Source organism: Ictidomys tridecemlineatus, chromosome 5 (genome assembly GCF_052094955.1).
Source record: "Ictidomys tridecemlineatus isolate mIctTri1 chromosome 5, mIctTri1.hap1, whole genome shotgun sequence".
Classification (NCBI taxonomy): domain Eukaryota; kingdom Metazoa; phylum Chordata; class Mammalia; order Rodentia; family Sciuridae; genus Ictidomys; species Ictidomys tridecemlineatus.
The window spans coordinates 168,821,299-168,965,477 of record NC_135481.1 but is presented as its reverse complement, the minus strand read 5'-3'; positions in this window follow the sequence as shown (position 1 = coordinate 168,965,477).

Here is a 144,179-nt window from a genome sequence, read left to right as displayed (position 1 = left end):
CCAACCCCTGGAGGGCTAGTTATTTATATCAGTTATCTAAAATTCCTTTGCTCGAAAATAAGTCTGTTCTACCATTTATTGATATATTTAGATCATTATGGACTTTAGCATACTTATTTTATACCGTACTTATAAAATACCTATGTTATCAATATCATGTTATTGTCTTTGCTGAAATCATGCCAGATTTGGCTTTTCGGGTTCGTGACCTTGCCCCTTTGGTATTTCCCCATCTTTGTTTCATTGTTATTCTTGTTTTGTATATGTATGTATCTATTTTGGTGCTTCCTTACTTCTGGCACTACAAGGTGCTCCAGGGCCATCTTATGTATTCTCTCTTCATGCTACACAGTCATTCATTTCACCAAGGAGCCCTGTTTCTGTTTATTGGAAAATTTCATTAGACATTAATATCTGGGCATTGGGTGTGCTCATTAGTTTTTTGAATGTCGTTGTTTTTAGGTTCTCTTTGTTGACATAGCAAGGAAATGTGTGTGTGTGTGTGCAAACCCATATAATAAACATATCTATACTTATTTATATGTATATCCATCTGTATCTATATTAAGCTAAATATGAGCTAATGTCTCCAATTCTTATCTAGTATTACATGGATCATTTTAGACTTCTCTTGATCTGGCTTCAGTGTAACCTCCCATTCTTACAGTGAGAAATCCAATTCCTACCACCTCCCATACAGTTAATTGTTTAATTCCAGTATACACATAATGTTGTTTCAAAGATTTTCATCCATACACCCTGGGATACAGTTCTACCAACTAGTGTTTGACATTTTCATGTAGCACTTCTCTACTGACCACACTGGAATGACAATTCAAACCAAAGTTTAATCTTGAGCATTTCAGAATCAAAAAGAATAAATCCTCCAAGAGACTCTAACATATAATACCCAGGCTTGTTTATTAAATGAGAAAACAAAAAGATCCAATCAACAAAAGGGTAAAGGACAGAAACTTCATCAGACACTGCAAAAACTGATATTTCCTGAGTGCATTACCAGCAACTGTGGATACATATGCAAGTTCCAACTTGTTGAATAATCTGTAGATTTGAAATGGCCTATCAAACTTGAACATAAATAAATAAATAAGCTCTAATACATGGAAAGCGATGACTATAAACTGATGTGCTGTACTTCTTCCTAATTCCAAAGAGGAGCACCATGTAGAAAGAGGCTCATTTAAATTTCCTAATGGTTCACTATTTTTCATGTATCTTTCAAGGAAAATAAAGTTCATATAAAAGAAAAAACTTTTTTTAAAAGCACATCATATTTCATTCACAATTCTTATTATTTAATCTCACTTCATGATATTGGTCAAATTATATTGTTATATCACATGCATGTATAAATATGTAACAACTAAATCCCACTATTTTGTATAATTATAAAAATTATAAAAATAAAAATATGGAAGAAAATCTCACCTATGCTAAAAGGAAACTCAAAATTACCCTCCATCAGAATTCATCATTGTTTTTACCTCTCACAGTTCCATTATTGTGTTTCTCCATCTTGTTCAATTATGTATGGCCCATGTTTCACTTTCTTGTTGACAGAATTCTTTCCTTGTCCAATCTTCACCGTAGATGCTCTTTAAGGATGGGAACTTGTGTTCATTATCTGGAATACTTGACGTGCAGTAAGTGATCAATAAATATTGAATGGAAAACTGAAAAAAAATGGTGTAGAAAAGAACAGGCCAACACCATAATTTTTTATTTACAACTTTCTTTTATGAAAGTGAAAGATTTCCTAGACTTTATTTAGATAAATGGCTTTTTGGCATGAACATCATGCTTATAAAAATAAGTTCTCAAGAGATGGTCCCAGGGATGATACTGTACTTTGAGTTTCTAAAAGCCAAGTGACTCATGGTTCTTGCGATTTTTTTTTTTTGAACATAGTATTCTTAAATACATCACTGGAACTAGGAATTAGTGACATTGTTTGGAAGTTATCATTTGTCGGATAATGGCCCAGCTGCATCACAGTGGACGTGAGGAGATTAACACACACACATACACGTGTACCCTATGGGTTCCAGAGTCACATCCCCAGAGATTTGGATGCAGCAGGTTTGAGCTAAGGCTTGGAAATCTGTCATTTAAAAATAGTATCCTAAGTGTTTCTGTTCGGAAATTGGATCACATCCTGCCTCACATTCTGGAATAGGTGGTTTAAAAAAAAAATAATTCTGAAAGCTCTGTTCTTCCATTAGCAAGAAGTGTCAGCACCGAGTCAAAAGTCTTCTCCCACATGTGTGTTACAACAGAAGTCTGGTCCTCACAGTCCCTTGGTGAATTTAGTTTGGTTTGCCTTTCCTCTGGGAGTAGCTCCAGACTGCATGGAAGCACAGACTGGCTGTAAAGTAAAATTTATATTTGGGACAATATGCAAAATATAGGTTGAGATAGAAAACCTGTTTTTAACACAGACCTGTTTTCCGTAGCATAGATTTATCAGGACGATTCTTTGTTTTCTGTTAACAAAACGGCGTGGTGTGTTCTTCGTGGCAAATACATCTGGGTTTTCTGGTGTTTTGGAAACGATGTCTAGCCTCCTATGCTCTCTACCTTTACGCCCTCTGATGTGCAGTCCAGTATTGAAACACCCAACTAGTCTGAAAACTCGTAGCCTCAGAGAACAGCGCCATCTGCTGATTACCCAGGACATAGCTTACTGGAGATCATTGCATTGAGTCTGGGAATGCAGGAATCTTGAGTAAGGTTAATTAACTTTCTTTCCCCATAAAACCCTACCCCAACCAACAAAGGTTCCTTTAGCTCATTGGATGAGACGAGCCAGCATGAACTGGTGGGAGTCTTTGTTATTTAAAAATGAACTTCTTTGAGTGCAGTGGCTGAATCTTTGGGTAGACAACTTTACCTACAGAAGCTCATTCAAGATACATGAAAGCTTAGCACTTGGAGTACCAAGAACAGAGCTATTGAACAGATCACTGCACTTTTGCCCCTTAATGGTTTATGGAGAATATTGTAGAAGTCTGGTGACAGAGGGACTATGGGGAAATTCATTCATTAGTGATTTTCCTTTAGGCTCAATAACAGCAGCCCCCCCCCCCAGTTTGTGCCTGATATTCTTAAATTCTAGCATGAACCATTTCCTGCTGAAATGGGTCTCCCAGAACAAAGCAAACCCTAGGGAGGTCCAATTTTGGTTAGATCAAATCCTTAAAGACTTATACTATTTTCCCCCCATTGGTAATGCATTTATGTACATGTTTTTGTGAAGAAGTGCTGAGAGAGAGAGAGTGAGAGACATATCGTGCACGTGTGTGTGTGTGTGTGTGTGTGTGTGTGTGTGTGTGTGCTCTAAGCCAGGCCTTTGAAAGATAAACATTTGATGTAGGGAAATGTTGAAAGTAAGAAAGTTATAAGCAGGTTTCATTACATTTTCCTAAAAATATTTGGCTTTCAAAATCAAACCCACTTAAAGTTTTCCTACTTTTATTTTCTTTTCTTAGTCATTTCAACATATTGTGGGGGATTTCACTGTGTCATAATAATGTTATTTTTATATAGGTTTTAATAGTGAAAATAAAGTGAGTGGACCCCACTGCCCTCCTCAGAGCTGGAGGTTCATTTCTCTGCCCAGTTCTTCCCACACTCATGAAAAAGTACCAGATTTTAAATTAAAGTTCAGCACTTAAGCTCTTGTGAGGTCTTGAAATACTTGATTGCTGTGGAAAAAAAATCTATAGCATATATTACAAATAATTGTGGAAATAAGTGCAGATGGGACTATTTAGGATTTTCCAGTTTGATTTTACATTGTAAAAGTAAAGCATTTTATTTTTGAACCCAGTTTATTTTCTCTGTATGCAAAATGTGTGTAATTCAAGGACAGAAGTGTCATAAACACACTTACATGAAAAAAAAAATCTTTATTTCTAAACTTCCTAACTTTGGACCACATAATTCTGGGGGTGATTTAACTTAAAACTTTGCACATTTAAGTAAATCAAACATGATGTTATTGTAATAATAATTATTAAAAACAATAATGACTTTTTTAGAACTGTATTAGACAATGTTTTGGGTATGTGTCACTGTTCATTTAATGCTCATCATAATACTGTGAGCTAAGTACTATTGCCCTTGAGCATATAGAGTGGCTATGTGCCTTGCCTAGGAGTGAAAAAATGTACCTAGAAAATGGTGGATCTGATGGACACAGGTAGAAAAAAATTTATATATATATATATATATATATATATATATATATATATATATACAGAGAGAGAGAGAGAGAGAGAGAGAGAGAGAGAGAGAGAGAGAGAGATGAAGATAGGACTTAATCCCTTCATATACTCTGAGGATACTTCATAAACTCAGTTCCTTAGGGGACTCACTTCACCTCATCTTACTCCTGGCCTTGTGATGCTGTATTGGTCTATCTGTTCCTCTTATTACCTGTCTACTTATTTTTTTAGCAATATGCCTATTGATATAACCAGATATAGATAAAAATTGATATATACATCATGTATGTTGTTGAGAGGGGGAGAGAGAATGAACATACAAAAACAGAAGATAGCTAAAAATGTTATTTTTCTGGTTCCATAGTTGGGCTATGGTGAATTGTAATGTATAAACATGAGTATGACTGTATCACTGTAGCAAGATGACTAATTCTTCATGATAAATAGCAAGGATTGGTACAGCTGGGTCATACAGCAGTCTCATGCCTAGTCTTGTGAGGAATATCCATACTGATTTCCATAGTAAAACCGTCATTTTAGTGGATAGCTCTTGTTTTCACTAATTCTTGGGTCTACTCACCATTCATCCACTCACCCTTCAACAATCTGCAATATTTAGTGAATTTCTACTTGAAAGGAATGAAAAATGCAATAATTTTCCTCCTTTAATTTTCAAACCTTTACTAAGCTCCTTTCCCTGTACTTTCCTTCCATCTCTTCCCTTTCCTTTCCTCCTTCCCATTCTCTTTTGCTTCTCTTTCTATATATCTATATCTCTCTCTATTGCCATCTCTATCTCTTCGCTCATTAGTACCAAACAAAGGCATATTTTTTAATGGGTGAAATGGATTTATGATATCTTTCCATCATGCCTTCTGCTCTCCCTTTTATATTTTATAGGGTTGATATATAGTTTTTTTAAAAAGCTTTCCCAAGTTTTCTGAGGAATCTCCATAGTGCTTTCCAGAGTGGTTGCACCAATTTGTTATCCTACCAGCAATATATGTGTGAACCTTTTCCTTTACATCCTCACCAACATTTGCTGTTACTTGTATTCTTATAATTGCCATTATCACAGGAATAAGATGGAATCTCAGTGTAGTTTTAATTTTCATTTCTCTAATAGCTAGAGATGTTGAACATTTTTTCATATATTTGTTAACTATTCAAATTTTTTCTTCTGTGAAGTGCCCATTCAGTTTCTTTGCCCATTTATTTTTGTGTGTGTGTTATTTGTTTTTTTTTTTTTTTTTTTTTAGCCATGACATACTTTATTTCTTCTTCACAACCCTCATTCGGTGTTACATCCACATTTTATTTTATTTTTATTTTTTTTTTATTGATTGTTCAAAACATTACAGAGCTCAAGACATATCATCTTTCATACATTCGACTCAATTGGGTTTTGAACTCCCCAAATACATAATACAGACTCACTTCTGTTACATACTCACATTTTTACATAATGGCATATTAGTGACTGTTGTAACCATTTGACACAATTATCCCACTCTTTACTATATATCCAAAGGACTTAAAATCAGCATACTGTGATGCAGCTAAGCTATGGAACCAACCTACGTGCCCTTCAACAGATGAATGGATAAAGAAAGTGTGGTACATATGTACAATGGAATATTACTCATCCATAAAGAAGAATGACCTTATGACATTTGTCGGTAAATGGATGGAAGTGAAGACTATCATGCTAAGTGAAATAAGACAACCTCCCCAAACTGAGGGCTAAATGTTCTCTCTGATGTGAGGATGCTAACACACAATAATGGAAGAGGTGGGAAGACTAGAATTTTCTTGGATTAGATAAAGGGGAATGAAGGGAAGGAAGAGGGGATGAATATAGAAAGACAACAGAATGAATATTTCATAACTTTAATATGCTTATGTATGTATACAAGACAAGTGAAACTCAACATCATGTATAACCAGAAGAATGGGATCCTAATTAGAATAAGTTATACTCCATGCATATGTAATACGTCAAAATACATTCTACTTGCACGTATATCTAAAAAGAACAAATAAAAAAGGAAAAAGAATAATTGTATTCAAAAGAACACAATTTGAATACAGTATACAGGTCAGGGCAGAAAATTGCTTTTGTCTCAATAAACTGAAAATTAGTAACAATAAATCCAATGTGTGAAAACAAAAAAAAAAAACAAAAAAAAAAAAAAAAAAACAAAAAAACCTTTCCCTAATGTCCAAGTTATTTAAATATGTGGTTCATTTCCATCCACACTGTCACCACCACCTTGCCCATTACCACCTTCATCAAAAGCAATTCAATTCTCCTTGTCTGGTTCTAGTCTTCTCATCTTGAGCAGATATTATGAGACAAAATAGAGAGGAATTCAATGTAAGTTTGTTGCCATGGTCTAAATATGCGTTTACCCTCAAAATCAAAATGTTGAAAGCTATCACTGTAATTATAGAGGTAGGGACTTTAGGGAGGTGATTAGATTATCAAGTGGAGCCCTATGAGTGGAATTAATGGACAAGAGACCCCAGAAAGCCACCTTGCCTTTTCTACCACGTGAGGATACAGCCAGAAGTTGCTGTTGATGGACTAGGAAGTGGACTCTTCTTAGCAGGTAACAGCTCTCCTGGGGCCTTGATCATGGACTTGCCAGCTTTCAGAACTATAAGGAATACATTTTGTTACAGCAGCCTGAACTGTCTAGGACATCTGCTGATGAATTTGATGCCAATTATTTTCTAAAATGATCGACATTATAAGAAAGAAAGGGTCCTTAAAACAAATTTGTTAAAAAATCAAAGGTTTGGGCTGGGGATATGGCTCAAGTGGTAGCATGCTCACCTGGCATGCACAGGGCACTGGGTTCGGTCCTCAGCACCACATAAAAATTAAAAAAATGAAGATGTTGTGTCCACCAAAAACTAAAAAATAAATATTAAAAAATTCTCTCTCTCTCTCTCTCTCTCTCTCTCTCTCTCTCTCTCTCTCTCTCTCTCTCTCTCTCTCTCAGAAAAAAAAAATCAAAGGTTTGATTTTAGACTTTTCTCCCAACATTTTATTTAAGGAAATTTCAGACAGGTAGTCAAATTAAATGAATCTCATAGTAAACACCTGTGTATCCATCAGCTATATTCTTGCATTGCCATTTTGTTGTATTGCTTTCTCACAAATGTATCCACTTACCTATCCATTCTTCAGTTCATCCATATCAATGTTGTGCATTTCCAAAATAAACTGCAGATATCAGAGGGCTTTGTACTAAATACTTTAACAAGTATACCATTTCTACATTTTAATATTTCTTTTAAAGACAAAACCTGCATTAAATGAAATGGAACAAAACAATAATTATGTTTTGCTGAATTTGATAAATGTATATTTCCATGTAACCCAAATTTCAACAAAACAGAGAACTTGACCATCATCCATCCCAGGGAGTTCTCTAATAGTAATCACTTTTATGATTTTTTTCTGACCATATAACTGCAGGTAAATGAAGTTTCTTTCTCTCAACATAAGATTTTTGATATTCAGACAATATCATAGTCAAAGATGCTCCAAAGTTGTCATGGGATTTTACTCCTGCTCTGGATTCTGCTTATAAGTCCTCTCAGCTTTCCTTGTTGCTTTCTCTATTCTCTGCTTAATCTGTGTCTGCCTTTTTTTTTCCTAATAAATTTTGTTTTAAAGTTCTAAATGCCATGGTTGCTATTACTGGGAATTCCTACAGGACTTGCACAGTAGTATCAGAATGCACACATATCAGAAAGAACAAATTTCTTTTCTACACAATTTAATAAGTTTTACTAGGTTTTCCTTTTTGCGTGACTTTATTTCTCATAAATGGAGAAAAGAAAGAATATATGTGACAAAACCGAGACCAGCTGATATCTCACTGAGTTTGGAAGCATAAGGGCAGAGCAGCAGCTTCTCAAAACCTGGCAAGTTGTCACTTGACTCTGGACAGAATTGGTCAAGATTACAGAAGCTGCCAGGCCTCTGTGGTGGTGTTATAGAAATCAGAAAGGACCAACTTCTCTTTGCTAAGTGATGGCAGGTGTTGGGGAAATCTTGCCAGCTTTCAGAACTATAAAGAATACACATTTTGTTACAGTAGCCTGAACTGGACTTGCACAGTAGTATCAGAAAGGCTATGGGAGTAAATTACTATCCACCAAGCACTGTGTAATTCAAGAACTCTCTTCAACGACAAGGAACTACTTCTAAAATCATAGACCTACCAATGCTGTCATGATGTTAGGAACCCCAAAGTCACCTGAGAGGTTGTGTCTATCCATCATCTCAGGAAAAGTAAATCTTTCCAGATTGAATAAGAGAATGTTCGGGGTAGGCAGTAATCTGGAAATGCAAGAAGTGAAAAATCAAAGGAACCATCAGAATATTTCAAGGGACTTAAGCCATATCTTTCCTTGAGCATCTTGTTTGCCACTTAAAATAATTATCACAGATCTCATAATACATTTTGCAAAAAATTTAAGGGATATATTTTATATGTTGCAGATATTTATTGTTTTTCTTCTTATAATTTGTGTAAAATCAGTTTAAGACTCTATATTTTACTTGGGGTAAGATCAGGCATCTTTGCTTTCTTTTTGATCTTTGCTAAGATCAGAATGGTTTCTATGGAGCAAAATCATGGCTTTATTATGGAATGACTGTGCCTCTGTGAGCAATGATAACAAACAGAGATCATGCTTAAGGCATAAACCTCATATTTGTGGGTATATTTTTCTCTGTGTTTAAGAAAAAAATAACTCACTAGAGTTTTTTTTTTGAGAAAATCAATTTCTATAAGTACATTTTACTGCGCATTTATAAATTTATATTTCCCTTCTCTTGCTGTATAATTGCTTTCCCACAGATAGTAGACATCTTCATAAGACTTTTATCCCTGACATTGGTCTCATCAGGCTATTCTTACACTCACAAACCTTCAGCTCTTCCCCACCTAAAGGATAAATACCCCAATTCTTAGCATTGGCATTTAATGCTTTTCAGAAGCTGGCTCCAAACTATTTTTCTAATTTCACTCCCTACAGCATTCTTTTCTAGTTCCCTTCTAGTTCTTTCCTGGTTCTTACAGTTTTGCAATCTTTGCTGTTTCCCTGCTTGTAAAGGATTTTTACAATACAATTATTTTCTGCTCCAGTAAGGAGAGTGTGCCTATCCACCTCTGGCTTCTGTGTCAAAAGATCTTCTGTAACCTCCCTACTCATTCTTTTTCTGTACATTATCTACCCTTTCACTTTTTTTTTAAGGATTATTTTAATTGTGAGAAAATATTCATCACATAACATTTGCCATTTTAAGCATTCTTAAGTGTAGCCTTCACTGATATTAAGGACATTCACATTGTTATTAACCATTCCCACCATCATTTCCAAATCATTTTCATCATCTCCCATTTCCCCCCTCCCATAGGTCCTGATACCCTGTCTCTATGAATTTGAGTATGCCTGTATATAGAATCACATCACAGTTGATATTCCATTTAACACAATGTCCTCACATTTCATTCATGTTGTAGCATGTATCATAATTTCATTTCTTTTTAAGATTGAATCATTCTCCACTGTGAACACATAACACAATTTGTTCATATATACATCTGCTGATGTGTATATAGGTAGTTTGCATTTTGGGGCCATTATGCATAATGTCACCAATATGTATTATGATTTGGATCTTAAATATCCCCCAAAGGCCCATGCATTGAAGGGTTACTCAGCAATCTGTGGCACTAATGGGTGGTAGTGAACCCTTTAGGAGTTGGGGTCTCATAGAAGGAAGTTAGATCACTGGGGATGTGTCCTTGAAGGGGATATTAGGAACCTGTTCACTTTCTTGTTTTTTTTTTCTGCATCCTGGCCACTATGAGGTGAGCAACTTTGCTTTAAAACATGTTCCCTGCCATGATGTTCTGTCTCACCATAGGCCCAAAATGACAGGGCCATGAATTATCGACTGTAACCTCTGAACCCCTGAGAAATGTCTATCCAAACTACCCAAATTTTTTGATTGAGTTAGTTTTTATTGTCATTGAATATTAGAAGTTCTTTAGATATTCTAGATATTAATCTTTTAATCAAATATGTGCTTTGCAAATATTTTCTTTTATTCCACAAGATTTCGTTTAAATCTGTTTTTGGTGTCTTCTAGTGTAATACATTTTTAATTTTGATAAAGCCTGATTCATTCTTTTCTCCTATATTTCCTGTCCCTTGTTTGGTGTCATGTCAAGAAATCATCACCAAGTCCAATGTCGTGAAGGTTTTCCTTATGTTTTTATCTAAGTTCTTCAACATTTAAGCTGTTATGTTGTAGGTCTTTGATCATACTTAGTTAATTGTTTTGTGTGGTATAAGGAAAGGGTCCAACTTCATTTTTGGCATATGAACACCTGGTTTTCCTGGCACTGTTTTTGAAAAAAAAAATATGGCCTTACTTCATTAAATGGTCTTGGCACACTGTCAAAAACCATTTGACTATAACTGCAAGAATCTATTTCTGGACTCTCTATTCAATTCTGCGCATCTATATGCTGTCTTTATGCAAGTATCCACATTGTTTAGATTACTATGGCTTTGTAGTCAATTTTGAAAATAGAGGATATAAGTCTTTATCTTTGTTCTAAATTTTCAAGATTATTTTGGCTAATAATATGCCATGTGAATTTTAGGTTTGGTTTCCCTACTATGCTAAAATGCCTTGAGTATTTTTATGGGATTTCATTGAGTCGGCAGATCACCTTGAGTACTATTGACATCTTAACAATATTAAGTCTTTCAGCCCATAAAAACAGGATGTCTTTTCACTTACTATTTTCTTTCATTTTTTCAGAAATGTATTATACTTCCTGTGTAAAAGATTTTCACTTCATTGATTGAGCTAAACTCTTAGATATTATTATCATTTTTAATGCTATTGTAAATTGGATTGTGTTCTTAATTTTTCCTGATTATTTATTATTAATTTATAAAAATGCAACAGATTTTTGTTTTGTTGGTTTGCTTGCTACCCTTTTGAATTTACTACTTTTAACAGTTCATTTGTGGACTCTTTAGGATCTTCTACAAAGACTATCATGAAACTGTGGACAAAGATTATTTTCTTCTTTTTCATTTAAATGTCTTTCATTTCTTTTTCTTGACTAATTGCTCTGGCTAGAACTCCAAATGCTATGTTGACTACAAATGTAAAAGCAGGCATCTTTGTCTTGTTCTCAATACTAGAGGTAAAGCTTTCAGCCTTTTAACATTGAGAATGATACCATCTGTGGGGTTTTCAGAGGCAATATTTATTATGTTACAGTTGTTTTCTTTAGTTTCTAGTTTGTTGAGTGTTTTTGTCATCAGAGGATAGTGGAGTCTGTAAAATGATTTTTCGGTATACATTCAGATGATCATTTTTGTATTTCATTCTGTTAACATGACACATTACATTGATTCATTTTCCTATGAATGGTGAGCCATTATTGCATCCCAGGAATAAATCTCACTTGTGTTGTAAGACCACTTTGAAATGCTGCTGAATTCAGTTTTCTAGAATTGTGTTAAATATTTTTAAATGAATGTTTTAAGCTATTTTCATCTGTGGTTTTATTTTCTTTAGGCATCTTTGTTTGATGTTAATATTAGGACAATGTTAGCCTCAAGAATGAGTTAAGAAATGTTCTCTCTTATTTGATATTTAGGAAGAGCTTGAAAATAATTAGTGTTAGTTTTTCTATGCATATTTTGTAGAATTTACCAGAGAAACCCTCAGGTCCATGAATTTTCTTTCTTGAAAAGTTTTTTGCTTACTGATTCAATTTTCATAGTAGTTTTGATCTATTCTGATTTTCTGCTTTTATGTGATTTAGTCTTGGTATGTTTCTAGAATTTGTATACTTTATGGATGTTGCCTAATTTGTGGGGATACAGTTGTTCCTGCCACACTCCTGAAATTTCTTTTGTTTGGGTAGATTTCGTAGTAATATTGCCACATTCATGTCTGCTTTTACTTGAGAGGAAAATATAACACCTTTTTAAAGTATTTGGTCAGGTAGGATATTGGACCCAAAAAGAAAAAGGAAAGGAAGAACAGGAAACATTTGGCCCTGAATTTCTTACTGAGCTCAGGCAAAATTTGTGATGGACATCTAGATGTGTGTCCAATTCCACATTGCAAAACAGATTTCTAGATATATCAAAAGTCAGTATTCTTTGTTAATCTTTGTGTTATTGTGGTCAACTTCTGTCCCTGAAATACGGACATGATTTTTTTTTCCTTCAGTGCTATTTCCTGAAGTATTTTGGATCCAAGTTCTATGACTAAGATAACCCATGTGGACCCCTGACTGTGTATTACTTGTTGTTCTTCTTCTTCTTTGGTACCAGGGATTGAATTGAGGGGGGCACTTAATCACTGAACCACACCCCCAACCCTTTTTATTTTGAGACTGGGTCTCAAATAGTTGCCTAGGTATTCACTAGGTTGCTGAGGCTGGCTTTAAACTTACCATCCTCTTGTCTCAGACTTCAGAGCTGCTGGGATTACAGGTGTGTGCCACTGCACCTGGCTTCTTGCTTTTCTTCCTACATTCCTATTTCTGCCTTATGTATATACTTCATAAAATACTAAGAAGATATCAAAGAAATTAATAAATCCTAATAAATCCCAAGTATTTTTCAAAATCCAGAGTTTCCCAAGTCAACACTCAAAAAAAAGTCTGGTTTTGTTTGTTCATTCTTTTTGCCCCGTTTTACCTTAACTGAGGCTGTCTTTGCCAAATAAAAATGAAATTTACCCCTCATAGGATTTCAGAATTCAGAAGCCAAAAAGGACTTAGAAGCATGTTGTAAATGCTACCGAATTTATCTTTTTTTTTTTTTTTTTTAATGGTTGTTTTGCCATGTTGAAAGCCAGGTAGGTCAAAAAAGATTACAACATGTCCTCAGCAAATACTTAGAGATCTTATAAAAGGAACTTACTAGTTATGTGCTACATGTCTTAATAAAAAAAATAAGGGATATATCTGAACAGTTCAATTTATAGAAACTTTTTTGGGTAAACTTTCTACCAGATTTTCCCAGTAAATAACTTTTATTAACATTTTTTTTCCTTTTTTTTTAATGCATCAATGATCAGAGTTTACCCTTCCCCACCACTTCTTTTTATTTATTTTTTCTTCCTTCCCTTTATTTCTTTCATTTTTCCTTACCTACCAGATGGTGGGAGGCCTGAGGACCATTTACACTAATTATTTTTGTTTCTTCCTCACACAACACCTGAAGAGGACATGCCATTTATGGGAACAAAATTACTCAGAAACACTCCCAAGCTTTTTAAGCAAAGGTCAGTACACATATTAGCTGGGAGGGCAGGAGGAATCTTCAAGCCCAGGCATCTCTTTTGAGTTCACAGCTGGGATTTATGCAGCTCCATGCTGTTGGCCTGGTCCCCTTGGTTACCCTTCACCTTGCTCACAATATCTAGAGGGCAAGTCAGGGCCCATCTCATCTCCCTACTTCAGTGCATGTTTGTGGAGGATCAGCTGTTCCCATGGTACCTGGGCCCAGGGATTTATGCTGGAATGTATGGCGTTTCCCAGATCCCAGCTTCCCAGAAACAGCTCCAACACGGCCCAACTTCTGTTTCCACTGAGTCTTTCTAGGATTTCTGGATGCTACTCTGACATTTTCACACTCTGGGTCCAAACCTCATTACAGGTTGCAGATTCAGGAATTTCTCCCCGATATTTGACTGCATTTGCTTTAATAGGCTATTTGTTTTTCCCTGCTATTTTTCTCCCTTTAGAGTAATCTTAAAAGAACTACTAGTTGTCACTTTTACATTTTAAATCCCTGTAAGAAAGTTTTCTGATCTATGCTTCTTCCATTAGAGAACGTGCAGAACTTCATTATCTTGGTGGAAGCCACCCCTCTCCCACACCCCATGTCTTTATCTTTTATTTATTTATTTATTTTTGGCTAGGAGTTTATTACCATGTAAAGAACCCAAACTGGAAGACCATGGCTTTCATGTAACAATAAATATAATATGGAAATGTTTTTAATAAAAATGAAATGATGGAAATGACCTCCTGAAGTTAAGTATGTGCACAGATGCAAATCCCACAGTAAATTTCACCTTTATGTACAACTATAAAGCGCTGATTTTTAAAAAAATTATAAATAAGTTAAAGGAATATCTGTAGATTAGAGGAAAGGGAACAGAGGAGGGAGGAAAATAGGCAAAGGGAAAGTACTGAGGATTGAACTGAGACAAATTATACTCCATACTCATATGATTATGTCAAAATGAACACCAATATTATGTATAACTATAGTGCACTAATAAAAAAGAAATCTTTAATTTCTCTACTTAGAAAAATATGTTACACGATAGTTCTATGCTCTAAGTCTGAAATGTTGATTTGAAAAAAAACTTTAAAATAAGAAAACTTGGAGAGTAAAATAAAAACTAGTTTTAAGAGAATTAATTTGGGAACCACTAAAAATTCAGGTTCCTTTTTTTATATATGGTAGATGGTTCATATATATATATATATATATATATATATATATATATATATTCCTTCCATTGCAGAATATATATACATATATATATATATATTAGTACAAATATATGTATTTGTACTAATACTTTACTATTTATCTGAAATTCAAATTTAATTGAATGATATATTTTACCTGCCAGATTAATTATTGGAGATTTCATTTAGTCATGTGTGGGTAGGGGTCCAAAATGGTTATAATTTTTAAAGCTGTCCTTTGCATGAACCATCTGCCATATATATGAACCACCATACACACACACACACACACACACACACACACACACACACACACTGGGGATTGAGCCCATGGGCACTAAACCATTATGCCACATCCCCAGCCCTATTTTGTATTTTATTTAGAGACAGTGTCTCACTGAGTTGCTTAGCACCTCACTTCTGCTGAAGCTGGCTAGCCTCCAGAGCCATTGGGATTATAGGCATGCACCATCACACCTGACGGTTCTTAGATATATTAAAGAGGAAAAGGAAAATAAAATAACTAAAAACCCGAGATGCCCAGATAAATTTGGATTTCATAAAAACAATGAAAAAATGTTTAGTGTAAGAAGAATCACCAAATGTCAGGAGAAATACTTATACTAATATTTTATTTACTATTTATCTGAAATTCAAATTTAATGGATGATGTTTTACCTGCCAGCTCAATTATTAGAGATTTTATTTTAGTCATGTATGGGTAGGGGTCCAAAGTGGTTATAATTTTTAAAGCTATCCTTTGCATGAAAAATTCTGAGTTATTATTTTAAGACAGAACACACACACACACACACACACACACACACACACACACACACCCCTATAAGAAAACCATGATGGTTATTCCAAAGTTTGTGTTTCTGGTAGATTAATACTATAAATGGGGGAAATATCTGAAGTTAACAGAAACCAAAGTACATCTGATCTTGTCATTGGGGATCCTGAGACAGGTGGTAAAATACTCAGACGTTTTTCAAATGGCAGGCTGACCTCCAGACTGGTGGAATCACCAACATTGTCGTCATCATGATCATTATTGTCTGGAGAGATGGGACATTTCTTATCAAGATGCTCTTGTCTCCACAATGAAATGATGTATGAGGAGGATATACTTACCCTGATTTGAACATTATACAGTGTGTATATGTATTAAAGTATTACATTATAACCCATAAAACTATAATTTTTATGTAACAAATAATTTTAAATTGAAGATGTTCTTGTTACCTTTTATGATTTATACTTAGGTATCATGGGTTATAGGGAAAATCTAAAATATTATATGAGGTTTGAATAGCTTTTAAAAACAGATTATAATAGAACACACAAAATAAATCCAAACAGAACATAATTCATTTACTACACATTTATAAAGCTCTTGGTATGATGCCTGGCTGGAGTAATAATAAATGAGATAGAGAACCAGGTCTTGAAGCAGTTAAATTAATGGTTTAGAATCAAAATTTAAGTATCTCATAAGTTGATTAACACACAGCTTTATAGGCAATATACCAACCAGTGTAATAGAATACCTGGCTTACCAAAAATTATAACAGTTAAAAAAAATTAATGCAGAAGCCTTAATTTAAGGCTTCATAAAGAAGAAATCCCTCTTATTCTCTGTTGAAATGGCATGGTCTGGTGAGAGGAACATGGCATTAAAGCTCCATATACTTACTGGATTTATTTAATTAAGGACCATTTAAAGCATTTAATACTACATGACAAGGCCATTGTCACAGGAAGCCTTTTCTGAATTCTTTTTTCCTTTTAGAGTGCTCATTGTAACCAGTGCAACTTGGACTAGTTGTGCTATGTGATGTGACTCAGCTCCTTTGACAGGTGGGGAAAGTGTTGATTGTCCGTTTCCAAGTCTCTCATGAAGTCTTTTCGAGCAGTGGCCACCTGCTTTAAGCTCTCCTTTTCTAAACATCATAACACCTTCACACTGGATGAGGTACTTTATTATTACAGAAGTCTCTTCCGAATGTTTAAATCTGGTAGTTCAGTAGTAATAGTTGGGCAGCAAAGAATATTCCAGGGATACTTTAGAATTCCCCACAATGCCTCCCTCATCTAGATGTGGCCTTACGACTTTTATTCCCTAGTTGTTCAAGTTGAAAATAACTTTGAAGATCACTGCACAGAAGTAAGCCTTGTGGAAAGCAAGTAGCTTTCATGGCACCATGGGTGTACCCTGAGAAATAGCCAAATACAAAGTACAACCTTAATGGTTTAGTGGATTTAATGGTAATTATTCTTTCTGGTTCACTGCAAATTGTTTTTCTGAAAATTAAATCTACTATAATATGAAAGAGGCTTTCCTTAGTATTCTGGTTTGTACAAAGAGAATCAAGGCAGAGCACCTGCTCTCAAGGATCAGCAAATTCAGGTGTATAGTTAAGGCAAATGTGACTGAAGATTAAATTAACAGGAGAGTTGATTAGGCAGCATAAAAAGGTGAATGCTTGCCTCTTAAGGGCAGCTGTCAAAGGTTTGCTTACCATCTTCCATGGAAGCTTGTTTGCTCACTGTACTAAATATAAAATGGTGAATGTAGTTGGACCATTCTTTTGATATAGTTTCATATGATGTATTAGGTCAATAATATTAATAATAATAATATGACAATAGCCACTTATAAAGTACGTAATACTTTCCACACAGTATCATAAGAACTTTCTATAAGTTAACAATTTAATCCTTTTGACAGAGTCCATGAGCTAGCAGCTATTATCCACTCCTCATGGATCAAAAGAAGTTAAGGAACTTTCCGAAGTTCACTAAGCCATTAGGTAGCTGAGACTGGCTGGCTCTGAAGCCTGTGCCTTACAATGATTCTATTCTACCTTATTTCCTTCTGCATTATCAACTCTTATTGTGCCTTCTAAAAATATAAATTCCAGAAAAGGTTTCCTCTTCTTTTGTCTCTTTAGTTTATATTCAACTGAAAGGAAAAACATCTGGTTAGTAAACGGTTCCTACAAGAGATGCTCTGTTTCTCAGTAATCAAAATTTTATGTCTGGGAGGCTAAAGAAGTACCTGGCAAGGTCAAATTATAAGAGGTGGAAGCAAAAGCTAAACCAACATTAATGTTCCTGACAGTTCATAGGCAACAGAGAATGCATAGTGCCTTGGGGAAATACACCATCTTACTGGAAAAGAGGCATTTCTCTGTGAGCAACTAAGGTGATTTCTGCATGGACAAACTGTTCAGTTCAGGACAAACAGGGGAAGTAGTGAGCTGTCTTGGACTTTAGAACATCTGTTGTAACTGCACCTGCCTCAGAGATTTCCTGGTTCCTATTCTCAAGAGAAAGTCAGTCAGCAGGAAATGAGGCAAGTGCACAAAGACTTTATGGAAAGAAGTGGTCCTTGGACTTAATTCCTGAAAATATTACATATTCCCTTTTGTTTTTCACAGTACTTTATAAAGCAGCAGTTTATTAAGCAGAAGATGGGGAAGAAGAGAGGGACTTTTGCTTGGAAACAGATTTTATAGAACACAGCAATGGCATAGGGTCACCCATCAATTGGGAGACATTAAAGCACCTGGCGGGTTAGTCCTCTCTCTGACTCAGTGGGTGACACATGGAATCAAAACATTTCCCCACTGACCAAAACAATGAAAGAATGCACCACCTTGTGTCTCCTGTCTTCCTTTAATTCAGTGGTTCTCAGTGGTGAATCATTACCTGGAATCCTTGTCAAAATAGATCTATGAACCTGATGCTGAGTTTCTGCCTCTGTGTGTCTCCTGTGGTGTGTAAAAATCTATTTGTACAATTTCCCAGGGAATGTTGATGCTGGGTCTGGGGATTGTATTTGAGAACCATTGCTCTCATTAATTGAAACAATAATCACCCATGTTTATTTTTCTAGGACCACTCCACCATCAGGATTACCTTGTGCCAGAGATTTTCATCTTCACTTTGTATTAGAACCAGTGATTCTTCACTTCTCCACCCTAGCCCCAACCTCAGCTCCAACATTGCCTTCCAATTTTGAAAAAAAAAAAAAAAAAGAATCAGTTATATTCAAGAGGTTCTCAAGAAGAAGCTGAGTGGGTCGAACCTGCCCAAGCTAGTACAACAGAAGTAGGCATTTTCCCATGGGAAATGAACACTTAGGGTTCTAGGTCAGTGTTTCTGGGGACAGATGCTGCAGATCAAATGCTAAGAGTGTCCATTATTTTGTATGTGGATATCGGCAAGTACTTAACTTTTCTGTGCTTACTGTGATGAGCAATAGAGAGTACTGGCATCCACAAAACTGCTTAATAAAAATAGCTACTCCAGTCAGAAACACCTGGGGATACAATGTATGCAGCATCATTTACAGAAGTAAAAAGAAAGATAGTTATTATACTATATTATAGTGCCCAAATTTATTATATTAATTACATGATTAATAATTATGTAATTACATAATTTTTAAGTATGACTTTGCATTCTGTTTTCCATAATGGTGGTATTAATTTACATTCCCACCATCAATGTACAAGGTTTGCCTGTCTGGAACATCCTTGCCAGCAGGTATTATGGTTTGCTTTTTTTGGTAAAGTCATTCTAATGGGTGCAAAGTGATATCTCATTGGGGTTTTAAGTTAAAGATGTACAGATATTTTTTGTCAATTGAAATAAATTAAAGTAGAAGATTATTGATGATATTTTTAAGACTCCTCCTCAGGAGAGCAGTACTAGTCTGATGAAGTCATTCCCAGGTTCCTAGAAGGTCTTGCTGTTCTGTCTCCCCTGTCTTCCACCATGGAACTTGGAATCCTACCATTCCAGCATTGCAGATATAATCACTAGGATTGCCTTCTCCTAAAGAGGAAACTTTATTAAATTGCTTTCATTTTTTTTAAGAGGGCCACCTATTTGTGAGTGCCCTAATCAGGGTCATTTTATGATAATCTGTGAAGAACTTGTGCTATTTGTAATTTAGAAACACTTAAAATATGCTAATAGGAAGATGGGGGAGATTGTTCCTGGTTCAGGATTCTTATAGTTTCCACAAAGAAAAAAAAATCAGCACTGAGATCTGTACAAGTTTGACTTTCCTTTCATATTTTGCCAAATTAAAGTTTCTAGTAAGATTTGTGACTGATAGAAAGTACTCTAAATGCAAGTACTAATCAATATTGAACTAGTGGTTAATTACCATGTCCCCTGGAGAAACTCATATGCACAGAGAATGTCATTAATGGTGACCTGTTTAAACTTGGCCTACTTAAATCTGCAGGCATTTTAAGTGGGCAGCCACTTAAAATAAAATACACAGTGATGATTATAATAATCCCTTCTACTTGTTCAAACCCTGATGGTGCACAAAGGCCTTCCAGGGTATTTTCAAATTACGTTAAGGATATTCTCTCGTTTAAGACTCAACCAGACCAACCCGTTCATTGCTTTTGTAGCAAACAATTGATAATCAATTAGTTTACCCAGGAAGAAACTTTAGATTCAAAGAAGTTAATTAGATAATATAAGGGAGTGTAGCTAATAAGCTATAGATCCAGGGCTAAAATTTCCCCTTTGCACTCAGTGTGTTTTCTGTCACACTATACTCTCTTGGAAGATGTTTGAGGTATGGGATAAAAAAGTATGTGCTGCCTGAGATCTGCAGAGACACTTTGTGATTCTGACTTGGGAAAAAATTGTAACTGAGTGCAGACAGATAGATGATCTTCTCTCTAGATGATTCTGATTCCCCCTCTACCTGTGTTATGGACTGAATTGTGAACCACTCCCTCCAAATTCAGAGTTTAAATTCTCAACCTACACTATCTCAGAATGCAACGGTATTTAAAAATAAGATCCTAATAGGGATGAGTGAATTAACCGGGTGCATTAAAATGAAGTCCTAATCCAATATTACTGGTGTCATTATAATGAAAGGAAAAGACCAGGTGTCCATGCACAGAAGGAGGACCACGATGAACTGGCAGCAAAAAAGGTGGCCATTTGCATAAAAAGCCGAGAAGAAAGATGTGAACACAGACTCTCTCCTTATAGCCCTATAGGAAACCAACCCTGCCAATACCTGCATCTTGGATTTCCAACATTCAGAACTGTGGGAAAACAAATTTCTGTTATTTAAGTCTGTGGCATTTTATTACGGCAGACCAAGCAAGCAGCTATAACCTCACCCCCTACACTAGTCTCTGAACCATCCACCTGGAAGAAGTAATGAAAGGGAAGAATTGGGGAAAATCTCTGCAGAGCAAAGCCAGAATTAATATTTTAACTCCTGGAAGGTGAACCTTCTGGTTCCTATGAGGATGCCCTACTGCTTATCTAAAATGGAGAAAATCATGGTGACCTGTCATGTCTGAGTTGAAGCTTTTCTTTAACCATCTATAGATCTGTAGTGGAAGGTTTGGTCTCTTCCTTCCTCTCTTCCTTCCTTCCTTCCTTCCTTCCTTCCTTCCTTCCTTCCTTCCTTCCTTCCTTCCTGTACTGGAGATTGAACTTAGAAGTGAAGTTCCTGGTCCTTTTAATTTTAAAACAGGATCTTGCTAAATTGTCCTTGCTAGCCTCAAATTTGAAATCCTCCTGCCCCAACTTCCTGAATAGCTGGGATTACAGGTGTGCACCCCTGCACCTGGTGAACACATTTTTTTCTTTACCAACAGGTTCCCACCTGCCTTCCTCCTCCTTCTCTTTCTTCTGTCTCCCTCGTCATCTTTTGTTTATCTTCTCTACTCTTGAGTTTTCTGTCCTCTTCCTCTCTTCACCTGTGCTTCTCCCCTCTTCTGACTCCCTTGTCTCCCCACTTTTCCTTTCACTTCTCAAAACAATTTAAAATTTTTTTTTTTGCTCTTTTTTATCCCAGTGCAAACTTTCCTCAATATCCTGTGTGTTGCTTTCTCTGAACCCAGTGGGCATTTAAGTGAACTAAATGGCTTAGAAAACCCCTTCTGGAAAGGCAGACATCCGAGGAGAGACCGGGAGGTACTTGTGGGTTGGCACAACGCTTTCCATCCTCAAATTTGTACCACCAGGCAGACATCAACTCCATCTATTCAAAAGTCTTCCTGCAGCCAGTTAAATTGAAAATTCTTTGAAATTCTTGGAGTGTTTCAGATATGTTTAAAATAGTGTAAGTCAGCGGGTTAGGAAGGAAGAGGCCATAAGAATTGGCTGGCCAACACGACAGAAATGAGATTCTTGAACCTACTGGTACAAGATCAAGCCAGAATTTGATGTTTAAAACACAGCTTGTCAGCACACATACCTCAGGTACGTTTGTGTTCTCCAACGCATTTCTTGCCATCTTAATGTAAGCATTATAAAATGGAAATCTCTCAACACTGAAATCAACACTGGCTTTTTCTCTGTAGAAATTAAACAGGGAAGAACCTCCCACTTGTCACAAAATTTAGCATTCTCACTCTCCACTGCAAGTTTTTGGATTTTATCCTTTACACAGAATGACATACTTAAGATCCATAAAAAAGAATTCTTAAATTACAGGAGAAATACAGCTTAACACTTCTCCCCTGGCCCAAAGAAAATAATTGGTATCCCAATAAAGTCATTATTAAAAGTAATGGATGGGCAAAACCTGGAAAAATCATTTTTGAAAAATTCGAAACAGGACGAAACCGGAAAATGTCTGGGTTTCACAGTGTTATTTAACAAACACATACTGTCTGTCCAGGGGACCTGTACCTCCACAGTCATGAATTAAACATCGTCTCCTGGTGCCTCTTCTAATGATGGCAAAACCCATGATTTCCAGGCGTGGTTTTAGGAAGAAAAGTGAAAAAAGAAACAGAAAGAGAAAACCTGTAAAGTTTTCTACAGTTTTAAAGCCTGAAGGTAGGTATCAGTTGCCAGATTTATCTTGAATGACAGGTAAATAAGAAAAGGCAAAGCTGTGTGAGAGTCTCAGACCTACAGAATGTACCACTGCCAAAGGCAAATAAGAATTTTTCTGTCTGGATGGGCGATCTATCTCATACAGGTTACATGAAGCAGCAGGAAAATCTGTAGGTTAATGTTTGTTTGTTTGTTTGTTTGTTTTTCTGTTGCTAGAGATTGACCTCAGGGGTGCTTTATCACTGAATTACATCTCCAGCTCTTTAAAAAATTTATTTTAAAAGAGACATTGCTAAGTTGCCAAGGCTGGCCTTGAATTTGTAATCTTCCTGCCTCAGCCTCCTGAGTAGCTCAGATTACATTTGTGTATCACCTGGCCTGCATCTAGGTTACATTTCAAGGTCATGAAATAGACCACCATTTATTTCCTAACTGTCTCTCTCTGTGTCTATTACTGTACATATGGTCATGTGTCACTTAACAATGGGGATATGTTCTGAGACATGCCTCCTTAGGCACTTTCATCTCTGTGCAAACTTCATAGAGGATACCTACCCACAAGATAAGTGAGGCTGTTGGTGGCATAATCCACATAACATTTTTTGTTGTTTGTTTGTTTGTTTGTGTTTTTTGTGGAAGGTGGATACTAGTGATTGAACCCAGGGGCACTCTACCACTGAGCTACATCTCCAGTCCCTTTTCATTTTTTGAAATTTTGAGACAGAGTTTTGCTAAGTTGCCAAAGCTAGCCTCAAATTTCTATCCACCTGCCTCAGCCTCTGGAGTCACCGGGGTTAGAGGCATCTGCTACTATACTTGGCCCACATCACTATTTTATGGTAAACTATTATTTTGTTAATGTACTCCAAAAAAGAGATAAAAATATAATATACAGAATCCATAAACCATTAACATAGCCTTTTGTTATCATTATCAAGTATTATGTTGTATACATAATTATATGTGCTATACATTCCTAAAACACAGTGGGTTTGTTCACACGGGCATCCCAAAAACGTAAGTAACTTGTTGCACTGCAAGTCACTATGAATACCATGCCACTAGATGATAGGAGTATTTGCGTTCCATATTCCAATGGTCTTTTTCATCTTTCCTTTTTCCCTACTTAACTATGTAAATTTGTTCTCCTGGGAATTGGCATCTTCTATCTAAAATGACAGCAATGTCAGGAATGGTGTTATTGAATTTTTACAGCAATCAAATTGATATCGTCACTGTCTGGTATCATGGCCCTTGACCACAATCCTGCAGAGAGACCACATGTCACCATCTATAGCGTGTGAATAGCCATGCCTCCCTGTGGTGGTCTGCATTCCGAGCTACTGTCCTCAGTCTAAAGGACTGAGTGTGCTCCAGGGAACTCCCAGAAGCCTCTTCTTTTATTCTAGCAAGAGCCTGCCTCATTGCTTGTTGATTTAAAAAGAAATTAAGAAGGAAAAGAGTCCATAAACAAAATATCTCTTTCCTGGGTGTCTCAGCATTCTGTTACACAGTAATTTTTTAAAAAAATTAAAATTTAAGTTTATAAGCATGGCTGGAACACTAAAAGAAAAATGAAAACATACGAATAAAAGTTAAAATTTATGGCTAGCCATTTATTAACCTATCTGTGTTGAATTTCATGGTATATAAATTTCACCAATGATAGGTCTGGAAATATGAATAAAGATTTTTTTTCATAATAGTTGTCAATATAGGAGAAAATATGCACTGGATGAACTTGAGAGTCCTTGATTCAAACATCTGCTCAGAGTTGCTGTAAGTATACTTACAACTGTTCACTATTTGTCTTCCTTCAGTTCTAAAGGTTGTCATGTAAAAGGGTCGTGGAGCAATCTTGAGGGATGGAGACGAGTCACGCCTCACCACTCTTTCAGCTGGGCACATTTCTTTATTCACTGAAATGTCATTGCATTTTCATATTTTCAGTAATATCCATAGCACTAGGTCACATCTGGAAGGTCAAATGAGAAATGCCTCTTTCAAGCCTTGCTTTAATTTTCTTTCTTAATGTGATTTAGACCTTCTGGGCCTCAGTTTACTCTTCCATCAAATGGCCACATTGGGAGATATCTAAGTGTTTGTTTTGTGAAACTGGTCTGTTTCAATCATCTTCTACATTAGCCCTGTCACAGGGAGAAGGAAGGAAACCCACATGATGTAGCACAAAGGGCAAACCCAGAGCTACCCAGGCTCCTTTCTTGGTTGTGCTGTCACTGGGATCTGGTGTTGCCTCCTCAAGACCTTGTGATACAGACAACAGGTCAAAAAAAAGGGTGAGGCCAGAAAAGGTTTGAGAAATCTACAGAAAATTTCCGCTTTCCTGAGTGTTGATGAGGTGACATAGATAGAAATGTATCTAAGCTGATAACAATTGCACAGCTATCCATTATTCAGGCTTGATGAATTCTAGGTGAACATTGTCTAGGCCTTTCTGAAAGTTCATCTTTCTCTAGCAACTTTAACAATATCATGATGTAGTCATTTGGAAAATCAAGATCTCTAGTTGCAAAAGGCAGAAAAGAGAAGTGAGATCCATTATGTGGATATGATAGATGGGCAGACAAATAGAATGCATGAATATATTATATATATGCACAAGATGCTATGTGACACACACAGACACACACATACACACACACACACACACACACACACACACACTCTGTTTAGACAGTTATCCTCTAAAACTATTAAGAGGAAATGTTGGAGTCAACCCATAGATGAATTTTGAGGCTCATCCCGAGCCTCAATTCATACCAATTTACCAACATTTTTCATATTCATTTGTCTTTTGGGCAGTTGTAAAATATGAAGAATATTTGTCTTTAGCTAAGTATAAGATGAAGAGATAATTACTTTTGGGAAAGTAGATCAGTTTCAAAATTGTAAGTACTCTTTTTCTACTTCGTAAGAAGTTAGTTATGGTCCTATCTGATTGTTGAACCTGCTTGTTGCCTCCTGTAGAATCTTTGTTAATATAAAACTGGAAGGATCCCCTAGATGATCAGAAATTGTGCATCTTCTGAAATAAAGAATGGTTAGAAAGTCCAAGATGCAAGGTGACAGTTTAGAAACCAGAACGGGAAAAGTCAGGAAAGAAATATAGTCTTGATATAGTAGAAATTAAACTAGAAGTTAACCTTTCCATTGAAATAGAAGAAACCATGTTGCTTTGGGTCTGTGGCTGGAGTGTACAGTAGAGGAGACCTATTCACCTCATGGTAGCCAGAAAACAAAGAGAAACAATCTCCTTCAAGGGCACATCCCCTATGGTTTAACTTCCTTTCACTGGGCCCTACCACGTAAAGATTCCACAATCTAACCATTAGTATCATAGGCTGGTGACCAAGCCTTTCACACATAGGTCTTTGAGAGATGCTTATCCAAACTCTAGCACACATCCAGTGGTTTCCACAATCATGGGGAGAGTTTTACTCTTGCTACGCGCACACCTGTGTCTTGCCCTATCCTATCACTGAGAACTCTTGATCTAGGTCAATAGTTCATGTTATAGATAAAGAAACAGTGACTTGGAGAAGTTCAGTTTTCTGCAAATCAAAATGTTGCTTATGAACATATTGGGGCACAGCATAAAGACATTTGAATAGAACCATCTTGGGCACACCTAGGTACCATTCTTTGAGGAAGGAGGGTATTGTTCTTTTAAAATCATAAACTCCTGTGTCATTCATTCCTAAATGTCAGGGAATTGAGCACTATTATCTTTTCTCTTACAAAATATACCTGCATGCAAACCATATCAGCACATCTACATCTCCCAAAAGCTAAAGGTTGAGACTATGCTTCTATTGAGCAAAACACAATTCTTCCCACTGGCATTTATTCTAGTCTTTGGGAAAACTAGCCATCTTTTTTACTGAGATGAATTGGTTAGTATTTTTCCCATTTCAAGCTCTGTGAAGGATACATATTTGTTTTCATCTATTCTGTTAGAACACTGTTTTACACTTTCGTGATAATGAAGTCAATACTATCTTATTATTTAAATTTAGAAAAGCTCAAGAGTTTCTTCCAAACACAACCTGGAAGAGCTTTAGTCCCAAGGAAATTTCAGATGGCTGTGGCAACGTTGCATTTCATCAGTGTGATTTGAATTACAGAAAAACAGTCTATATGAAATCATAAAAGCCTTCATAGAATATTTTCTGGGAATCTAGCTTTGTCCTACTTATTCTGCAAAAGAATTCCTGTTTTTCTGATGTCCATCAAAATGGACTATTATTCATTAAGAAGTATAGGTGCTACTTCGAAGAGTTGCAAAGGAAGTAATCTATACCAACAATGAAAGTGTACTGCACATGTTTGTATTTTGTGGTCAAAAACACATCATTGGCAGTTTTGGTGGTGCATGCCTGTAATCCCAGCAGCTCAGGAGACTGAGGCAGGAGGATCACACGTTCAAAGCCAGCCTCAACTACTTAGTGAGGCCCTAAGCAACTTGACAAGGACTTGTCTCAAAATAAAAAAAAAACTAAAAGGATCAGGGATTTGGCTTATTAGTTAAGCACCCTGGTTACAATCACTGGTATCACAAAATAAATAGTTAATATAAAATAAAGTAAAAAAATTAAAAAAATCATAATCGGATAAGCTAAACTCTACCATTGTTTGACTTCCAAAGTGTTATTTCATACATCCATGAAACCACACAACAATCAACACATTGAACAACATATCCTTCACCTGTAAAAATGTGTCTACTTGATAATCCCTCCTTCCAGTTCTCTCCAAACTCTGCACACTCATGCAAAACAACCAGTGATCTTTTTATTTTCCTATATCTATACCTTACCTGGCATTTCCTAGAATTTTATTTTGATAGACTTTCATTATTTTAACCTCTTTTTTGTCTTTTGCCTATAACTCTTTTTTTGTTATTATAGTGGTTTCTATAGGGTTTACACTAATATTTCATATGATTTTATACTAATTCACATTTGTATAATAATATTATGATGATTTACTTCTATTTCCCCCCCACCATGTTTTGTGCTATTATCAGCACATATATTCCTTATACCACAATAAGTTATAAATGTTATAAATGCCACAATGCATATTATTTTTGTTTAGACAGACAATATCTTCAAAAGGATTTAAAGAATAAGAAAAATATCTTATATTAGGTGTTTTCCCATGTAGTTACTATTTATGGTGCTCTTCTTGGGTAGATTCATATTTTTATCTAGCCTTATGTTTTTCTGCCTACTACTTTAATATTCCCCATAGTGCTGACTTGCTGTTGATGAACTGATGTTACTTCTTCCCACCATCACAGGGAACTGACTGCGTTTCTTCTATTTCTTGGAAGGTGGTGGTGGTGAACCTTTCTTCTGCTGTGTGTTTCAGATTTGAGATGATCTTGGGTTATTTAGTCCTCACTTATGTGTTAGTACCTACCTTCACTCTTTTTATTTTTTTTTCAAAATTGATCTGCCTATTCACTTTCTGTGATTTTTTAATATGGATTTTTATTGTTATTTACATTTTTACTAGAACTTTGATTAAGATTATGTTGAATCTATAGTACAAATAATATCTCAAAATTGATTAGTAATATTTTACCTGAGATTAATTGAAATGAGTCTTCCAACCCATGAACATAATCATTTATTTAACTTTTCTTTAATCTCCTTCATCGGTGTTTTATAGATTTCTGAACGTGGATCTGTGTAAGTAGTCATTCATTGCTTAGCAGTGAAAATACTTTCTAAGAAATTTATCCTCAGAAGATTTGTGAATCAATTCTTGTCCTTAGACATTGTGTGAATACTTACACAAACTAACACAATACAATATCCTAGATGATGTGATCTTATGGGACCATTGTTGTGCATGGTGGGGCCCATTGTTGACCAAAGCATCATTATGTGATCCATCTCTGTGTGGAATTTATTAATAAGCATTTTAATTTGGGGTGCCTTTGTAGTAGTAGTATCATTTAAAACTCAGATTCCATTTAAAATGTGGACCAATAATTTGAACAGATGTTTATCAAGTAAAAAATAGAAACAACCAACAAATATCTGAACAAATAAATATTCAATATGATTAATCATCAGGGAAATGCAAATCAAAGCTACAGTGAGATATGATCCACCTCAGTTAGAATGGTTATCAAAAAGATAAAAAAGAAAAAATGATGGCAAGGATGTGACAAAAAGGGAACACTATATGTGGAAATTCACATTAGTACACACATTATGGAGAACAATATGGATATTTTTTAAAGTCCAAATCTAGATCTATCATATGATTCAGCTACCCCACTCATAGGTATGCATCTAAAGGAAATAAATCAATATACCAAAAAAACCCTGAATACCAATAATTATTGTGGCATTATTCACCATAGCTGATATGGAATCAGCCTAAGTATCCATCAACATGATGAATGGATAAAGAAATTCTTACATATGTACACAGTGGAGTATTATTCAGTGATAAAGAAGAATGAAACCCTGCCATTTGCAGCATAGTGATAGGAACTGGAGGACATTCTGTTAAATGAAATAGGCCAGACACAAAAAGGCAAATCTGTATGTTCTCCTTATCTATAGATGAATTTAAAAAGTTAACCTGAAAGTAGTAATTAAATATTTATTATGCTCTAGACTATTGTCGGCTTTATTATTATCTAATATTTCTGAGCAATTAACAGAATTACTAAAATGATATCTTCAAGATCTGTTAGGACTCTGAACTGAAATCTATTTCTGTTTTCAAAGAATTTAAATTTAAGTAATTTAAATTTAATAATTTAAAATTAAATTCTTCTTGTTAGTATGTTTAACCTAACTTGAGTTTATAATCTTCTCGTCACATTGCTAGATACACAATTTTTAACTTGAGATGAATTTATTTGATAAAGCATATTGAGGTAATAAAGCAAGCTTATTAACTTATGATACCTTTGTTAAAAAGAAGAATCATTTCCAGAGCAATTTTTGAAATTCTAAATCTACTTCAGATTTGCAAATGCAATTATTTCCCTCTTCCTCTAGCTTGTAATTTTTCTTTATGATAATAATTCACAAAATTAAGTGAATAAAGGAAATATTGTGCGGGTATTAATCCGCAGTTGTACAAATTAAATACTAATCAAAATTGATAGCCACTACATATGTTCTTGCAGCTTTGCTACTAAATTTATACAATCTAGTGGCCAGTTTCACAACAATATTCAGTCTAAATCACTATTTACAAAAAACGTTTTGTGTTTAAAATAGCATCCTTGGGGAGGAAAGCTAGTCAGTATTCACCAGTATGAGCAAAATGAAATCACACTTGTATCCTGTTTTCCTAAGAAATATAGAGAGTATAGTAATAATCATTCCATAAATATAGAGAACATGATACTTAGAATTATATGATGAATATATTCTTGCTTTTGAATAAATAATTCTTGTTTATCAATATGTAATTTGAATGTGTAATTTATTGAGTTTGTACAACAAACTCAATAAATTCAGAACTATGAGTGCTTAGGAAATTTTAATCTTATGCTTGGTTTATATCCATATAAATTTTGACCTTGAGGCATCACTGTAGTGTAACTTTGTTCACGGAAATTAATAACACATGTTAAACATGAAATAGATTTTTTCAAAAAAGTTATAGATTCTTATGAATGCATTATTTGAAGAAAGGAACAAAGAAAGACATTTTTAAATAAAAAGAATCAATACTATACTCATTCATAAAGCTAGATTTACACTTTGACTGTATTTTCCCTTTCTCTCTCCTTCCTCCTCTCTCTTCTTTCATTTCCATGTGATTAAGATCCAGAAGTTCCGATTTAAAACTCCTGAGCAGTCTGAATAGTACGTCTCTGTGTTAGGACTTTGCACCTGAGACCAACACAATCACAAGGTAGTACTAAATCCTCAGCTTCTTATATTCAAAACAATTAAAACTTCACCATATCTCTTCCAGTTTTCCTTCTTCCACTCATACTCCTTTGCCAATTTTTCTATTTCTGTTTCTTTGTCCTTCATGTAGCTTCAAGTATTGTGATATTAGATGCTCTCTTCCTGTCTTTATCTTAGTTTCAGCCTCCATCCATTCTCACTGGCTGAGTGCAAGAGATGACTTCAAACTCATTAGATTAATATTCTGGGTTTTAGATCCACATTTTCAAATGCCTTTTAGATACCTTGAGATAATTCCTTCTATATTCCCCAAGATATATGACTCAAACCCACTCATTCCCTTATTCATTTGAAAAAATGAATAAGTCACAACTTAGCTTGACATATTTCAATTAACAAATAGAGCTCCTTACTCTTATGAAGGTTGCATCTTGTGTGTGTGTGTGTGGTGGTGTGTGTGTGTGGGGGGGTGACAGACTTTAAATTACTTTAAATTACTTGCATAATAAGTAAGAAATTAAACATTTTACTATAAGTGTTATGTGTTTACTCTAAGTGTTATTTTACATCAGTGTTATGCCAAAAAAATTCACCTTAGGCTGAAGTAATCAGACGTTTTTGGAAAGATCCTGCAACTTGCACCTTGTAGAGTTCTAAGGGTTGGCTTTGACTTGAAGGTTTATTTCAGCAAAGATTTGGAGGACATATAGGAGTTCAGCCTTGCATATCTGGCTGGAGAGGGACATTAAAGGCAGAGGGAATGCAAAGCAGAGGTTGTGAGGCAGGTGTGATCCTGAACCTTGTGAGTGAGAAAATGAGTAGAAATCAGAGAGGCAGTACAGGTTATGTCCTGCAGGCCCACAGAAACTGTTGTGATGACTTTGTCCTTAACTCTGAATGCAGTGGAGGTCACTGAAGAGTTCTGAACGAAACAGGGTTCGGAAGTTAACTTGCTGCTGTGTTTCTTCACTCTCAAGCTCTACAAAATTTAAATCATTCTAGCTACTGCCCTAGAGTATTCAGATTGCTTTAGGAAAAATATCATAGAATGAGTAACTTATAAACAACAGAAATTTATTTCTCACAGTTCTGCAGGCTGGAAAGACCAAGATCAAGGCCCTGATTTGTGATAACCCTACTATGTTATCTTAGTTTGGTATAAAATATATCATGACTCCCAAACTTGGGTTAAAATACAAGGCTATTTTTTTTTTTTACTATTTAATGGTGTAAAAGCGTGGGTTTGATACTGGAATCATCAGTGCCTATATTTATACAACCGTTCAAGGACCAAGGTTCTTTGCATTTAATGGTTCATCCATATCATAGGGTTTCATTATCAATGGATTAGCCAGCAAAAGGAGAAAGAAGACAGAAAGGATGTCCTTTCCTTCAGAAATAACACACTCCCTGTTTGTCCTATTCCACTGGTGAGAATTCAGGCACATGGCCTCAGTGTAATACAAAAAGGCCGGGACATGTAACTTAGCAGGGATCTCAGAGATAAAAGAATAGCTAAACATTTTTTCTTTACAAATGATCATTAGATTAATTGAGTCTTACAACTAAATACCTCCCAAAATACATATATATGTACATTTATATATGTATATATATAAATATATATATGTATAACTTTTTCTTGTATTAGTGTATTATATTTATGTATGATATTGGAGTGTATTTTGACATCATCCTACCTGCATGGAATATAATTTGCTTCAATTCAGTTTCCAATACTTCCATTTTCCCTCTCTTACTCGCTCTGTCCCTTTACTCTAATAGTTTTCCTTTTATTTTTTATAGTTTTTAAAAATATACATAAATTTACAAAGATGCATAAATATACATGCATACTATTTTTACACATAAATATAAAAGTAAATACAAATATACATAAAGGTGATCCTCACTGTGGTATATTCATATATACATAGACATTGGAGTAGAGCAAGGGGATTGAGGTGGAGGGGGGAGGGAGGTAAACGAAGTAGAACTAGTGGAATGAAATTGATCAACTATCCTATAATATCACTTTTTCTTCATCAAAACTTCTGTACTTTATTCAAATCTCATCCTCTGTTCCAGAATTTATGGAACCATTAGCTATGATTCCAGACCTCCATCTTCCAGTTCATCTGTGGAGTGACATAAACATCAATGTCCCCTTTCTACAATACAAATTTGGTCATTTCAACATTTTTTCCAGGCATTCTCTACAACTTTTTACACTGACATTCAAGGCCTTTCCCAATCAGGCTTAAAGACTTGTCTGCAAGTTTCTGCCACATTTCCACAGTGCTGTATCATCTGTGGTTCTTCATATCCTGTATCTACCCCATGCTGCTAGTGCCTCACTATGCCACTGCCAAGTGGCAAATGCTTACTCTTTAAGCAGCTGATCCATCCTCAACAAGAGGATCTCCAAACTTCCCAGAAGATTCCAGCATATGAATGGCATTCATGATGCCCACACCCACTTAATTATGATTAAGGAACAATCCCTCACTTCTAATCTTAGCATCAGGTGTGTCAGAAAATTGATATTTTTTCCCCAAAGATTGATTCAATATAGCTATGTCTCATTCCTCCCTCTCTCTCACTCCCCCCACACACATCTAGTAATTCTTACTTCTACTTTTTATTTAGACAGTGTATTATAGTGTTTGTGACAGAGTGCCTCATATTTTCAAAATGTGCATTGAATAAAATCATATCTAAATTTCCTTCTAGTGGAACGAATGATGGATTCTAAGGTCATGGATGTGAGGCCTCATCTTCTACAGCACCTGCCTGGTGGTGCCTGAATTGTGATCCCTCTTTCCTGCAGATTCATGGACACTCTCCAGAAACCACTGTCAGTGCACATTACATGTGCTGAACACCAACCATCTGATCTATATGAGATTCCTTAGGGGGTTAAGAATTTAGATGTTATTTAAACAGCTTGACCCTGTAAGGTCAAAAAATAATGTCTCTTCCCATCTCACTCTCCAATCCTTCTGAAAAAAAAATATTTGGAAATTAGACAGGTGGGTAACATGTGAGTTCTCTTCATGATGGAATTTCCTACTCTTTTCTATTCAGACTACCAACAGGATTTTTGCAATTAATTTAATATTAGGTGGACATGAAGAAACATACTTCACATCTCTGCAGGAGACAAGATAATTGGGGATGGATTATTCTTTTATTCTACATTTCATGTCTTACATCAGAATTTTTCTTGAAATATGCTGGTGGACGGCTGGAAGCATGCACATGTGCACCCTTGTTATCTGACCCTGGTGCTTTGCCCAGAAGTGGTTCAAAATATTTTTGTCAGTGTCTTGAACTTAATTACTATCCATTCAAATTTCAAGTCTTCAGTTGTCTTTAAACCATTTTTAATGGTGCAAAAGGAAAATATTTATATTGTGAGAAGAAAGAGTTTTAATCATATTATTAACAAGAACTAGCATCTATTGGTCACTCAATAAAAATTGGCTTAGTTAAATATATTCCTTCCTTTTATTTTTTTATACAGCTTAAGAAAAATAAAGCCCATTAAAATAGAACAAAAACTAGCAAAACAAGCATCAAAACTCATTGTAACAGAAGTCTCTTTAGAAAAAAATTGAAACAAATTTTGTTTTCCTCTCATCATAACAGGAATTATCAACAGTTGTCCTGGAAGACAAATTGAATTTTATTATAAAATTATGTATGTTCTGCATGAATCTTCATGAGTGGGGTATGTTGAATTCACAAGTACTAAATGAACTACCTCAAATTCATGATTTAGGTTCCTTATGTTGAAGCCATGCAAAGACTTATTTACAAAGCACACTACTTACTGCCTTCTCTACATTAACTCCTTCAAGTTTACCTCTGGATAAATTTTTTTTATGATAAAAAAGTTTTGAGGTTTTAAGTATTATTAGCACATTCATAGATCCTCATATATTGAACTGAGTGGTCACTATTTCCATTTGAATGTGTAGTAAGTATTAAAGGTAAAGTTAAAATATGATTTTTTAGTTCTTTCCTTAGTTATGAACCTCTGTGTAAATGGCTTTATTAGTTAAGGAGTTTCCTTTAAGAAAAAAGTAAGAGAGAAAGAGAGATTGAGAGAGAGAGAGAGAGAGAGAGGAGAGCAGCAGAGTGTTCAGTTTCCTGGACCATCCCCTCTTACTTTGTTCTCACCTTCAGTCCACTTCCAAACAGTTTCATCTTCAGATTTGTCTTGGATGTGCACACTGATTTATGTCACCACTTCTATGACCCCAGAATAAGAAGCTTTTCCCAATTCTCTAGATTGCTGTAAAACAGAATTTTGTTTGTAGATTACCCTGTTGTCTTTTTCAACATATTATTTAAAGAGAACAATCAAAGTAAAAAATTTAAAGCCTAAAAAAAACATACCCAGCCCTACAGTCTAAGTCTGCAATGGCTTCTGTGTGCACTTACAATAAAATGCAAATGTCTTCACAGGGAAACACCAGCGTGTTCTGGCCTCAGCTTGGCCTACCTTCCTTCCTTCGCAGAGCGCTTTCCCCACTCTGCTCTGGCTGTTCTATCTGGACATCTTCCTCTGATTTTATCAATCACCTTCTCAAATTCCAGATCTTTGTTTTTACGCTAATGCTTCAGAAAGAGCTTCTCTAATTAACCTATTAATATTCATAAGCAACTGGTCTTTCCCCCCATCATTCTGGTTTTTTTTAACTTAAAAAAATACATATGTACTTTCCTTCACTGATGTTTTGCCTATGGTCAAGGACTTTTCTTTATATTGTTAAATGATCAGCATTATCCTAGATCATTCATATAAGAGGATAACTCATGCTGCTTTGGCTATGATTTCTAGTTTTGGGGATTTAGTGAAGTCCAAGAGTCTAAGATACTAACAGCACCTGGGAGGCTAAATCACAGTGTCAAGTCCTTCCAGATTCTGATGGTTTTATTTGCTTGCAGATGTGTCTCCCACACGTAATTGGACAATTTGGTGGATTGTTTATACTGAGTTTTTTCAAAGGCTTTCTTGTTGTTGTTGTTTCTGATGGAGAAATCACACAGGCAATCCTTCCATCTTGTGCCATGGTCTCCTTTGGTGTGGATGTTTGTGATCCAGACCTGGGAATAGCAAATAACGTAATCAACTAGAACTCAGGCAAATGACCATATTTAATTACTAAGGAGGCCATAGGAGGCCAGAGGATGGTATCTCACTGTGTCCTCAGGAAGAAAAGGGAATAAGCTTTATATATAGATATATATAATCTTTATTTTATTTATTATGTGGTGCCGAGGATTGAACCCAGTGCTTCACATATGCTGGACAAATGCTCTACCACTGAGCCACAACCCCAGCCCAGGAATAAGTATGATAAGCAGTTTGTTAGTCTTAGTAAAAGTCTTTCTCAAGTTCTCTTCACATAAAGATACAACCAGGTTCTATTTAAGATGACAAATTCAAAAAATACAAACGTTTTATAAGAATGATTTGTCCTTCATGAGAATAAGATATAACCTATGCTTGTAAAAATTTATCAAAATGGACTCTACTGTCATGTATAACAAAGAAGAACCAAAAAATAAAAAAATAATAATGATTTGTTCTAGAACATCCCCCCATACACACACATTTTTTGAAGGTTAATTAGAAACTCTTCTATCCTATATTTAGGAATCAAATTTAGTATAACAGTTCCCTAAATTAGGAAAAATTATCAGTATCTCATAGATTGGAAGGGTTCATGCTCTTTGGTAATGAAAGCACGCCACAGACTACAGAGAGAAACCCTCATCCATCTACATCAGGACACATGCAGTGGAAGCTGATGATGGAAAGAAAAATGTGGAAACATCTGTTTGCCATAGGGGAATGCATGAAAACGTTTTAATGTTTCTATTGAATAAAAAACATGTTATCAAATCAAATTTTTATACATTATGACAATGTCTGTATAAATCTTGCAAACATACAAAATAACAAAATATATTAGTCATGTCTAGATGTGTACTGAGAGGCAATTAAGACAAAATAGAAACATCAAAACATTTTAAATAAAACAAGTATGAAAAAATGTTTGGAAATTTCTATTAGGTTAAACACATATATCTCTTATGACCAAGCAATTTCACTTCATTTCTGTACAAGAGAAATGGATTTTTATATCCATAGAAAGACATGCCTATATCAGCCTTATGTACAATAGCTAGAAACTGAAAATAATCTAAATGTCCATCAAGAGAGAAATGGCCAAACTCACTGTGGTATACTTTAATCCAATTGGCTCCCTTGTCTACAGTTTTGTTTCTGTGTTTTTAATTATTGGTGGCCAACCAGCGTTTGAAAATACTAAATGAAAAATTCCAGGAATAAACAATTAATAAATCATAATTATACATCATTCTAAGTAGCATGGAGAAATTTCAGGCTATCCCATTTCAGATATGAATTATCCCTTTTTCCAAAGTATCCACATTGTACACACTTTCCTGTTAGTCACTTAGTAACTATCTTGGTTATCACATTAGTTGTTGTCGTATCACAGTGCTTGTGTTCAACTAACCTCCTCTTTTTATTAATATTTGTCTCAGTGTGTAAGAGTAGTGATGCTGGCCGGTCAGAATGCCAAAGATAAAGCTATAACGTGCTTCCTGAAAGTACAGTATCATTTTATATCATAACAAAAAGAAGGATAAGAACAGTACAATAAGATGTTTTGAGAGAGTGATAGCACACTCACCTAACTTTTATTATAGCGTATTGTAATTAATTTTAATTGTTAGTCATTGTTATTAACTTCTTACTGCACTAATTTTTATCAGTTATGTTTGAATAGTTAGAAACCATGGCATATATGGGGTTTTATACTATCCGCAGTTTCAGGTATACACTGCAGGTCTTGGCATGTCTTCTATAGATATATGGAACTACTATAATGAGATGCTACACAGCAATTAAGACTATTGGTATGCACAAACATAATTGAATCTCAAAACTTTACATTGAAAAACCAAACCAGACATATCCAAGAAATAGCAAAATTATCATATGATGGTAGAAGTCAGCATAGTGATTATTGTGGAGAATATTGATTGGAAAGAAATGCAAGACAATTTTCTAAAGCAAAAATAATATTCTATATTTTCATCTGAAAGATGGCTATATGGTTGTATATATTTACCAAAGGTTCTAGATCTGATATTTAATATTTGAGCATTTGTTTGTTTGTTTGTTTTTGGTGGGAGGGGTACCAGGGATTGAACCCAGGGGTGCTTAAACATAAGCTTTATCCCCAGCCATTTTTAATAATTTATTTGGAGATAGGATCTCGCTGAGTTGCTTAGGGCCTCACTAACTAAATTGCTGAAGCTGACTTTGAACTCTCTGTCCTTCTGCCTCAGCTTTCTGAGACATTGGGATTACATGTGTGTGTCACTATACCTGGCAAGATTTGAGCATTTTGGGAGGGGGTGGGGCGGCATATCAGGGACACTCAACCACTGAGCCACATTCTCTGTCCTATTTTGTATGTTATTTAGAGACAGGGTCTCACTGAGTTGCTTATTGCCTCGCTGTTGCTGAGTCTGGCTTTGAACACATGGTCCTGCCTCAGACTCCAGAACTGCTGGAATTACAGGTGAGCGCAACCGAGTCCAGCTAAGATTTGAGAATTTTAATGTATATAAATTACACTGAATGCTGATACACAAAAAAATGTTGCAGGACTTCTGTAGGAGAAGTGCTATTGTGAAAATGCAAAAGTAGTAACTGCCCAATAATAGTTGTGAAATTAAAATTTAATCTGAATTCTTTTCTACTGGGCAACTGTTTCTCATAGATTGCCAGAGTAGAGAAAATGAAAGAAGAAAACATAGACTGAGAATGTTTTCCCTTCCTTTAAGTCTACAATAAAACATAAATTTAAATTGAAACACAAAAGACATGAAAAATACAACGAATAACAATGGAGCATTCATTAACATTTCTGAATCTGAATCAGTTGCTCCAATAAATAGACAATCATGGCAATTGCTCCTATAAATAGACAATCATGCTCCTATAAATAGACAATCATGGCACCTTGCAAATGATTCTAGAAAAACGTTTATACATATTGCTTCCCATTTTGGGTGTGAGTTTAAAAATTGGGGCCCAATTATTTAAATCAATGTTCCAAAATGCCAAAGATTAGTATCAAAAGCTCAGAATTCACACTGGTTCCTTGGTGCTTTCTTCTGATGAACAGAAGTATAAGGTTTAATTTTGCCTGGAGGGAGAAATTTAAATATTTAGCAGTAATAGACAAATGAGTCTCTCAACATTATTCTGTCAAGCTCAGGAAAGACAGCCAAGTTAAGTTCTGAGGTATGTCTGGGTCTGTGGTAGTTTTTTCTCAGATATATATAGAAACTATGCATATAAGCTAATGAAATAATCATGGTAATGTTATAGCACAGCCTTCTAATACTTCCTCCAGTTAGAAAGTTCCAAAATTATCCATTTAAATTTCTCAGATACAAACAAGTTGCAAAGGATTAATAAAAACATTGTTATATGGTCCTACTTTATAGTGCTACTTAAATAAAAAGTAGAAGCAGATTAAATCAATATAAAACTCTTTAGAGCTCTACAAAAATATGCGCTAAATTACTTTATGGGTGAGAAGGGGATGTTGATCACATCCAAAATCTGCTTATTATTGAGCAGATGTCAATCTGGAGGACAGTTTCTCAAAGTGACTTACAGGAATCATTCCTTGTTCCTCTTTTATTGACTTGGTGCAATATGAACAGAAGTTTGTGACATCACATCAAATACATAGCTCACTGATGAGATTTAAAGCACTTACATAGGGCTACATAGTAAATCATCTCTTTATTAAAAATCTATTGCTATATAACAAATTGTTTAAAATGCCATGACTATAGTCATTTTATTTGCTCATGATACTTTTGGTTAGCAGATTGAACAGGGATGACCTCTCCTAAGTTTACTCATAAAGCTCTGTCTTTCTCACAAAGAAAAAGTCCTGTATTTCTATCCAAGAAGGTTTCTCATCCTGTTTCTCTCTCTCTCTCTCTCTCTCTCTCTCTCTCTCTCTCTCTCTCTTCCTCCTCCCTCCCTCTCCCTCTCTCTCTTTCCAGCCCTATATTTTGTTCCTGACTTGCTGAAAATTGAGGACCCTGAGATATATTCTTATTTTGTACTATATCACTTATAGATCAGAAACTAATAGTTTTACTTTAATTAAAAAGTGAAAATTGCTTTGACTTTCCTACATATAAGATTATAGTCTACTCCATTAAAAAACAATTATGTGTCCTCTTTCTTTCTTTTATTTTTTTTCTTTTCTCATTTCTGGGGATTGAATCCAGGGCTATGACCATGGTAAGCTAGCACCCTACCACTGAGATATACCCTGGGCCCTATGTGGCATCTTAGACCTTTTCAGAGTAACTTTGGAATACAGTTTATGTGTATTCTCTTAAATTCCCAAAAGATTTTTTTGTGTGTGTCACTGAGAGTTTTTACTAGGTACCAACTTAAATGTTTCATGGATCATAACGAATGGTCTTACAAACATCTGTACCTTCAGTTTGATATTTATCCTGAAAACATCTCTTGATTTGGTCATCTTTTGTCTGCTGGAACCACTGAAGATGAGGATATTATTTTATTTTCCATCAATTCCTGGCCCTTCTGTATTTCTCCTAAATTCTAGAAAATTGAACATCACCTTTTAGTTCATCTCTCTTGTATTATGCATCAATAAGTAGAGTTTCAAAGGAAGCTTGTGCACATATCTCCTCTGCCACACCCATAAGTTCCTAGCATAGTATAATAGGTACCATACAGGAATCTGAGGAGGGCTGGTAAAATCTGCCCCTGTGATATCCTGTTGGGACAGAAGAGACATTTAAACTGATTCCTAAGACTGAGTAGAAGTTGTTTGGAACAAGTACAAGGAACACATGTTGGAATATTCATGTAGTTCAAAATGACATTCATATGGATTGTTAGAAGGTACAGCTTAGTAAGGATTCCAACACAGTAGAATTTGTAGTTCATCCGAAAAGCAACGTGCAGAAGGTTGGGGGGACGGAGGATTGAACAGAGGAAAGAAATAATCTGACATGTAATTGGAAGGTTCACTCTAAAAGTGATGTACAGAATAAAACTCTAGAGAAGAGCCTGACTGCACAAGAGACTGTCCCAGTTGTTCAGGCAGAAAGATATAGTGTGGCCTGAACTGGCTGAATGGCAGTAGGACCCAGGAAGTGGCAGCAAGGCTATATTTGGAATATGGGCACACAAGAGCCAGGAGTTAGTGTTTACACAGAGGGTTAGAGGAAAGGACTATCCAAGAATGACTCCCAGGTTTCTGGCTTGGGGAACTGACAAAGGGACGATGCATTTACCAAGAAGAGACATCAGAGCAGGTTTGACTTGAAACATAGTAAGTCCAGTTTGATGTGGTTTGACAGAGAGGGATCTTAGAACGTATTCAAATGGAATGATGGATGAAAGAAATATTCTGGCATTTACCCCATTTGGCACCTTAAAATCTTAGTATATTGAATACTGTATGTACCTAGAGAGCTGATCTAGGAACAGTTCTGCCATCAACACTTTCCATATCCATAGTCAAGAGTCTGGGAAACATTAGAGACCATGCTGTAATACACCCCTGGGGCTGGGACTTCCTAGTTCATAACAGAATGTGTTGTACATATCATTAACAACTACACACATATAACACACAAACACGCACATGCGCGCGCACGCGCGCGCACACACACACACACACACACACAGGGACATACACTCTCTCTTTCAAATGCTTTTCATCCAGTATTTAGAAGTAGTAAATTAAAGCGCTACAGAACACAGGAACTGTAGTCAGATTACCTGGATTCTAACATAATTCTGCAGCTTCCCAGCAGTGTGATTTGGGGTTTCTAACAGCAGTTCCTTTTTCTTGCTGAGTTTATAACCTGAATACTTGACTTCACTAAGAGTCATAGCCACAGCTCAAGTAGGAGGTAGCATTTCTGAAGTATATACTTTTAAAGGATATATGTACTTCAAGCCAATAAAATTGCATTTGAAGAGAATATTTAGGGATTCAATGACCCACTAAACCTTTTTTGGATGAAAGAAACAATATGGAAACTAAGATGTATAACCACGATACGGACACATACTGCAGGACACATGTACATGCTCACATCCCTGAGACCTTCTCCTAAGTGAGAGAAAAGAGATAAAGTCCCCGCAAATCTGCATGCACTACAAAGATAAAGAAAAGCTTTCCAAACCCAATCGATCTTGTGGCAGACTTTGGGAAACCTAAACATTTACGTTCTTTGGAATAAAAATAAATGCTTCTTAGGCCTAATTTAGTGCATCAGAGGAGGTAGTTGCCCAATTGGAAAGATGGATGTCATGTGCCATTTGTCCAGGAAAAGAGACTAAGTTCTTCTCTGCTTGATAATCCAAAAGGGTTCCCTTTTCTAGTTCCCTCTCCGTTTTGCATCTTGTCAATGAGCTGGCTCTCCAGTAATGGATCAGGGGTTTTTACTCAAACTTGACACTTGTAGGCAAACTCCTTAAGGTGACTGGGAAGGTCAAGAAAGTTATTGACATCTTTATTGTATGAGACTAGTGGTAGTTTTTCCAGCCCACAGGCTTACCAGTCAGAGGCATAGATCTGAAAATTATCTTATGTGGGGATTCTCTCTCCCATCCTACTCTAGTTATGGCTCATATTCATGAACTTTCCTGTTCTATTTAGATGGATGAAACATTTTCCTTCTGAATGTCAAAAGCAGGTGTTTACTTGAACTTTGTTAGAAATTTCCAATGGATGGATTTCCTTTCACAGGTAGAAATTCTTCTAATTTAAGTAACTAAAAAAAATCTACTATGAAATTGCTTAGGGTTTGATTCTCTTTTTTTTATTATAATTTTTTAAACATCTGAATGAAAGGAACTAGTAAGGAAAAGAGATTCAACTTCCACATCTTGGGTTCTATAGATTGAGAAGTTTCATGTGAGCCTGTTGTTATGTTTTATAGTTATTTTGCACTGATTAATGTAATGATTTGTAGGCACTTGACATTCCAGGACAACCAGGTAATTCTAGAAGAAATATACATTTTTTAATTAAAAACAATAGTAGCACCTTTTATGGTGTGTATTTTAATGTTTTAGTCTGAAGTTTCTTTATCCATTAATATATACCTGATAAATATTTTTATATTTGGTTTATTTTTATCCCTTTTTTCAAGTATTTTCTTATATGTAAAACATAAAGGTTATAAAATTTTAAAATTGATATTTTTCCACTTACCTAATTCAGCACAGAATGTTGATTACATGTATATCCTTATTTTTAAGGGATTACACTTTACATCTTAAAAAGAGAGATGATGAGTTTTGATATTTTACTGTATCTCTCCTTGTAGAAGTGTTATACAATAAAACTATCTGCAATCATAGAAATATAGGAAGTTTTATAATATTCACTTTCCAATGGTGACCAATATTCCCAATGTAGATTTTGAGCTCTTGAAATTTGACTACTGTGATTCACAAACTCATTAATTTTCTTCACTCTAATTATTGTAAATGACTGAATGTGGCTAATAGTTACTGCAGTAGACAGTATCAGACACTTTAAAACTGTGTATGAAGAGACAGCCAATTGAATCATTTTAACAGAAAAAGCCCCTTTTGAACTTTTAAGAGCTCACAGGAAGTTCATCAGCCATATTATTTGGTGTCAGTGAGGAATTGCTTTTAAAAAAAAATTCTCTTCAATAAGCTTTCTGGTAATTCATTTAACAAAATATAGTACAATCTGAATATGACTTTAGGTTATGGGAATAAAAGAACCTGCCAGCAAGGAATCTACAGGTGCTAATGTTTAGAACACATGCTCTTCGTCTGCAAACCATTCATTATAAAACAGAAACTGTGCATTTAACTCACCTGGGCTGAACATGTAAAGCTTCATGGAATATGTTCATAATGTCAGTAAATTTTTACTGTGTGAAATACTGTGGGTGCAAGATGTAGAAGTGTACAACTTAGAGAGGTTCTTTTCTTATTTAGACTAAAGGTCCTGAAAGAAATTTTAATTGTCAAAGGCCTTGATGTTTAAAACTACAGATTTAAGCTAAATTGTGCATTGGTTTTTCATTTTGGAATACCTACTCTGAATGTAGTGACATTATTTCTGTCCATCACATTTTTCCACACTTGGTGATAAAGAACTCATAGAAAACACACTGGACACTGTTATAGGAATTAGACATTTACCCCCTAGAGAAGTTGATTTCCTGGCCCTGGCCTGGAGACATCTGTATGATTAATTGGGTGCTTTATTTTCTATTTGAAGATAAAATACTGTGAAATTGTCTTCTTGCATTTAGCCATTCTACTCAGGGCTTACAATATTACAGGACTACTACTCTTCCTAGTGATGTTTATGTTAATTGAATGCACAAAACATTCAATTAGTGCTGTATAGGTGTATGTGTGAGTATAAAATCACATATGTTTTCATCAAACAGATATAAATTAGAATTCTAACCTTCTATCTTATTGTCAGAGCTAAAGTATCCGATTTATTTAACTTCTTTATGCTTATTCTTATTGGAAATAGAATCAACCACACCTTCCTCACATGTTTTGTTTAGTTAGTCTTTGGTACCCGTGTGGGGCAGATATTTTTATTATCCCATTTTGCAGTTAAAGAAATGGAGTCTTGGAAACTAAAAACTGATCTAATTCCAAGAAGATCCATAGGCTGTGTGAAAGAACTAATGCAGTCAAATTATATTGTTATACCATGTGCATCTCTGAATATGTAATAATAGGTCCCTCCATGAGATATAATTTTAATGCACCAATAAAATACTTAAGGAAAAAACAACCTTAATTCTTCAGATGAAAAAATAAACAGAAAGAACTGATACAATGATCTTCAACACATGGTAGCTTTTACAGACTTGAGGCTTTCAAAAATAAAATATTTCTAATGTACAAAAATGTGTGGTGATCAATGTAGCACTTGCTCATCCCTTGGCCACCAAGAATGGCCATACACTAACATTTGACATATTATCCTGAAAACTTGTTGTCTTCTATTTTAATAAAACAAAATAATATGGATATAGATCAATGTTCTTTAGACTTTGCTGTTCTCTTCTTTCACTTCTTAGCAATGTAGACAAGGAAGCAAGTGCATTGAATCTACTTACTTCAAGGACTTGGTTTACCTTTTAAAATTTTGTTCAAAGGGACTGCATTTGCCAATAGAAGGTGGCTTGTCACTTCTCTTTTCCACTCCTGGCCACCTACCTTGGCTCCAGTGAAACTACCACACCCTTCTACACATGATTATATATACACACACACACACACAAAAAAAAAAAAAAAACATAACAAATATATTGTTGCTTTATATATTTAAAATCTAAAAACTTCTATGAATAAGATTATTCTTACTATTTAACTATAAATAAGTATTCTTTATGGAATATATAAAGAACACTATAAATAAGTTATAGTAAGAATACTTATTTATAGTATCCTTGTATTTGTCACTTATAAGAGAATAAATGATACTGTATACATCATTTTCCGACTTCAACGTGTGATTTCCAGATCATTCAAATTGATATATAAAGATCAAATTCCATCATTTAACATTAATGCAATAATGTAATGTACAATATGTACGACTTTCTTATTCATTCCCCCCTATTGATAGCCACATGGGCTCTTGGCAATTTTCAATGTTTTATAAATATTAAAACTAGGACAAGAATGTAGAAGTCATCATTGACTCCTGTCTTTCTATCTTCAACTATTCTCTTTTCATTTACTCCAACCATCAACCTTTGGTAAATTCTTCTGTCTCTATCTTCAGAATGCATTTACAGTAATCAAAGCTACCATCATCTCTCTCACCTGAATTGATTTCCTGAGCCTCTGGTTAAGTCATCTCCCTGCTTCTGCTCATGCCTCCCAAAATCTTTTTGATTCACAGCAGTGAATATGACATAAAGATTAAACATGCTACTTTCCTACTAAATGTTTTCTTCTAATATTCCACACCATTCAGAATGAAATGTGAAGTCATTATCACAGTTTACAAGCTTCTTCAACAACCATTCTGACCTTGTGGCATTTCCATGAACCATTCCGCCCCAGTGTTACTGTCCTCCTCTACATGTGTAGAATGACACTTAGCTTAGATCATTGGCCCTCACCCCACTCGCACAAATATCTGCCTCCTCACTTTTTTTAAGTCTATGCTTAACAGTTTCCATATCAAATGGGTCATTCCTTGCCACGTTTTCTATACTAGCTCTTGTTTAATCTATATTTTCTTAGTATGCCTTCCCAAAGTTAAAATATAAGATCCACAGAGAAAGTATTTTGTCTAGCTGATATTGATAAATCCCCAGAACTTAGAATGGTATATAGCTTATAATAGGCACTCAGTACTTATTAAATTAGCTAATTAGTACTTATTAGATTAGTTAATGGATTCATTTCTTTGTAAATTTTTACTTACGCACAAGTATAAGTTAAAATCTTCTATGGTACGTACTTAAAATTAAGATTTTTTTAAAGCATGATACTTCTAAACCAATCTCTAAAATGAGATTAATTTTTTTTTCTGTCAGGTTATTTTTGTTGGACTTTGTTAAGTTTGGCCCATTTAATGGGTAGAAGTAGTTTCTTACTGTAGCTTTGTTATTTCTCTGATTACTTATGAGTTACAGCATCTATTCATATTAGTCAGTAAAGTTTCTTTTGCTGCTTACAACCTATATCCATGTTTTAAATTACTGGTTTTAAGTACCATTTTGTTTTTTAGTTGTCAGTTGCCAATCAATTTAATATTTCACAGATATCTTCCAGTGTATCACTTATTTTTATATTCATGATATCTTTTGTCCACATAATTTTGAAATATTGTCATCTCACATTTTTTTCTGAGTGTTAGTAATATGAGAAGAGCTTGTGTATGTTCTTTTGGCTTAGGGTCTGTCATGAGGTCCCACAAGCCATTGGCCAGGACTGAAGTCATTTGACTTCTGTACTCACTAACATAGTGGTGGAAGATTTCAGTTCTCTCCTGGTTGGACTGTAGAATTCAGTGCTTTCCTTTGCGTGTTCTCTGAGTGTCCTTGTCATATAGGAGTTGGCTTCTTGCAGAGCAAGTTGTACAAGGTGAGTCTTTTTAATAGTTTAGTTTAGAAGTGTCATACCAAAACTTTTCCTATATCCGATCCTCGCTAAATATGCCATGAAACTACACAGGGAGTGGATACCAAAGGGCAAGAAAGAGTGGGTTTAAGCTTTTGGTGGTCCAACATCCATGATAACTGAATTGACAAAAGAACTCAGCAATCTAATTTCATTTTCTATTATTTAATGTCCACAGAATCTTAAAGATTAGTAATTTTCAACTAACTACTAGTTATCTGCCTCCTCCAGGAAATATTTAGCAATATCTGGAGCCATTTTCAATTGTCACAGAAAGGTGTTTATATGGGAGAACTATAGGTATCTATAGGGTTGAGGCTAGGTATGTTAAGTATCCTACATTGCACGAGATACCCCTTCATGAGAAATAATTGCCCAGCCCAAAATACTAATAGAGTCGAAATGATGAGATATCCCAAATTAGAAGGCTAAATATGCAGCAGCTATTTTGATTATCAAAAATATTTTTAACCAAATCTACTCAAAGGACAGTAAATATAAAAAGTAATTGACAACCATGCTTATACACAAAATTGCAACTGATTACATCTAAATCTAAGGGTCATAACCCATAGAAGACACCTCCCATTAAAATGAATTTTGAAAATATTTCAGACTGGGCCAATGTGCTGTGGTCACAGATCATTGAAAAGACATCAACTTGAGCAGAAAATACGATGGCCTTGCCCTAATGAATTTTTCTTTGTTCTCTTCCCTGCTCTGTCTCATGACGTCGTTGGGTGGATGACTATACTTCTCAGGCTCATTTGATCTATCTGAAGAACTGACAGGAGTCTAAAGGGTAGAGAAGAGAGATATTGGGTTATTTCCTTCTTCATCTACTCCTGTTTTTCTGCTAGGATTCCTGATAGTGGTGGTGTCCCTCAAGAAGAGAAGTTCTTACGTGTGCTCATCCCCAGCTCTCACCAGTTTGCAATGTCACATCCCACCTTACTGTTCTCAAAACCTGAGGAAGCAACGGATCTCCAATGTTGTTGGTTGCTGAGTGTCTCATCCTCATTTTCTGTGATTCATGTGCTTTCTAGAATTCTATCTGGTGTTTCATTCCCTAATAAACATGACACATGCCTGATGAATATATGAGATCCTGACACCGGGATGCCACACAAAGATGAGAAAAGCTCTGATGGGAGAGATGTGGAGTGTCCACCGATGATGGCAGAGGTGTTGTGAGTCAGGTTAATTAGAGGCAATTTCAGAGTAAACAGATCTTTAGAATTAATTTCCTGGTTGCTTAAAGGTGTCCCTCTGTATAATGAAAAATGTATATTTGCCTCCATTTTCTGGCACAGAGGTCCTAAAACTCTTGGAATTTCCTGATAGGAGTGTCTTTTGTTATTCATAAAGTCCCCCCTTTCCATCATAACTCAATTTATGCTGAAGAGGTGATTCATCACAAGGTGGGGAAAGGAGCCCAAGATATCTTCAGAATAGAAGCTCTTCAACTGAAAGATGATGCTCCAATCTCTAGGAGAGGGAAGAGGGTGAGAGATGAAGTTTAATCACCAATGGCTAAAGGTTTAGATTTATGTCATGAAACGTAGATAAAAACTTTTGTTGAACAGGAAAAAGGGCTGTGTCCAGATTGGTGGACACATGGATGGGCTGACAAGGTAGCAGCACTTGGAGAGAGTACTGAGGTCCTGCTCTCTCTCCCGAATCCTACACTTTCCCCTTTGCATCTTTCCCCTTTGGTTCTTCCTGAGTTGCATTCTTTAAAAGGAAGCTCTTTTGGTAAAGTTAGCATTTTGCTGAATTGTTTGAGGGAATTTTCAAACCTGAGAGGTCATGGAAACCCTTAATTTGTTGTCAGCTTTAGTACAGGTAATTTGAGGCTCTCATTTCTAGCTGGTATCTGAAAGGGGAAGGCTTATGGATCTGAGCCCCTAACTTGTGAGATGTGTGTTAACTCTGGGCAGTTAACATCAGAACGGATTTGAATTTTGGATATCAAGTTGGTATTGGAGAACTGGAGAATTTTATTCCTGTTTGGAAAACCAAATAGTCCCTTAGTAGAGTAACTATAATTTTCACGAAGACAAGGAAAGTGCCTGATCCATTTTCCATTAAATATTGTTAAAATGTCTCCTAAAGTCCAATGTGTTCATGGATTGGTCCTCAGCTTGGCACTATTGGAAACTGGTAGGACTTTTAAGAGATGGATCTTTGTGGGATGCTTTAGGTCACTGGGGTGTATGCACCCAGTCTCTTCCCTCTCTCTTCACTACCCTCTCTCTTTTCTTCAGCTGCCATGAGGTGAGCTGCCTGTCTGCCATGTGTTCCCACCCATGATGTGCTGCCTTGCCACAGGCCCCAAAGTAATGGGGCCAACTGACCATGGACTGAAATCTCCAAAACTGTGAGCCAATGCGATTTTTTTTTCTTTTTAAACTACTTATCTCAGATATTTTGTTACAGTAGTGTAAATATGATGAAAAATATTCATGATATATGTAAAATAAATGGTGATTTTTAAAACATGGTTGTCCCACAGAAAGTTAAAGAAAAAAAGCTAGCATTTGTTATTCAGTGCCTATTACAGGAAACAAACTAAAGTACTATTATATAGTTGATGAAGATTACAGTATCATGAGGAAAGAGTGCTTTGCTTCAAACATTCTTCACTACCCTACTGATCTATAACAAGTATAGAAAAATAGGTCAAGTGTAAGTCTACTGTTTCACTGACTCTAAATGTGATGGTGTCCTCCCTCCTGCCTGCTACTGACACATTATTCAAGGTCTTCTTGCATCTTGCTGGACTAATGTAAAATCCCTCATTCCTTTTCTCCTTGACATCAGTTTCTTCCTAAATTTATGAACTGAACTTTGTTGTGTCCCCACAAAATTCACTTTAAATCACCATGTGATGGTATCATGAGGTGGGACATTTGAGGGGTGTTTAGTCCATAAGGGAAGAGTCCTTATGACTCCTAGGGATAGGATTAGTGACACGATCAAAGAGACCCATAGAGCTCTGCTGCTACTTTTTGTCTATGAGGGAGGATGCTGTCTAGAAAGCAAAAACTTGTTCCCTAACAGGTGCCAAATATGCCAGTTCCTTGATGTTGGACTTCTGTCTGGTATCTAGAAGTATGAAAAAAAAATCAACCTTTGGAATTTAAACTACCTAGTCTATAGGATTTTTTAAAATAGCATCCTGAACAACTAAAACACTCTCCCTTGTAATTTATGTTCTGTTGTGGGAATATATCCAGAGACAGAAACAATGTACTCCTTTCAGAAATACTTGATATGCCTACATTTTCTATCAATTAATTAATTGATAATAAATCTATTGAATGTGAATTGCCAGACTGTCACTTGCCTGATTTCAGCCTACTTTGTAAAACTTCTTCCTCACTTGTTCTTACCGTTTACCCAACCTCTCACCAGACTGGTGAGATCTTCAATATACTAGATTTTTAATATTCCTCTGTCTTCTTTTTCCATTCTCTTTGCCTAGAACATCTTTCTTCACCCATCAAAATTTAATATTTCTTAAAAAGCATAGTGTTAATGAATGAATGAAGTTCCTGAAAAGTAGTAATTTTCTGTCAACCTTCCTCAGTACTTTTGTTAGTATTGTATATATACACACACTAAGATGTGTGTATAAGTCTTCCAATGCAGATAGGTTTTTGTTCATTTTAATACACATAATTAATTTTAAGTTACCTTAACCTTCCAACCACTAGAAGTACTAGAGTACAAAAAAAATAGTATTTTAAAGATAATTAGAAAAGGTAATTTGGGGGTCAGAATTTTTCACTGGATGAAAGTCTTAGCTAAAACACAGCTCAGAAAGTAAAACTTCTGTTTAAATAGGTCTTCATGAATCAGGATAAAAATCTTACTACTTTTTATGGTGCCATAGGACTTATGTTCTTCAAGAACAGTGGGCAAGAATCCAGCATCTGTAAGAACCTGCTGTTGTCTGGACTACTGGGGCATTAATTCTCATGAAAGCCCTGGGAGGCTGGTATTTATCATTAGCTCATTTTGAGTGATGAGAAGACAAAGACTTAGAAGTGTTATATAACCTGCCCTGCCCAGAGCCATACAGTAGTAGAGTTGGAAGTCAGTATCCAAGCCAACTGGACCGGCACCAAGACCCATCCCAGGCAATGGGTTGGGATGGATGACATGCCATTGCCTCTTCGTTCAATGCCTTTTGCGTCAGAATCTTAGAATCAGATCCTATATTTAGACCTGGATCCTGTGGTTAAAGAGATATGGGAGGGCTTTTGGCCAGATGACAAGTGAATCAAGTTTATTAAATATGCAAACAGATAAGAATATGTGTGTGTATGTAACCATATCATAGATAAATAACTAGAAAGTGAAAAAAAAAAAAGAAAGAGCTTCAAAATACATTCATATTATAAACTAGGAAATAAAATTTGGGAAGGTATAAAAGATGACCCTGCCCTCTTTTGTCTGGCTGAGCCAAACCTGGAATGGATTACCTCTGACCTGGGGTAATAGAGAGATAGCAATCTCTTTGCCCTTTCTTGTTAATATCTCTGCTTGTCCATCACCCCACCCATTCTTAATTGAGCACCCGCCTTAACTTCAGATGTAGTCGAAAAACTTCCTTCAGTCCTTCAGTTTCCTTCCCACCACAGTATTTATTAGTTAAAGGGTTGAATTGAATGGACTGGAAGCATTCGTTGAAAATCTGAACTCTGTAGAGAACCAAACACACACATAAAATCGTCATGACAAAGAACATAGAACTTGCCTGAGGTTCCAGACCTCACTTCTCAAGAGAGTTGACTGTGAACTACAACCAAAACACCACCATGGCAACAGCTTAGGTGTTTGTTGAATCAGGCCAGGAAACAGAAATGTATCTATTATACATGTCAGGGTGACATACGTGATCCAAAGAGAAGGCAAGTGAGAGGTCAAAGAAGAAACTCTCAGCCTGTAAGTACCCAGTTGTTTCCATGAGATCAGCTACATTCCACAGTGGTTGCCGGCTGGATGGGGAGCTTGCGGAGGCATGTTGCACAGCCTGAGAGAGAGCCTTTGAAGGTCTGCACTCACCCTCGTTTTCTGGAGATTTATGAGGCCATTTCAGACTTTGCATTGCCAGGGCTACATCAAAAGTATACATCTGTACTTTTCTTAAATGAAAGAATAGACACCACATATTAAGGACTGGGCAAAAGTTCAGCAGATTTCACTTAAAAAAAAAGACTGCTTTGGTAATTATAAAGAAAGGGAGCAGGATTAGTTTATATTTATTGACAAGTGAATTCTGGATCCTGAAATGGCAATGTCATTTGTTCCATGTGATTTCCTCCCTTCTTTCCTTCCTTTCTTTTTTCTTTTCTGCTCATCTCTTCCTTTTATCTTACCTCATGCTCTTCCCTTTTCCTTCATCCAACAAATGTTTACTGATGCTTAATCTGCCATGTCCTGCTCTATGGACAGGAAAGCATCAATGATGAGGCAGATGCATCCCCAACATTGTAATCGTAGAACTTACCTAGAGGGAGAGAAAGGATTGCAAGAAGGATGCTTTTGACACTCCTCCATGCTTAGATGTATAGGATAGTCCTGCAGATTTTAGACAAGAATATAGAGAAGTTAAAGTATTCCATAATCATAAATGTGTGTCAAAATAAGGGCACAGTAATAGTAAATTGGGACTAGCTGATTTATAAAAACTAAGAAGATAAAATGGGGTTAAGATGTGCATTTGGAAGAAATTTCAATAGCAGGAACTGAATGGTCCAAACGGGGTGGGCTTTTCTGGGAGGTGTTATGGTACATTACAGATGATGTCCTGTTCAGAGATAGAGCACATTCTTGGAGAATGTACAGCTGCAATTCATCAGGAGGTAGGTCTGCTTATGGTTAGAGGATACATCATGAAGATATATATATATATATATATACATACATATATATATGGAAAGATCAGAGTGGCTAGAAGGCAGAGAGCAGGGCACATGTAGGAAATGATGTTCTACAACTAGATGGTGGTACACATTGCCTTGCAGATCATTGTAAGAACTGTAGTGTTTATTCCCTGTTATATAAAAACTTAGATGTGTTTTGAACAACCCAGTGCATATGTGTGTGTGGGGGCAGGTGAAAAATAAAGGAAGATAAAAAGAGTAGTTTTTGAAGGTTGCAAGGGTACTTCTGCAGCAATGAGTCTAGGTTAGGCAACAAAGTAAAAGGTAATAATGAAAAGCCAGTGATAATTGCCAGCTTTGCATGACATGGAGAAGATCAAATCCAAAGGATATGTCATTGGCTGCATTGGATAGCAGGTTTGAAGGGCATCGTCTAGGTTTCTGATTTATATTGACACATGGAAGACCATGTCATTCCATGGGAAAGAGAACACTGAAAGGTTCTGTGTTCAAGGAGGAGGACAATAAACATTATTTTGAAAATATGGAATTTGAGGTGCCTTAGTGATATGTAATGAGATGTCAGGGAGTCAGGTGGAGAGGTGAGTTTGAGGCTCAGAGGTGAGGACGGTGATAGAGACAGTAATTTATAGTCATCTGTAGTGAGGCAATGATTGAACCCATTGGGTCCGAAGGGATCTCTTTGTTTGTGGATTATAAGAAGATAACCTAGAAACAAGCCTTGGAAAATAATATTCCTTGGCCAGTTAAATGAGCTTAAGTCTGAAATGGTGATGAAAGAGAAGTAAACCAAGATGTCATGGCAAAACAAAACAGCCCTATGTCATAGAACGAAGAAGAGAACATTTTAAGGAGTGCTCCATACTGTCCAGACATCTGACAGGTAAACCAAGGAGAGAATTGATACATATTGATTTAGAGGTTACTGGTGACCCAAGATGTTGATTTTTCACATGGATGGAAGGGACTAAAGAGTTGAAATGTGAATGTATCATGTTGAAAAGAAAACACACCTGAACACACATGAGGACATATTTGAGATGGAAGAGATAATGATGGGAAGGGACAGAGTTCAAAGTATAGGTTCTCAAAGCAGCAAAAGGGTCAACTCCCTGTTTAAGATTTGAAACACAAAGGCTAAGGTGAGGTGGATGCTAGAAAGCTTGAGATTTCATAGTAGTAAGTTGAGGGAATTGGCATTAGATATTCTCCATTATGTCTTAAAATATTTGGCTATTTCTTGAGAGTAAGTAAAAAAAATAAACTTCTTTGAATCAGACCACAAGTAGAACAGTGAAAAAAAGAAAAAAATACATATATATATGTATATATATATATATATATATATATATATATATATATATAGTTTTTGGTGATGCTGGGGATGGAATCCAGAGATTTGTGTATGCAAGGAAAGCACTCTACCAACTGAAGAATATCCCCAGCCCCAGCCCGAGTGGTGAAATTTGTAACAGGAGCTTTGTGTTAGATTCCTATTGCCACAGCAGTGCTGTGTAGCAAAGTGATCCAAAGACAGTGACTTAAAACTATGGACTTTCATTGAGCTTAGAGTCTGTGGATTAACTCCTATTTTTCTGGAGTATCTGACCATGAGCATATATTTTGTGGGCCACTCACTGTCACTGATCTAAGATGTCCTCAATAGGGTCACTTGGATGGATGTCCTTCTCCATGCATCCCTGATTTACAACAAGTCAGAACAGGAAGTTCTCGTGGTGAAGGCAAATGTACAGTAGAAGGAGTGGAAATACCCATGCCTGTTCTCAAGCCTCTATAGTTCTGTGTAAGTTTTTTTTTTTTCATTGCTGTGACAAATACCTGAGAAAAACAACTTAGAGGAGAAAAGATTTATTTTGGCTCACATTTTGAAAGATTTTAGTTCATATTCCACTACCTCCATTATTTTGGGCCAGAGTCAAGGCAGAACACTGTAGTGGGGGACATGGTGGAAGAAAGCTGCCCTCCTCATGGTAGCCAGGAAGCAGCAAGAAAGAGAGAACAGGGCTCAGGACAAGACATACCCTTCTAGGACAAACTCCCAGTGACGTGTTTTCTCCAACTAGGTCTCACCTCCTAGAGTTTCCACTACCTCCCACTAATGTTATCAAATTATTAACTCATCAATAGATAAATCCATTGATGAGGACAGAGCTCTCATGACCTCCTTGCTCCTCCAAAGTCCCATCTCTGAATGCTACTTTATTAGAAACCAAGCTCTTAACACATGAGTCTTTGGGGGACAATTTGGATGCAGACACATGCCATCTGTGCGTGCACCATTAGTCAGGATCAAAGAGTAGGGGGAAAGGATTCTTCTTTAATGGAAGAATCTATAAAGTCACACAGCAAGGGGCTATGGAGAAGGTGAAAAGAATTGGGATCCCTAATGCAATCGATATGCAAATCTCCAGTAATATTGAGAGTCCATTCTTAATCATTATCATCACTTAGTAATATGATCCAACAAAACCATTGTGTGAATTTCTCATTAATATTTATTTCCTTGTTATGTAGTGTACCAAAAGAAAAATTTAACTACATGTGTGAAATTCTAGAGGTGAAAATGCAAAAGGACAGAGAAGTGAGAACATTTTTAAAGTATAAGGTAATTTTTGATATAAATATTAAATATCTTAAGATATTATCTGGATGACAAGGGATATGAAGGGGTGGGAGAATGGCAACAGAAAACATTGTGAAAATAAGAGAGCCATCATGAAAATATTTTAAATCAAAATAGTGACAACAAGGAGGTTGAAATCAGAAAGAGGATGCTTAAGTTTTTGAGGTAGACCAGTTACTTAAGGTGACAGTTTCCACAGAGTGGTGGTGTGAGTAAGGAGCTGAGGAAAAGACTAGGAGAAAGAGGAGAAAATGAAATAGGTGCAGGATAGAAATGTTTGGACATTTCTTGTAGGTAAAAAATATGAAAATATAACCCAGTGACGTAATGCTGGACACAGCAGAGGAGATGACAATAAGTTAGAAAATGAAAGCTTGAGGAAAGGGAGAAACTATAACCAAATGGCACCCGAGGCAATGGTTGGATTTTGTGGTCCACATGACATTGTTGCTATTGATACTGGCAAGAAGGGTGAAATGGACCAGATGCCACACTTGGAGGCAAAGATGCCGTCCAGGTTTTCTCTCCACTTTGAAACATACGGATCCCAATGAAAACCAAATCAACTAACAACACCTAAAAAAGTAGCAACATGGGTTGTAGGCAGGACCAGACAGACTACAGACTTTCTCTGTAGAGAGTACATTCTGTTTGGGAGTTAGTAGTGTTGCCATATTGGATAAAGATTCCTGGAAGCAGTTGACTAAATTACCTAAACCCAGTTTGACCTGGGTATGACTGTTCCGGAATATGCAGAGAATTATAAAGTTGGGAAGAGAATGAGCTCAGGAAAAAGGCAGGAGAAAGTCACAGAGCAACATTATCATCCCTCCACATCATCTCAGGAGTTAATAGGAAAGAAATCAATGCTCCCTGAAAATAACCTCTTTTCTGCTTCAGGAAGGACAGAAACCATCCTTGTGTCCTCATTCTTAAGATATAGAGTCTGGTGCACAGTAAATGCTTAATTAATGTATTTGAAAAAACATGAATAAATCATTGGTCCTTTGGGGAAAGTATACTTAAAACTGTTCTGAATCTCAGTTTTCACTTTTCTCTTTTCCTGATCAACAATTTCTATTCAAGCTGTTATCAAGGTTAAATGAGATGGGATCTATGGAGTTGGCATACAGTCGTTGTTAGCAAATGTTCATTAGAATCTCAATTTTCTTATGTGAAGTTAAGGGGTGATTATGTCCCCTCCAGTCACTATTCATGGGTCTTTTGCTGTCTTCCACTCACACTTGGATTTTAATCCAAGCTTTTATACATAAATAAACATCCATGATTTTTCTTCTACAGTTGCCCTATCACATTCACATACACATACGCTCTCTGAGGTAATCGTGTGCCCGGACCTTTCTGATTACATTTCACTTTTTCAGGCTGTTGTCCCAGAAGACATTGACGTCATCTGGAGACACAGTAGCGCGCCGTCAGTCTTCAGAGGTTCAATTCATTCTGCCATCCGGAAACTCTGCCGACAAGGCGGCCAGTGTTAGAAATTAAGCTTGTGACATGCAGGACATGGTGGAGTGCAAACATTGGTCAGCGCTTCCTCTCCCAGCCACAGAGGAAAGCCACACTGATTGGTATTCAGGAAAGGGACCTCCTGTTTCGAAGGATTCCTTCATGCTGTTCAGCAATGCTGTTTAGGGTGGATTTTCCCATTTGAACTGCAAAGTTTAAACACAAATATTAACTACCTGAAGCTGCAAATAGCAGCATAGTACATTAAAAAAATAATGAATATTTTAACCAGCCTTTGCCCAACCAAGAAAAATATTATGCAGAAACAAGGCCGATTTTAGAAAAATGCCCAAGGAAACATTTAAAAAAAAAAAAAAAAGTTGAGTTTCCTTTCAAAGTTTGTTTTTGCTAAACATTCATAGTTTTGCTTTTTCCAATCCAATTTTTATTATAAGAAAGGTCTCCCACATGTGTACCTGGTATTCCTTTCAAAATAATCAGTAATACACAAAATCTTTGGAAATGGTGACTGTGGTCTTAAAGTTGTAACAGAAAGAAAGGGCAAAGCACATCACAAAGAAGGAAGGTATGGGAAGTACTTCATTATGCGAATGTATGCTTGTGGCTTATTTACAGCAGGTTTTGATGTCCTCATTCTTTTAACTTTTTACATTTTAATTTGTTGATTTGGCAACACTGAAAATATGTTTAGCTTTATTTTGTTTTAAATTGACACATACGGATTGTCCATATTTATGGGATAGGATGTGAGATATCACCCATAGATGGGTGCAATGTATAATGATCAAAGCAGGTTATTTGGTAGATCTATTACCTCCAACACTTGTATGTCCTCATGTTGGGAACATTTAAAATCTTCTACTTATTTGAAAATGTGATGTTAACTACTGTCTCCTTACTGGGCACTAGAAAAAGCAGGACTTAGTCCTCTAGTTGAGCGAATTTTGCACCTACATCCATAGCATCTCAGTCTACTTCATGGTGTTTTTTTTTTTCTTCACATCCACAGTGGTGATAGATTTTTAAATGTTCTCTCCCAAGAGAAGAGAAATGCACCAAACTTAGGTTCGTACCATTCCATTCTGCCTCTTCAATATTAATCATATAAGTTATTGTTGTAGAGGATGTTGACCTTATTGGGGAAAAGGTGTTTAAAAGTTATCCATGCGATTTCCTTCATCTTTTTGCTCTACATCTAGAATTAGTCAAGATTAAGCTGTGACATGCACTAGAGAGGAGAGCGATGACTATCTACCTAGGTCTCGGTAATGTCAGAAATGTGAGATCATTAGCAATGATAAATAGATGGGGAAATAAATTTTGACAGTCAACAGACTCTTTCTGCCGCTCTTCAGGAATTGCTGAATCTATTTGTAGGGAACCATACCCAGGCATAGCCCACAGTTAAAAGGGTCATCACAATATTTGTGGAACTCTTGGCATAAATTAATTTTGCTATTTTCAGGCAACTTATTATGTTTATTCCCTGACATTTATTTGGAAATTCATTTCTTTTCACCCACATAAGGATATTTCTCATATTCCCAATTTCATTTTTTAAAACTACTTCCTTGTATCACATTCTTCCCTCCCAACCTTGGAATCAAATTCCTTAATTTTAATGTATTTAAAATAATTTCGCCTCCCCTCCTTCTCTCTCCGGGGCTAGTGTTGTTTCATAAACTATGAAAAGGCATTGTAAATGAGGGAAAGCCTTGTATTTAAATATTCTGCCTTATTACCTGACAGCATAATTGCTCCCTCTTTTCCTTTAATCCAAGCATCAGAAAGGATGTGGTCTCCATGACTGGAAGGGCAGAATGGTTTTATTTGAGGAACCGGGGCCCCATCAGTTTGAGTCATTAGACACCATGCTGTGGTTTTCCTAATTCCTTCCCTCCGAGACATTTTCTGCTCCCTTCCATGAACAACTTAGCTCTGCTGTCCTTTATTTGATGTCTGACTTAGACAATAAAGCAGCAGAAACCACCACAGGATATTCAAAGACTTATTTACGAAATCATTCTATAAATATTTAGTGAGCACCTTCTGTATGCAGGAAGTGTTTTATGCCCTAAGGATATTGTAGTCACTAGCCAAATATTTACTCCTGCCCACGCAATGCTTACATGCTAGGGATACTGGACAGAGAAACAGAAAGTCAATTATCTGTCTTAATATTTGTCTAAATGAATACATAAATCAATGAATATGTAGGTTAATTTAGATGATATTATAAAAATAGAGAAAAAGAAATGCAATAGAGGTGTTTAGTTTGAGAACAGAGGGTTTTAGGGTGGTTCACCACCTGAGAGACGGTGTTTGAAAAGATCCTGTAGTTATGAGAATGGCTGGACACCTGAAGAGCATTTTAGGCAGTGGGAACAGTGTGTACAAGTGCCAGGAGATGACATTATTTAGAATGTGGAGAAATAGAAAGAAGAGGAAATGAGGAAAGTGGAGAAGATGCAAGATGAGATTGGAGAGGTAGAAGAAGACCATGTCCTCTATGCCTGTAGATCTTGGAAAGGAGCATGGGTGTTGTTCTAAGTACCGTAGTTTACAGCAATGAATCTCAAATTCCTGTGTGCATCAGAATCCCTGGATGACTCACTAAAGCACGTATTGCATGCCCACCACCCATATAGAGGGCATGATCCAGTACTTCCAGGGTGGGACTAAGAATTTGTATTTCTAACAGTGATGTTGTTGCTCCTTGTCTGAGAACAACACTTTGACAGTCATTGCTATAGTGTGGATCTGTTTTTTGTAACTTCCTAGAATACATTTCACCATAATTTTGAATTAAACCTTGATTTTCTTGTGTGAAAGTTCCTTTCTGCACTCTTAATCCAGTCAATGTACATTATTACCTTAGTCACAATCAGCAGTTCAATGCTGGGCATATGACTTTAGGCAGGCAATTGAAATTCAAATCAGAGACACTTATGACACTAAGGGGAAGTAAAAAGTCTCTAAGAAGCTATGAGGCAATATATAGGGAAAACCTCCCCAAGAGTTATCTTGGTATAGAAGACCCGAAAGGCAGCAACAGATTGCAGTCTGATACCATTGTTGGAGCCACTAGAGTCAACCATGGCTAAATCTGTTGTACTTTTATGTTTTCCCATTACATCTCACATCTTTACATGTCATGAATTAAGTAGATTCTCTTTGTTGTCAGAAACTTACAAACCAAAAAGATGAAGGTGAATAAAAATCTATTGTAGATAATACCATTTAAAAAATGTTTAGATGTATGTACCCTGTTTTATCACAGAGGGCCACATAGAAGAGTTTAAGTGGCTCAGTATTGCTCTGAACATTTATGAAATAAATGACCTTTGTACTAAGTTTACAATATTTTAAGACAGAAAACCAAAAGCAAATAGGAGGATGATGCAGTTAGTTAAATGAACACAAGGGAATTGAAAGTGTGCTAAATAACAGCACTTCCAAGGTACCTTGACAGCAGCACTGTTACCTAGGAATTACCTATTGTATGACTTTAATAAATAAAATTTATGATACTACCCCCTTTCCCTGTATGTGACAATATCATGTACTTCACAAGTGGAAGCATGTTTTCTATTACATTTTATGTGGCAGCACTATGAAAATCAGTAAGGAATTTCCTCAAAAAGCTAAATTAAAGTCATCATATTATAGAGATACTTGAATATCTGTTTATTGTTGTACAATTAATAATAGGCAAGCTATAGAATCAGCCTAGGTGCCTGTAAATGGATGAATGATAGAGAAAATGTGGTATATATACACATAATGGAGTATTAGTCCTAAAGAACAAAATCATGCTCTTTCAAGGAAAATGGTTGGAACTGGAGATCCTCATGTTAAATGAAATATGCTGGACTCTGAAAGATAATTATAACATGTTTCCCCTCATATGTGAATTCTAGGGTGAAAAAGGATGGCATAAAAGTAAGGGGAAGCTACTAAGAAGAAGGAGATGGGGGAGGGAAAATCACATAGCTTCATAGCATAGTCATATGCCTTGTATGATTATGCCACAGTGAAGCCTATTATTCCATTTTATTAAAATGCATTAATAAAATCACATGTGAGAGCTTCTCATCATTCAGTTTTAGGACAAAAGTGATATCTGCAATTAGTTTTCCTGGACTGTCCTATTTCAAGTGCCATCTACTCAAGTTGAGCTCCAACAGGTTGTCATATTTCATCATTTGCTGAAAACTTAATTATATACTGATTATTTAGTTTTCCCAGTATTCATCCCTTACAATAGAATATAAACTATGTGAAGTAGCAGTGCTCTCTCTTTTACATTAATGTTCTGTTATCCAACTGATATTTCTAGACAAGAAGAGGAATAAATGAACTGCTTGCACACTTTTACTTTTTTAATTAATCTTTTCAAATTTAAATTCTTCTCCCTCTATCTCTATCTGTGCCTTTAGATGGTTCTGCGTCAAATTTCATGATAGCTGTAAATCCCCCTCAACCACTATCATCCAAAGGGATTTCACCAGCTTCAGAGGCCATGAATAAACCTTGATGATATAAAACAATCATATCCTACTTGGTATTGTATGTTTTTGTGTGTGTCCATCATTTTCTTCCTTCTTTGACCTTTCTATGTCAATAATCATAATTCTTTATTTGTATGCACACTGTATCAGAGTGCCTTACACAGTGTGAACATACAGGTATCCATAGAGAAAATGGAGAGCTGGTTGCATATTTAACAGTGAATTTTCCTTGTGAGCATTTAAACCTTCTATATTGTTCAAATGCATACATTTTCATATTACATATGTCTTGAAGACTGTGAGCTACCTGTGATAAGCCAAAATATTAATTTGCAAACTTTTTGTATTGGTAACTTATAGAAATCATATAATATCCATAAAAATAATGAAGGTGAATAGTCACAGAAATCATAATATAGAGGTAGACAGGCAAATTTTAAGTCTTTATTCAATTAGATGAATTAAAAAATGTAGGGATTCCCTATATGTTTGTATTTACATGTGAATTCCATGATGCCAAGAGGCTGTCATTGATCCGTAGGACATTCTCTGCAGTGATGAAGGATTGGTGCCCACTGGTCTATGATTCCTCCTCTGTTAAATCTTATGACCACTGGGCTTCTGAGACAGGGTGTGGGCATTGGCAGACCTGGAACGTTTTGGAAAGGAAGCTGGATTTTCTAGGGCAGTGGTAAATTAGTAGTTTTTATTTGTGAAGGGACAGCAAAGTACTGAGCTTAAAGTCTACATATGTAGAGTTGTCTGTAATTAGAAATAGGATAGTGCAGCTAAGAGAGACCTCATAGTTGGTCCTACATATTTGAGAGTCATAAGCACAGTCTTTAAAAAATCAATATAAATTTAAATTTAAAATTTTAATATTAAAAAGTATAAATTTTTTATTAAAAACAAAAATATAACCAGGCACAGTGGCTCATGCCTATAATCCCAGCAACTCTGGAGGGAGGTGAGGCAGGAGGATTGCAAGTTCAAGATCAGCCTGAGCAAATTTGTGAGGCCCTGAGCAACTTAATGAGACCCTTTCTCAAACTAAAAAATAAAAAGAGCTGGGGTAGTGGGCCCTTGGGTTCAATCCCTGATACAAAAAAAGAAAAAAAAAAGAAAAATTAAAACATATAAATAAATAAATAAATATAGGTTTGCAATCCTTTCTTCTGAGAGGCAAAGACAGATGGGGTTATGTGTGGTCACTGAAGGATCATCTTCAAAGTTACTTTAATCTATACTATAATTTTGAATAATCTGGTGGTATGTTTTTCTATTATGTTCAAAGGTCATATTTATCTATACAAATTGTATGTGAATGATACATGTTTCATAATAAAATGGTTCTTAAAACAATAAAAATACTCTGCCTTTCTTAAAAAAAATCTTTGTAGTGCACAAAGTGAAATGTTAATATTTCAAATGTGTGCTGCAATCTCATATAACGTGATGACTTAAGGCACTTAATTGGGAGAATTCAAATCAGTACAATGTTTTGCCTCAGTTTCAAGTGATTTCAGGAGCACTGTTTTAACTGTGAATAAATTGATGATATTGTTTTCTCAGTTTGGTTTACCATTGTATGAGGAACACAACTTTGGGAGTTTTCTTCCTCTTTACACCAATGCTTGCTTATCTACATTAAGATGATTTCCAACAGATACAGCATCAAGAATGGAAGAATTTGTCTTCCAGTTGGAGACTATATTTATTTATATACAGGACCAATGTATTTTGTTGCTCATTCACATGGGAATATTGCAAAACAAATCACTCCAAAATTTATAGCTTAAAAGATTAAGTATTTTCATGTCATGAGTTTGCAGGCTGACTTGAGAGACTCTTGAGTAGGTTCATTCCTGTATCTGCAGTGTGCTCTGGAGGAGCTAGGGGCTCTGCTGGGATCTTTCCTGTACCTGGGATACAATGATGATCAGCTTGTCGAGGAGGACCTCCACTGGAAACTTGGGACAGCTCTCTGCCCTACATGTCTTATCCTTTGAGCATTTTCTCAGGGCAAATTTAGAACGGTACCTTAAGAAGAAGAAACAGTTGAGGACCTTTGTGGAATTCTGCTGAATTTTTTTCTGCCTCTGTTGACAGTATATTTGATAACAAATGGCCAAAGTAAGAATAAAAAGATAGGATAGATCACTGCCCAGGGCAAGAAGGCACTGCACATAATAAGATGAAGGACACACATAGAATAGAGGGAAGAACAGTGATTCATCTACCTCCCCATCCCCTTCCCCATTCTGCCCCCCACCCCGACTTCCTGTCTATTCAGAGACTACATACTAGCCTTCCTTAGTCACTCCGACCAGGTGGTGTTCCAGACTTTGGAAAAACATCATTCTAGCATTCTTTCCCATCTGAACCTTCTAACTTTCATCATTTCCCATTTCAGATCTCCGTGTTTGAGCATTACCTCCTGATTGTCTAGTCAGAGGAGGAAGTTTTAAGGAAAGGATACTTGTTCTGTAATTGGAAAGAGACTGATTCAAAGCTGTGCAGAAATTAGACCCGCATCAATAGTTTTGATTCTTGGTTCACTGATTCATTATCGTAGATCTACCCAGTTATGAATCCACACGGCTGATTTCCCAGAGTCCTGATATACTGACATTTATTCTTGTTGCTGGCTGGGTATCACCTACCAGTGCTTTTCTTCTACTTCTCCCCTCTTCTTTGTTTCCTTTCTTCTTCTCTACCTCCTTCTCTTCCCTGTTTTCCTCCTTCCCTCCTTTTTTTCTTCTCTCTCTCCCCCTTTCTCCTTCCCTCACTCTCTCTCTCTCTTTTTTCCTGCTGGGAACTGAACCCAAGGATTCACTCATGCTAAGCATGTAGTCTACTGCTCAGCTACACTCCCAGCTTTCTTTCTTTTTTTTTTTTCTTTTTCTTTTTAAAAATTTCTTTAGATATAAAGAATATGACTTGTTGGGAAGAAAGGGGCTAAAACCCCTTTTCATCACAGTTAATTAGATTTCAGATTTACTCTCCAGAGCCCGCAGCCAGTAATACTTTAGGCATTACTTGTGCACACCCCTCAAAACAGGTGTCAAAACACATTAAAGGCACGGCCTGCTGAAACATCAAAGACGATGGTGTTCTTTATGTTCAAAAGTGCCACCACGAAGTTATAAGCCTATCTAAATCAGTCACATTAGCTGCATTACTGGTCAAAATATGGGTAATTGGGGGGGTACTACTCTTAGTATTGATCTCATTTATATATTTGTTAAATATTGCATTAATTCAGATCTCACTGTCTGAATAATTTATGCAGAGGCCAAGGAAAGGCCAGGATGATAAAGATGACAGAGATTCCAGGTTAAAGCAGAAAACTGGAAAGTAGAAAGGAAATGGTGTGAGTGTTATTAGGTGGACTGTCCAAGAGTAATGCACCCTGGCTACCAAGTGTTACCCTTCAATTTCCCAGCACAGGGTTTAGTGGGAGTCCCTAGGGTCTAGATTTTTACCATGGAGACGATGGGACCTAGACAGCACCAGCAACAAGGATTTGAAAAACATGCTGAAAGCAAAATTCTCATTAGATTTATCAAAAGTAAGTTGAGTGGTAGAGAGGGAAGGGTAACTGTAAAATACACTATCAGTGGAGCAAGAAATACAATGAGGAATTATTATCTTTATTGTACCGTGGAAGAAATTCAACATATAAAAAACAAAGACATTAAGTGTCTGGTTCAAGTTCACTCAAATAGCCCAAGAGAATCCAGACCCTGGCTCTAGAATCACTTCCCTTTGCTTCTTCAACCGAAGGCTCAAAGCATACTTTTGTCATTTATGTCAAACATGCATAGATTAGCTAAAAAAAGATCTCATCAGCCAAAGCAAGTCCACAGAGAACTTACCTTTGCTTTTAAAGATACTGCCATCCATTTTAATTAGGTACCTAATTGCAACCTGTGACTATTTCATGAGCCAGGTAAGAAGCACAGAACGAAGTGGTGACATCTGGAGTTGAAGATCATGGATTAAGCTGAAGGGTTTGCTGAAACAACTTACTAGTATGGAAGGAAGCTCATTTGAAATACTTAAAACAGTTTTAATGTTCACTTTAGAAAGCACCCATTTATCAGTTGACATAAGTTATCAATATTTTCAGTAATATCACATACATTCCTAGGATCTCTAAGAGGTCACACTTTTTTTTTTTTTTGATGAATTCAAAATACTTTTTATCCTTGAAGGAAACACATTTGCATCTCAAGGAGAATTTAAACATTTTTCTGTAAGTTTAATTAGAACTTCACCTAATTAAGCTCCTCTCTGACTCCAGTAAGTTTTGGTTAAAGAGGTTTTAGAGTAGTTTTCTTTTTTTTCATTTTGGTTTTTTTTTAATTGTTGGTTTCATTCACAAGACCTTTTAAATCTAGCGAGTCCTGTTCTTTCTTGTAAAGTTCCAAGAACTCCTGTAAAATTTTGTGCATTAAGTAATTACATAAAACCTGAAAGAAGAAAAAATGAAGCATAGGATAAAAGGGAGTTGGTTTTCAAGTAAACCTCTTCCTTTTTTACTCTTTGCCTTCCACCTAAAGCCTACGTGGGGGACATAGAACTGTTTTTCATGACAAAATGCCTGCATTCAATTTCTCCTTTATCTTGAATGAACTGGTCCATGACCTTGCCTCACCCCCCTCCCTCATTTCCCCCCTTGTCTCCCTCCACTTCCAACATACTCTGGATAGTCTCCTACATAAAACCAGCCAGGTCAGTCTGTCTGCTCATGCTTCCCCTATCCCTGTTCTCATAAGGAAAGGGAGGAGGGGGGCTCAATGCCCTGAGTGTGTGAAACTGGGGTAAGGTGAGGGCAGAGTGTGGCAGGTACCATACTGAGGCCATGAATGGATAATCACTCCTGTCACAGCAAATAGACTCTGTCAGGAGGAATTCCGTGGTTTTCCAGAGGAAATCAGCTTTCCCTGCAGGCTGCCAAACCCAAATGAGCTCTTTGCAACACCTGCCGATCTGAGCATCAAGCAATTATTCCACTATCTTGCCTAAAAACAAAGACTGTGCTACCCTTCCACAACCTCTGACCTTTTCCAGCTAACATAAACTAATTATATTTGCAGCAGGAGGGGAGGAAGGCTTTCATAGTCCTCCGTGGGAGTTGTCCTTCATGCTTTGTGCCACGTTGTCAGTTTTGGCAATCCAAAAAATGACCACCCTTCAATCAGGGGAGTTGCAGGACAAAGCACTTAAAGAGATACAGGAAGGCCCTTATCACAAATCAATCTCACTGCCTGGGATTCAGCAAGTGGCCCACACTGTCCATTCAGCAGTGGTACAAGGGAGCCATTGTTAAGTGTCACTTAGCAGCAATTACAGCCTGGTCAAAACAGTTGTCTTTTTTTTCTTTTTAATTTTGTTTTGTTTTTAGACAACTTATTAATGGACCCATGATTAGGTGTAAGGAATAACCCAAGCCACAGGCACTGGAACAAGGTTAGAGGTTAATTGAGAATTTCCATCCCAACAGGCTGAGGTTTTGCAACCTTTTGCTGAGAGAACCATCTTAAACAAAAAGGAGATAATATGATACAATTAGTTGGAAACCAGAGGGTCAAAATTCCCAGACGAGAAACGAAAACTGGCCAAGAAAATCAGGCCAGAGGGACCACCTGGGCCACTTCAGATGCCAAGAATATCTGTGGCCATTCATCTGGTGGATCAGGCAGCAAGTGGTATGCCTGCCATTCATCACATCCCTCCTCTCTACCAAAAAAATAAAAAATTAAATTAAAAAAAAATTACAAGGTCAATGTTATAAACAGTAGGCATCCCAGAGTAATTGAAATTCCAGAAGCTGCCTCATTAGAATAGCTTACAAGCAATCAGGGTTTTCTTTTCTTATTGAAGGTATATTCAAGTCTTGAAATTGATTGATCTTATTCAATTTAGCGGGGGATGCAGGAAGACTTTGTGATAGCTTTTGAAGGATCGTATCTAAATAAACAACTGTGTTCACAGTTGATAGGAGTTGGCCCAACCAGATCTCCTGGGCCGACTGGTGGTGGCACTCCACACCAGACTCCACACCTGCTCTCCCTCTCTTCATTCTATCACAAGGCCCCTCTTTCTCCATCCCTTCAAGGTCAAGATCAACACAGTGTGTCTTAAGTTCAGCAGCAGCTGCTCTTTATCAAGTCATCCAGAATCCTGAAATGTTTATTGGAAATTTCTGGGCTTTAATATTTCTTCTTCTTCTTTTTTAACCCCTTTCTTTGCTCCTACCCCTAACTTTGACACTTCTAGCTGGCAGAACCCCTTGACTGGAAGTTCACTAAAAATTGCCAACTCATTTTCATTTTTTTTCGACCCGCCCCCCTTCTTTTTTTTCCAGTGCAGCTGGTGCCAAAATGTGAAGATTTGTTTTGCTCCAGTCACTGAAGTTTTTGTTTTCTTTTATTCCAACCCCATGCTGGCTTCCCAACGTGATGCTGAGTCATCTGGTGCAGGTGTTCTGAGCGGCTGGTATTTATGTCACTCACAGATGGTTTGGGTAAATTACACGATGTTCCTGCAGTCCTGTTGAGGCTCTCTCAGCTCCCTTTGATCCTGGTGCTTCCTGTGGGTCTTGCACATGTGCAGAACTTCAGGGCACTGGGTGAACACTTAGATGGATTTTACCCAGAGTTTGGTGGGGTTGCTATAAGCCCCACAGTCTGATGAGATCCAACTGAGGCTAAGATAAGTTGACAGGATGAAAACTCAGAAATCACAAGGCTCCCCAGATTAACATATGTAGGAAATCACACACCTGATGTGTGATAGAACACGAGAAGCTAATGCTGAAGCTGCCAAAGGAAATGGGGATTAAAAGGGGCCGCGTTCTCTTTCCGAAGAAGGGAAAAAGAAAAGTAAGACCTGGAGTTGTAAAGCCATTTCATCTCAGCAATATGCATTTTATATTCTCCTTTTGCTTGACCCTTGTCTAACCCCAGCATCTCTACTCCCATTCCAATGCCCAGTGCAAAGCCTGGCTCTCAGGTCTCACTTTATTTATATTCTAGACATATAATATTAATCAGGAATTTACAAATCTTTGCTCCCCTCCATCTGAAAATACTGTCCTTTATCATGAAGCAATACAATTCATTTGGAAAGGCTCCCCATATTTTCTTCTGTGGGGATGTGCAATTTAGCAATGGAAATTTCTGGTCATAGTCAGAGGCACAAAGTATTAACTTATATTTTTAGTAGCAGGTGTTAAAGGGAACTGTGCCTTCTCCAAACTATAGAAATCCTACTATTGTAGGCTACTACCTTTCTACTTGCAGTATGATAAAACTGCAAGTAGCAAATCAAATGTTTCCATTGGCTATAACCAAAAAAGTCCCAAATCATAAGATGGGACAGTATGCTCTTTCAATGAATGAGGGTAAGGAGGAACTGACTGTTTCCTGGTTGATAATCTAATCTACTAGTATGATCTCAGAGTTTGAGAATACCCAGTATAGCAACTGAAAGATAATCGCAAAGTGTCTCATAATCTATAACCAATTTTCAGGTTCTATTACCATTTAGGTAGGAATGGCTACTAGGGAGTTAAAATATTTATTAAATAATATAATGTGATTTCATCCTTATTAACTTATTTTTTTTAAAAATTCTTTGATATTGAATTTACTTGATTGCTCTGAAGGAAATCAAATAGGACTTAGAAAATTCAATGTTTATATTATAAAATTTGTTTGGGACTCAAGATACTATTTTTTAATTTTATTTAAAAAAATCTGCTTCTTGAATTTATTCCTTCTTCAAAAGTCTACAATTAGCTTCCCTTCAGTTAATTAAACTTGATGATTAATTGGATTTTACCAGTATAAACCTCACTACTATTTATGTGATGAGAACATAAAATTAAAAAAAAGACTTACTGAGAAAGCCCAAATAACAATCAATATATAAATTATACAAGGAATCCTTTGATTCCATAATATAAACATATGGTCTTTAAGCAAATAAATACAGTAGTACCATCTTATTCCTTAAACATGTAAATTTTTTCCTGATTTTTGGCAAAAGGCATGGAATCCATCCACATATTGGGCTAAAAAAGTATTTGTTATCATAGTTGTGACTATCAAGAGGATCCGTATTTCCAGAACATTGCATCCATTGTTCAAGATAGATCTTTTCCAGCAGAATATTTGACCTTAACCAGTATAGCAGAGGTTGTGTTTATGGATGTTAAGGAAGTCATTTGCCATTTGGAAGGCTCTAGAAACACATAAACACTTATTACTGAGCCATAGAAGAATTCTTTATTATCAAAAGATGGGGCAATTTCTTAATGCTACGACTTCAATAAGGTTATTTGCCATGGTCTTTGTAGCTTTCTGGCTGGGTCAGGGTGACCAGCACATAACCCTGGCAGGAGGCTACAAGACTTAGTGTTTGCTTCCTTTGGTGTGCCACTGTATCAAGCATCCACAGTTCTCATGGAAACTGATGGAATAGCTCTGTTCATATTTTGGGGGTTATTTCTCCCAAGAGTACTAATTTTAGAACTGCAATTAAGGGTCAAAAGTAAGTTCCATTTTATATGGTTAATTACTCCAAGAATTGTCTGCAGCAGACAGCTGGTTAAAAATGGACAAGTGTATCAGCTTTATGAAGGGACAACAAGGATTGGGGGATAATAAAATTTCAATATGCAACCAAATAAGTATGCAGGAAATAGAGGACAGATTATTGTGTGCAGCCATCTGCTATTCAAGACGATCCCTCTAGAGCTATGCTGTTCAATATCATAGCCACTAGCCATATGCAACTATTTAAATTTAAATTTAATGGAGTTAAAGTTAGAAATTCAGGTTCTTAGCCACATTAGCCACATTTCAAGTGTGCAAAACCACATGTGGCTAGTGGCTACTGTATTACAGGGCATGGATCTGGAATATTTTCATCATTGCCATGATTTCTATTGGACAGCAATAATCTAGGTTATTTTGGTATTGAAGAGATGTTGGACTTAGTGGACATAGTGCTTGTACATAGAAAACATGATGTTTTAAAAATAATGCTGTGAAACTCTTCTCTACTTTAGGATTGTCTTAAAATTTGGACCTAGAAAATTCACTTACTATGAAAGAATAAACTGTTACTACAGATATTTGTCCTGATGAATGTTAACATTTTGCCCCACTCTAAGCACTTTACACATATTGTTTTGTTTGATTCTAACTTTAGATGATAAAAACTATCTGCAGATTAATTAATTTGAGAAAAATGTAGTTTAGAGTGAATAGTAATTAATCCAAGATCACTATTCAGTGAATATATTTGAATCTAAGGCAATGCTTCCTTTTGTTTTATGGGTGTTTGTGTTTGTCTTTGGTTTGGGTTTTTGACTGGAATCCACTTTTAATGAGATGACTACACACACAGAATTAACCAATAGACTATACCAGAGGCTAGGGAATATAGGGAAAAGAATAATGACCATGTCTCCTAGAAAAGAAGAGAAAGTGAAGAGTAACTGAAGTCTCACCAAAGAGGCTGAGATTTAATAGGAACAGTTGGTGCAGACTCAGAGGGGTTGGGGGGAAAGAGCAGAACTTCAATGACCAGATCCAGGAAAGTACAAAGGCTGCACTTAAGAGATTTGTGGGTTTCCAGACTCACCCCAGAAATAAGCATTAGGGCAGAAAGAGGATGTTGAAATCAGCAAATGATCAGATTAGGGTTCTAGTTTCCTTCCAAAACCAGATTAGATCCAGCATACAGATGCAGGGATTCTGGAGCCTACAATTTTTTTGTTTTGTTTTGTTTTGTTGTGGACTGATATTCTCAAAGCATTGGGCAAAAGAAAAATCTGCAACCACTGTATTTCTTTTAGTGAATCTGAACTTAGCCATGAAGTCCCAGAGGAAGACAATGACACCGATTCAGTGTTCTGAAATAGGATGGTACAATCAGAAGAAGAAAGTCACGGGACTGCAGAAAGGACACAAAGCAGTTTGGAGCAATGTTCTTCAAGATGCTACTAAAATTACCTTGTCTGATCCCTTTTATAGTACATTACTCTTTATATAAAGTAATTTATTAAAATCTCAGAACGCCAAGGATTGCCCAGCCTTGTTTGAGTGTAGAAAATCTTGCCATAGTGTTTGTATCTGGAAACTTTTTCTTATGTTACACAAAGAAGAAAAATACAGGGTCTTCAGCACCTGGTTTTATTAGTGAGGTATAACTAGGGTGACAATATGATTTATCGTCTAAATAGAGACACATTTGAGAATGAATGTAATTATTTATAATTACACCAGAACCACAGGTGTAAACCAGAACTGTCCAAGGCAAACCAGGGCACACTGTCACCCAAGGTATAGACCACAGCTGGATGCAATTGGATGCATGCCATTTTCCCACCCCAGCTGCTGAACATGACCTAAAGGTTGCTCTCTGCTGTCAGCTGATTTACAAGCTGATTGAAATAATGATGTAAGTGCACAATGATGAAGATGTCTAATGCCCATTTTAAGTTAAAATAACTAGGGTAAAGAAAAATTATGATTATTACTGTTGAGTTTCATTTTTAAAGGAACAGTTACTCGATTCAGTACATCTAAGAAAAATATATTAATATCAGCCTTTCCACTCTGCATTGGAGAATGTTTCTCCCTCATTAAAAAAAATCAATTGCCTCTTTCTTCAAGGTATTATTTAAATATTCTAATTTAGATGTATTCTTAGGTATTAGAGGAATTTGGAGGGCATTTTGGTTGTCACAGTGATGGGATACATTTGCTTGAATGGGGATAGAATCGCAGGTGTCCTACAGTGTCCTGTTCTGTCTCACATGATAAGGAAATGCCTCATGTCTCATCTAACACTTACTTAGGTGAAAATAGGCTTATAGATGCCTAAATCTAAAACTAAACCCCACTTCACATATACATAGAAAGTATTCTTTTCATACTGTGTTAATAGCAACTACTGGAAACATTCAGAAAACACTTGGCACTTTATCAAGAATTGTTCAGTATTTTGGAGAAGCACATCACAAAAGACATCACTCATAGTGGTTGGGTGGCAACACACCACAGATGCATTTGCAACTGACTTTCAAGGTGATCCTATGCATGGATATGAATGCTGACAATTTAATTATATCTACTAATATAGTTATGGTCAAGAAGCTACATGTAGAAATACTGCTTTAACATAAATTATTTTTTCTGTTAATTTCTTTGCCAGTTTACTTTTATAGTACCATTTGAACAATATATTGACTTTAAAAGAAGTGCCCAGGTGGTTTATATTATTTATGAATTTCGTTTTACTATAAAAAATGACTGTGTTATGAAAATCTCAGATATAATTAGATGCCTTTGGGACTGATTGGGCTATGGACAAGGGCTTCCAGGCAATGCTACCCAGAGTAGTGTCAGAACTAGCAACAAAGAGTTTGGTAGAAATGTAGATTTTCAGACTTCATGCTAGACCAACAGAATCTCAATCTCTTAGGTGCATTCCAGTGATTTATGATTTCAAAAGCCTTCCAGGACATTATTATATTGCTTTTTTGCATGCAATGATTTGAGGATTATTGCTCTGGGTAGGACAAAGATGAGTAATATACTGTCTTCAAAGAGGCTAGAGTCTTACATGAGATATAAAGGTATCTTCCTACTTGAGTTACATGAGTAAGAAAATCCAAGGGATCATGATGACGAGAAACACAATAGGAATTTAGCAATAACCTAATTCCAGAGACTGATATACCATGTATGACGTATCACCAGCAAAAAGCTGGGTTCTGGGACAAGTTTAAACGATACAACTCTGATTAAAATGAACAGGACTCATGCTGTTAAGACTCTGTACAGTCCTAAAAACATACTCAGCAGAGCACTTAAGCTGTTCCAGAACATGCCATTCTCTACTTTTTAACAGGGAGCAAACAGCTGGGATGTGTTATTAGTGAGCCATGTTTTCATAGGCTTTCTGGTTTTCTGTGGCCAAAGTCTTACAACAGTCTTTGGACAAATTAATGCCTGAAGCTATAGGAAGTCTTTAGTTGTCTTCAAGAACTGTTGAGTGAGTCAGGTCTCACAGACAACATGCCCAGGAGGACTTGTTTGACCACCTTTCGCCTATCCACGGTGGAAATGCCTTCACAACCAATTATGCCATTCTCACATGTCTATTTACTTTTAAATACTTTACTTAAACATTAGGCGTTATTCAGATGACCCAGTTCAAGACTAGCAGGAAAAGTTTAGGTGAAACAATGGATTAACCTGGGGACTTCTTAAATAAATGGAGAATCAAATCAAGTTCTTAATAAAGAAGCAACAGATTGTGGAGGACTTGTATGCCTTGGTGGTACAGAGCCAGATCTCACCTGTCAAAAGACATTAAAGACCACAACAGTTTAAAAGCCCAAGATCCAGAATATTTATTTTGTATGGCCTAGAGGCAATTGCTACAGATGTGTAACCCCTGCATTGGTGTGCTTGAGCAGGCTCACACTCACGCATATGCATGGGTGCGCACACAGGGAAGGTCATCCATTCTTTTGATATCTTAGAGCACAAAACTCTTAAATGCTAATGTCATCTGGACAAAATCTAAACTCCCCACCTCACGTTGGCAGGCGATAACTTCACTTTGACAACATTCATATCCCCTTTGGTGCTGAGAGCTGCTCAAGGAACATTTAGCAACAGGTGAACCTAGTTGCACTAAAGCCATCCCCCTAGGGAGCAGCATAGAGATTCCCAGGTTGGTAAACCCAGACAAAACTATAGCTTCTGATGGTCAGCTCATTTAGTCTCTCTGTTGGAAAAGGAGAGAGAGGCGGGAGGGGGGGGGGGAGGAAAGAGAGAGGGTGGGGGAAGTATAATAGAAAGGGAGAAAGTTATCAAAAGTTAATCAGAGTCAGGAGATGAAAAAAAACCCCAAACTCCCACTTATCAGCTCTAGGACCAGGGGCAAGAACTTAAGTTTTCTGTTCATTAACAGAATCAATATGTATAACAAACCAGAGATTTAAGATAACTAGATGACTCATGAAAGGACTTTAGGAGGTGCACAGAGGCCTTAATTTGGCTAAAAATTTGATGCTAATCAGAATGTGGGGTGTTTTTTTTTTTTTTTTGCTGATTTCTACAAGATGAAATTTTTAAAAATAGGAATCATGAAACTTAATTTCTCTGAGAAGATCTTACTGTCTTAATGTTCTATCTAGTTTATTTCAATAAAAATGTATTAAAAACTTTCTATAAGTCAGCAAGCCCCGAGGCTCTTGAAATGCACTGGTGGATAATACACACTTTGTCTTGAAGGTAACTGTTCCATAGCTTTATGACTCCCAACTACAGCACCGGACACAACAGCTCATCATAATCAGATTCCCATGCCTAATTTTACTAAAATTTTCATATAAACTAGTTAATTTTTGTTGCTATAGCAAAATACCTGGGTGCTCTATGCAAAAAAAAAAGGTTTGTTTAACTCACAGTTTTAGAGGCTGAAAATCTTGAGTAGCCCCATTCATTCAGCTTCTGATGAGGCACAGCATAGCAGAGGGAAACAGCCACATGTAGAAGATCACATGGAAAATAGGAAGCCAAGCTTGCTCTTTTATTATAACCATGCTTATGGGAACTAATGAGGACACTATAAACTGCATTAATCCCTTCTGAGGGTACCAACCCAATGATCTAACAATCTCCCTATAACTTTTACCTCTGAGTAGTTCCACCACCTGCTAACATCACCATACTGGGTTCCAAGCCTCAGCACATGAACCATTGGGGTACAAAGTGTAGCTAAACCATTAGAGTCCACAGATGACTCTTATTCAGCAAATTGAACATATCACTTCGGAACATCCCCTGGGAGCCTATTACCAACGCAGTATCTGTAGCCTCACCCTGGTCCTCATATTTCTTTTTTTAAAAAAATATTTTTGGTTACCGATGAACACAATATCTTAATTTTATTAATTTATTTTTATGTGGTGCCAAGGATAAAAGCCAGTGCCTCCCACTCTACCACTCAGCTACAGCCCCAGCCCCCCAGACCTCTTGAACCAGAATTTACACTTATACAAGATCATGATTCACATGCCTCTTGAAATTTGAGAAATATTAGTCTATAATACTCAATAGTTTCACCTCACCCTTCTCAGCTGAAGAAATACACCACACAATCCTTATTCTAGATCAACCTTTCATTTCATGGCATCATCACTTTTGTCAATGTACTCATATTTCTATAATCACTTAAAATAAGCTAATAAAATAAAACAAAATTATCTGCAAAAAAATCTATCTTTTTATTTCTAAACATTGCTGGACTTAATTTGTTGCATTAGAGGAGCAAGTTGTTATTCATAGCATTATTGTAGTTCATAGAAATGGTATGATAAAATTTGAACGGGTGAGTATCAAGAACAACATGACCAAAGAAAGTTAGAAACCTTTGTTTAAAAAAAAAATAGGAAGTGTCTTTTACTTCTAGCATGGATGGAACAACTGAAAATCACAAAATAAATGAAAAACAGTTTGTAAGACATTGAACCTCAACTATTGTGACTTCTTGTGAGAGTGGTCCCTGAGAGATGGTAAAAAAGTGAATTGAGGTTTTTCATGGCCCTAGATGACTGTCTTGCAATAGTTTCTAGACCACAGCCTAATATGGGTATCCAAAAAAAGGCCATCAAATTCTTCACTGAGAGCAGACAGAGCTGAGAGTCTGCTGAGAATGTATCTAAAGTTGAAGGACAGAGTACCTTGTAATAAATAGATTCAAACAGAACTCTGGGGATCTCTGGAGGATCCCTGTGTTTAGAAAAGAACTACCTGAAACAATTAGACACTGTCATTTCTACCTGGATTCACAAGGCACTGCAAATAGTACCTGTTCCTCTAAGACAGACTACAAACCCTCAATATTCAGGGGACATTGTGTAGAGTACAGGGGAAGATCTTTCCTTAGTAGCAGCAAATACCAAGTTCCAGGCTAAATGTGCTCTAGGCCCATTTCACAAATATTAAGCCCAAGAATTGAGAGGATTTAAAAGTTTTCCAAGTAATTTATTTATATTCCTAAACAAAAATAAACAAAAATTTATATATATATATATATATATATATATATATATATATATATAACACAAGAAGTCACAATTCTCAATGTCTGATGTCTAATCAACAATTACAGGCACATAAACTAAAAGGAAGATACAACCCATTATAAGGAAATAAAATAGTAATTCCAAATCTACCTGAAATGTGCAATTTAGTAGAATTAGCAGACAAAGTCATCATTAAATTTTGAATGAATTACCATTTTTAAAAAAACAGGAAGTATCATGCTTTCAGGAGAAACATCACCATCTGGTGGTACATTCAGGTATTGCCAGTAAAGATATTTAAAATAGGAAGCATATTAGGTGAGATCAAGAGCAGTTTGGATAGCACATTTCTTCTTCTTCTTTTTTAATCTCAGTAATGTATTTTGAATAATAAGCAAAAAAAATAATACCAGAAGGAATTTTTTATGTGTGTACATAAAAGGAATAAGGAGTGCCAGAAATGGAAAATAAGAGCTTAGAAATAGAAATCTTATTTCTAATTTAGATTTCATTAAAGGATAATTGATTATTAGAGGCAAAAAATGTTACAATATATCCACTGAAACTCATTACTGTGTATGATTAATAAAAATACCCCCCCCAAAAAAAGAACTGTGCACAATTTTCTGTTTATACAAATAGCTAGGCATTCTTGGAGATAAGAAAGTGTGCAATTGTTTGATCTATGAGCTGAATGAAGATGCTTTTGTTATTGCATATATTATAGTTATTCAAACTTGGAGTTTTAGCAGACATATCCTAAAAATTAATTAAATAAACTTGTTGTTTCAATGAAAAAAATAGGAAGCATAATTATTCTTGGGATTTACAAGTACTTATATAAATAATTACAACTATTATATATACACACAGTTGAACAATTGTGTCGCCCTTTTAGAGTAATTGTAATTAACCACTTGTATAACTTACATGTTATTTTATGTGTATGTGTGTGTGTGTGTGTGTGTGTGTGTACTTATGTATTCCAAATTACATAAACTGAAGATACAACTAATAGACTCTCTGAGAGAGTTATTTGGAGGTTTAAATGTCATTTATTATCTAGTGATAAAGGTATTTTCTTCTTTATAGCAATAACAGTAATAATCTTAAATGTAATTTACATGTTATATTATTACCAGTCTCTATATTATTAACTAGACTCCTATTCTTTATGTAAAGTGATTTCCATGTAGTCTCAATATATTAATTTATGTGTCAATTATGCATATTTTTCTATTAGAAAGTAAGCTCTTTGAATTTTTTTCTCTTCCTAATGCATCCCCAATAACTAGAATAATCTCTGGCATGTAGTAAACATTTAATAGGCAAGTTTACATTACACTACATTCACTAAATTTGATGTTTCAATGACCAGGTAAAATAAAGATTTAGGCAACATATACTCCTGTATTTATTGCGTTGTGCATATGTATTATAATTCTGAATCCTTTGTAAAATAAGGTTCAAACAGTCAGAAATATATGTTGTAATCTTCTTGTACAGAATCCTTCATTATTACTTTTGTCAATGTAAAATGTTAACATTTCTTATAATCATTTAAAATAATTTAATAAAATAAGACTAAATTGTAGACAAAAAAAGAAATGTACTTTCTTATTTTTAAATTAAGCTGCTGAGCTTAATTTGTGATTTAGATGATCAAATTGATATCCTTAGCATGATGGTAATTTGTAACAATTTCTCGATAAACTTTGAATGGGTGGATATCAAGAACAACACAAAAGTTACCAGTTTCCAGTTGGGTAATTATTGATTTGGCTATTAGATATTAGATAATATAATATTATAGAGGCACAGCCTGTGGAAAACTGAGATCAAATCCATATGCTACCTCTTAATTGTTGTCTACATTGATCAAGAGAATGTATCAGGCAATGGATAACATTCCAGGTATTTTTCCTTAGAGAGATTTTAATACTGGGCTTTACTTGTCCTGGGGAATAGAAATTTAAGCCAAAAGGAGGACCTGAATTCTCAAAAAATGAGAAAAACAGGAAAACTATCACACTTAAGCCTGAAAGTTTAATAGGCAGAGAAGATGATGCTGGAACCCAATTCAGAAACAGTTGGAGGGAGAAAAGACCATCAGACCTATCAGAATCGTGTTCAAAGGATTGGTCAGATGTGGCCTGGAGCCTTTCAGGTGCACAACTGTGACAGAGATCCAGATAGATGAAGGAAATGGCACCAACACCTTGTTAGGCTCTTTTCTGCTTTCCTCCCTTCACCTGGTCTGTATCCCACTGGTTACAATAGCCAAAACAGTTTGCAAAGCAATCTGAGAGAGGTGGTTTACAAAGAATCACCACCAGAGGATCCATCTTTGAATTGGCTAGATGACCTTTGTGTCCTCCACTTTTGCCTCAGGGTTGTTCCTCAGGGTTTCTGTTATTTAGCAATAACCTTACTTATCCTCTTCATTTGGTTTCTTTCCTCATCTTTCAAACTATACTTCTCACCTCCTCAAGAAGCTTCCTCTGATCCCTTAGACTAGATCTAGGCTAAAGGTTTCTGTACATATACTCTTGGAAAATTGACTCTATCCCTTAAAATAGGATCAGGACATGTGATTACGAACTTGCTTGTGAACAGATGTGCAGACTACCTTTCCCACTAGGTGTCATGCTCTGTGAGATCAGTTTTACTTACTATGAACCTTTCAGAACCCAACACAAAGTTGGCACTTAGTATGTGTTTATTAAATGATGCTTTTCTAACTATATTTTCATCCTCATTCTTGAAACATAATTAGGATCCAGGATTCACAAACCAAATGCAGGCATGAGATCCCATATCAAGCTCCAGGACATGTGAGGGTACAAAATCATTGAAATCCATTTAAAAAAAAAATTCCAGAAGAAAAAGCTAAAGACGCTTCTCAATTATTCTAGAGTCTTCTCTACAAAAATCCTAACTAAAGAACTCAACTCCATCCAATTTAAATTCAAAGATAATTTTAAAATCTGTATTACTAATGGGTCTCCAAACTAACAGAGTCAATGGTACATAAAAAATTTGTGTGTATAGATATAGATGGATGATAGCTAGCTGGATAGACAGACATATTTGCATAAAGAGATTTATAAGAAATTGATTCATGCAATTATGGAGACTCACAGTTGCTAACATTGGCACTTTGACAAACTAAAGACCGAAGAGCCTGGGTATCATAATTTCAGTCCAAAGGCCTGTAGGCTCAAGGCACAGCAAGAGCGGTTGTTTCAGTGTGAATCTAAAAGCAGGGGGGAAAAAACACATAAAAAAATTTAAAATCCCAGCTTGAAGGCAGTCAGGCAGGAGCAATTCCCTCTGACTTGCAGGGCGGTCAAACTTTTTGATCTATCTGGGTCTTCAGATGATTGGAAGAGGCCAGCCCACATTAGGGAGGGCAAATTTCTACTTAGTTTCTAGATTTAAGTGTTAATGTCATCCAGAATCACCCTCAGAGGCATATGCATAGTCAGGTGACTCCTGAAATCTGGACACTGTATGGTCCAGTGAAGTTGCTACATAGTATTAACCTTCATAGCTCTGGTTATTGTTACCTTTACAATACACCTATCTCCTTCAGTCATACTTAATCTCCAAGTAAAGGTGACAAGGTAATAACTCATCAAACATGATACAACTCTTCTCTGCACAGCAGCAATGCACTAACACCTTCCCTAGAAGAGGAGGTAAAGCCCTTGAGTGATGTTTACTCTTCTGGATGCTCCAAAACTCAAATGCTATGACCTAAAATAAACAATACTGAAATGCTCTGATATGAAATCCACGTATCTGTACCACATGATAGAATAAGAGATGGATAACGTCTATAAGGCTTTGTTTTCTTATACACACACTAACATATTTCTAACATGATAAATAGGATATACTCCTGACAATTACTGTCTCCAGTTGTAGTTTTTGTAACTACCTTGGCTTCACTACCCATCATGTAATCCCTCTGCTGTCAGAAAGCACCTCAGCTGTCTGTTTTTGGTTAACCTGGTGGGATGACTCAAATCTTCATTCCTGAGGAGTCTGGATTGAGTTGTAGTTTTCCACAGATTGTAGATTTCCACAGACGGGGCCTGATAATCCTGAGGAACCCTTGGGGATATTCTGTATTCCAAATGTTCAATTCCTCACCATTTTGTAAGGTAGGAATGACTATCAATTACCCCTTAGTAGTCAGTCTCCTTCATCAGCATAGAAACTTCCTTCTTTGCCAGTTGAATCAGAAGCAGGAAAAAGCCCAATTTTCCATGTAGCAGTCAGTCTTAACTTTCAGTTCAATGGAATATTTTTTACCTCTTTTAATAGATGTTCCTACCCTCTTGATCTCAGAATTGTAGGCCAAGAGAGGTTATGGGGTAAAAAACAAAACTGTTCCTAGTGGGAAATAGGTAGCAGTACTACTCCCATATCCTCCCCTTTACTACTGGACTCATGAATCACAACAATGGGATATTGGATGTCAATTCCAAGGACACAGGTTTTTTGGTGAACCTTTCCAAGCCCTGCAAAGTTTGACCACATGGCTCATAATAAAACAAAGCCTTTTAAAGGATATTCTACTGTTCCAAAAAGCCAGTAGATCAAAAATGCAAGGCAACATGGTAAGACCAGTGAAGTCCTTGAGTGTGGACAACTGCCTTATGTCATGTTTTGTGATGCTATTTCCTTGATCTGAAGCGATTCTTCTTTTTTTCTTCCGTTGGGTACTGGGGATTGAACTCAGGGGACTCAACCACTGAGCCACATCCCCAGCCCTATTTTGTATTTTGTTTAGAGATAGGGTCTCACTGAATGGCTTAGTGCCTCATTGTTGCTGAGGCTAGCTTTGAAATCACAATCCTCCTGGTTTAGCTTCCCATGTCACTGGGATTACAGGCATGCACGATCACAACCAGTGATCCAAAGCAATTCTATATGAAATATCATGATGGTGGATAAGGCATTATGTACAAAGTCATTGCATGCAGAAAAAAAAATATATCCAAAGTAAGTGTCTATCCCCAAAAGAACAAAATATTGCCCCTTCCCCAATGGAAAGGGTCCAGTATGACCAGAATGTCACCATGTAGCTGGCTGATCATCACAGTAACGGTCCAATATTAAGTGCTCAATATTAGTCTCTGCTGTTGACAGATTGGTAATCAGCATTGGTCATAGCCAGGCCATGCCTGTTAACCAGAGGTCCATGTTGCTCTTATATAACCTGCATGCCTGCTACCACAGCCACTTTTTTCATGAGACCATTGAAGAATTAAAGGGGTGGCTGGGCAAAGAGTCTAACAAGAATTCACAGAGCAGGTGTTGATCTTAATTCCAAAAGATACAATCTTCAAGCCATAATCCTGAAGTCCAAATACTTAAAATCTAAAATCCCCAAAGTGTAAAAGCCTGAAAATCACAATCACAAAATAATAAAAATCCTACAATCCCAGATGTTGAAATCCTGAAGCCAAAATCCCAAGGAAACACTATTGATATATTTTTTGAAAGGGTTCTATAAGAAGTAAAACTCATGTCCTAGGAAAGGTTTTCGCCATGTGATATAGCACCAATGAAAACTACAATTTAAACTAGTGCCATTTGTCAGTATTAGCATATGATGTAATCTGGGGGCTTTAATTGAATTAAAGCTGCATTTACTGTTATGTTACTGAAAATTTTAAAAAATAATGATTATGAACACATCAGGAGATGAAGATACTTATGTAACAGCATTGCTTTTTGGCCAGTCATGTTACCTCCAAATTGATAGTAAATATATAAAGGCATGTGCATTGGTTTCTCATATTCCCCAAACAACCTAGAATAATGGCTCATACATAAAATGAAAACATATAACAGGGAAAACTCATGTTGGTGCATATCCAATTATGGAAGAATTTCAAAAGGAACTGTACCACATAGAAAATAAATGTGAACATGTTTTCCTCAGAGAATTATGCCCTAAAAGAAAAATGAAGCTGTTTATCATATTTTGTAAGATTTCAAATGTCAGGCACATTGGTAGATATCTATAATCTCAGCCACTTGGGAGGCAGGAGGATCACATTCAAGACTATGGAATTTAGTGTCTTTTGAGATTATGGCCCAAATCTCTACAAAACAGATCATCCTATCCACTTGATCATTTAAATCCTACTCTGCTGAGATTTTTTTAAGCCTTCATATAGGACAAAAATATATTCAAATTGTTAAAATTTATCTGTGAATGAGAGATGTATTCACATGACATGAGGTTGATCTCTTAAATTTGCTTCATCAACAATTTCTCAATCATGAATGAATTCTGTTTTTTTTTTTTTTTTCTGATATGGTAGAATAGAGGAGGCTGGTTTACTGGCTGTGGTTTGGAATCAAACCGACAAGGCAGATAGGTACCTTCTCAGCAAGGTTGATGAAAAAGGGAGAGGGATTACTAGGAATTAATACTGGGCATTCAAAGCAGATTGAGGATTCAGGAGGTTGGATATAATAAAATAAGAAAAAATCTCATCCATACATATTTGTTATTTCTTTCTCATTTCTAGAATTTTTTGAAGGCAGTCATTTTTCATAGGTCACTACTTTGAGGACTAGGATATTTGATTAGTATATTTCAGTTTTGTTTTGAATTTTATTGTTTTTATTTTTTAAATTTTTATCTTAATATTTTTCTCTCACTTATCTGTTTCCCTTGATTCTCTTTCTCTCTTTTCTTCTGCTAACAGCCAGACTCTATTTTTCTCTCTTTCACTCTTCCTTTACTTCTATTTTCTCTCTTCCTCCTTTATAATCATCACATCCTACATCACTCTGCTCTCTCCCTGTTCACCATTCAAAATTGAAAACCCTTATGCAAACTTACTGTTTTACTGTGCGCAATAACTGATCATATCATTTATGTTTATTGTGACAATTAATATTGTAGATGTCATAGCAGGAGCTATGTGGTTTAATGCTGTATACTGTTTGCACTGGTTATTGTTATGATCTGTCTCCCTCTAAATGGTGAGTTACTGGAAATATTAGGAGTCATTATAAGTCCATAGGGTAGAAGTTCTACTGCCTCATATCCATACTGTTATATCAGTAGATACACAAACAATATGAAAAGGTAAGGGAACAAATTGTCCCAAACAAATGTAGATATTTTAATAAGAGAATCTATTGACACCACAGTGGAAAAAATGTCAAAGAAGGAGTTTAACATGTTCATAAACTGATCTGTGAAGTAAAGAGCAGAATAAGAAATGAAATTGGAGATAAAATACAGGAAGTAAAAGATCACTTCAAGAGATAGAGATACTGAAAAAAACCAAGCAAAAATTCTTGAAATGAAAGAATCAATAAGTTAAACAAAAAGTTCAGTGAAAAGCATCACCAAACCAGGCATAGTGGTGCATGCCTATAATCCCAGCAGCTGGGGAGATCGAGGCAGGAGGATCACGAGTTCAAAGCCAGCCTCAGCAAAAGTTAACTAAACAACTCAGTGAGACTCTTGTCTTTAAATAAAATACAAAATAATTCTGGGAATGTGGCTCAGTGGTCAGGTACCCCAAGTTCAATCCCTATTATAAAAAAAAAAGCATCACCAAAGACAGAAGATAATTTCAGACAATAAAGACAAAATATGCAATCTTAAAAATACAGTTGACTATGGAGAAAAGATAATAAGATACCATGAACACAGAACTTTCAAGAAATATGGGATAACCTGAAAAGATGGAACTTAAGATTTATAAGGATAGATGAAGGCTTGTAGATACAAAGCAAAGGAATGCACAATATTTTCAATGACATAATATCAGAAAATTACCCAAACCTTAAGAATGAAATAGAGAATCAAATATAGGAGGTTTACAGAATATACAAAATTACAGCAGACTCACACCAAGTCACATTATTATGAAAATGCCTAACATACAGAGTAAGGATAGACTTTTTAAGGCTACCAGAGAAAATCAGGTCACATTTAGAAAGAAACCAATTTGTATCTCAGCTGATTTCTTAACCCAAACTTTAAATACTAGGAGCTCTTGGAATAATATATACCAAGGCCTGAAAGAAAATGGAAGCAAAATTAAGCTTCTACATCACTCTGTTTAACATATGGATGAAAGGTTGGTTTAACATATGGAAATCAATAATTAATGACAAATAAAAATTTTCCATGATAAACAAAAAAGAATCCACAACTAGAAATCAAGTACTGCAAAACATACTGTGTAAAATATTTCATAAAGAAGAAATAAAAAGTAAATTTAAAAGCTGGGAAACGGAGAAACTGCATTAGAAAAATAGTCAATCAAAGGAGTAACTAATTCAAATTAAAAACCACAAATAACTCATAATGAAAGGTAATAAAAATCATTTTTCTATAATAACATTGAATATAATAATATATAATAAAAACTCATCAATCAAGAGACATAGACTGGCAGATTGGATTAAAAAAGAAGAGCCAACAATATGCTGTTTCCAGGAGACTCACCACATAGGTTAAGTTATCCACAGACTGAAGGTAAATTGACAGATCTCATAAACAAGCAGGGGTTTCTATCCTCATACTAGATGAAGTGGACTTCAAGCCAAAGTTTATCAAAAGGGAAAAAGGAGGTCATTTCATAGTGCTTAAGGAACTCATATATCAATAAGCCATAATAATTATAAATATTTATATATTAAAATATGCTCCAAACAATGGAGCATTTACCTACATCAAACAACCCCTTCTCAAAATTAAGAATCAAATAGACCACAACACTACAATACTACATAGCTTTAACCTACTTGTCTCATCACCGATAGATCTTCCAAAGAAAAACTATATAAAGAAACTATAGAACTAAAAAAAAAAATACAACTAATAATATAGACTTAACAAACATAGATAGACTATTTCATTCATCAACGACTAAATAAACTTTCTTCTCAGCAGCACTGGATCATTCTATAAAATAGACCATATCTTAGGTCACAAAGCTATTGTTAACAAATACAAATAAATAAATAATAAATAAATAAATAGATAGATAGATAGATATAATACCTTGCATTCTATCAGACCATAGTGGAATGAAATTAGAAATAAATGATAAAATAAAAACAGAAGTTACTCTAACACCTGGAAACTAAATAATACACTATTGAATGACCAATGGATAGTTGAAAAAATAAGGGCTTAAATAAAAAATACTTAGAAGTCAATGAGAATAGCAATAAAACATATCGAAATCTCTGAGACACTGGAAAGGCAGTTCTTTGAGGAAAGTTCATAGTATTGAGTTTATTCATAAAAAGAAAAGAAAGTTGCCAAATATTACATCTCAAATTCCTAGAAAAAGAAGAACAAATCAACACCCAAAATCAATAGAAGACAGGAAATACTTAAAATTAGAGCCAAAATCGATAAAATTGAAACAAAATTCAATTCAACATATCTACCAAACAAAAAGTTGGTTTTTTGAAAAAGAATTTAAAATTGATAAACCCTTAGCAATGCTTACTAAATTACTAAATTTGTAATGAAAAAAAGGAAGTATCACCAAGACTGAACTACAGATGATAATCAGAAATTATTTTGAAAATCTATCCTACAATAAAACAGAAAATTGTGAAGACATTGATAAATTTCTAGAGACACATGACCTACCTAATTTGAAGCAGAACATAGAAGATTTAAACATCACTTTCAAGTAATTAAATTGAAGACAACATCAAATGCCTACCAACAAAGAAAAGCCCAGACCCAGAAAGATGTTTAGAACAGTTTTACCAGACCTTCATTGAAGAACTAACACCCATCCTACACAAATTATTTCATGAAATAGAAAAGGAGGGAACCCTTTCAAACTCATTCTATGAAGTTAGTATCAGCCTGACACCAAAACCAGACAAAGACACATCAAGGAAAGAAAATTTCAGACCAATATCCCTGATGAATATGATGCAAAAATTCTTAATACAATACTGGCAAATTGCATACAAAAACATATTAAAAAGACAGTGTACCATGTTAAAGTGGGGTTCATCCCAAGGATGAAAGGTTGGTTTAACATATGGAAATCAATAAGCATAATTCATCACATCAGCAGATTTAAAGACAAGATCTCAATAGATACAGAAAAGGCATTGGACAAAATAGAGCATCCATTCATGTTCAAAACACTAGAAAAACTAGGGATAGTAGGAACATACCTCAACATTTTAAAAGCTAAATACATTAAACTCAAGGCCAACATTATTCTAAAAGAAAAATTGACAGCATTCCCTCTAAAAACTGGAACAAGACAGGGATGCCCTCTTGTTCAACATAAAGCAGTTAAGCAAAAGAAAGAAATTAAAGGGATACCAATTTTTTAAAAAAGAGCTCAAATTATCAAACTATCCTTATTTAATGGCAGCATGATTCTACATTAAGAAGACTCAAAGATCCAGGCCAGAAAACTTCTAGAACTCATAAAGGAACTCAGTAAAGTAGCAGTTAATAAAATTAACACCCATGAATCAATTGCTTATCCTATACACCGATAATGAATCAGCTGAAAAAGAAATTAGGAAAACTATCCCATTCGCAATAGCCTCATAAAAATAAAATGCTTGGGAATCAATCTAACAAAAAAGATGAAAGACCTCTACAACAAAAATACAGAACACTAAAGGAAGAAATTAAAGAAGACCTTAGAGGATAGAAACATCTCCCATGTTCTTGGATAAACGGAATAAATATTATCAAAATGGCCATACTAATAAAAAGTTATATAAAATTTAATGTGATTCCTATTAAAATTCCAATGATGTCATTCATAGAAATAGAAAAGGAATTATGAAACTCATTTGGAAAAATAAGAGTAGTAATGTAACCCTTAATGAGAAAAGTGAAGCAGGAGGCATCACAATACCAGACCTTTAATTATATACAACAGAGCTAGAGGAAACAACAAAAGAAAAGAAAACCTAGCATGGTATTGGCATCCAAACAGGCATGAAGACCAGGGCAACAGAATAGAAGACACAGAGATAAATCCTTATATACAGAATCATCTCCTACTAGACAAAGGCACCATAAACATACATTGGATAAAAGATAGCCTCATTAACAAATAGATCTGGGAAAACTGAAAATCAATAGGTAGTAGAAAAATGAAATTTAACCCCTATCTCTCACTGTGCACAAAACTCAACTCAAAGTAGATCAAGGACCTATGCCCTATACCAGAGACCCTGTGCCTACTAGAAGGAAATGTAGGTTCAATTTTTCATCATGTTAGTTTAGGAAATAACTTCCTCAACAAGACTTCTAAAGCACAAGAAGTAAAATCAAATCAAGAAATGGAATTATATCAAACTAAAAAACTTCTTCACAGCAAATGAAACAATCAAGAATATGATGAGAGAGTCTACAGAATGGGAGAAAATATTTGTCAACTACATCTTAGAGCATTAATTTCCAGGATATATAAAGAACTCAAAAACTTAACACCAAAAATCAAATAACCCAATCAATAAATGGGCAAAGGAACTGTTATGGCACTTAACAGAACAAGAAACATGAATGGTCAACAAATATATTTAAAAATGTTCAACATCTCTAGCAATTAGAGAAATGCAAATTAAAATTACAAAGAGATTCCATCTCACTGCAGTCAGAATACTGATTATCAAGAATGCAAGTAACAATAGATGTTGGAGAGGATGTGAGGAAAAAGGTTCACTAATGCATTGCTGGTGGGGCTGCAAATTGGTGCAACCACTTTGGAAAGCAGTATGGATTCCTCAGAAAACTAGGACTGGAACCACCATTTGACCCAGTTATCTCACTCCTTGCTTTAATACCCAAAGTACTCAAAAACAGCATACTACAGTGACACAACCACATCAATGTTTATTGCAGCTCAGTTCATAAAAGCTATATAGTGGAACCAAACTAGATGCCCTTCAGCAGATGAATGGATGAAGAAAATGTGGTATATATACACAATAGAATATTACTTAGCCATAAAAAGAATAACTTTATGACTTTTGTGGGTAAATGGATGGGTCTGGAGACTATCATGCTCAGTGAAATAAGCCAATCTCCTCTCTAAAAATGTTCAATGTTCTCTGTGATATGTGAATGTTAACATACAACAAGTGGTGTGTGTGTGTGGGGGGGAGAAGTTCAGTTGATTAGACAAAGGGGGATGAAGGGAAAGGAGGGAAATGGCAAAAGGAAAGACAGTAGAATAAATCAAACATAACCTTCTTATGCTCATATACAAATACACCACCTTTTAAACTCTATACCTGTACAACCACAAGAATGGCATCCTAATTAGAAAAATTTATACTCCATATACGTATAATGGCAAAATTCACTTTATTGTTATGTATATCTAAAAAGAACATATTTAGAAAAAGATTCAAACAAAAAGAAATGTCAAGGATTTTAAAAACAAAACTATTTTCCAAACATGTTCCTTACTAGTTTTTCACCTTCCTAAATATCAGTATAAAATTACACATCTGGCCATGTTTCCTCCCAATTAAATTGAACAACCAGATATACAAAAAGATACCCATTGCAAAGATCACCTTTCTGTGCTAGCCTTCAAGGATATCTCTACATGGGGCTGTGGTGCTATAACTTCATCTTGGTGGTGCATTCATATCATGCAGTATAATCTGTAAGCCAATTTCAAAAGATATGTTTGTGAACCCTGCAAAATTTGTTTTGAATCTTAATCACCCATGCAATAGTAATTAAAGGTGGGGCCCAGGAAGTTATTGGTCCTGAGGAATTCTCCCTCATGGATAAATTAATGCTCTTATCAAAGGGATGGAGGGAGTTAACAAGCCCCCTTTTGTCCTTCCACCATTTAAAGATACAGCATTTGTTCCTCTGGAGGATGCACCAACAAGTCACCACCTTGAAAGCAGAAACTGTGCCCTCCTCAGACACTAGATCTGCCAATACCTTGATCTTAGACGTCCAGTCTCCAGAATGATATGAATGCACCCACCAAGAAGCAAATTTCTATTCTTTATAAATTACCCATCTTGAGTATTAGATGTAGCAGTACAGATGGACTCAGACAACAATTCTTCTCTTTTGTCCACTTATCTCAGGAAATTTCTCATGAAGCCATTGGAAGAAGCTGGGAGGGAGACAGGGAAGCAGCATCAGTTGGGAACATGAGAATTTTGACCACATTCTCATGTAACTTAGATGAGTCTTCTGTCTTCAGAGTCTACTGGGCCAATTGTATATTTGCTACTTTCATTTGATAATGGAAATTTGCTTTGCACACCCAACTTTATGGACTGGTGGGTCAAATACTAACCAGTCCTAAAGGGCTGCTCTGCTCAAGTCACATCGTAACTTGATGACCCATCATCCAATCTTCAAAAAAGGCACAACAGAAGGCCAAGAACTGCTTCCCCTCTCCTGCACACACACATAAAATGAGTAGTCATCCACTGAGGATGTCATGAGAGGGCCTAGGGTATTATTTCAATGTCCTAAGGACCTCTGCTGTGATTAAATTGTAGGGGGTCTGCCAAACTGCCAATAATATCTCTATCTGCCATGGCCACTTCACATACCATTGGATGTGTTGGAACATGAGGGTCAAATGACAGACCATGTTGCATAGCATCAGAATGGATTGCAGTTATTTCTTGTTCTGAGCCCCAAGAAAAACTACTAGATTTTGTATCATTTAATCCATGGACTGGAGTAAATCACCTAAATGAAGAATTTGTTATTTCTCAAATCCAAAAAAGTGCACTCTGAGCTGCATCTCTTCATTGGTTTCGAGAGGGACCAGATACAACAAATTATTCTTTACCTTGAAAATGACTTCCTTAATGTGCCCCATACCACTAGGATCATAGGTAATAAAACAGGTAGAATTCCTCTGAACTCTTGTTGAATTTACTTTCTACTCTGACACATAAATGTCTTACTTATATGTCTAAAGTAGTTGTTTATCATTGATCACTAGATCCAATCAGCATTGTGTCATGAATACCATGGATCAATGTCCTGTGCAAGGGAATGGCAATCCTTGCAAACTAAATGATAGGGATGGAGAGTTTATATACTACAGAGATGAAGCAATGAAATTTTGTTGCTGGCCTTGCAAGCTAGAAGCAAACTAATTCCAGTGGTGCTTATTGACAAGGATAACCTTCCCCCCCCAAATTCCAGAACAATAGATTCATATAAGTTTTCAAGAGATTGTTAATTTTCTCAAGCAGTAAAACTACACATGACATAGCAGATGCAAATGGAGTCACCACCTTAATTTTACAGTAAGCCTGTCATTGGCCCAGATCCATTTGTCTTCTACACAGATAAGTTGAATGAGGGTGCATCTATTAAGTCCCAGGTCCTGACATTAGTCCCTCCAGAAGTCCCAGGTCCTGACAATCCCTCCAGAAATGTGGCATCACTTTTTGCTTACTATTTTCCTAGGAAGTGATAGTCCTAATGTTTCTAGTTTGCCACTCCCACAAATAATTACCCTGATATCACAGGTTGGAGAATAAATATTGAGATTGTTTTAATTGCCAAATATATCTATTCCAATTACATATACCGGATCTTAAAAAAAAATGATCACAGGATGGGTTTGGGAACATATTGCTCAAATTATAAAAAATGATCTTAACTGAAACTCCATTGTTCATCCGACTTCCATAAATTGCTACTCTGACCAGTAAACCACAGTGATGTTTTAATCTCCAGGAATTACCTGAGTCCAGAGCTAGTGTCCAGTGGTTCCAAAAGAGTATGACTATGTATCCTTTTTCACAATGCACTGTGACCCTAGTGAAAGGACACAGTTATCCTGGGAAAGTTTGGGAGAAAGATCAACAATGTAAGTTTTGGGATGTGTATCAGGGTCTTTTTTTCTAGAATAACTGGTCTCCTCTTCTTTCAGTGGGTTCTGTACTATAAACTTGTCCTGTCTGGAAATTGCTTGAGGGTCAGCATCTCTAATTATATTTCAATGAACTATAACTTTTCTGCTTATAGAGAGATCAAATAAGATTTTGTTAGGTTTCCTATTTCACTTCTAGGGTCACAATGAGCAATAAGCTGACACCATAAGTCTGAGCAAGTTAGACAATTCTAATTGTTGATATTTTTGTTCTTTTATTTTTTTTGGGGGGGGATGCTGTCATGAAATAACCTGACAAAAATAAACCAAAAAGTTCATTTGCAGTCTCACAGTTTCAGAGGTCTCAGTCCATTGATGGCTTAATCCATTCCTTGGGGTTTGAAATGAGAAAGTGTATCACAGAGGAAAGTTGCTGAGGATATGGTAATAGGAAGGAGAGAGAGAGAGAGAGAGAGAGAGAGAAAGAGAGAGAGAGAGTTAGAGAGTGAGAGAGAGAGAGAGAGAGAGAGAGAGAGAGAGAGAGAGATCCTGTCCTCACCACAGACAAAATATATATCCCAAAGACATTCCTCCAATGATCCATCTCCTCTAGCCATGCCCTGCCTGTCTACAGTTACCATCTAGTTAATCCCTATTAGGGAATTAACATACAGATTAGGGTTTAGGCTCTCATAACCCAATCATTTCACCTCTAAATCCTCTTGCATTGTCTCACACATTAACTTTTGGGGGACACCTCATATTTAAACCATAACGTTTGCTTTGACTCTATTCTCCATTATGGTTACCTCTCCCACCTTGCCTTGGGTGATTGAGTGGCACCATTTGGCTTTGATTACTCTGAGATCCAGTTAATCCCCTTGAACTACATTTCTCATTTCAGTGACTGCGGTTTCCACTGTAAGATCTGGCTTACAGAAAAGACCAACACAGAGCTCTTCGAGGATGCCAGGATTCCTCTTCTAAGTTTATTTCTCACAGCTGTGTTTAAAGGTATGTCTTCTGAACCCTCTCAGAGTGAATGAGTAGGCCTAAATAACAAATACACTCTTAACGTTTAAATATCTCTTAGCCTTTGAATTCCTTTCTCTAAATTAAACCAAGGCAAGCCTGGCATTTTCAACTTGCTGACTATGGGCCACCTTTTGTTTCATATTTCAATTTGCTAAACAAAGACAATCTTTTCTAGTTTACCCCAAGCTACAACAGATTCTCTGCTTAGTGAGTCCCTATCAATAAAATCATTCATTATTTTCTTTCCTTAATATAATTTCTCAGTTAGATTTTTTAAAAGTTTTGTCTGTATAAATGAGAAATTCCAAGTATCTCTTTCATCATACAGTTCATCTCTTCGTAAGTCCCAATTGGTATCTCAAACTATGACTGATGAGACTTGAGTCTAGTTACAGGGTAATGGCAGAGGTACCTGAAGAGAACCATTATTGTTTCTCATATAGAAAACTACCTCTAAGGAAACCTATATGGTTTCTTAGGAAAGCAGGTAAGTGGGGGTGGAGAGGAGGTAACATCCACTGGGAGAGAAAGTCATATTATAACTTAAGGTGTTTTGATATCCTCAGTTTCTTCAGGTTGTCCCCCATCACCTCATTCATCTTTAGGATCACATTCTTTGCCAATCAATTTTCATACTTTAACATTAGGCACTTTACAGAGTAGTTCAACTTACCTTGCAATTCATCCAGTTACAGAATGAGATTCTGGGTCTGGTTTTAAGCAATCTATCCTTTAGGTACAAGTGATAAAGTTCTCCTTCAGGACACATATAGAAACTTTTAGATCATGCCTTTCTTGAGCTAATAATTTTAATTCTGTGCTCATAGTTTTTCCATTTTATCCAGCAACAGTAGGAGCAATCACCCAATATCATTATATTCATTAATTTGACTAATATTTCCAAAAGTATCACATACACAGTGGCCCAGATACTTCCTTCTCATAAGTAATTGATTAGGAGTATCAAATGGTGATTTTTGTGTATTTCTATTGTCAGGTTATACCTACTTTCTATCAGTACTGTGTCCACTAGAATATTTGCATTTAACCAGATTATAGAACCGATTCATAAAACTCATTTTTAAAATTCTGTTCCTCAAAAACCATTTTCTGTTCCAAGATCTGAATTAAGGTTCTTAGAGTTATTTAAAAAAAACAGAATCAAGAAAAATCAGTAGTTCTATAATTGTGAGCAATTTTCTTGATATCCTAGGATCTATAGTGGAAATCTGGAGATACAGAAGAGCTAATGGTGTGGTTCTAGTTTAAATGCTCTTAGGCAACTCTGAGGTCAGAAATTAACTGAATGTCCCAGCTACACAGCAGTGAGTCAGGAGGATTTCCCACTCACTAGTAGGAGGGTCAGCCTCTTTATTCTTTTGCAACTTTTAACCTACTGGATGAGGTCCACCTACATTAGGGAGGGGAGTCTACTTCACTGGGTCTACTGATTCAAGTGTTATACATACCCAGAAGCACTATCATAGAAACATCCAGAGTAATAGTTTGCCAATTATCTGAGAACATAATGGCTTTCTCAATTTGAAACATAAAATTATCATATTGTCTTCTATATACCAGGCACTGTATTGAATTTATGAAGCTTGGTGTGCTATGATATAGCTCCCATGGTCAATGAGGCCACCATCTTTGGAGAAGATGCATAGTTAAATACTGTGAAAATCACAAAGTTTTCAGCCTAATATCATCTTGACAAGACAGTTGGTGTAGCTCTTCACAGAATATTATAATAATTCAACTGACTTATTTAGAAAATATCTATACACTGCAATGGCAGTTTGGAGAAGTGAGTCAGTGAGAAAGAGGTAGTTACTAAAGGGTACATTTCCAGTCTAAGCAACTGAGGCTTGCTCTCTCTGAGGAGCCAGAATGAGAGTTGAACATGCTCCTGTGAGGGAAAGGAGCTAGTAAATTTTATGTACCAACCCCCCGTTATTCATTGAGAGCTTCTTCTACAGTAAATGCTAATTCCTCCGCATTTCTGCTTTCCAATGTGGACAAGGAGAGAAGGCTCAGGTGGCTCTCAGATAGAAGACACACTGACTAGCATTCACTACTCAGGTTTGCATACTCTGATATGTCAGACTTCAGGGAGAATGAATAAAACACCAACACCATTTTCTGGAATGAATCAGAGAATTTGGACTTTACTAAATAGACAGTGGATGCTAGGAAAGGCTCTTGGAATGTGGGATAGCAAGGAGGTTAGAGATGAATTCGTATTCCATGGGTGCCAAAGAAGCAAACAAAACAAGTACCTCAGAGTCAACTTGATACTTCCTTTACTACACCCTTCCCATATGGCCATTCATTTAGTTCCTATTTGTTTGTTTCCTGTCTTGTGAATATTTTATCAATTTGATTTAGTACTAACATTATTTGAACACTAAAATTTTAAGCTTACCTAGATAATTAGTTTGGTTCACAATTGTCATTAGAAATGTCTGTACCTAGTCATTGTTAGTCATCGTCTTAACAAATTTAACCTTGAACTTCACTGAAGCCTAAGTGTTAAATTTCAAATCTTGCCTGGAATAATTTCAAGATGTTCATAATAGGAGTCCATCCTTTTTTTTTTCTCATGCCACACCAGTCACACCAACCAACCTCCCATATCAACTCCATTTCAACCATACCAAACTTCCCTTTATTTTCTTCACTGTTTATCCATTCATGTCATGGTGACATTGTATTATGCTCTTCCCTTTACCTGAAAATTAGTTCTCCCTTTTCCAAAATACTTGGGTCTTTGCACACTCACACCTCCTATATGGAGTATGTGATAAATGTTTGCTTGCTGAAAAGCACAGGAAGAAATATCCGATATTAGGGCAGACATAATCTGTATGGATTTACCCCAAGTGATCCTAAAGTGATTTTGTGTCACCACAAAAAATGGAAAGCAAGAGATGGGAATGGGACGTCTTGATATGAGGATGGAAGTAATCATAGCACATTTGTTTGAATCTGATTTTGAAAAGAGAGTATATGATGTGAATCACAAAGCACATGGGTCTGCTTTTCTCATACCCCACCCCAGTTTATTCCATTTAGAAAATATACAGTATTATTTAGAAGACTAATAAAATAATATATTGCAACAAAAGATGTGCTGTTTTAGGACATCTTCAAAATGTAATAATAAGTGTTTTGGAAGGGTTAAATTAAAGAAAGAATTGCCATCTGCCCTTCAGGATCCTTCCATATTTTTTTTATTGGTTGTTCACAACATTACAAAGCTCTTGACATATCATATTTCATACATTAGATTGAAGTGGGTTATGAACTCCCAATTTTACCCCAAATGCAGATGGCAGAATCACGTTGGTTACACATCCACAATTTTACATAATGCCATATTAGTGACTGTTGTATTCTGCTACCTTTCCTATCCCCTACTATCCCCCCTCCCCTTCCCTCACATCTTCTCTCTCTACCCCATCTACTGTAATTCATTTCTCTCCTTGTTTATTTTCCCATTCCCCTCAAAACCTCTTATATGCAATTTTGTATAGCAATGAGGGTCTCCCTTCATTTCCATGCAATTTCCCTTTGATACTTCCATATTTTATTGGGACCACTTTGTTAAATGTCTACCTTCCTTTTTCCTTCACTTTCCATTAATATCATACATGGATCATGTTGTCAAAGACCTGATGACTCATAAGTCACATGTAAAATCATCATGGGTAAATCAATAGCTCATATTTCTGTAATTAAAAGGAAGTTAGCCCATAAAATAGCTTCTCAATTCAAAAGACAATATTAGGCTAACTTAGAAGCCCTGCATATGATTGATGAACTGTATATTTTCATGTCTACCATTTATTTTGTAACCTTCATGAGGAAGCCTGTTGAGTTTTATGTCTTATGTCATGGAAGGAGCTTCCTTCAACAACACAGCCCCACCAAGCCAAGCGAGGAGGAAACCGCACAACAATTATATTATGTTCTTGAACTTTACAGAATTATAATCTTTGTTCATCGATTTTAGGATTTTGTTAATTCCCGCTCTCCAATTTGGATGCACTCATATTTCAAGTAAAGAAATTACCTCCCAGGATCAGGCCTTGCTGGCATATGAATCCACTAAACCAAACATGATTTTCAGAGACAAACATAAATAGTAATACATTTATTTGTATGGTTGTTTATAGCCAATGAAAACTGCTGGTGTTATAGAACTACCTAGATCATAGATTCTAACATGAAAAGACATCTGGAAACCAATGGGGGCACACTGTGAAAAAGAACAATAAACTAAGCCTAATCAAGAGCCATGTGAGTCCCCAGAAGCCAAACTCTACAGGAAAGGGCTCCTCCACTGGAGGGACATATGGGAATGAGGAATCAAGGCAGGAGGTGCCTCTGATGAAAAGGATGTGGGAGTCTTCAGTTCACTAATAACTGTGAGAAGATGTCATAAAGATGCTTTTATAGTAAGGAGAACCATTCCCTATTTCCCCTGCAGCCATGAGGGATGGTCATTTGGCTTGGATTTCAAAGCCTACGCACAATTCTTCAGAACTCCAGGGAGGAACTTTGCTAACTAAGGGTCAAGGACTAAGGATGCATTTGTAATATCAGGAGCAAATGTTGGAAGCTACATTATGCTATCACATAAGGATCAAGAAAACGCTAAGGATATGCCTGTTTATTTGAAATCATTTTGAAGTCTCTTAACATAAGGTTTTCCATATGGCATCAATTAGTCAACTGGTTTATCACATCCAACAGTTGTCTACCAAGGATGGCATTCTTCCTGTATTATAAGGAAAACAACTTTAAAAAAAATACACATTTCTCATTTTTGCTTTTGTTGACTGTGTTTTTGGCATCATATCCAAAAGTCTGCACAGTCCAATTTCCTCAAATATTTTCCCTACTATTTTTTTTTAAGTAGTTCAATAGTTTGGGATCTTACATTTAAGTTTTTATTTATTCCACATAGATTTCTTATAATATCAGAGATATAAGTCTACTTTTATTCCTCCACATATGGATATTTAGCGTTCCCAAAATGAATATTCATCGAACAGACTATCCTTTCTCCAAAGTATGTTCTTGGTGACTTTGTAGGAAAAAAGTTGACTGTAAACATGTGGATTTATTTCTGGGCTCTCTATTCTGTTCCATTGGTCTAAGTGTCTGTTTTTATGCCAGTACATTGTTGCTGTGCTTCTATAACTGGTATGTTTTAAAGTCAGGTATTATGATGTAATTAGTTTTTATTTTCTCCCTGCTTAGCATTAATTTCAATAATTGGGGGGGGACTTTGTCATTCCAGACAGATTTTAGTACTTCATTTCCTACTTCTGTGTATAGATGTCATTAGTATTTTGTTGGAGATTGCACTGAATCTGTAGATCATCTTGGGTGGTGTTATATGGTTTGGATCTGGAATGACACCTCTAACTCCCACCTGCAAAACTCATGTTGAAAACATGGTTCCCCCATTAAATAAGTTTCAATGGTGGGGTTTTTAGGTAATGATTGTATCATGAGGGCTCTGAGCTTATCAGTGGATTATTCATCTGTTGGAGTAATCCATTGAACCAATGGATTTACCCATCAATAGGTGAATTGGAGTGGGATCAAATTGAAGGAACCAAAGTCACTAGGGATGGGCTCTGGAAAGGTTCGTCCTCTCCCTGGTCCCTTCCACCCTCCACTATCTCTGCTTTCTGTTTGCTATGAGGTGCGCAACTTTCTTCCCCTATGCTCTTCTGCCATGGCGTTCTGCCTTACCTCAGACTGGAAAAATGGAGCTGGCCAACTGTGGAAGCCAAAATAAATCTTTCCTCCTGTAAGTTGTTCTTGTCAGGCATTTTGGTTACAGTGACAAAAAGCTGAGTGACACAGGTAGGAAGGAGAGTTTAAAGTTATTAATTCTTCCAACCCATGAATATGGGACATTGTTGCATATTTTGGTGTTCTTTCACCTGTGCTTTATAATTTTCATTGTAGATTTCTTCCACCTCCTTATTTATTTTGGGGAATTTTATTTTTGTGGCTATTGTAAATTGGATTGTTTTCTTGATTTCCTTTTTGATTTCTAATGGAATTACATAAGAATTAAAAAAAATCCTTCACAGAAAAGGACATAATCAGCAGAGTTAAGAGATGATCTTCAGAATAAGAAAATATTTGCAGACTATTCATTTGTTAAGGGATTAATACCCAGACGACATAAGGAACACAAATGATTTAACATGGTAAAACTAATCTGATTAAAAGATGGGCAAATAATAGGAGTATACCTTTCTCCAAAGGCCATACAAATAACCAACAAGTATAAGAAAAATACTCATTATCACTGATCATGAAGGAAATGAAGTTCAAAACCATGATGAGATATCATCTCACTCTAGTTAGAATGGTTATTATCAAATAGCCAAAACATAGCAAAGGCTGATATGGATTTGGAGAAAGGGGAACTCAAATACTGTCAGTGAACATGTAAATTAGTACAGTCATTATGGAGGCTAGAATGAAGGTTCTTTAAAAACTGGAACTATAAGTACCATATACTTCAGCAATTCCACTACTAATTATTTATGTAAAGAAAATTATTATGTGAAAAGATAGCTAAGATAGCTACACTACTATGTTTGTTGCAGCATTATTTACAATCAACACATGAAATCAAGCTAGGCATCCATCAATGGATTAATGAATAAAGTAACTGTGGTATATACACACACAACGGAATGCTATTCAACCACAAAAAGAATGAAATCCTGCTATTTGCAGATGAAACTGGAGGACACTATGTTAATTGAAATAAACCAGACATAGAAAGATAAATACCACATGTTTGCACTCACATGTGGAGGCTAAAAGAGTTGATCTCATAGTAGTAGAAAGTAGAATAGTACTTACCAAAAACTGAGAAGGATGAGGGGGAAGATGGATAAAGAAAGGATGGTTAGCAAGCCTCAGGGTACAGTTGGATGGGAAGAGTAACTTCTAATGTCCTATGTAGCACAGTAAAAACAATATGGTTGACAGCATTTAGTTGTGTATTTTAAAATAGTTAGTAGAATTTTGAATGCTCCTAACACCAAAAAATGATAAATGTTTGAGGTAATGGATATGCCAATTACTCTGATATGATCACTACATATTATATACATATATTAAAATATTACATGTACCCTGTAAGTATGTACAATTAAAGATAAAATATATATTTTTAAAATATTTAATTTTTTGTGGTAGTTGGACACAATACCTTTATTTTATTTATTTATTTTTATGTGGTGCTGAGGATTGAACCCAAGGCCTTGCATGTGCTAGACAAGTGCTCTACCACTGCACCACAACCTCAGCCAGATAAAAATATTTTAAAATATGTATTTCTTTGCAGAATTTTCAGCTCCAAAGATCTCTTTCAGAGATTTGTGCTTGGGACTATGATATGGTTGTTGAGCAACAAATATAAATGAATACTAAGAGAGTTTTCATATCTCATGGATTTATGAAAAAGTGAATGAATATCTCCTCACACTATCAGGTTATGTATCTATAAAGAAATTATTCTGACTGCTAGTAGTTTTAAGTTTTGCTTCCATTAGCTCCACAAAATAATTCTTGATCAAGAATGTAATGAAACATTGGATCCCTAATATTCTCTATTCATTACTTTTGAAAAACTATTTTACTAAATATTCCATGTATGCCCAAAACCAGCACAGTGACGAAAGTCAGAACTTCCAGTCAACACAATGAACGAATCTATTTGTCTTGTACTGTTTTCTTGAATTGATTGCTTATTTGTTTGACATCACTGGAAAACTAAGGTAGAAGTTGGATGACCGCTTGTAAATGTAAACTCTGTTAGCAGTTCTCAACTCACATACAATTCTCCTCAGCCAAATGACACTCATTTTATTGCCCTTTTCTGGACTATTTAAATTTTACTTCTACTTTAGATCAAGGGGCTAGGTTGGCACAGAAGCCCACATTTGTTTACCTCATATTTATTGAATGCTACCATATCTTAAGCATACTGTTGGATCCGTGAGGTATGGTCAGGTGCCAAAAGAGACATGCAGACCATATGCCTAGTCATTTTCTCTCCTGCCCATTTTTTTTTTGTCATTTTGTCATCTTCCATATCATGATAGAAGAAATGTTCTTCTCTTTTAAATATACATGTCTGTTGCTTTTCATTCATAAGCTATTCTCCTATAGAACCAGCCCCCACTAAAGAGATGTAACCTACAATACAAAAATCCCAGGTACCACTTTCTGCTTTGTTAATGTAAGATCTGTGAGCCTGACAATGGAGAACTGTGGGTACACAGTTCTAAAGGAAATTACTTCCTTGACAGGCATTAGAAGGAAGGGAGACTTGTATGTAGTTTAATGAGTTTCATGTCTTCATACCAATACTGTATTTGGGAATTCTGGTATCATCAAAAGTTAGCATAGATGGGCTGGGGATGTGGCTCAAGTGGTAGCATGCTCGCCTGGCATGCATGCGGCCCCGGTTCAATCCTCAGCACCACATACAAACAAAGATGTTGTGTCTGCCGAAAACTAAAAAATAAATATTAAAATATTCTCTCTCTCTCTCTCTCTCTCTCTCTCTCTCTCTCTCTCATTCTCTCTTTTAAAAAAAAAGTTAGCATAGAAAGGTTCCTGGGGCATCATTTCCTTTTACTCCTATAATTTTTATGTTTAAAAATATTCAGTTACCAAGTGTTTAAGTGGCTTTTGTTCACACAGGGCTTACTTGGAAACCATTTGGTCATATTTAACTAACTAAAACAAATTAAAAATTTTTAAAAATTAGTGATAAAAATCTAAGTATAACTCATCTGGAATCTAATTTGTTATTTTGAAATGGAAGTTTAAATTACAATGATAAATTGTTATTATTCTAAAAAGTCATGCCTTCCTAGACCCCCTTCAATTATTTACTTGGGAAAATAACTGTAATTTCTTCTTTGAAATATTAAAATTAACAAAAGTACTACTAATTCTTTGGGAACCATGGGAAAAGGAGAGTAGAACATAATTGGCAGTTTGCATGTGTAGTTCATTTATTTTTTAGCATCTATAAGGAAGTGAGTTTATTTTTTTCTTAAACAAAAGAGTCTGTATGACATAATCTGCTTCCACGTTTTGAAAAAAAAATGGTTGGATTTTTAACACTTTTACCTTTTTTGTTATTACTAAAATTGTCCAAAGGCAAAGCAATATTTGTTAAAGACCTAGTGGTCCAGAATCATTTGACTGCCAATGCTTCTTTCTAAATCTGACGTTCTGGGGAAATGTGTGGCCCTAACCAAGCCAGAATGTCTCGTTTTATGTTTAAATAGTCACAGATTTAATAATGGGCTGCAAAAAAAAAAAAGCTTGCGTTTAACTACATCCTTTGCTTTTCAAGCACTCATCCAAGCGTGCACAAACACAGGGGAATGCCATACGCCCTAAATCCGTGAGCATCATGGAAAAGGCCTGCTCTGGGCTCTGTACACATTAACAAATTATGTCCCATTAGGTCAATGCAGAAATTAATTGTGGGATTCTTTTCAAATCCACATTGTTTCCTGGCTCCGTTGCGGGCCACTCAATTAGACACCTCTCAAAGCCTTTGTGCTGAACTAAACGCAGCTAATTGTTCCATTTCTGCATGGAGTGATTCATCTCCCAGATGTCTCAAACCTTTCAGCAGCTCTGCCCTACCAATATCTCGGCATATGAAAATAGAGTCATTTGGGACCCAGGCAGAGGGGAGAGATTGGAAGCAAATAGAGCAGGGTATTCTTTACCCCTGCCCTTTCATATGATTAATCTTTAGTGAGAAAGGACTCCTGAATCATTCTCTTGACAGGACAGCCCCCTTACCCTATCTGGCTCCCCATGTGAGGAGCAATGGATGAATGCTTCCTTTTTTTCCCTTCCTCCAGGTGCAGCCCTATTCACACTTGAGCCTGACAGCATATAATGGAACAGTTTCTGCTTGCCCATTGCTGCAGCTCTGTATTCTTTTCTCCTCTGATGTTTCTCATTTGTTCATATCCCAGTGACGGAGCCAGTCAAATTGAAAATGCATAAAACCCAAAGACAGTCACTAATTTCCATAGAGCACTGGAGGGTGTGTGTGTGTGTGTGTGTGTGTCTGTGCCTATGTGTGTCTCTATATTTTCTTACAGAAAATATGGCTTCAAAATAATCTATGAAGATATCCTTATACCTCCAAGTGACTGGATAAACTTGAATTTGGCTTTGAATTTTTTTTTTTTTTTTGCTGTGTTTTCAAACTTTTCTCCAAACCTTTCCTTTACCCACAGTGAATAGATTCATCCACCCATTGTAACATTTGAGTGTCTACTACAGGGACACAGCACATCAATGTTTCTTGCAGCACAATTCACAATAGCTAAGCTGTGGAAGCAACTAGATGCCCTTCAGTAGATGAATTAATAAATAAAATGTGGTATATATACACAATGGAATATTACTCAGCAATAAAAGAGAATAAAATCATGGCATTTGCAGGTAAATGGATGGAGTTGGAGAATATAATGCTAAGTAAAGTTAACCAATCCCAAAAAACAAATGCTGAGTGTTTTCTCTGATATAAGGAGGCTGATTCATAGTGAGGTTGGGAGGGGGAGCATGGGAGGATTAGACAAACTCTAGATAGGGTAAAGGGAATGAAAGGGAAGGGAGGGGACAAGGGGGTAAAAAAGATGGTGGAATGAGATGGACATCATTACCCTAAGTACCTGTATGAAGACTCGAATGGTATGACTCTATTTTGTGTACAACCAGAGATGTAAAAAAATGTGTTCTATATGTGTAATATGAATTGTAATGCATTCTGCTGTCATATATAACAAATTAAAATCAAAAATTTAAAAAAAATTTAAAAAATTAATGATATGGAAGAGACAAAAGTATCTGTGGTTCCAACCCTATTTAAAGGAGCCAATACTTTATATGAATTTTATATTTTAAATTGAACACAGGTGGACAAATGTCTTCTGATTTAATCTGAGATGAGAAATTGGTACCTAAAGCAACTTAAACTTTATAAGGATTTATAGGATTGGTTTCTATAAAAAAGTAATTAAGGTAAAGTCAGTGGCCTGAGTTTGAGTTCTCTGAAAACATACATTGAGGCTGGAGTGTGAATACACATAGTCTATTTGGGAGAGAGTTAGGGGTGATTCAAGGAAATGAAGGAAAGCTCTATGAGGTGTATTTTCAAGCAAGTTACCACTGTGAACAGCTGGAGCTCAGCTCTAATGGGGAACTGCCAGAGGCCCTATGGATCCTGTAATGCAGGAGTCATCCCATCTGTGGAGCAAGGAAATGGTTGTTTTTATGCATTAACATCAGCCAGTAGTTGAGGACTGCTCCCCAGATAATTAAACCAGTTTGCCAAGACACAGTAGAGTCTGGTCACTGGTCTTCAGGTGAACTGATGGAGACACAGCTGTGGAAGGGCTGCTGTGGGGCAGTAGGATGGCAGGGCACCAGCAGTGGCTGCTCCATTATCGAACTTTCAGATTCTTCAGCCTGAACAATTATGGACTTTAAGTTAGGAACTGAGACCTTGGAGTGCTGTTGATGTAGATATGTCATCCTTGACTATTCATTTTGTTATATTCGAATTTCTGACTTAGCTACTTAACTGGATCATGGGCATAGCTTACAGGAAGCCCTACTTATCTCTTTGTTTTTACAAGTTTGGTACAAATATTTTTTTTTCTTCTGAATCATTTGAGAGTAATATGTTAACCCAATGTCCCAATACTTCAAGTATTTTAGGGTATTTTATGTAAGTAAAAGGTTTGTTCTCTTAACTACATAATTACAAATGCACCCATCAAAATCAGGAAATTACCACTGATGCATTGTGATCATCTAATATTGAGATCCCTTTCAAATTTTATCAAATTTTTCAGGAAAATTATCATAGTAAAAGGATTCATTTCAGAATCACATGATCATTATAATTGACTTGTCTCTTCTGTTTTTTTTTTTTCAACCTGTACAAGGTCCTCAGTTAGTTCTTAACTTTTAAAAATTTCAATCTTGATATTCAATTTTTAAGATGCCCTTCAGTTTGGGTTTGAGTTTGTCTTATTTTTCTTTATGATTGAATTTAAGTCATACATCACTGGTAGAAATAGTCACAGAGCTAATGCTGTATTCTCATTGTTTCATGTTCATGACACATGATTTTGATTTGTCTTATTACTGGTGATTTTTAACTTTGATCATGTGGTTAATGTGGTGTCTGCCAGTCATCTTCACTGTAAAATTACTATTTCACCCTTGTAATTAAGAAGTCTTTTGAGGGGGAAATATTTTGAACCTATGTAAATATCTCACTAGTTATCAAACTTGCAAATTATTTATCAGCATTTTTATTTATACACATTGGAATATTTTCATGGATTTGTATTTGATTCATTGGTTCCTCATCTTTACTATCACATGAATCTAGATGCTCAACATGTCCTAGCTTGGGCCAGTGAGACCCTCTCCCAGGTGGCTGTTCTGTTCTTTCAACATGCTCCATTAGTCTTAGACCACTTCCTACATTTAAAGTTGAGCAGTCACTTGTGAAGTAATTATTGAAACACAAAAAATGATATTCCACTTAGAGAAAACAAGAGGATATTATTTAACCTTTCTCTATCACAACAAAGAAAAGTACAAAGGAGAAGAAAAAAACAAAATTCATGACATGAGTTTCTTGATTTAAATATATGACAGTTTGTTTTAGTACCCAGGATTGAATTCAGTGTCACTCAACCGCTGAGTCACATTGCCAGCCCTATCTGTTTGTACTTTATTTCCAGACAAGGTCTTACTGAATTGCTAAGTGCCTCACCATTGCTGAGGCTGACTTTGAACTCGCAATCCTCCTGTCTCAGCCTCCTGAGCCACTGGGATTACAGGTATGCACCACTGAGCCCAGCTTAAACGTAAGACAGTTTTTATAAATAGATCTATTGACATGGAAATTTCTGATATTGGCAATCTAGAAGCAATGAATAGATTCTAATATTTGTGGAATCACTTTAATATAGAATAAAGTTGCTTTAATTGGTTTGAATCAATGGTCCCCAAATATTATAGGAATAGCTAGTAAAGTATGGCTTGAGCTGGAAGAGAATGCTTTTTTTATAAAAGAATTTGGGGAGAATAAAGAAGCAGTTAATTAATAAATTAATTATTATAGCACCTCTAACTTCAAACTAGTCTTCTGGGAGAAAGGATCTCATTGTATTTGAAATATCAGGCCCAGGTATATCCAACCTATCCTTGTCTATCACTTATTTTCCTTAATTTTTGAGGTCATCAAGAGAAGAAAACACACATTGGCCAATAACCAATGGAAAAATAGAAACACATTCTGCTTAACTCAGTTCCTGAAATCTACGAGCAAACAGTTTTGGAAAACACTGAGTCTCCCGACATGCACCTCTAATCTCAGATTTCAAGAACTACCAGTTGGCTACTTGATGCAACCAACATAGTGTGAATATATGGAGTGTGTAGACAGCAAGCTCCCTGGACTTTAGGAGTTATTTCTTAAGAGAGTTTCTATTTAACCCACTGTCACCCTGCTGTTCATCACTCTGGTCTAGTGAATGTTCTGAACTCAGCACTATGATTAGTAGGTCTTTCTCATACTTTTGGTAGTGGTGAACCAAGAGGTAGACAGGAAATACTTCCTTTCCTATGTATTCCTGGCATAGCTTATTAAAAGATCTAACCTATAATGGGAGAAACTGGTTTATAAATAATACACAATATAAAATGTGAGAAAATCTATATATCAGATACAGAAATGGATAAATAATAATGCATGAAATTGGTGACCTTTTAAAGTTATTTGAATTTGAAGAATTTTATACCTAAGGGTTCATTTTCCTATTGACCTCTCTACATGTGAAGTTGGGAGGTTGTCTCAGGTCATTACACAAAAGCCAATTCTAACCAGGTGGTTAGGGTCATGGGTTCAGTTCATTCATTGGATATACTTCCTTTGGACTCAGTCAACTAAATCTAGTGCAGAAGAGAACTTAATAAAAGAAAGGAAATCCTACCAGGACGTGCTCCAAGGAACTGGAGGGTTTAAAACCTATTGCTTGGCCTCCTTATGCCTTCAGGTTAACCATATGTAAACAATTGCTACTTTTCACACCAGAAGCAGGTTACCTTTCAGAGGTGGGCTGATTCCTTGCCCATAAAGTTTATAAGTCCACTGGCTAAGTTTATGAAGTGCTTAGGCATCTTTTGGAAATGAAAGGTGTTGTGTAGTGGCAAGGGCTCCAGGGTGGGAAGGAAAGGAAACACAGCCAAGGAGACTAAATCTTATTTGCCCAATGCATTGCTTTTGCAATGAAATTATACACATTCTAAAAGAATCAAGACTGCTCCCAAGTATTAAAATGCCCGTGTGCTGGTAAAGTACACAGCCATTACATCCTCTGCTTCTAAAGGTGGTTAAGCTTAGGGAAGAGTAAATAGAGGCTGCATGGGGTCATTTGCTTACAGTGCATCTTGTCCCTTGAGGCAACTTCACACAGTTCTTTGGTGGATGGATATTTCCCTGTGGTTAATGGGAATCCTATAGAGATTTACAGACAGGTTTGATTCAACGTGCTTCAGTTTTCAGTATTTTCATCAGAATTTTGACTTTCTCCTAGGGCCATTACTTCTGCATTTTCTCCACATGTTGGTAAGACTTCTATTCCTTATTCATATATCTTACATGACATTTCTATTCCTTTTAAAGTGAATCAGATGCTATTCTCTTTCAAGATAGAGCAGGGGATTTGAGGTTGTTTTTGGTTTTTGTATGTGTTAGTATATGTGTGTGTGTGTGGGGGGGGGGTGTACTGAGGATGAAACCATTAAGCTACATTCCCAGCTCAAGAACAGTTAGCTTTTGCTGTGTAATAATTCATACTAAAATGAAAGGCTTAAACTAGCTACCTTTAATTTTCTGTTGGTATTGATGTTACTGTATGATGGACCAAATGTGTAGCTCCAGAATACTTACGCTGAAGCTTTATTTCCAGTGCCATGGTAGTAGGACATGAAGCTTTGGAAGGTTGTGAGGTCACAAGAGTGCAGTCACCATGATAAGGATTGGTGCTTTCATTAAAGAGGGCAGACAAAGTTCCCTTGCTGCTTTTACCATGTGAGGATACAGTGAGAAAGTAATTATCTGGGATCAGGAAGTAGGCCCTCACCAGACACAGAACTTACTGACAGCTGATCTCAAATGTCTCAGCTTTTACAACCATAGAAATAAGAACTTGTTGATTAATCCACACGGTCTTTGGTATTTCTATTATAGGAACCAGGATTGACTTAGATATACTGTAATTTGGCTCTTTGGGCTGGGCTTAAGTGGGACTGCTTGTTTCTGCTCCATCTGGTATTAACGGAGTTCACCAATTGTTTGTGGTCAGTAGGTGGATGGGGTTTCATTCACATACTTGGCAGTTCCACAGATGATTGCAAGGTCAAGGGAAGTAATCAGAGCATCTATCTCTCATACCCTAGCAGGCCTGCCAAAGCACATTCACCTTGTAATTACAAATAGCAGGAGAAGAAAAATCCTAGCACTATAGCACTTTTCAAGTCTCTGTTTGATATCAGTTTTTCTAATGTTCTGTTAAATAATATTTGTCACATGACTAAATCTAGATAAAAATAAAGAAATCAAAACTCAGCTCTTGATGGAAGGAGCAGCAAGTTGAAACAATAACAACAAAAAAAGAAAACACAACCAAAGGAATGAAAAAAATGTAAATTCAAGAAAAAAATTAGTAGTCTATTTTAGTAATCAACCATTTAAAGCAAAAACTGAAAAGAAAGATAAATATATTCCTGCTACAAACGCATTCAGATACAACAGAAATGCCAGTGGGAGATCTGGATGCCATATTTATTGTGGTACATGGTTGTTATTATTAAACAATTTCAATAATGAATCCTTTCAGCTTATGTCAAGATTTTTTAGTCTTTACAATGTGATTGTTTTAGTTCCTTTGTTTAAAATTTCATTCATCTTATGTGCAGGTTAAAAAAGTTATTTACAGACAGAGGCTCACTATCCTACCCCAAAAAAGAAGAAAAAGAAAAGGAAAAAATACAAAATAGAAGATAAATCAATGGAAAATGAATTAATCCCAACTAGATTTTTCTCTCTTCCCTCTTTACTTCCTTTCACACTTGCCTATGAAGAAAAATAAGCATGCAGTGCTCCTAGTCACACTTTGTTACGTTTAGTAACGTCACACATTCATTTTGCATTCATGAAATTAAATCATTACTATTCCAATGTGTGACTAGCTGAGTGAGTCTGGCAAGGTCACTCACACTCTTGTCTCAGTTTCCTCATTTGTAAAATGAGAATAATAAAAGTATCTCCCTCAAAAGTTATAATTAGGATTCAAGAGTTACTATTTTTAAAGTATGTTGAATAATGCCTGATATGAACCTCCAGTTAAGCCACTATTGTAAATGTACTCACTAAACAAAAAACAAGGAAAGATCAGTGTTTACTCTAACTCAAGGTTGAGAAGACGTTCAAGACATCATCTCAATTTTAGGAGAAAATTCAGTTTCATTTGTGAAAATAATTTGGTCAGACTCTACCATCGTTATCCTATTCTTTAAGATGTGGCAATAATAATGTCAGCTCCAGACTTTCACTAAATGTTCTTTTCCCTGTGTAGCATTTTTTCCATGTACATTACTTGATCTTTGCGGTGGGGTATGAGGAAATTTACAACACCAGCAGATTTGAAGCTATTTCAAAAGTTTGGCCTTAGCACAGGATGAACTGGAGGGAAAGGAAAGGAAAGGAGAGAATTAATTCTTCATTTTGGGGGTGAGGAGGAGCTTAGTAGCCATGTTCCTTGGAACACTGCCAGAACTTTTTTTCTGGCAGTCTGAATTCAGCAACTTCACTTACAAAAATTGGGAGGAAGTGACAGTAATCAGAAACAATCAGGCTTCAGATAAAATTCACAAATTATGACATAGGCACTTGCAAAAAAAAAGATGGAAAATACTAGGAATTCTTCATGACTATCAAAAAAGCTCATATTTAAAGTAGCTACATTTTATTTATATATGCAAAAAAAAAACCAACCCAGAATGTTTCCCTTGATGCTTTCTAATTGACATGACTAGTGGAGAATTTGAGATGTCTGGCTGATTTTTACAATTTAGGTTACTGTCTGCTGCAAATTATAGACAACTCAATACAATTTGGGACTTAATAATTAAAAGTTATTTTATCATGTACCAAAAATCATGTGGGTAGTTATTGTCGGCTTTACTTGAACTCTTGATTCTAACCCTAATTTTCAGGATGGCTGTTGTAACTACAGTGTCATATCCACACAGGAGAACTTCAGAAACTTTGAAGGGTGATAGACCTACTCTCAACCTATCTCCCTTTTCTTGATACAGAGAACAATCTTTCCTTGAGCCATCAGATTTCCTCTCTGAAACCTATTTGGCCAAAAGTGTGGCTCACATGTCCTCATGATAGCTGCAAAGGAGGTTGGTAAAGCTAGTGGCACCTATCTTCAGATTTTACTAGGGTAGAACCAGGGGGAAGTGAAGAAGATGATAAGAACAGAAGCTTCCTAACTGGCAAGAAGGAAAGAGGAGGGGAAATTTCCAGTTACACCATAAAATCACCAAAATATATATTTTGGTCCTCAACATCTCTATGCGAGTTTTATCATCTCTCCCACCTGAACTTGTACCCATATTCACAAACAATGTACACTTTTCAGAATATTTCATTAATAGCTAGGTTTGAATTAATGCAAAAATAAATGAATCCAAATTGCAGTGGGTGACACAACCACGGTATCAGGCTAGGGATACATAGCTTGACTGTATAAGCCACCTTCTTAATAAAATAGCTTCAGTTCTTATTTTTACATATTTTGGCTACATCTGCATTCCTAATGTATCTTTTGAAGTCTTTCTACTCAACTGAAAGTATTGTAATTGACAATATTTTTAGATTACTATCTTCTCAAATTTAACATTAAATCAAACGATATATATAGACTTTTCAGATGCAAAATGATATAGTGTAGTAATTTTAAAACTAGTGTTTGTGGTAGTCTAGAATTCTGTTGAAACCAGTGATTTGGATTAAGTTTAGGATTACCTAAATTCTGGCACATCAATCTAGATAGCTTAGTAATTGCCACTTCTTTTAATTGAAATTAAGAGAGTTCTGCTTAAAAACAAAATTCGAAATTGATTCTACAGTTAAAGAAAGTGCATTAGTAAAAAGAATTTATGATTTGGACTTAAAATTTGACTAGAATGTTAATACTGCTGTTTGTTCGCATGCCAGGAGACTATGGGCGAATTTGAACCCTTCCCCTTGTAATGGTATTTTAATCATATTAAACACATGAATTTTGAGAGATATGAGTGCTCAGTCATCTGAGCTAAGTACAAACTAGTTGCCCAGGAACTATTAATATCTTTCCTTATTCACATTTTTCATATTTTAATCAAATGTAGTGCTCCACTAAAGTAGTGTTTCATGATTTTCTTAGCCAAGGTACGTTATTTCAAAGCTAATGATTATCACTCATGCAGACAATATTTATTTTACTGTAATGTTCCCATGGAATAAATTGTAGGAAGTGAGTATATGGAGACAAGGATATAAACATCTATTTGCTACTCAAGACATTTTGCCAGATTTTATTTTTTCTAATAAAATTATAATGATTTATATGGCCATTAGCAATATATCATTGTACTAGGTTTTGAAAACCTTGCCAATTTTAAATATTTATTTTATTTATTTTTGGCAAATATATCAAGCGTAAAATAATACCCGGGAGTTGTTAAATTTGTAATGGTTTTATTATGGGAGAGATGTACATTTTTCGTTATTTATGAGAATGACTTTGTTTCTGTAAAAATTAGACTATGGTCATTATAAAAAATGGAAGCAATTCATAAACTTATAAAGAATAAATTTCTAAACCAATCCCACTTTCTCTTTTCTCTGTTTCTCTCACTCTCTGTCCCTGTTTGTTCTTCCCCCTCTCTCCTTCTCTTCTTCACACATATCTTCAAGTAAAATATTAATTTGGGGTAGATAAACTAGGAAGAAAAATATTATGCGATTTAAATCATCTTAATTAAAATCATGGTTTTGATAAATTGAATTAAAAGAATAGAAATCAAGTGAAACAAAAATTTCTAGTTTTATATGTAATTTAGAAATGATGTGTTTTTCACCATTGATGCTATTGGTTCCTAACTGATCCTCTAACATTAAGTTAAAATATTATGAGAACCTTGATTAATTTTTAAATTTTCACATCATAGTATTCATTTTTTCTTTGCATAGTTATTTATATATATATATATATATATATTTGGTGTCAGGGATTGAACCCAGAGGTGCTTAACCACTGAGTCACATTCTTAGCTCATTTTAGTTTTAGTTTTGAGACAGAGTTTGGGTAAATTGCTCAGGGCCTTGGTAAGTTGCTGAGGCTCGCTTTGAACTTGTGATCCTCCTGAGCCACTGGGATTACTGGTGTGTTCCACCATGCCTGGCTCTCTACATATTATTTTAAGTTTTAAGCTTTTAAAATACCCATGTAACTCCACCAAGATTTATATATTAAAATTGTGCTTTATTACTCAAATCCTTTTTAAAGACATACAATGTTACAAGTATAGCTTAAGTCCAACATTTGAATAACTTGCCTTTTCTTCTTTTCTCCCATTGTAGAGAAAACTACAAAAATAGACATAAGTGTTGTTTTCTAGTTCCTTACAAATGTTCATGATTTTTCTATAGTTGTACAGTCACAGTCCACAGCAATGTCAAAGATATCATGCAGATAATTTTTTAAATCTGTTTTTTGTATCTGCAATGGTTAAGGTAGTGCTAAATAATGAGTTGTGAACATCTGTTTTATAAAGAGTTGTTTCCTGTGCATAGTGTGAAATTGAGCTTTTCCACTTCTTCTTAGTGCCAGTGTGACAGTGTTGTGCTCTTTCACTGTTGTTGCATCTGGACGCCCCCTGCTAGTGGAATTTAGCTACCAATGGTTTTAACTGCCATGTTCTCTGAACGATTGTCATGGCTTAAATGGGAGCTTTTCCCTGGGAGGATGCTTGCCACAGATCAGCCTGCAGCCAGGGATTGAGAAGTGTGTCAGGGGGCAGCTAAAATGATGGCCCCTTTGCTTCAAGATGAGACCAGTGTGGTGGTTCACCTCTCCTCAAGAGGAGATTGCAGCCTAGACCATACCTCTCTCCTTATCCTCCCTATTTATTCTGCTTCCTTTCCTCCCCTTCTCCTAAGAGCTGCCCTCTGACAAATCATGTGCACCAAAATCCCTGTCTTAGTTTCTGCTTATAGAGGATGTGGTTTTTAAATGTACATATATTTTATCAATTGTATGATACCTATTGTACATGATTTAGCACCTTGCTTCCTTCACTTAAATGTTTTTTTTTATATTTTTGAGAGATTTGTCATTGTTGGTATTTGAAATGTTGGTTTATTTCTTCTAGTTATTACTAATTGTTCAATTTAAAAAGAGTTTATAATCCACTCCTCTTCTAAGGGACTGATAAATGCTGATTTGCATTGAGCAATCCTATATAGGTCCATTGCAAATGCATTGAAATCTGTCTTTATATTTGATGCCCAAGATGGGAATTGCTGAGTCACAATATATATGGATAATTTATTATTATTATTTTTTGTTTTAGAGATAGGGTCTTGCTGAGTTGCTTAGGGCCTTGCTAAGTTGCTGAGGCTTGCTTTGAACCCTTGATCCTCTTGCCTCAGCTTCATGAGCTGCTGGGATTACAGGTGTGTACGACCACATCTGACTATGTGGGTGAATATTGCTAATTTACTAAATAGAACTCAGACCAACTGTTAACTTGCATTCCTATTTTACTTCACCTTTGTAAACATTTCAAATGATCAAATTTATTATAATTAACTTTATTATTGTTGCTAATTTTAGAAGAATCTGTACTGATAAATTATTGTTTTGACATAGATTTCTTTAATTACCAGTAATGTGCTTCTTTCAATATATGGATTTTCAACTAAAGACTCTTTTCCAATGAAATGTTTGGTCATGACCTTTGTTCATTTTTCTTTCATATATATGTTTCTCATTGATGTGTTTACTATATTTATATCTTCTGGTTAGTAACATATTGATTTATACTTCCATATGTTTATGTTTTCATTTTTACTTACATTAATAAAATTCCTTCCTCAATTAATAGTTGAACCAGTTGTTTTCTATTTCTTTTCTGGGTCTACTCTCTACCTTTCTCCACCTTGTTCTCTACTAGAAAAGCTCATCTTATTATGGCTGATCTATAAGAATGAGGTTTACTACTAAGCAAGAAAGCGTGTCAAGAAGTGAAAAGAGAAAAGAAGGAAGTTGGAACATTTGTTCTGTTTCAACTGCACATTTTTGGTGTGGTTGGCATCATCTGGTTGCATCTTTTTCATGAAAACTCATTGCTCCTGTTAGACATTCACAAAACTAATGTTCCACTCCCTTGATTCACTAGATAAACAAGATGTCTCAGAGATGACAGTGACTTCTGGCCTAAACTTGAAGAGTTTTTGTATATCTGCAATGGCATGGAAGAGTGAAGTTTGAGATGCAGCAGGACTATTAGACGAAAGGGAATCACTGGGAACCTCAGCCATAGCACAAGGAGGGCTGTCCCCCAAAGTCCACTGTGAATGACTACAGTTCTTGAGAGTCTCTGGTAAAGCTCCCACCTATTCTCCATGGAAGACAGAGGTTCCTGAGATGGCTTATGATGATGAGAAAACTGAACTCCCTTCTGCCAATTTCACTCATTCTACCTTTCACACAAGGTCAGACACAGAGGAACATTCTCAGAAAGATAGATCTCAGCAGCTCTTCTGAAAATGGCAAATGATATTTGACAAAGGAAATTTTAGGGTTTTTTTTGTTGTTGTTTTTGTTGTTGTTTGTTTCATTAGACTTTACAATCAGCATATAAAAACATCTGAAAGTGAGAGTTTAGACTATCAGAGATTAGCAAACTTTTTCCATTTTGAACCCAACAGTGAGGGCTCAAAATAGAAATTTTAAGCTTTGAGGGCCATGGTTTTAGTGACTACTCTAAGAGTAGGGGTAATCCTTCCTCTTTCTTTTGAGCAACATTAAAAACTGGAAAGCTTGGCTGGAGCTCAGGCCCAGCCCAGACCTGCCTCACTGACCTGCTCAGGAGCTCAGGCCCAGGGTAGGCCAGAGTCCATCCTGCCTCCGGCAGAACACTGCCAGAGCTCAGACCTAGCCCAGATCCACCTCAGTGACCTGAGCAGGAGCCAAGGCCCAGGGCCCTGGGTCCATGCCTCCCTATCACCACCTGGGAGCCCAGGTCTAACCCACTTCCATCTTGAGGCATTGCAGCCATCCCTGTAGCCTTCCCCATGTAGTAGCCTCTACCTTGGGACAATAGACAGGGCCTAGAAGCAGCTGCATCTTGGAGCAAGTATCCCAAAGCCAGTGTAAGGCCCACTCTTTCAGCCCCATCTCTGAAAGACATTGCATTCATCTTGGGGCACCTCCACTGCTATCTCAAGTTACCTCCTGTTATTTCCACCACCACCTATAGTTACAGTAGCATCCTTCCTGGTACACCTGCAGGTCTGGAAGACCAACACTAAGGTGAGATACAGATAATCTGCACAAATACTACAAGATTATAGGGTAGAAACTGGAATACCTCAGATCTACATAAATAACATGAAAAAACAAGGGAGGAAAGTGCCCCAAACAAACCAGGATACTTCAATAACAGAACCCATGGACAGCACAATTGATTAAATGTCAAAGAAGAAGTTCAGAATGTTCATAATTAAAATAATCTGTGAATTAAAGAATAACATAAATGAGCAAATATAGGCAAAAATTGATTACTCCAACAAAGAGATAAGACAGCAAATATAGGCAACCATTGATCACACCAACAAAGAAATAAGGGAGCAAGTACAGGTAGCAAAAGATTACTTAAAGAAAGAGATAGGGGTTCTGAAAAAAATCATAAATCCTTGAAATGAAGTAAACAATAAACCAAGTAAAAATACTGAATAGAAAGCATCACCAACAGAAAAAATTATTTGGAAGATAGAACATCAGATAATGAAGGCAAAATTATTTGAAAGATAGAATATCAGATAATGAAGGCAAAATTATTTGGAAGACAGAAGATCAGATAATGAAGGCAAAGTATGGAAAATAAAGTTGACCACACAGTGAAGATGGTAAAAAAAAAAAAAACCATGAGCAGAACATCTAAGAATTATGGAATAGCATCAAAAGGCCAAATCTAAGAGTTACTGGGATAGAGGAAGGCAGACAGTTTCAAAACAAATGAATGTACAATCTCTTCAATGAGATAATATCAGAAAATTTCCCAAACATGAAGAATGAATTGGAAAACCAAATACAAGAGGCTTACAGGACACCAAGTATACAAAATTACAACATATCTATACCAAGGCACATTATAATGAAAATGCCTAGCATACAGAATAAGGATAGTATTTTAAAGTTCACAAGAGAGAGAAATCAGATCACATATAGGGGGAGACCAACTAATATCTCAAGAGATTTTTTTTTTAACCCGGACTCTCAAAGCTAGGAGTTCATGGAACAATGTATACCAAGCTCTGAAAGAAAATGGAAGCCAACCAAGAATCTTATATCCAGCAAAATTAAGCTTTAGATTTTTTTATGAAATAAAAACCTTCTGTGATAAACAAAAGTTAAAAGAATTTACAACTCAAAAGCCATCATTATGAGACATCCTTGGCAAAATATTCCATGAAGAGAAAATGAAAAACAACAGTGGAATTCAGCAGAGGGAGATATTACACTAAAGAAAAAAAACTAATCAAAGAAGAAACCAAGTCAAGTTGAATACTAAAAATAAACAAAAATGGCTGGGAATACAAATCATGTCTCAATAATAACCCTGAATGTTAATGACCTAAACTCACCAATAAAAATACATAGACGAGAAGATTGGATTAAAAAAAAAACAACAATATGCTGCCTCCAACACATTCATCTCATAGGAAAAGACATCCACAGATGGAAGGTAAAAGGTTGGGAATAATTATACCACTCACATGGACTGCAGCAGCAAGCAGGGGTTTCCATCCTCATATAAAATAAAGTAGATTTCATGCTAAGATTAATCAAAAGGGATAAAGAAGGATACTACATACTGCTCAAGGGAACCATACACCAACAAGACATAACAATTATAAATATATATGCCCCAAACAATGTAGCATCTACATTCATCAAACAAACTTTTCTCAAGTTCAAGAGTCAAATAGACCATGACACATAATACTGAGTGACTTTAAAACACCTCTGTCACCTCTGGATAGATCTTCCAAACAAACGATGAACAAAAAAACTATAGAACTCAATAATATCATTAATAACTTAGACTTAACTGACATATATAGAATATTTGACCCTTCAATGAGCAAATACACTTTCTTCTCAGCAGCACATGGATCCTTCTCTAAAATAGACCATATATTCTGATTATGGCACAAAGCAACTCTTAGCAAATATAAAAAAACAGAGATATTACCCTGCATTCTATCAGATCATAATGAAATGAAACTATAGATCAATGATAAAAAAAAAATAAAAGCTACTCCAACATCTGGAGACTAAATAATATGCTATTGAATGAACAATGGGTTGCAAAAGACATCAAGGGGGAGATTAAAAAATTCTTAGAGGTGAATGAGAACATAGATACAATATATCAAAATCTCTGGGACACTATGAAGGCAGTAGTTTGAGGAAAGTTCATTTCATGGAGTTCATTCCTTAAAAGAAGAAAAAAAATCAACAAATAAATTAGTTAACATTACATCTTGAAGCCCTAGAAAAAGAAGAACAAATCAACACCAACAGCAGTAGAAGACAGAAAATAATGAAAATCAGAGCTAAAATAAATGAAATTAAAACAAAAGAAACAACTGAAAAAAAATGACAAAACAAAAAGTTGATTTTTGAAAAAATATATAAAATTGACAAACCCTTAGCCATGCTAATGAAGAGAAGGAGAAAGAAAACTCAGATTACTAACATACATGATGGAAAAGGAAATATTGTAACAGACACTACAGAAATACAGAAGATAATTAGAAATTATTTTGAAAACCTGTACTCCATTAAAATAGAAAATATCAAAGCCATTGACAAATTTCTAGTTATATGATTTGCCCAAATTGAATCAGGATGATATACACAATATAAACAGATTGATTTCAAGTGATGAAATAGAAGATGCCTTTAGAAGCCTACCAGTCAAGAAAATCCCAGGACCAGATGGATACACAGCCAAGTTCTATAAGACCTTTAAAGAAGAACTAATACCAACACTCTTCAATTTATTTCAGGAAATAGAAAAAGAGGGAACATTTCCAAACTCATTCTATGAGGCCAATATCACCCTGATTCCAAAATCAGGCAAAGACACTTAAAAGAAAGAAAACTTCAAACCAATATCTCTATTGAACATAGATGCCAAAATTCTCAATAAAGTTCTGTCAAATCAAACAAAAAAACATATCAAAATGATAGGACACCACAATCAGTGGGGTTCATCTCAGGGATGCAAGGTTGGTTCAACATATGAAAATCAATAAATGTAATTCATCATATCAATTGAGTTAAAGATAAGAACCATATGATCATCTCAATAGACTAAGAAAAAGCATTTGAGGGATTGGAGTTGTGGCTCAATGGTAATGTGTTGGCCTAGCATGCGTGAGGCACTGGATTCGATTCTCAGCACCAGTTACAAGTAAATAAAAAAAAATAAAATGAAGGCGCATCAACAACTAAAAAAATAAATAAATAAATAAAGTTTTTTTAAAAAAGCATTTGAGAAAATACAGCACCCCTTTATGTTCAAAACACTAGAAAGACTAGGGATAACAGGAACATATCTCAACATCATAAAGGCTATCTATACTAAGCCCCAGGCCAACATCATTCTAAATAGAGAAAAATTGAAAGAATTTTCTCTAAAATCTGGAACAAGACAGGGATGCCCTCTTTGACCACTTCTATTTAACATAGCTCTTGAAACACTGGCAAGAGCAATTAGACATATGAAAGAAATTGAAAATATCCAGATTGGAAAAGATTAGCACTCTTTGTCAATGATATGATTCTATACCTAGAAGACACAACAAATCCACCAGAAAACTTCTAGAATTAGTAAATGAATTCAGTAAAGTAGAAAGATGTAAAATCAACATCCATATACAAAAGACATTTCTGTATATCCGTGACAAATCCTCTGAAAGGAAAACGAAGAAAACCACCCCATTTACAATAGCCTCAATAAAATAATATAAAATGCTTATGAATCAACAAAAGAGGTGAAAGACCTCTACAATGAAACTACAGAATCCTCAAGAAAGAAATTAAAAAGACCTTAGAAGATAGAAAGATCTACCTTGTCCTTGGGTAGACAGAATTAATATTGCCAAAACAACCAGACTACCAAAAGCACTATACAGATTTAATGCAATTCCAATCAAAATCCTAATGACATTCCTCATAGAAATGGAAAAAGCATCCATGAAGTTTATTTTGAAAAAATAAGAGATCTAGAATAGCTAAAGCAATCCTTAGCAAGAAGAATAAAGCAGGTGGCATCACTATGCCAGACCTTAAACTATACTACAGAACAATAGTATTTAAAACAGCATGGTATTGACACCAAAATAGACTTGCAGACCAATGGTACAGAATAGAAGACACAGAGACTAACCCACATAATTACAGTTATTTTATATTAGACAAAGGCACCAAAAATGTATATTGGAGAAAAGATAGCCTCTTCAACAAATGGTGCTGGGAAAACTGGCAATCCATATGCAACAAAATGAAATTCAACCCTTGTCTCTCACCATGCACAAAACTCAACTCAAAGTGGATGAAGGACCTAGAAATTAAACCAGAACAATGCATCTATTAGAAGAAAAAGTAGACCCAAATCTTCATCATGTCGGATTAGGCCTCAATTTCTTTAATAAGACTCCTATAGCACAAGAATTAATATCAAGAATCAATAAATAGGATGGACTCAAACTAAAAAGCTTCTTCTCAGCAAAAGAAACATTCAATGAGGTGAATAGAGAGCCCACAATTTGGGAACAAATTTTTACCACTTGTACATCAGATAGAGCACTAATATCTAGGAAATATAAAAAACTCAAAAAACTTATCACCGAAAAATAAAAAATAACCCAACTAATAAATGGGCTTAAGAACTGGACAGATACTTCTCAGAAGAAGATATAGGGCCAATCTACAAATATATGAAAAAAATGTTCAATATCTCTAGGAATTAGAGAAATGCAAATCAAAAGTACTCTAAGATTTCATTTCATGCCAGTCAGAATGGCAGCTCTTAAGAATACAAATAACAATAAGTGTTGGCAAGGATGTAAGGAAAAAGCCTCACTTATACATTGTTGGTGGGACTGAAAATTAGTGCAGCCAATACTGAAAGCAGTAGGGAGATTCCTTTGAAAACTAGAAATGGAACCACCATTTGACCTAAGTATCCCACTCCATGGTTTATACCCAAAGGACTAAAAAATAGCATACCACAGGGACAAAGCCACATTAATGTTTATAGTAGCACAATTCACAATAGCTAAACTGTGGAACCAACCTAGATGCTTTTCAATAGATGAATGAATAAAGAAACTGTGGTATATATACACAATGAAATATTATTCAGCATTAAAAGAGAATAAAATCATGACATTTGCAGGTAAATGGATGAGTTTGGATAATGTAATGCTAAGTGAAGTTAACCAATTCCCCCAAAAATGTTTTCTCTGACTTAAGGATACTTATTCATTATGTGGTTGGAGAGGGGTATGGGATAATTAGATGAACTCTAGATAGGGAAAAGTGGAAGGAGGTGAAGGGAGGGGGTTGGGGGTAGGAAAGACAGTGGAAAGAGATGGACATCATTCCCCAAAGTATATACATGAAGACACAAATGGTATAACCCTACTTTGTGTACACCAGAGATATGAAAAATTGTGCTCAATATGTGTAATATGAATTGTAATGTATTATGCTGTCATATATAACAAATTAAAAATTTTAAAAAAAGAAAAAAAGATTGGAAAACTCTTTTCTTTTTCTATAACAATTGATGTTGGGACTTTAATTGGAATCGCACTGAATCTCTTTAGCACGTTGGGTAGTATAGCCATTAGACAATATTAAGTTTGCCTATCCAAGAGCATGGGGGGTCTTTCCATCTTCTAAGGTTTTCTTCAATTTCTTTCTTTAGTGTTCTGTAGTTTCCATTGTAGAGATCTTTCATCTCTTTTGTTAAGTTTGTTTGCAAGTATTTTATTTTATTTTTTTGAGGCTATTGTGAATGGGGTAGTTTTACTAATTTCTCTTTCAGAAGATTCATCACTGATGTATAGAAGTGCATTTGATTTATGGTTATTGATTTTATATCCTGCTTCTTTGCTGAGTTCACTAATTAATTCTAGAAGTTTTCTGATGGAGTTTTTTTTATTTTTGGATCCTCTAAGTATAGAATCATACTGTCAGCAAATTATGATACTTTGAGTTCTTCTTTTCATATCTGTATTCCTGTAATTTCTCTTGTCTGTCTAAAGGCTCTGGAAACCTCTTCAACAAATGGTGTTTGGAGAACTGAAAATCTATATGTAGCAAAATGAAAATAAAACCCTATCTCTCACCATGTACAAAACTCAACTCAAACTGAATCGAGGACCTAGGAATTAGAACAGAGACACTGCACCTAATAAAGGAAAAAGTAGGCCCAAATTTTCATCATGTCGAATTAGGCCCCAACTTTCTTAACAAGACTCCTAAAACACAAGAAATAAAATCAAGACTTAATAAATGGGATGGACTCAAACTAAAAAGCTTCTTCTCAGCAAAAGAAACAATCAATGAGGTGAATAGAGAGGCTGTATTTTTGGGAGCAAATTATTTGCCACACACACACATCAAATAGAGCACTAATCTCCAGGATATATAAAGAACTCAAAAAACTTAACACCAAAACAACAACAACAACAATGAAAATACCCAATAAATAAATGGGCTAAGGGGCTGAACAGATACTTCTCAGGAGAAGATATATACTCAACTTCGATAAATAAATATATGGATAAATATTCAACATCTCTAGTAATTAGAGAAATGCAAATTAAAACTACTCTTAAGATTTCATCTCACACCAGTCAGAATGGCAGCTATCAAGAATACAAACAATAATAAATGTTGGTGAGGTTGTGGGGGAAAATGCACACTCATACATTGCTAGTGGGACTGCAAATTGATGCAGCCAATCTGGAAAGCAGTATGGAGATTCCTTAGAAAACTTGGAATGGAACCACCATTTGACTCAGCTATCCCACTCCTCAGTCTATACTCAAAGAACTTAAAATCAGCATACTACAGGGATGCAGCCACATCAATATTCATAGTAGCTCAATTCACATTAGATAAACTGTGGAAGCAACCTAGATGCCCTTCAATAGATGAATGGATAAAGAAACTGTGGTATATATACACAATGAAATATTACTCAGCATTAAAAGAGAATACAATTATGGCATTTTCAGATAAATGGATGGAGTTAGAGAATATCATGCTATGCAAAGTAAACCAATACCCCAAATCCAAAGACTGATAAGTGAATGCTGATCCTTAAAAGGAAGGGGGGCTACATGGGGAAAATGGAGGAACTCTGGGCAAAGAGGAGGCAGGGTAGGGGGTGGTTCATGAGGGCAGGAAAGAATGGTGGAATGAGATGCACATCAGTACATGTGTGACTATAAGTATGGTGTGATGCTACATTGTGTACAATTATAGGAATGTAAAGTTGTGCTGCAATTGTGTACAATGAATCAAAATGCATTCTGCTGTCATATATATCTAATTAAAAATTTAAAAACACACACACACAAAAAAACCCCTGGAAATCCCATTCTTAGTTCCCAGGCTGTACAGAACAAACTACAAGGCTCTGACCCAGGCCACACTTTGCCAACCTCTAATTTGCATATAATGTTATTGCTAATGCATTTAGTTTAGGGTGGCAAATTTTCTTCTTTTTTTTTTTCTATTTAGAAAATTTCAATTTTTCGTCTTTACTGACTTCAGGTGGATCATGCTACTACATGCAGCCTTCCACTAGTTTCAAATTATATATTGTATTTCTAGTGTTTTTTTTTGCCTTAAACTATTTTTAATTGAAATATAATCCATTCTTTTAAAGCATAAATTTCAGTGTTTCTTAGTTTATCCTCAAGACTGTACAATCATTGCAATTATCTAATCTAGATTTTTTTACCATATTAAAAAAAATCCTTTATCCACCAATAGGCACTCTCCATATTCTCCTTGGAGCCTCTGATAACCAGTAATCTCCTAATTGTCTCTATGAATGTGGCTATTCTGGATGCTTCAAAAAAATGGAATTTGATGATATGGAGTTCTCTGTATCTTTACAATTATTATAATTTAGATATGTAGTCTCCCCCAAAATCTAATGTGTGAGATAGTGCAAGAGAGTTTGGAGGTGAAATGATTAGGTTATGAGAGTCTTGATCTAACACGTACATTATTCCATTGGTATGAATTAAATCTAGGCAGGTAGAAGTAGATGGAAGAAGTAGGTTATTGGGAGTATGCCTTTGGGGTTTATATTTTGTCTCTGGTGAACTGCGCTCTCTCTCTCTCTCTCTCTCTCTCTCTCTCTCTCTCTCTCTCCTTCTTGGTGGCCATACCTGAGCTGCTTCCCTCCACTGTGTCTTTCTGCTATGACAGTGACTCACCTTGTGCCCAGATCTAAGGAGCTGGTCGTTTATGAACTGACACCTCTGAAACTGTGAGCCAAATAAACTTTTTTTTTTTCCTCTGATAGCTTGTCAGGTCTTTTGGTCACAATGATGAAAAAGCTGATTAAGACAACAATGTCTTAAAGGTTTATCCATGTTGTAGCATGTAGCAGTATTTATTCCCTTTTATGTCTGAATGATATTCCATTGTGTAGTATAGTAATTATCCATTCATTAGCAGCTGGGTTTTGAGGTGGTTTCTATATTTTGGCTGCTTGTAAATAATGTACTATGAAGATTGGAGTTCAAAATTTTCAGTAAACATATGTTTTCAATTATCTTGGGTATACCTAGGAGTGAAATTGATGGTTTATATGGTAGCTCTATGTTTAACTTTTTTGAGGAACTGCCAATTTTTTTCCCACAGCTGCACCATATTATGTTCCCATCAGTAATGTACAAAAGTCCCAATTTCTCCACATCTTCAGCAATACTTGTTGTTATCTACTTTTTTATTATTATTATAATCATCCTAGAGGTTGTATTGTGGTCTCACATTGTGGTTTTGATTTGCATGTCCCTAATGACTAATGATGCTGAATACATTTTCATATGTTTGTTGGCCTTTGTACCTCTGCTTTGGAGAAATGTCTGTTTTTCTTTCAACATACTTTTGGCTATTTTGTGTCATTTGTATTTCCATATAAAATTTAGTATCAATATCTGTTTTTGTTTAAAGGCTTTAAAAATGTTGACAGGAATGGCCTTAAATCTGTAGCTCAACTTGGAGGCTTTTATTATCTTAACAATTTTAAGTCTTCCAATCCATCAACATGGGAAAGAAATCTTTCCATTTATTTATGTCTACTTTCATTTCTTTTCGGAGCATCAACACAAACTTTGGTATGTGGCCTTCTACATGCCCAGGATTCTGTAATGTTTCTCAAAGCCCCACGAACATCTTGTTCATTAGTATATGGTTTTGCCTCAAATGCTATCTGTTTTCTCATGCAGCCATGACATTAAAACATTTGCTTGTAAATGTTCTGGACCACTACTCACCCAAAGAGGGGCTTTAATTAATAGAAGAACATTGCATCAGGTCAAATGAAGACAATGCTCTGAAGTGGGGTCTTTCAGGGAGTTCTCAGACGGGTCAAACAATGGCCATTAATTATTGGGGAATAAGAATTTGGAAGTTCTTCTTTTTTGGTACTGGGCATTGAACTCAGGGGCACTCAACTACTGAATCACATCTCCAGACCTATTTTGTATTTTATTTAGAGACGGTGTCTCACTGAGTTGCTTAGTGCCTCGATTTTGCTGAGGTTAGCTTTGAACTCATGGTCCTCCTGCCTTAGCCTCCCAAACCTCTGGGATTATAGGCGTGTGCCACTGCACCCCGCTAGAATTTGGAAGATCTAAAGTTCCGTTCTTCTCTCATCAGTATTAGGAATTTGTTGTTTTTTTTTTTTTTTTTAAATCTAGTGCTAAGAAGGACAGTGATAGAGGGAACAAGGGTAAGTTAAGACACCACAAAGCTCTCCTGTCTTACCAATATTCAGCTATTTTATTTAAATGCCTCCTGGATTCGAGAATTCTGAAAAATGGATTTGACAGGTTTTTTTGACAGTTGTTTTACTGGTTGTATGAAGTGATGAATTTTGAGTGGTCCTTTTACTCCCTTTTTTATTGACATCACTTGCTTGTAGCTCACCTTATTTCTTCTTTTAGTTACATGTAATAGAAACATTTAATGTGATATCTAGCCTCTTAACAGATGTTTATATGTAGAGCACAACATTGCTATCTGTACATGTGTTACACAGTAGATCTCTAGGTCTTAATCATTTTTATAATTGAAACTTTGTGCCTGCTGAGTATCAACTAATCTTAATTTTTAATGTGAATTTCTTTGTGATTAAATTTTAAAATCATAACATTTTTCTCTTCTCAGTATTACAGGAACTTTCTGATAATTTAAATCACATCACACAGTTGTAGAGTATTGTAAGCAATTTGTTTAAATGTTGGCTTATGCAATATTATAAACATGTTTTATATGTTATTATTTACAAAGCTATTGTCTTAAGATTTTCCTTTACTATCAAAGTAGGTATCAAATCTCAACTGCCCTGGTGGTACATCCTCCTTCCTGGGTATCCTATTATCTTCTTTAAATTAACTTTCTTGTTCTATTGGGCCACATTCTGCAGCATTTATGTGGGAAAAAAATTGATGCATAAAAGGAAAATATGTAAGAAATCATAATTTTGAATATGTGTCTATTATATTTCCATACATGATGGAAATTTTGAAAATAGATCTCTCAGTTGAAAGTAATTCTCTCCTAAAGTTTAGTGCTGCTACCCATTGTTTTATAATCTCCACTGTTATTGCTGAGACAATAGGTATCATTTTAGATCCTTTAATATGATCATTTCTCTCCCATCCCTTCCCCACCCTTCCAGTTTCTCTTCCTCTGTCCATCTAAAATGTTTTTTCTTCCAGGTTACAAAATTTTATGATAGTCTTTCTTAGTTTTTTTCAACCTGTGGTAAAACCCAGTTAATAGTAAATATAATTGAGATTCAGTTGCTGGACCAAATTAATTGCACACAAGACTACCTTCTTTGCCCAGCATTTCTCCTCTTTATAACACAACCATGATGTCATTTCCATCAAGCATTAGAGTCTCCTTCCCCACCTCCTGAACCTGTACTGGTCTGTGGCTTGATTTGAGCAAAACCATGTAGTAGAGATGACAATGTGGCAGTTCTGGATGCAAGCCTCAGGAAGCCTTGCATGATTCCAGTTCTGTCTCAGAACACTGCCAACTCACCCTGGGAATAAGCCCATAGCCACCTTTTGAAGGGTGAGGGACAACATGAAATACAAAGGAGCCAGTCCCTCTGTGGACAGCCCAGACTTACCAGTACTGCGTTGTCTTCACACAGTGCACTGGAGACCGGAAAAAAGTCTGCCCTCTGATTCTTGAGCTAACAAAATGCCTAATGTCTAAACTACTCAATTGTGGAATTTTATTATATAATATCAAAGTGATAAATGTGGAATACGGTGTGAATATCAGAAACAAGGATATAACCCAATAATTCAAAATAGAGAATGAAGCCATCATTTGACTATAAAGTGACATTGAGTCTGATTACCAATATTAGATTATAGATCTTGCAGCCAATTTTGCTCCTGGAATTGTGCCTGAAATCTGTGGATGTGCACAAGTAGGCAGCAGCCCATGCAATGCTCTCCCAGAGACTTGAGACCTTGAAGATTCAAGTGAATTCCTCCTCATTGCCAGGTGTAATGCTAAAGTGCCCTAATTAAGAAGACATGCATGTATCTTGGAACCTGGGATCAAAACTATCAGGCAAACACTCTACTCCATATGCATTTGGTGCACACAGCTATTGGAATTCAAAAATAACCCAAATAAGTTTGCAACAGGTATAGTTATAGGTGTATTTAATAGTTTTCAGGTATAGTAAAATATCAAGCACAAATATTCTACTTTTCACCTAAGAACAATCAAACTGAGCTCCCCAGACATACCAAACCCCCCTTTTTTTTGTTCAAAGTAGGCACAGTCTTATTCCTTCTCAGGGCATTTCTTATGCATTTAATTAGACTGATGGCTTCCCCACCAGGATTTCTCTCTTAATGCACTTGAGAATGTGACTTCAAGGTACGGGTGGGAGGAAGTGTTGTCTCCTCTGCAGCACCTGGACATGTTGCCATCATCCACCTGCTATTCCAGAAGACAATGGTGATAAGTCAAAATGTTAGCTGAGTGAGTAATTAGTAAATGATCTAGTGTTTCGTTGTCAAATATTATGCATAATCTATGAATATCGGCCTGGTTTGCATCAGCTAATTTTAAAAATTATACAAATGATCATAGGAATAATTACAAGCTAAACAATATAAGCATGTTTTTGGTTGAAAAAGGTCTCTCTCGTTGCTCAGGCTATAAAAGTAAAATCCTCTCAATAAGAATGAATAGCAAAGTTCAAGGTGCTCACATGGAACAGCTCGGATTACCTTAGATACTTTCTCTCTGTTTTACAAAGACTTTTTCCCTTTCCTGCCAACTCTACTATTATAAAGTACATTTTATGCATTTAATTACATTTCCACAAACGTCATGTCTAATGTGTGAGCATGCCAAAAATCTATGAGAACATTCCCTCTCTTGTTGTCATTGCCAAGTTCAGTATAAATTAATTTTCTGAAGATCTTGCTAATGTCTCATTTAGCATATTTTCCACCTAAAAACCTGCAGAATATAAACGTACACAAGTGCTCATTGTCCACCGGGAATTTGGTTGAGCAAAGATGTCATTTTGGAAGAAACTGCTTTAATTTATTCTCTCTAAAGGTATGTTGCATTTTACCTGCTCTGGTTAGCTTCCAAACAAATAACTAGCAAATTTCAAATGAGTCCTTTCCTAAGCAAATTGCTCACACCTTCCTACTCCTCAGAAAGTCTCAGCTGAACTAACATTTTTTAAGACTGTTCCCAATTCACCATTCTTATGGAATAAAATTGAATTTTTCCCTTGCCCCTCATTTTGCTGTAACACTTTGGCAACTTTTACCACATGTCACTGTAATATGCTACCAAAAATAAAGTCCTGACTTGGTGACATGAAATCAATTCTGGTATTCATCACTGTTATTCTCTAATGCTCCATCCATTACACATCACGGAATATTAAATAATCAAACTTTTTTTTTTTTTGCCTTTTTGCCTATCTTTCTTTGGCAAGATGTTTTAGTCTTTCAAGAAAAAAAATGAAAGCCATGTGTTTCGAGTGGGTTCCCTTTGCAGCATGATTACTGCAATGAAGACATTTTATTGTGCTAATTTTCATTAAATAAAACCCTGTTGAAAGCCAGTAGTTTTCCAAAACCCATATGATTTATGACATGCTAATGTTTGCAGGGAGACACTCTGTTTCAATTATAAAGAGTAAGTGATGCCTTTCAGAACAACTCAGTAATAATATCACCCACTACAACTTTAATTTCAGACCTATAGCATGGGTTCAAGAGCTGGGAGCCTATCAACAAAATTGTCAGCTTCTGTACAAATTTATTCTTCATCACCTCTATGCTATGTTTAACATCAGATGGTTATGCTTGCCAAGGACTCCAAAAATGTTCTTCCAGAAGGCAGGCACTTCATAAGCATTAAAAACTGGGTTTGCTATGCTATAGTTCAAACATTTTTTTATAGCCAGGAATGTGTGTGTGTGTGTGTGTGTGTGTGTGTGTGTGTGTGTGTGTGTGTGTGAGAGAGAGAGAGAGAGAGAGAGAGAGAGAGAGAGAGAGAGAGAGAGAGAGAGAGAGAATGTGCTGCACCCCCTCCAGCACTGGATGGATATACTTGAAGAAAATAGGCTACCTTGATATCTTTCCCCTACGCTCTCTTTCTTTCTATTTGGTTTACCTATTTCTCACTTAATGACTTTCACTTCTCCCTGAGGATCATTGCTGTGAGTGCTAACACATTAAATTAAAGCTAATTGATTTTAAAGAAAAAATTGTTATGTGTTCTCTTCTAACCCCAAATGTGTAAATTCAATGTGGATGAAAGCATAGTGAATGAACAGGGAAAATAAGTTTATATAAGAAATAAATAGCAATTTCAAAGCACAGAATTGAATTTCAAAGCACATAATATTGAGTGAAATATAGTTTATTGTTATCACCAAAGTATTCACAGAAGGTTTGATAGTGAGTAGTGGTTATTGACAGGTAGGTTTGAAGGTGGTGTCTCTTTGGAAGGTCCATGCTTGTTGGAGCATTTTTTTTTCACTGATATTGAAACCTTTCTGAGGCTCATGATTCTTTTACATTCAAATTTAATTTTAAAATAAAATTAAAGCACAGAAGAACATCTTTAGCCATAATAAGTGCAAAACATTAAAGAGCTCAAAAATGCATGACAATAAGACATTCTGGAAGGAGACCCTCATTGTAATACAAAATACATGTATGAAGATGTGAGAAAAAAAAAGAATAGCTTTACCCTAGATTAGATAGATGGAAGGGGAGGGGAGGGGTTGGAGAGATAAGAAGGATAGTAGAATTAAACAGACATTATTAATACTGTGTGTATATATGTGAATGCATGACCAACGTGATTCTGCAACCTGTGTACTCAGAAAAATGAGATATTATATCCCATCTGATTCAAATGTATGATATGTCAAGGTCATTGTACTGTCATGTGTAACTAATTAAAACAAATAAAAAAACATACAGTTTAAAAAAAGACAAGAAGATAAAACTGTTTAAGATGCATTTTAAAGAATGGTCAGAAGTTTTATCTCCATCAATAGATTTGGAAAAAAATAAAAAGATGCATAGTATGTAAAAAAAAAATGAGACATTCATACAGTAGCCTGAAGAGTTTTAGAAGATGATACCTTTTCATTACTTCCTCTTAGTATAAGCATGCATAGCAAAAGTTTCCATGTTGATCTGAACATGGCATAGAGTTCTAATTCATTCCATGTGATGCCTTCTGACTGTTGTGCCAAGAAAGTGAGTATGATTTGGCCTGAAACCACGTAAGAGCCATTATAATGAAATCATGATCTGAGTGATCCATATTCAGTGAGACAAGTCTGTCCTTAGAGAGAACCTGTTGTCCTTGGCTTTTGCTGTTCTGTAGTGGAAAAAAAAATAATAACTTGTTTCCTTTACTTCTATTCTGATTGATAAGATGATAGACACTTCAGAAAAATTGATGAGCTGAAATATTTGGGGAGCCATATTCTCTATCTTGGTGGAGATATTAGGAATTCCAACAAGTATTTTCAGGGAGAACTATTAACCAGAATAAATTTGCCATTGGTCATATATGAGGATTCTTGCCAATACATAAAAAAATGAAGAAAATGAATTCCAAAAATTGTTTGTTATAATGATCAATGGGCTATAGCCAAGCAGTCCCCCCAAAATGGCAAGTTAGTTAATACCATGGTGGCCAAATGATTAGAATAATAACTCATTTTAAAATTAGATGCCATTTCTGTTAAACTAAAACATCAAGATTTTACTTTAGTAATGGTATAGGATATGAGTTGTCTATTGAGTATAACAATAAAATGGCATCTGAAATTATGCCTGTCTATCTCTAGAACTTTCTAAGGTAACAGGAGATCAAAATACAAGAAACAAAGTAAATCAAAATTACATTTGGTTATTTAACTTTTTAATCTCCATATAATTAGACTAATCCCATATATTTCTGAAACAAACAAACAAAAAATAGGTCCATTTGCCAGGTATGATGACACATGCCTATAATCCCAGCAGCTTAGGAGGCTGAGAAAGGAAGATCACAAATTCAAGGCCAGCCTCAGGAATTTAGTGAGGCCCTCAGCCACTTAGTGAGACCACTCCTCAAAATAAAAACAAAAATATAAAAAAACTAGACATGTGTGTCAGCATTTAAGTACCTCTGGGTTAAATCTGTGCTACCAAAAACAAACAAACAAAAAATAAGTTTCTCTAAGCACTATTCCTAATTAATCAGTTGAACAGACTTACGATAGAGCTCGAAACACATACATAGAACAAAGGTTTGAAGTATAAAAACTCCAAAATAAATAAAACTCTCTAACCCTTAAATTTCTTTCCTGTAAAAGAAGACTATGTATAGTGTTTACCATACAGGATTGTCTTTGTAATTAAATGGCATATAGCATCAGAAGTACTTAGCACAATACCCATTGTATGTTAATATTCAATAAATATTAGTCTTAGTCTTCTTTTTTTCTTACTTCATATCATAAAATTTTATGTAAGGAAATACTTTCTATAAAACTTTGCATTACCTACTTTATCTTGAGAAAATCTTATTCAAACTTTCTTGTCATTTGATGTAAGTCTACTCCATTAAACTTAATAACTAAAGTTATATACTATATATACCCAGCTATTTCTAATTGCTAAAGGTAATTAGCAATTTTTAAATATATTTAAAAAAAGAGTTGGTACAAATTCTGGTAATTTTATAATTACAAAATATTCCCTTAAATTCTTCAGATACTGCTGATTAAAGACAACTAACACTTTTAAAGTATGTAGTGTTATCAGTCTAATCCTATGTAGAAGTACATTTCTCTACAAGTAGAGTAAAAGCCCATTTTTCTTCTTCATTTTTTTATCTCCATTATTTATAGCCATTTTTTTAAAGAGAGAGAGAAAAAAGAGAGAGAATGTTTTAATATTTATTTTTTAGTTTTTGGTGGACACAATGTCTTTATGTTATTTTTATGTGGTGCTGAGGATCGAACCTAGCGCCCCGCGCATGCCAGGTGAGCGTGCTACCGATTGAGCCACATCCCCAGCCCCAGCCAATTTTTGATATTTCAATGCTGTCTATAATTTTCATTTTCTCAATTATCTGTTAGATTATACTCTTATATCGATTAGCCCTTTTCATTATCTTCTTTTGTGAATTAACATTTTACATATTTCATATATTTTTTCTTATGTATCCCTGTTTATATTTATGATTGTACATTTTTTGTATGACAAATGTTAACTCCTTGCCTGCTGTGTGAATATTAATTATTGTCTCTGTATCTACTATTCTGTACTATTGATCTTCATATCTATTTTGGTGCTAATACCAGACCATTTTTGTTATTACAGCTCTATAGTATAATTTATGGTCTGCCTCATGCTTCACTTTTCTTGCTGAGGATTGCTTTGGCTATTCTGGGCCTCTTAATTTTCCAAATGAATTTCATGACTGCTTTTTCTATTTCTATGAAGAATGTCATCAGACCTTTAATAGGCATTGCATTAAATCAACATAGTACTTTTGGTAGTATGAACACTTTGACAATATTAATTGTGCCTATCCAAGAACATGGGAGATCTTTCCATTTTCTCAGGTCTTCTTTAATTTCTTCCATTAGAGTTCTGTAGTTTTTTTGTAGAGATCTTTCACTTCTTTTGTTAGATTGAATCCCAAATATATTTGAGGCTATTGTGAATTCATAGTCTATGACCCACTGCTTTTAACACATAATATGATTACATATACTAATATCAACACATGCTTACATACATAAAGAGTAAGTTTATGCTAATTCAGCTGTTTCATAATTCAATAATTATGTAATAGTAATGGCAACCATTTTTTAATACCTTGGTCCATGTCTAGTATTGACTAAATCACTTTATACATGGTTTATTATTTAATCCTTAAAACATGAGGTCAACATTATTTTCCATTCTTTTGACAAAAGAAAAAACAGATTCAAAGCAGTGTTTGCTTTGTTTCTTAATATGTCACACAAAGAGCTCACCAAACTCCCAATGTCATGCAATCTCTCCACAGTATTTTAGCACCTTCTCTATGTGCTCCACAGAAAAAAAACAAAGGCTAATACAATTATTCAGGGAAGATAACTGAGTGAGAAATAATATTTTTAAAATGTTATGCTTGAGAAGAGGATGATTGAACTCAAATAATCCTTATTGGTCTTCTGTATTCAGAGAACCACCACATTTCTCAACATTTCATTGTATTCTGTTTACTTAGCTATGGATTTCAACCAATGAACAACATTGATAGCGTTCAGCACTATATATGAAGTCAGATATACTGCATCTCTTCTCTCCTTAGCATTAACTTTGTCAAAAGAAAAAAAACAATTAACAAATTAGAATCATCATCTTTAAGTATTTCAAACAACAAAAAGAAAGGGATCAAGTCAGTCCAAATAATTCAGAACTGAGGAACAACCACTGCATCATTCTATTGCATACTTAAAAGATGTGCTTTACCTTGCTTCATGTGAGTCCTCACTCTCTAAGACCCTCTATGCACTAATGGCTATCAAACGGGCAGGTGTTTATTTTGCAAGGAAAGTCCAACCCTGTAGACTGAGTTGTTTAAATATTTTAAATAAACATTCTCTCTAAACTCTAAAATGGTGCATTTACCATGACTCCTATAAAGAGCTCATTTACACTTATGTGAAAAAAAAATAGAACAAAAGATCATTTAAACTTGGTCTTTGCTCATGTTCAATCTTAAAGTTCCAGCCTGATACTCCTTTTCAAATCAGGTACTTTGTGGCTAGATTATAAATTAAGGCAGGCCAGCTAATTTTACAGTCTGCATATATAGGCTTTCCAGGATGGACTGGGAGTCCCTTGGATGCAGGCCCCATGCTGAAATGCATTTTCAATCCCCATTACTCACACCATACAGCCTAATGCAAACATGTCTGATGCCACAGAGAGGTAATCATTTTGTAGAATTGACAACATAATTTCATCCTGAAAAGATTCCGATGTAGAGAGGAAGCACAGGTTGCCCTAATCTTCTGAGTGGGCTTCAGTACTTTATCAACTAAGTGACATTAATATTGTTAAGAATTCACTGGATGGGCTGGGGTTGTGGCTCAGGGGTAGAGTGCTTGCCCAGCATGTATGAGGCACTGGATTTGATCCCCTACACTACATAAAAAAATAAATAAATACAATAAACAAAATAAAGGTATTGTTTCCATCTGCAACTAAAAATATTAGTAATAAAAAAGAGTTCCATAGATCAGCCTTCTTTATGGCACTTACATGCTCCTAGAAATGGAATGTCATTGTGTAAAAGCATTGTGCTTTTTTTAAAAAAAAATTGGAAGCCTTTTTACCTGTGCATATAAAGGAAATAAAGTGGAATAGATTTGCTTCCTCCACCCTACCAATGGTGGTGACAGATTTTTCAATTCCATTCTTCCAACATTGAGCAACACTAGCCCTTTTTTAATAAGGGTCACTCTTTCCTCAAAACTACTTTGTTAACATTTTATTTTATATATAGAAAAGTCATTCTTCCATAGGAAGCTCAAGTAAATATAATAAATAATAAGATGAGATAGTTCATGATATTATACATCATTGTAACAAGTGAGAGCAGACCAGGAGGATTGCAGTTGGATGACAGTTGCATTTGTTGACAAATATTTGGAAATAGAATTACCAACTTCCTAAGAATACTCTTTCAGGTTAGACTAAACAGTTTTAAAGAACTAGTTGAAAAGCAAAAAATTCAGTTAATAGGTTATTTTACCTGCACATAATTATCACATACTTAGCTGATTAATTAATTCCATTGAATAGCTTTTTACAGTGATGGAGAGGCATTGACAAAATATAAGATGACTGATGGGAGGAGAACTGAGAAATTAATTGTTCAAATCTTCACCTTTGAAAAAATAATTTTAAGATAGTACAGCAAAGAAATTAAGAAATAACATTGTTGTAGTACTAATAAAAATAACAACTTTTTAGAATTATATTCATTTTATACTAATGTCATTTCCCTGTATTCTTTTGGTATACAGTTCAGAATCCCACATTATATTTATATTTCATGACTCCTTAGATTTTTCCATGTGTAACAGTGACTCCTCTGTTTCTGCAGTCTGAAGGTTGAAAATTTAATATTACATAGTATTATATATATATATCACATTGTATTTATACTAGGCACTGCCTTATTGAACTTTACATGGCATTCCTCAAATAATAAAATCTCTTCTTGAAATTTTAGATCATAGAGTTTAAAGAACAAGAGTACAATAGCTAGGAGACCTGAGTTCAAAGCCAGGTTTTATCACTATGTGATGTAATTGTGAGTGATAATCACAGCCTTAATCTATTTAAGGTTTCAATTTTTATCAACAAAGGAAATAAAAATATGGATATCATATGGGTTTTGTAAGTATAGAAGAAAGACAATTTGCATACATCTTGTAGGACAACATTGGCATGTGCTGCTACACATTTAATAGTGGGAAACCAGAATTAGTGTTAGCTATCAACACATTAAAAAGAAATTTCAGAAATCTAAACTAATGATGAAGGCACATATAATGCATATGCTTTGTCTCTTTATTGCTTGTCTCCCTATCCATACTGTATTATTCAATTTTAGCAATGCCTGCCATGTTTTTTTTTTCCTAGCACAATCAGCTTGTTCAGAAAATATTTTCTTGAGATATTACTGAATACCAGGAAATCTGTTGTTCCTGGGGATACAAAACTTGAAAAAGAAAAAATTTCCTGAAACCTATACTTTAGTTAGGGATACAAATAATGAATAAATTAATAAATTTCGGGTAATTTATGTGAGAAATTAGTAGCCCACCTATATATTAATAATTAATCTACTCACTCATTGGAAGACTAAATAGAATATTAATAAAAATGGTCATATGTAGGGGCAGGAAAATAGCAGGTTGCTACAAAACATGGAGGGAATAACAACGGTGAGGCAGAAAGGCATTTTACTTGAAAGAGAAACAGTGAGAAGGTCAATGTTACTGGAATAGAACAGCCAAGAGTTGCAAGCAGCCAGAGATAATGTTGGGGAGACAACCCTGGTACACGAGCATTTCACTCCTGCCCTTTAATAATATGCTTAACTATTCAGTTTTGAATACTAATGGACATCAGAGGATTTCAGGTCCATGATTCCAGTCTATTTGGACGTGATCTTCATAGTGCGTTGAAGAAAAGTGAGTCCTGGAGAACTCCAGCATCTAGATTTGTGAAGATCAGCATGGGCAATGTGAAGCAGTGTCTACCCAGGTCAGAAGAATACTAGGAGAACCACAGTTAGGAATACTGCATTGTGTACTGGAAATTTTCTAACAGAATAGAACTTAAATATTAAGTGTTATCAGCATAAAACAACAACAAAAATTAGTAATGAAGTGAGGTAATGGATGTGTTAAATACCTCGATCATGATAATAAATTCCCCAACATATACATAAATCAAGTCATTACATTGGATCCTTAAAATTAATACAATTTTATTTGTCAATTATATCTCAGTAAAGCTAGAGGGTGGTAAAGAAACCTTGAACAGGATGGTGTCCTAATTGTGAAGGATAAAATGTACAATGAGTGTACATCTAGTTAGAATTCAATTAAGTTTTGACCAAAATCGATCATTAAATTTGGTGACATCTACTGAGCTGGTTGGGTGACTGACTAATGAAATTTCAAAGGAATGAGGAAAACATATGGTATTCCTGACACTATTGTATTTGTGGCAAATGTTTTCAAGGAGATTGTAATGTATTAGGAAGATAAGATTTGGCAAAATGAAGAAAATAGCAGCATGTAAAGTACATATAATTAGTAATGAGATGGTTGGGTATCATTAATTGGGATTAATATCTGAAAGTGATTTTAAGAGCAGAAAATATATGTACAGTTTGTTTTTAGAAATACCCATTCATTAAACATCTGTCTTCCTCCCTTGCTTTCTCAAATTATTTTGAACTTGCTTGGGAACCCTGCAATCTCCACAGAGTCTCACAAGTAAGTAATAAATATTTTCATATCATTTTGTGCATGTGTGGTGTGAAAAGTCTCAGTATGTGAGGCAGATTTTTGATAGAAGACCATTCTTTTTTTAAGACCATTATTTATCTGTGAAAAAACAGTGATAGAAAGGCATGCACCCATGTCATGAAAATTTTTATGATTGCAGAAGTTCAATGTGACAAAATAAAATAACTATAAACTACTCAATGAAATTACTTCATGAAGAATGCAGTTTGGAAAACTGCAATGAGAAGACATGATTCCTTTACTCAGTGCATGTGATAATTATGGATAGATAATATAGGTCTTTGATGAACTTGAAGCTGAAAATTTACTTCAAAACTTTTACTAATAATTAGCACAGATTTGCTTAAAGTTTTATTTGTTCTATGGAAATGACAAGCAATGTCACAAAGTATATATTTGTGTATGGGACAATTATTAAACTTTTTCTTTTACCTGATTTGGCTTTTCCTAAAAACCTCCTTACTAAAAACCTTAAGTGATGTGGCTTGGAAGACTTGCCTTTGCTGTAATGTAGTTTTATTTTAATCCTTGCCCAGGGTTTAGTTTTATGCCTGGTATACAATTCTTCTCTTATTCAAGTGATTGTTTAATGTCTCATAAAATTATATTACAATTTCTAAATGAATCACAGACTGCTAAATAGAAGATTTATGCTTCTATTAGATAAAGAGAAGTCTACTCTCCTATTTTAATAGATTAAAACAATGAGGTCCAAATATACCAAATTACCTGCCTTACTTGACATAATCAGTTGTATAGCTGGGACTAGTACCCATTGTTCTCCCATTATTCTCTTGTCTATAAGCACAATTCTACTTCTTTCTCTCTCCACCTACCAAACTCCTATCCTTCCTGTGTCTCAGTGAATGGATGACAAAAAAATGAGCTACCTCATGTCTTCAGACATCTCAACATAATCTTCATGGGCACTGAACTCTCAGTGCATCTGTGGAGAGATGTCTATTCATGTCTGCTTTCTTTGAAAATGTATCATTTTCCACACACATAGCTGCAGTTATGAAAGATAACATAAAATTGAACAAAGGCAAGAAACAGCATAAATCTACCTTCCCTATGTGGGATTAAGCCCCATTCAGTTAAACATATCTCTTCTCCTTAGAGAATCCAAATCTGAGTTATTTGACAAATGTCCACTTTGTGCAAAACTCCATAAAACACTCACAAATATTGTTTTTTTTCTTGTTTCCTTCATTTTGATGGTAACATGCAAGAAATGAGAAATGTCCCCTTTTCTCTTAAAAATTAAAAAAAACACATTAACAATGAAAAATCAAAGTTCTTTTGTTTGTGGTGTGATAAATAGTAATAATAGCAACAATAGAAATAATAGACAACAAAGTACTAAGCGCATTGCCAAACACTTCACATGTATTATTTCTCCTTATAAATAAACTCTGGAAATGCAAGAAGCCCCCTATTATTTTCCCAGTTTTATACTAAAAACATGTGGGTCCCAGAGAAATTATACTTAGATTGTAGAAGACCGTGGCTGTGGAACCAGGGAGGCTAGCTCTAGACCTCAGGCTCTGAACTGTAGATTCCCTACACACTACATGAATCCTTTGCCAGTCTTGTTTTAATTCCAGGATCTTGCATGGTGCCTAACAGTTTAGAGAAACTCAGTAAATATTCATTTCCTGAAAGATAAATATACAGTTATGGTTAATTTTCTTCCTGAACTAAATGAAGAAATAACACCTTACTTTGCAGGCAGATGTAATTAAGCTGAATAAAAAAACCCTGAGCTCATCAATGTGCCTGAGAAAAACAGTACCAGTATCTTTGATGAAAAGTTCCTACAGCTCTCAGATACATGGATACATGGGTTTTACCTTGAAGTCCATGGGACTAAGCAACTCAGTAATCTGGGCAGTTTACCTATAGAGAAGTTGCCATGGTTCCAAGACATCACTTAAAAAACCCTGCATTTGATTGTTTTAGTAAGAATTCCCTCCATTTAACCACCTCCTTCCACAACCACACCACAGGATATTAAAAAGTCTCTACCCTTGGCTGTGCCCCACAATGGATGCCGTTTTAACATGAGAATGCAATTAACTCTGCCCCTGTGAAGGGATCAGACTTCTGGGAGTTTAAACAAATTAATACATTTGTTGATTAGGAAAGAAATTCTGCCAGCTTCCTCTGTATATTTTTACTCAGCCTCATACACATACATAGAATTATGCTCTTATTTTTGTCTAATGGTTGAGGGAAGAAGGATGGTTGCCAAGTACTCAGAATGTCCAGTAAGGTAAAAACGTTGCCTCCAGTATGAGGTCATTCATTTCCTAACAGCAAAGATCTGCCTTTCAAGGAGGCTTCATAATATTTGAAATGGATTGGTGAGGGATATGGGAAGCTATTACCAGGCGAGAAAAATGCCATTTTTTTGCTGAAGTATTGGACAAAAAGTTATATTCCTTCCCCTACACAACCAACTTCAGATTTAACTCTTTCTTTCTACATTCCTAATTCTCAAAGAATGCATAGAGACAAAATAAAATCCTTTAGGGGGCTCTTAGAAATCCCAACATCCTAGATGGGTGCAATGGCACACAGCTGTCATCTCAGCAACTAGGCAGGGGGATCAAAAGTTCATGGTCAGATTCAGCAATTTGATGGGACCTGTCTCAAAATAAAAACTAAAAAGGGTTGATGCTATAGCCCAGTGTTAGAGCATTCCTGGGTTCAATTCCCAGAACCACAAAATCAATTTATCCACACATACATCCTTCCCTAGATCTAGGCCATACCCCAAACCAATAAAATAAGAAACTTGGGAGGTGAGCCAATCTCCAGCGTTTTTAAAGCTCCCCTTAACTATCCTAAACCTTACTGTTTAGCTAAGGGAAACTACTTACAGAGAATCTTCCCCAAACCAACTTTAATGCCTAAAGGCCATAATAAAGGATATTTCTACTAAGCCTTGATCCTGAGTTAAGGCACTTCACCTTGAGTTTGGGGACCATGTAAACTAACTTCCAAGCTTGCGGAAAAACTTAACAAGAGCAACCACTTCTTTAAAAAGATTGGATTATCATAGGTATAAAAACATACCAGTGGAGAAGTATCTGAAGTCCAGGACTCCAGTAGATCATTTTAGGCTCAAACTATTGTCAATGTGGTTCCTACAACACAACAGACTTAGGACTCAATGTTAAGTATTAAGCTTTGCCACAACTAAGTGATCATGATACAAATATTATAAATCAATCAATAAATAAACTGGCCATCTTTTTCTGGTGATTTTGAGTAGCTTTTGCTTTTATCAATTCCATACTTGCCTTGGGCCTAGGAGACAGTCTTCACAGGTCTTATACTTCTTCATACAAACCTATATATAAACAAATTTTCAATGCTTTAAACTAATTGTCTCTTGCCATTTTTTAAATGTCTTCACCTTGCTTCATCCTGATTCACATACCTTTTTAAATCTTTTTATTGTGACGAAATTGTATCTTTTTACTGAGGCAAAATATACTAACAAATTTGTTGTTGTTGAAACTGGGTATTGAATGCTAGGGTGCTTTTCCACTGATCTACATACACAGTTCTTATTTTATTTCATTATTAATTTTTTTTTAAATTTTGATACAGGATCTTACTAAACTGCTGAGGCTGACCTCAAAGTCGTGATCCTTTTACCTCAGCCTCCTGAGTTGCTTTTGGATTACAGATATGTGCCACCATGTCTGGCAAATTTAATTTTTCAACTATTCTAAAGCACAACATTCAATGGCATTAAGTATATTCACAGTGTTATGCAATCATCACTGCAGTCTATCTCAGAAGATTTTTACCATTCCAACTAAAACTCTATACCCATTAACTAATGACTGTTTATTATCTGCTCTTCCTAACTCCAGGTAACCACTATTCTATTTTCTGTTTGTATTACTTTTGAGTATTCTATATAACTCATATAAGGGGACTTGGACTAAAATTCGTCCATATATGTCTGGCTCATTTCACTTGGCATAATGTTTTTAAGACTTATCTATGTTATGGTGTGTATCAGAATTTTGTTCCTTTTTAAGGATGAATAATATTCTATTGTTTGTATATTTTGTACGATGATCAGAGATACACATGCTGTTTTCAGAAATAATACAGACTCATTCTGTATAACTTTCGCCCAATTTTCCCCAAAGCACTGCTCTAGAAAAATGTTGCAACCAGGAATATAATATTGACATAAATCATTAACTTTATTCAATTTCACTAATATAGATGTACTCACATGCACACATCTTGATTACATGTGAGATTGGTGTAACAATATCACAGTTCTAACTATAAAGATCCCTCATGATATACTTTTATATCAATGATCAATTACCTCTCTCCCCTTCTTTGTAACCCCTGAGAATCATTAGTATGTTCTTTACCGTTATAATTTTTTATTTCAAGAATGCTATATAAATGAAGTCAGACAGTATACAGTAACCTGAGATCTGCTCTTTTCACACAGCAAAATTCCCTGATGATTCATCTGAGTTGTGTCATGGAATACCAACTTGTTCCTTTTTATTACTTTTTAGTAGTATACCATAGTATGACTGTGACAGTTTATTTTATCATTTATCTGTTGAACCGAATTTGGATTATTTCTAGCTTGGGACTATTAAGAATAAATTTGCTATGAACATTCATGCACAGTATTTATGTGAATATAAATTTTTTTCCCTGAGATAAAAGCCCAAGAATATGATTGCTGGCTTAAATAGTAAATGCTTATTTAATTTTATTATAAAAAGCCATACTCTTTTTAAGACAAGCTATGTTATTTTGTATTTCCACCACAAATTACCCTGTTTCTGAGCATTTTTGCCAACATATAGCTTTATAATTATATTTTTATTTTATCCATTTTAATTGATTGGTTTTTTTAAGATGGGGAGAGAGAGAGAGAGAGAGAGAGAGAGAGAGAGAGAGAGAGAGAGAGAATTTATTAATATTTATTTTTTAGTTTTCGGTGGACACAAATCTTTATTTTTTATTTTTATGTGGTGCTGAGGTTCGAACCCAGCGCCCCGCGCATGCCAGGCGAGCCCACTACCGCTTGAGCCACATCCCCAGCCCTTGATTATTTTTAATGGCTGCCCAATACATAGAGATATCCTGTTTCCTTCCTTATAACAGTGATATTTTTCTTTTCCTTTTTATCAGTTAGCCCTCATCCCCACTCCCATTTACCTTATCTATTCATATTGTCTCCAAAATACTTAACCTGCCTTGATTTCCATATTTTCTCCCTCTGTTCACATTATACTGCTGGTATAATAAAGCTCTCTAAAATTCAAATAGCAATTTTATTATGTTCCATCCATTCTTCAGTGTCCAATAGTTCTGCATGTAAATTATTTAAACTAACCCATAAAATATTTTTTAAATTTACTTTTTATTAGTTCTAATCAGTTATACATGACAGCCAAAAGTTTTAGATTCATTGTATGCAAATGGAACACAACTTTTCATTTCTCTGGTTATATACAATGCGGAGTCACACTGCATGTGCAGTCGTACATGTGCCTAGGGTCATGATGTTCATCTCATTCCACCATCGTTCCTGCCCCCATGCCCGTCCCTTTTCCTCCCTCCCTTTAGCCCAATAAAAAAAAAAATCAAAGTTCCTCTGTTCCCTCCACACACACACACACCATTATGGATGAGCATCCACATATCAGAGAGAACATTTGGTCTTTTGTTTTGGGGATTGGCTTACTTGTTTAACATGATATTCTCCAACTCCATCCATTTACCTGCAAATGCAATAATTTTATTCTCTTTTAATAATGCTGAACAATATTCCATTGTGTATATATACCACGTTTTTTTTTATCCATTGGTCTATTGAAGGACATCTAGGTTGGTTCCATAGTTCAGCTATTGTGAATTGTGTGGCCATAAACATTAAAGTGGCTGTAGTATGCTGATTTTAAGTCCTTTGGGATATAAATTGAAGAGTGGGATAGTCAGGTCAAATGGTGATTCCATTCCAAGTTTTCCAAGGAATCTTCATACTGCTTTCCAGATTGGCTGCACCAATTTGCAGTCCCAGTGCCTTTTACAACATCTTTGTATGTGGTGCTGAGGATCAAACCCGAGCTGCAGGTGAGCAGGCCCCTAGAGTAGTTTTGATTGCATTTCTCTAATTACTAGAGACATTGAACATTGAACACTTTTTCATATATTTGTTGATCAATTGAATATCTTCTTCTAAGAAGTGCCTGTCCAGCCCCCTAGCCCCTTTATTGATTGGATTGTTTGGTTTTTTGGTGTTAAGTTTTTTTGAGTTCTTTATATATCCTGGAGATTTGTGCTCTATCTGATGTGTGTGTGGCAAATATTTGTTTCTAAAATGCAGACTCTCTCTTCACCTCACTGATTGTTTATTTTGCTGAGAAGAAGTTTTTCAGTTTAAATTCACCCCATTTATAGATTCTTGATTTTATTTCTTGCACCTTAGGAGTCTTGTTAAGGAAGTCGTGGCCTAATCTGATGTGATGAAGATTTGGGCCTACTCTTTCCTTTAGGCACAGGGTTTCTGGTCTAATTCCTAGGTCCTTGATCCAGTTTGAGTTGAGTTTTGTGTATGGTTTAGTTTCATTTTGCTGCATATGAATTTCCAGTTTTCCCATTTGTTGAAGGGCTATCTTTTCCCCAATGTGTGTTTTGGGCACCTTTGTCTATATCTCCTGCTTGCAGAAACCATCAGGGGCTAAATAACGTTCTGTAGGACCGTTATTGTTATGGTTCTGGTTTGAGGAATTACATAGATGATATTTGATGGTCTTTAATCTAGTAATAATAACTTAGAATTATTACATTCTTTTAAAAGTTTGTTTGACTTAAAAAATAGACAAATTTTTGCCCCAGATAACTGTATTCATGTGCATTTGTCTCTGTGTCTTCTATTCTGTACCATTGGTCTACATGTCTAAAATTTTGGTATCAATACCATGCCGTTTTTGTTACTATAGCTTTGTAGTATAAAAGTGTCCTATCTTGCCTGTTTTACTTTCCCACTGACTTTTTAGCTTGATACCAATATTAAGCTTGCTATTGTTTTACTCAGATCAGAAAATATACCCTTTTGAAAATAAATGATTTTATGTTTTATGAGACAGCTTACACTTGATAACTCAACCCACATTTTATAAAGTTTAATACACCTATTTTTAGATAATTTCTTATTTTAAATCCTCTGAGAAAAATGTATCAAACTTTCATGTAGTAGACACTCAGTAATTATGCTGAAAACTGAAAGGATGAATAGGTGGAGTAATGAATGAACT